This window comes from Neolamprologus multifasciatus, chromosome 15, assembly GCF_963576455.1.
Source record: "Neolamprologus multifasciatus chromosome 15, fNeoMul1.2, whole genome shotgun sequence".
Lineage (NCBI taxonomy): Eukaryota > Metazoa > Chordata > Actinopteri > Cichliformes > Cichlidae > Neolamprologus > Neolamprologus multifasciatus.
Window position 1 is genome coordinate 13,536,959 of NC_140453.1, and position 105,210 is coordinate 13,642,168.

The 105,210-nt window shown below is 40.3% G+C and overlaps 2 protein-coding genes and 1 long non-coding RNA gene across 3 annotated transcripts; 2 read left to right on the top strand and 1 right to left on the bottom strand.

Moving 5' to 3' along the window:
- Nucleotides 1-2,431: 2,431 nt before the first annotated feature.
- On the top strand, nucleotides 2,432-19,546 carry lin28b (lin-28 homolog B (C. elegans)). Its single transcript, XM_085133382.1, has 4 exons — nucleotides 2,432-2,807; nucleotides 3,622-3,815; nucleotides 13,930-14,117; nucleotides 18,155-19,546. The coding sequence occupies exons 1-4, from the start codon at nucleotides 2,798-2,800 to the stop codon at nucleotides 18,465-18,467; spliced, it is 705 nt and encodes a 234-aa protein (XP_084989508.1). The 5' UTR covers nucleotides 2,432-2,797; the 3' UTR covers nucleotides 18,468-19,546.
- Nucleotides 19,547-20,920: 1,374 nt separating this feature from the next.
- LOC146501744 (glutamate receptor ionotropic, kainate 2-like) lies at nucleotides 20,921-98,187 on the bottom strand. Its single transcript, XM_085132510.1, is given in 17 exon segments — nucleotides 20,921-36,841; nucleotides 41,422-41,672; nucleotides 44,932-45,157; nucleotides 46,871-47,088; nucleotides 48,040-48,073; nucleotides 48,075-48,159; nucleotides 51,546-51,769; nucleotides 53,980-54,186; nucleotides 54,310-54,423; nucleotides 55,775-55,882; nucleotides 56,739-56,882; nucleotides 73,645-73,818; nucleotides 75,287-75,340; nucleotides 76,282-76,463; nucleotides 78,890-79,153; nucleotides 80,132-80,299; nucleotides 97,582-98,187. Coding segments are annotated over 17 exon segments (2,742 nt in total). The 5' UTR covers nucleotides 97,706-98,187; the 3' UTR covers nucleotides 20,921-36,676.
- LOC146501745 (uncharacterized) lies at nucleotides 76,462-79,157 on the top strand. The gene is made up of 2 exons (XR_014869307.1): nucleotides 76,462-78,692; nucleotides 78,824-79,157. It is a non-coding gene; the product is annotated as an uncharacterized LOC146501745 (long non-coding RNA).
- Nucleotides 98,188-105,210: the final 7,023 nt, after the last annotated feature.

A 105,210-nucleotide genomic window follows, 5' to 3' on the forward strand; every position in this document is an offset into this window, starting at 1 on the left:
AAACCAACTATATGTGAAGAATTCGAATTAGTTTGTGTCGATTATGAAAACAAACTACTTAGAACATCAGCAAAGCTTTACTTTCACAGGTTTTTCTGTGCCTCTGTACCATTACAATTGTTAAGGCTGTTTCACAAGCATTTCATGAATCAATTTGTTTTTTACAGGTTTAAAGCACACCATAAAATCTTCACTAACAACCATTTTGCTCTTTCAGTTCCCTCTTTTGACCGACAGGCACACCAGAGCCTCCCATATCTAAATCATTCCTTGTCATTCTTTTGCACACTTCGGTAAGCTGCACTGCGGTATTTTCCGCTGACTTGTCCTAATCAGAAAGGTCCTGTCAGGATATGAATGAGTGGATAACATCTGACAGTGGTATCCAATCCTGTGACCCACACAGTAATTCTATGGCTGCTGAGGAGGCCTCCACTACAAGCATCTTCAAAAACAGGCCTTGTGCGCGGGGGCTGGGTTGGACGGATTGGGGGTAGGGGCAAAGCTTGCGAATTCCGGAGGGTGGGCTCTTGAGCGTTGGTGGGTGGAGACAGGCTTGTTGTTGTTTCATTCCTCCAACGTGTTTTTCCTCTTTCCTCATACTCGCGAATAACCCCTCGAGAAACGTCCCACCAAGGCAGAAGTGAGATAAGATGGAAAGTTTCTCAATGGGCTTGTTCTTGTTGTTGATCTGCTCCGTGGGCTATTCTTCTCTTAAGTGATCTATGCTGTTGGACGTAAACCATGTCCAGAATAGGAAGTAAGACGTGTAATGGAATTTAAATGTGCTCAAACTTGATTTAATCCAGCTTTTGTGTTTGTTTTGTGGTTTTAAACATACTGTGTTTTAACAGTACCATTTAAAAAAACATATTGAATTGATACAAGCCACCTGTGTTAAAGTTCTCTTTAAGGAAGCTTAGTAATGCCACAAAAATCTCTTTAAGTTTGAATAAAAGTGGAACTTTAAGACTCAAACTTAAAGTTATTTTGTAAGAAGAAGAAGGACAAACAAGACTTAACAATTTCAGCTCCAAACTTTACTGACAGCTTCATAGCATTTCTAAAAGCATTTCTAACCCCCCCCCCCCAAAAGAAACAAAAACAAAAAACAAAACAAAAAGAAATTACCCTCCCCCACTCAAAAAGAAAAAGAAACAGACAGAACTAATCTTGGTAAGGAACGTATCCTCATGACAAACGAGGCTCAAGACTTACAAATATCTGCTTTGCTTTCTGTCAGTTTTCCAGTCACATTCCAAAGCTGTGAGTTCAGCTCTCCTCTGGTGCCCACTATGATACTGGGAGGTAACTGGTTGTGAGTTAGGAGCATGAGCACAAACACATGTCCATGCATGAAAGTGGGAAATGATTATTTGCACTGTGTTTTGTAAAATTCACAAGTTCTAGTTTCCAGCAAAACAGGTTTAGGTTTCTTAGCATAGTTGGATGTTATTTCTGTTAAAGCCACAGCTGCATTTCACCCTTTTGAATATACACTGTGTGAAAGTCTGAAGTGAGCTGTGCAATGCAAACAAAGGCTGCAATAAGCTTACGTATTTTAATGGTGCTGTGTTTACTTTATATAAAATGTAGAAAAGTTAACCCTGTCTTGAAAATCTTTTAGAGTTTGGCTTTGGTAATAGTCTGGAGAAGAGATTCAAACAAGCAAACAGTAATAGAAATCGACAAAAACAAACATCAGTAAAACAAGCAGTAAAATACAATAAATTAAGAAACATTTTTTAGATGAATTTTGTTTGTTAAGTGATGCGTTATGTGTGAATTTTTACCCATTTAACACTATTTTTGTCACCCTGTGGAGGTCTAAACACACCAACAGTAGACTAACATATTTTAAACATGTATGATTTTCTTTGAATTTACTTAATTTTTATGAGTCAAAATACTCAAAGTAAAAAAACAAACAAAAGCCACACAGGACACACTGCTGTACTTCCACGTGATGATGGGAAGATCTATGAAAACAAGCCTGCAAATCTGTAGGTTAATCAGCTACACCCATTAGGGGTCTAACTTCATCATTTGCTTTTGATTGTAATTGGTTGATTCATTATTTCCTTGTTTTTTTGTGTGTGTTTTTGCTGTTGTCATGGCCACCCTATTATTCCGCAGAGTTCATTAAAATGTAATTTAATCCCATCCAATCATCTAATCTAATCTCAGTGCATAATAGCCTTATGTAGCTACACAAACCCCTTTTGATACAGGACCTCAACAAAACACATTGCAAGCAGTGCACTGCAGCGCATAGCATATCATATAGCACACGTTACAGCTTGCAGCTTCCCACAGTGGACGTGGGTTGTTTTATGATCTACACAACTATTGGGCGCGTGCTGTTGATGGTTCCGAGTCCAGTTTCTCCCCCCCAACACACACCCATTTTCCTCTTTGAATCTTGGGACAGAAATGAGAAGCAAGAAAGCATGTAATTGACAAAGTCACGTGTTCTCACTACGGGAACGGGCACAGCCAGCTCGAGAGCGAATGAGAGCGAAGACGAGAGCGAGAGAGGGAGTAAGAGAGGCAGCGACCGAGAGAGAGAGGGGGGTAGAGCAGTAGGCTACAGAAGTGGTGTGAGTGAGGAAGGGATTGAAGGGAAGAGAGAAAGACATGACAAAAATATCAAAAGGCAGAAAGCACGCCGTACCATGCGAGCTAAACTGGTGACCGATGGGATCGAGGATGTCGGATTAATGGTGACTACCGCAGCCCGTTTTCGCAGAGGAAGCTTCTCTATTGCAACTTGGGCGCAGAGGGTCCGCGGGGAAACATGGCCGAAGGTTATTCTGCAATTATTTTCTATTTTCTGCTCTTAGTTTTTTGTTGTTGTTATATATATATATATATATATATATATATATATATATATATATATATATATATATATATATATATATATATATGCTCCACGTGAGCTCGCGCGAGAAGGGAGAAGGAGGCAAGGTGCAGCGTGATTATTGTTCCAAACCTCAATAAAAAAATTCAAAAATAAAAAAATAAAGCCTGAACCGCCACACTGCCGAGCACCACATCTAACCACGTCTGGCAGCATTAAGATAGATCCACTGTTAGAGCGTATATGCTTTTCAAGCCAGTAGTAAAGCTCGAGGAACCATGTGTACACCTGCCCTTTCTTTCCTCCCCTTATAGCATGCAACTCCACATCAGGAGCGGGCTGTAGATGCACGAGAAAAACCCTCCACAAGTTACACCACTGAGCATGCCTGTGCACGAATCAGAGGCATTCATCTGTCATGGAGTAACAACTTTTCCCCCCTTTTTTTGGTTGAGAGAATATCTGGTTGACGCACATCGGCTCACAGCACCACGCGTCCCTCTTCGCTTATGTGACATGTGAAAAATAGTATAGGAAATTTCTACCGGCCCTGAACTTCGCATAGCCTGTACTTGAAGTGGAGGGGATTCCCCTCACGCTTCTTGGAGAAGTTTTCTTTATTTCTTTTCTTTTTTTTTTACGCAACAAAGCCCATTCAACTTATATAAACGTGTATGCACGCAGGGCGGTGAGTGTTGAGCGGCGAGCACAAACAAAATGTTCTAACTCGCCTCTTGTACTGCCCGCTCGTTCTACAGGAGGGTCGGGTAAAGGTGGCGGAGAAGACCCCGCCAAGTCCGCCGAGCAGGAGGAGGACCGCACTCGACCTCAGGTCCTGTCGGGATCGGGCTTCTGCAAATGGTTCAACGTCCGGATGGGATTTGGATTTATCTCAATGACCAACAGCGAAGGGAGCCCCGTTGACCCCCCTCTGGATGTTTTCGTCCACCAAGTAAGTTGATGAAAACGTACACACAAGCACCGAGGAATACGCGTCTGCGTCGTGGTGATGTGGTGGGCATTGGCCTCATCCGGATTTTCCTTTCTTTGAAAAAAAAACAAGAAGCGTGGAAAAGCGACGAATGATTGAATACTTTTTATTTCCTCTGCCCAAAAATGCTACTGTTACCTCAGATCCCATCTTGTTGTCCTCGGGACCCTTTTTAATTCTTCTTCACAGCGATAGTTACACTGTATCATCCGGATGTTTCGCCTTGCCCGACACGTTACTGTGTAACAACATGCTGTCCACATGCTTAAGGTACAGGAAAAACCAAACCAAAACAAACAAACAAACGACACACACACACACACACACACACACACACACACACACACACACACACACACACACACACACACACACACACACAAAGTTTTCCTCTGAGGCACATGCGTTTAGCTCTCCCTTTTCTTTCCTCTGTGAAGGGAAAGGAAAGAAATGTCGTGTGGATATGACACGGTTAGTTTCACACTTGGCCCTGTAATGGACAGCAGAGCTTGCTTGATATCCAGCCAGCTAACATGTCGGAGAGCGTGTTTTTTTTTTTTTTTTAAACTCACTGCTGGGTTCTGTTCTGGGAAGGTGGATTTTTCCCAGTGCTGTTGTTTGCTTGATGTACTTGAACCGTATGTGCAGTTTATAGAAACATCCTTTTACTTTCATACCGAATGGTGACGTGAAGCCTGTGTGTCCCCCCTCCCACTCCCTCCGCGTGTACTGCTGATTTATTGTGCATGGAGTTCATTTCAGAGGCCTTGTTTTTGACTGCTACAGAAAACAAAGAGCAGTGAAGTCCTCCCTTGTTTTAGCTCCCCTTTCCCTCCGTTAAATCGCCCCTTTTTACGGTCCTATAAAGTGCCTTTAAAATTCTCGAGGAACGACAGATGACGAAGAGAGGCATTTTTGTTGCCATTTCATTTGACACACTCTCTCACTTCATTGTAGAAAAGATGACTCCACTGATTACTATATGACAAATTAGTAGCACTGGGAAATATGGATTATAGTTGCATAAAGGCATTAGTTTATTTAGGTTAAATATATATATATATATATATATATATATATATATATATATATATATATATATATATATATATATATATATATATATATATAATGTAACTCAAACACTTACAGTATGTTTTTTTTTTCAAGCTGCATGCCAGTCTAAAAATAGAAAGTGGGACCACAGTTTCACATGGTTTGCTATCCAATGTCTTTTTTGAATGGCATTTGAGTGTGTTCTGCACCAGCAAGGTAGTTTCCATCTCTCTGAGCTATGCTGCATTCAGCTCAGTTTATATGGAAAAATAAATAAATAAATACAAATAAAAATAAATAAATATATATGTACATTTCAATTTGTCCGCAGTATTTGATTGACCAAATGTGTTCACTGCCATTGAATTCTGACAGCGGTAAAGCTGGTTGTTTAGTGCATTTAGTTTGGCTATAAACGTGATAATCGAGAGTTATAAAAATATCTGCATTAAAATCCTGGAGTAAAGTGCAAAAAATATTCAGTGAATAACAACAATATGTTGAGCTTTGCTTCATGCGCATCTTCATATGCACGTAATAATATAGCCTGACATGTATTTCTACATTTTTTTGTTAACATTTACATGTATGTGGATGTTTTCATGCGCTCTTACTGCGCCTGCATGAAACAAGCCCAAGCTCGGGAAAGTGGATGACTACAGCACTATGTTATCAGATTTTGATTGATACGTTCACATTGTGGCTTCATCGACTGAAAGCACTGCATCTGTCCATACACTCCAGACTCCTGTCTTCCCTGCTGCTCAGAGATGTTTTAGGAGTGGATCAGGCCATCAAGGGTGAATAAAGGTGTGCTCTGGGAAACAGTCTTAAGAGCTGAGCAGGAGTCTAACAAAACACTGTGTGTCTCAGTAGTTTGTAGCCTATAAGGCAGAAAAGGCTTGTGCGGTATATTGTTGCTTTACATAGGGAAAATTTTTAGATCCACAATGCAAGAAAGGCTCACTAGGTACTGTGATGATGGCGGTGTATAGATGAAAATGTTTGCAGAGCTGCTCTGTAACAATTTATTTGTCTTTTTCATATTTTGGGAGGGTGATAGGGACCAAATTATTCCTAAAATAGCTTTTTGTTAAATTATAGCATTCAGTGAATCATATGTTTACACTCGATCATTTGTGTCCCAGTGTTTCTGGCAGCTGTACGCGCTCACAGTGACACGACTGTCATTTAGTACAAAGGGGAAGACATCTTGCATTCATAAACACGCTGTCATAATAAATGCAAACAACCCCGTGATTTCTTTGGAAGGATTCACACTCGTGCATTCGTATTAAATCGGTCACTTGTTCTCTCTGATTGTTCCACCCTCTCTGTCTCTCTGCTAGCAGCCTGGAGCCATTTGAATATATTGATGTTATTTCCAGGTTTAAAAGAAATGTTCAGATTTGGAAATATTGAATAAAGATCTGGCCTGTTATATCTTATGTAGACAATTATTTAAAAGTCTTAAAGCCATAATAATTGTTTTAGGATGCATTTTTAATCAGTGGCAAGCTCACAATCAAACCAACTTAAAACAAAGGTTATGAATCATTTTACACGTTTGTGGTAAAAGGGTCGTTGTTGAAATAAAACTATCAGAAAGAATGCCGATTTATTCTTGCACAACACTGACCCTATCCGCATGATAAAAGCTGAGGTAAGAAAGATAGGGAGGGGAAGAGGGAGCATGAGGACAGGAGGAAGGGGGGAAGAGAGGAGGAGTTTCCTTAAGAGAGGGAAAGAGGAGGGATGTGGAAAAAAAAAAAGTGTGGGTGAGGGGTGGGGGTGCTGGGCTAGGGACGGCGGTAGTCCAAGAGGAAAACATGAGTGAGAGGTTGGAAAAAGACGAGCGAGTGGTGGAGCGGGAGGTAAAGGAGGGAGGGTGTGATTGCGCTTGTGTGTGTGTGTGTGAGAGAGAGAGAGTTAGTGTGAGCCCCCCCACCCCCCAGAGCACGAGGCCTCTTCCTGGGAGGCCTCTTCATCACGGCTCCTATCTGATCTCTTCCTTTCGGAAGGTGTGAGAGAGTAATTAAGCATCTTCACTCTCTCCTTAGTGATTCCACTATTACATTATCTCTGTGTGTCAAGCACTTCTCTACCTGGGCTGAGTGTTTTTTACTATGTGTGTGTGTCTCTCTCCTTGGGCATTCTTTAAAAAGAGGAATTTGTTAAAGACAAAAAGGCAAGAGGGTAGGCGAGGGTTTTAGTGGGTTGGGGGTGCTGCCTGCCCTTTGTCGGTAATCAGTTTGAAATGTTGAACAGTTTGCTGTTGCTATTCTCCTGAAACCCCATGAGTTTATGAATCCCTTACGAATGTGTGTGCGTGAGTGTGTGTGTGAGCACTTCTTACTTTCTGCTTTCGGCCACCAGGTTGTCGATGCCTACGTGTGATCCGTTGTAAAATGTTCTAGGTTTTTGATCATGCATGTGCGCACTCGAGAGAGAGAGTGTGTGTGTGTCTTGTGTAGTGAGGTTAAAGTGGGCCCCTAGTGAGATTAACCTCTGGTCCGTGTCACCGTTTGGCATGCAGGCCCCACCCATCTCTGCCTGCAGATAGCCTGTATCAGGCTTTGTGTCTCCTGCAGCCACACCACTCCACTCACCCACACCACCGCCACCCTTCCTGTCTTTACATCAAATAAAGCAAAAGAAGAAGAAAGACAAGTCATGTGACTTCCTTTTGAGGAGCTGGCCACATATAGCGGATGTTTGATTGGTAATTGGAAGGGTGATGGAGTAGACACAGACGGGCTACAATAAAAAAAGAGCAGCAGTTCCGCTGGTCATGTCAGTATGAGCTGATTAAGGATTTAAGCATTTAATTAATCTATTTTTTTTTAATTACCAGGAATGAAAAATTCCAGGAGGCTCTTTCTAGTTCTTTCTTTAATATTTAATGTTCTTGGCTGCTCAGTTCTTCTATGCAATGCTTGATAGATTTTAAGGGCTACAGTCTGCAATTTGTTTTTATTTATTAGCAGTTTGTTTCTCCATTGATCATTTTGTCCTAAAAATGACAAAGAAAAGCATCAAAAAGGAAAAAAATAATAATCATCAAAGACCTAATTAATGGATAAAACAACTGTTACATTTCCGAAGGATAGAGAAAAGTTAGATTTAGACACAACATGTGTAAACAGACGTTTAAAAGCTTTTCTTTTGGAGAGATTTGTCTAAAACAGTGTGTGGCATGAGTTTTAATTTGCAATAATCTAATGTCAAATTTCTATTAAAAATTGCTAGAGAGACAGATGAAAGCAATTTATATGTAAAAACACAGTTGTTGCAAAGGCTCAAATAAAAAAATAAAGATAATGATTAGATAAAGATTAGAGCTATTATAGTAAATAAAATGTATAAAATCCCTCAATTAAACATCTGACTACATTTATCTCATGTTCATCTCTTTGTATTCATGTTAGAATCCATCAGATCCGAGCTAATAACCAGCACTCATTTTTGTGTCATGTTTGTCACGCATTACATCATCATTTGTCTACTTTGTTAGATTGGGTGAGTTCAGTGCCAAAGCATACAAAGAAAAAAAAAAAGACAGCTGCTGTTTTTTGCCTCTGTAAATAGATTCGACTGTAAAACCAATTAAATAATGATTGTAACTCAAATTGTATGCACTACCAATGTACACGTGTAAGGTTTGAAAGGTTTGCATTGATCCATCATTTTTCCTAAAAGAAAACATGAAAAATTCAAACCTTTTAAAAATGACTTCTGTCATTTTAAATTTATGATATATTCCATCATTTGTTCTTCTGTGAAAGTGACACCTCTTTAAATGGCTGGCAGTGAATCTTTGCAGTGACACTGGACTGTTTCTGTTTTGAATGGGTGCAGTTATTAGCAGGCTGTGTGCTTTATCACCAGTCACCTCAGTGAGGTTCATTTCCCCCTCTCATGCTGATAAATGTACCAGGATGATCTAGTGCTTCCTTCCCCAGATCAAATATTTGGCCCAGTCATAATCGGGGGTGTTGGATGTTGTTAATTTGAAGCAGGGGAAACATGAAGGCTTTTAACTGTTTGATGGGGGCTGGGCGAGGTTCAAAGGTCAGAGCCACTAATGACAATGTGTTGAGGAGGGCTGCGGTGTCACCGACATAAGAGCGGCTCTGTTGGTGGTTTTCACTGGCATGTTTGTGTGTGTGTGTGTGTGTGTTTCCTCTCCCTTTCTTCTTTGGTTTATATATATCCTGTTGGGTTATGTCCATCTGAGCTGATCTAGCCCAGCTTTATCCACTTAGCATTTCCTGTGTATTAAAAGCTACTCAGTGACACCAAGCCACATGTTGACCACCATCTCCCTCTACTCACTCACCTCTGCACATTCCCGTTCCTCTTAGAAATGAGCACAATGCCCTTCTCCACCTCTGATTTAAGGCATCCCATAATTAGCCATTCCATAGCTGGTGGTCGCCTCGGAGAGAGGCTGGTGGAGGATGGTGGCTCTCCTCTCTCTTGCTTCCCCATCCCCTCACATTACAGCTTCCTGTATTGATTGCTGGGTCTGGTGATGACGAGGGCCGACTGATGAAAAGGAGGGCTATTTCTATCTAGGATGTCAGTGTCGATATTGATCTCGGGCTCTTTCCTACACACACACACACACACACACACACACACACACACACACACACACACATATATATATATATACGGTAACATGCATGAAGACCTAAAGATATTTATTACACAGAAGGAAGCTTGCAAGCATAATCAAGCCCTTTTAGAGTATCTTTCGATCCTTTTGTTGGATAGGTTTCTTCCGTTTAAGGCATGGTGCTGGCTGCTGGTGACTCTTAAGTTTAAGCACAGAGTGGTGGTGTGGTCTTCCCAGCAGGCTGGGGGTGGTGCTACGATGGTTATACCACTGACCTCAGGATTTCTCCTGCTGACCTGTGGGGTTCCTGATCAAATGGTGGTTTTGTTCCTGGCCTCCCCCAATTCCAGCCACTGATGAGGAGTTGCTCCTCCATTGGAGCTGAACAGAATGCGGTGGAGGTAGTTCCATGAACCCCCACCCCCCACCCTTGTCCTCCTCTTCCTCCAGATTCCCACCCATATCCACCGCCCTGTGCTAAGCCACTCCCCCATTTTGTGTTAGAGTCTCTCTTGCTCTCCTTCTCTCTTTTTCGTTCTGCTTGGCATTCTTTCATTCCCTCACCTTAGCCGTGCCCTCTCCTGACCTCTTTGCGTAAACTGAAACGGGTCAGGACACCCGCCAGGTCACTTGAGAGGAGGGGACTCGGGTTGCAGGTTCTGATTTGCGAAGTTTTCTCACACACACACGCTTACACATGCATAGAGCAGCTTGGAGGCACACATGTATATACAGATCCATATGCTGCAGTTTATTACGTAATTGCAGAGACTGAGCTGTTGCGAGTGAACGCGTCAGAACGTATCTGACACAAACATGATGCCATAACCTATATGGAGGAGATTTTAGTGTGTGTGTGTGTCTATGTGTGTTTTCCTGCATTTCTACAGAACAAAAGGGGATGTGTGGTTTCCTCACTGGTGCATTGTGGGAATTGAGTGAGTTGGAGAGGGGGGGTAGAGTGCTGAGACAAACCACTCAACTTTGACCTGGAGAGACAAGCTGCTTCTGGACTGAAGACAGGAGAGGAAGAGGAAGGGCTCGTGTGCCATAGTCTAGAGACCAGCTGATGTTTATTTATCATTATTCTGAATATATTGTGTTTCATGGGGGATGGGCACAACCTTTTGTTGTCTTTTACTGATATCTGCTGAACAAATGCCTTTTAGCCATTCAGATGGTCTAATGATGGTAATTATAAAATCAATTGGCGTTTCCATTTGAATGACCAGGGTATAGCTCAGCTGTAGCTTCTCGTTTGGTTGATTATTTTGCTGGTATGAGCAGAGAACTTTGATAAAAGAATAGGTTAATGAATATGGAATCTTAACATTATTACTATTATTATTTGTAACATAATGTTCTGAGATTGATCATGAAGCTGCTTGCTTAGTTTGTGACTCTCCTCACCGTCCTTTCTGTGTTATTCCCTTTTTTGCATCTGCGGTGCATAATCTTTCCTCTTGCTCATTTCCATTCCCTGATTCTCATCTATTCCTCAAAGCCAAATCCAATAGCTGAATGGCCAAAATGGATGAGTCTTCCATCACCAATCGACTAGAAGCAGAGTGGCCTTGGCTGTAAGTCTCACTTACTGCAGTGGGGGAATCAAGCAGGACATCAGAGGAAGAATGAATGAGTGAATTTTGGACATTTTGCTTTTAATGCTAAAAAAAGGCAATTTTCTCTTTCGAATAAATTGTTGAAATGTTAAAATGTGGGAAAAAAAGAAAGAATTGTTTAAAAAGGTTAAATATGAAGTCACAACTCTTCCGTGTATATATCTATATTTTCTGAGGATTAAACTGAAAACCTATTTATTGTTTTATTATATAAAAAAAGTAAAGCAAAAAAATGTGTATTATTGCTCATTGTGATAGAGGCCTTTGGAATCCAGATTAATAGCTATTTGGTAAAAGTTTATGTTTCATATGTACTAATTTGTGTTTAATATATATAAAAGAAATCTAAATCCAAAAATCTCTAATGAAAAAAAACGATTAAAACGCAGGGAAATAACATAATTATATATCAGCATTGTTGAAGTTTAAGAAATTTGATGGCTTTCTAAAACTTTTTTTGTACTGAACTATAAGTTGTAAAACTACCAATTCAAAAAAACAAACAACTAAAAACAAAAACAAAACAACAACTAATAACCTTTATTATTTGAAACTAAAGTTAGTTTTTTTTCATGATATCAAAGTTTGTCTTCGATATCATTCTTTTAAGGAATAAAGTTCAAGTAAAGGGAGGTAAAGATAAGAAAAGGGAAAATATAAAAAAAATGCAACTTACTTAAATTGTCTAAATTATATATATATAATTTTTTTAAAAATGCATAAAAATTACTTTAAAAACAGAAAAAACGAACATAAACTGATTTATTTAATGTAGAGTGGATATTTTATTTTTTCTTATCTATTTGAAAGTTTTTCTTTAATCCTAAGAAAGTCTTGGTGTGACCCTCATTTACCGAGTATTGTGACATGTTGAGTGTCTTTAGAATACATTTCATTAAGCATTTTTTAAAAGATTTTTGAATAACTGGCTGTTGTAATAACGACAGTTTGTGTTACCTGAATTTTTAAAGGCGACCTAACAGATCCCAAGAAAATGTATTTGATTGCATATTCTTACATTTAGATATTCTTTGTGTTTGCAGTAGGTTTTGAAGTTTTTTCGCTGTGTTACAAGGTTAAATGTTTTCCTTTTTTTTCATACTTGTTTTTCTGAAGGAAGCAGAGACATATTAAATGTATTTCGTTTCACTTCCATTTAATCCACGTGGTATCCCAGTGGTCATTTATTGTACAGTGGTTTTCACATGGACAATTATCCGAGTGCAGTGAGTTCAAGCACTATTCTTAGTTTGTAATTAATTCCCACATCCTCTGTACGTCTTTCCTCTCTCTTAGGTTTTCATCTCTATCTACAAACCACCTATAGAGCGCCTTCAGCTTCCTGTAACCTCAGTCGTTGAAGAAAAATGCTGCTGTGCACAATTTCTCTCCTTCTTCTATAGTTTCACATCTATATCATCTGATCATTTGTGCCTTTCTCTTCCTTTGTCTCCTACATATCTGACTCTACAGCATGCACTGCTTTTACAGATAGCCTGTGTGTTATTTATAGGTCGTGATGTATAGTAGGTAGTAGGTTTGCTCTGCACACTGCATGCCCATGTGGGCGTGTGTTTACCTATAAGAGCCGCAGGGCTTGCTGCGATTCATGAAGGTCACGGATTCTGTGCCTATCAGCCGTCCGCGCTGTGCGATCAACAAGACATAAATCATTGTCCAGTGGTTATGTAGTAACTAAATCAATATTTCCGATCATGTAGATAAGATGGATGGTGGATGCTTTAAAAAAAAAAAGAAGATTGTATAGGTGTAACATTCTTGTCTTTTAAGCCTACAGAAAAGGAAGTGGTGTCTCTGCGAAAATTAGATAAAGAGAGTAAACCAAGGACATATCATGTGAGATAAGTCGCTCTGTGGAGCAACCTTCACGGCAGTTGGTACAAACCTACATATAGTCAGTCCACCATGTTTGAAGTAATGTATTTGCCTCTCGATGTTCATTGTCTGCTAATACTTGTTGTGTTCGCTGCATGTGGCAGTGTGTAAAAGCCCACCTTGTGGACTTGCCCGTGTTAATAAAGTAAATGTTGATTCTTGAGCTATGTGGAAATAAAAGGAGTTGATTGGAAAGCTTTTTGTGTGCAGACGTAATAATATATCTGGCAACTGCTCAATGTGTAGATTTAACCTAATGGGTGTGGGCTTGCGTAACATTAATGCTTTATCTTATGCAGACAGAAAGAGGAACTAATCCATTTTCACTGAAAGACTGCATTTTCTGCCTAAGAAGGGGGCTGTCTTTATGTCTAGCTGCATACTGAAGGCTATTAAAGTATAATAGCCTTTGTCAGTTTCCATGAATCATCTGGGGTTAAAAAATATTCAATATAACCAACAAAGGTAAAACGCACCCTGATACTGCTGTATAAAAAGCCTTTAAGGCTAACATAATAGAGATCTTTCAGTTGCCTTTAATGAGCTACCTTATTCAGTGACGTGGCTTACTATTATAAAAGAATCAGATTTACATTTTCCTGGAACAGTTTTGCTCTTACAAAATCTAACATCCTATAAATGAACCTTTAAAGATTTATTTTTGTATAGGCTTGAAATTATAATATTTTAACCTAAGGGAAACAAATTCTTTGACATTAAAATTAAAGAAATTTCAACAAACATGAGCCCTAACGTGTCGGATACTCTAGCTTATAACACACAAGGCGTTATCCTACCTACACACTCGTGTGTCTTGCATTTGGCAATAAGCATCTGCCTCTTTTAAAGGGATAATTGCCCTTTTTTATTCTTCCAACAGAGCAAACTAGTGATGGAGGGCTTCCGCAGCTTAAAGGAGGGTGAGCAGGTGGAGTTCACCTATAAGAAGTCCTCTAAGGGCCTAGAGTCTCTGCGGGTGACCGGACCTGGTGGGGGACCCTGTGCAGGCAGTGAGAGGAGACCCAAAGGGAAGGTCCCATTGCAGAAACGCAAACCAAAGGGAGACCGGTAGGTTTTTATTCATTTTTGAAACAAAAAAAATGTATGTGTATGTTTTGCGTCTGCATGAATGTAATCACACGTATGCATGGTTTTCCTGAAAATGTGAAATACGTGAATGCGTGTAGGTGCCTGTGGCTAGCTTTGAGAAAGCAAGACTACGCTGTAGCAATAGGAAACATATTCTATATGTACAGCTACCCGCAGTGAGTGGCTTCTGAGTGGGCTGAGATTATAGATTAAATCTATTCAATCTGCCTCGGTACATGCCTGTTGCTATGGTTATTGTGCACCATAATAAGGAATTGAATAGGGCACTTCGCTTGCCATTGCCGCTATTTTAAATCAATTTGCCAGCTTTTACATTAGAGACTATATTAGCATGGGGGTAGATTGGACCTATATGCATCTCAATGCAGCGGTAGCCAAATCAATTGTTTTGTCCTCAGTGGAATCCTGAAGGGAGCTTTGCTAAAATCTGCAGAGGGAGCCATAGGGAGTGCCTAGAAAACGCTAAGCAGAGTCCTCCTGTCCTCCTACTGAAAGAAAGTGCCCTCATTTGATGTGCGGCAAATCCTGCCAGGTAGAGTCTAAGTACTGTATCTGTTGTGGGAAGGTATCACATGATTTCAAGGCTACATTTACATGAGAAAGTGTAGCGCTGGCACCCTTTATGTTGCTGCATCACTGTTGCTTCAGTGCTCCAATGCAGCACTATCGTGTTTTTTTTAATTTTTTTTAATAGTGGTAAAGAAAAGCATTTGTTAGAAAGGAAGAAACTGTATCTGACAGAGAAGGCTCCCTGATTGGTTTACACAGCTGAATAATTCAGCTTATTTTGGATAATTGATCCAGTGTTAGGTCAAGTGTCTGTCTTCTGCTAATGTGGTAGCAAGGTGGTTTTGGATTCAGTGATGGCAGGTGGATGTGTGTTTCTGTCTTTGTGAATGCTGGTCAGTGGGAGCAGCTACTGGTCGGTTACGCTGTGGGTTATTCTGCTATGCAACGGATCATTTCTTTCTTTTCTCTAGAGCTGCTCAGATCACGTTCTGTAAAACTGTTCAGTTTAAAAATTGAGTAAACAATTCATCGGTTGTGGAAATAGTGGCTAAAAACTTTAGTGATGACAGCACTGATTTTTTTTATCAAACAGAAATTAGCAGAGAAGTAGCTGTTGCAGAATTTTCTTTAAACTAATTAAGCACTCATCTGTAACCATTTCCCTGAAAAAAAATTGCCATTAGCATTTAAAGCTCATTAGTCTTAATCTGTGATAAAAACATTCTTCAATATTAAACTTAAAGGACATCCAAATATTTTGAGCTGTTTTGTCTTCATCCAGGTTTTTCCCAGTTTTATATGAAATTTAGTCTATCAGTGTTTTCTCTCTGTGTTGCACGCATTTGAATCAAATTAGCTGAGATCAAACTGTGCTTTTATTACACTAAATGAGTGCATGACCTGAGACATACAAGAAAACTGAATTACATGAGTGAATATTTTAAACGTTAAAACCTAAATTCTCCAATAAATTGATGGATTTTCATGCTACCTTGGGATTTGAACTATAATTAGTATATAAATATAATTATTTAATTGCACAAATTAATTTATCAGATCACTGTACTTGTATGAATCCAGGTTTTGAGGACACTTACTAATTACCTCTTAAAACCTACCTTTAAGTCTTTCTTAATTAATGTCACAGCTTTTAGTGAGGTAGCCGTCTTATCTGTAGTCTCTATTATATTCTTTATGGTTTATTTATTGTAGAAAAATAATACTTTTACACAATTAAACATTTAAACAATTAAACAATTAAACATTGCATTAATTTTTTCTTAGTTAATTCAAACAGCAAGTTGTTATTTTATTGGATGCAAAGAACACAGGTTAAGTAAAGATAATTTATCTGGTTGCGTAGAAAAGGCTGTCATGGTTTAATTTCTTATTTAGTGGCAGCAATTTGCAGTTGGGTCTACTTGTCGATTCTTATTTTGTTAATTGGTAATCAAATCGGATGCACCTTAAAATGTGTGCAGTAAGCAGTTCTTTCATAATGATAAGCGGTTGAGTTTTGCACTGCTGCAGTAGAAATTTAATACAAACTGATGCATCCAGAATCATTTGTTCTAGACTTCATTGCCCAAGAGATATTAAGCTTTTTACACCAGGACATTATTAAAAACCTGAACGGTGACTTGTATGACATAAAGCCTTAAAAAAAAAAGAAAGAAAATATGACAAAAAATATTTATTATTTAATGCAGTGCAAAGAGAACTGATGGCATCATGACGGACTAACATTTTGGTCTAATTTCTCTTCATGCTTTTATTGTTGCCATTTCATTGCTGGTATTCTTTTCAGAGCTAATAATATAATGCAGTTTGGCATGCCACAGCGGCCACACCAGACCAAAATCATATACAACACTCCCATCTAGTGGGGAATTTTAGTTGGAGCCGACATTTCTACTCCGTAGTGCCGATGATGGACAAGAGTGAAATAAAATCTTTATTCTTCTTTTTTAAAAATTCTTCTTCTTCTTCTTCTTCTTCTTCTTCTTCTTCTTCTTCTTCTTCTTATTGTTATTATTATTATAATTACCATGTTAGAAATGATAGTTATTAGTAGGGTCATAATTTCTTGTAGTTTTGCCTTTTTAAATCAATCAAGTGTGTTTTCAGCAGTTTTCAGCTTTAATTCAATGGGTTCAAAAAAAGTTTGCATTAACTGCTTAAGAATTTCAGTATTTTAATTAAAAATACTCCCATTTGTTATTTAAATGATTATATATATAACACTGTATTAATTGTTTAAAAATAAAGCATTTTAATGTCCAGGTCAGATCTGTTGCTTCATTATTTCATGACCAATAAAGCAGACATATCTGAAGTTGGTTCCATGTGTTGAATTTGTATTTTTCACTGTGATTTTAAATGCGAGGCACAGAGAAATGTCAGTGCAAGTGAGGGGCGACATATTAGGTTTAAAAACCAAAATAAATCACAAGTCCCAAATATTCTAAAAACAAATGAAAGCACCGGGCAATTCAGCAACATCAAAAGATCGGAAAAACCAAAGGAGACAACTAATGTGCACAACGACAGAATTACTTTCATAGTGAAAGAAAACAACCTCACAACATCTAACACTCTGCCGAAGTTTACAATCAAGAGATGCCTTCATGAGGGTAATTACAGAGGCCAGATTAGACATTACAAGAAAACACCTTAACGAGCCTGCACAGTTCTAAAAAAAAAGATTCTTGAAAACAAGACTAGCTTGTGTCATAATGATGGAAAGAGAAACGTATGGAGAAAGGAGAGAACAGCTCATGATATGAAGCATACCATGATCCTTGCCAGACATGAAGGAAATATTATGGCATGAGCATGTATGGCTACCAACCACTAGTGTTTACTGATGATGTGACCACTGATAGAAGTAGCAGGATGAATTGTGACATGTACAGTGCTACAGTCTTTGTTTAAAATTAGCCAAATGTTGCTAAACTGATTGGAGAGCGCTTCAAAGTGCAAATGGTTAACGCTCCATCGAATACTGCAAACCAAGACTTTCCCTATGCTAAGAAATGGCGTATTCTTCAGTGGCCAAGTTAGTCACCTGATCTCAACCTAACTGAAAATGCTTTTCAGTTACTGAAAACAAAAGTGAATGCAGAAAGAGCCGCGAACAAACCTAGCAGAGCATCTCAAGGGAAGACACACAGCCTTTGGTGATGTCATTGAGTTCTAGGCTTCAGGACTGCCATCTGCAAAGGATTGTCAAAAACAGTCCTTCTATTTAAAATTATTCTAGTTTCTCTAATTATCTTTGGGCCTTTGCAAATGGAAGGCTGTATCAACTGCTATAACTCCTATACAGTTGTGTCAAATTATGGATCTAACTGTATTTTAGCTGCAAAGTGCTTGCAGATTCAAAACTACAAAGTCTGTTTTCTGTTTTAAGAAAAAGAAAAGGAAAAGCTAAAAACAAAGATCCTGTTCATGCTTTCTGTTCTTTTCTCCTCTGTCCCCTGCAGCTGTTATAACTGTGGAGGTCTGGATCACCATGCCAAGGAGTGTGGCCTGCCCCCCCAGCCAAAGAAATGCCACTACTGCCAGAGCATCACGCACATGGTGGCTCAGTGTCCCCACAAGGCGCTGGCGCCCGCCACAGGCTCTCAGGACCAACATGCGTCTACCTCGGCCTCTAGCCCAGGGACCGGGCCTTACCTCTCTCTCCCAGAGGAAGAGGAGCGCTCTGGCTCGTCTCCTCTGGAGGGCTCCTCCTCTTCCCCCGAGGAGCCCCATACACAACGTGGCTCTCGGACCCAGAGGTGGAGGAAATCCTGAAATAGTCCATAGGGGTGAATCTTTCACCGCTAGCCTCTGACACCTCATGTCTCCTCTCAATCAAGGTTACCTGAAGCTCCCCTCATCTACCTCACACCTGTGAAAAATGGGAGGTCTTTATTCCTTTACTTTTATTGTTTGTTTCTTTTTGTTGTTGTTGTTGTTTTTTTTTTTTACAATTTCTAACCAGCGCAGCTATGGCAACGATCAGTGGGGTACGTGATGGGCAAGAATGTGTGTGACTGACTTGCAGTCATTTGGTGCAGCTATGGCAACCACGGCTGGAATGGTGACTGCAGGGGATTACTCCTGTTTCAGTCTCTGCAGCACGAGAGTGAGAAAAAAAAAAAAAAACACTGTATAAGTCTAGTCTTGATGATTGTTTTTGCCTTTGTACCCTTGGACCTAAGTGTTGGCCATTATGAATGCTTTTTCTCTACACGACTATCTTGCAGATTTAAAGCCACAAAATATCCTGTAGGCCTAATCATTCTGAAAAATCATGATGCATCCTTTTAGCACACACAGTAGCTCATCTTAAGAAGGATTAGAAGAAGACCTCAAGACCCTCTAAGCGATAATCCAGACCCGCAGGACCGTTAGCTTGGCTTCTAAAGATCTTTAGGGAAACTTTATGGATCCCAGAGGGATTTTTTTTTAAAAAAGACAGCCAGCTGCTAGATCACACTCTATACTTCTTAAACACTCACATACATACATGCATACCTCTTATATGATATAGACCGGACCAACTGATTGTCAGACGTCAAACATGTGCAAAGCTGAGAGAAAGCGTGTGTCCTGTGCGTGTTACGCATGCTCGAACAGAAAGCAAAACTGTCAGACTGAAGCACCTCTTCCTCAGGTGTGAGTCAACACTATTAACCCTTATGTTTCCTATTATCATAGATAGACACAGTCTATATAAGACATCATATAATCCATCTAGATCATATTTTAGATTCAAAGTAATGAACTGATCATTAGATTTCCATTTTGGTTGTGGCATAATTAGTTGAAAATAACATTACAGTTTATAAATTATAGTATAAGTCATTTTTATATATATATATATATATATATATATATATATATATATATATATTTATATGTAAAGTCACAAGATATAATTAAAATTCTATTAACTTTAAGTGATGCATTTATAAGGAATTAGCTCTGATCTATAGGTGTATATTGCATGGGATGCTTTGTTGGTGTGTAAAAACTCTCTCTCTATTTAACCATTTGGATTCATGACAAATCAAACTGAAGTTTAAAAAAACCCCAAACTCCATATTTTCCCATATTTGCTAAATCAGATTCTCAGAAATCGCCTTTGATACAGCATAAAAGCTCACCGTTTTGTTACAGGTGTAGTACCAGACCATTATACTATCTTTGTATCTTATTTATTTAATACCTCACTAACTATCCTTCTTGAAAAATGAATGTCAAGCTGTTTGCTCTCCCAGCCGTGTTACAGTAAGATCGAACCACCTGTTCCTCTTCCATCTGTGCCTACCATTTGTTAGCCAGCACCAGCCAGGTTAATGCGCAGTCCTCTTTGGGATGAGGTGACATCACTGCTGCTGCTGCTGCTTCAAACTCACTGAAACAAAAAAAGGAGAGAGAGAGAGAAGAGAGAGAGAGAGAATAAGAGTGCTGCTTTTGGTATAACTTGAATCCCAAGCATGGCTTTAGTGGCACTTATTTGTGACCTAACAACTCTTCTCTGACCATACTGAATGTGAAAAGAGCTTATCTGAAGTCGACTCCTCACACAATTCAAGTTGAGTCGCTTTGGAGTTGTATCTTAATGTTCTGACAAATCAAATAACTTTGTACGATTATATCAAACTAGCGTGTGTGTTTTTAAAAGCTCTAAGTAGACAAGCAACTTCTTTTGGTATATTTCCATACCAAAGAGTGTGGCTTTATTTTGTTTTTGAAGGCATTTAATGTTAAGACTTGCTGAAGTGCTTGCTATCCTCGCTCTTTCAAATAAGAGGAACTTATTGCTGAAAGCGCATTAGAGCAGTTGTTGTTGTTGTTTTATTTTATTTTTTTTATTTAATGTACAGTGTATTTGAATGTGTGCGTGCGTTACAAGATCAAATCTCAACAATGCAGCATGACAGAGATAAAAAAAAAGAAGAAGGTGAATGACCAAACCACAGAAGGAGCACAGCCCATGCTCGAAACTCTATGGAAACATCTTTTTTATATGATGTATTTTTACATTTTTACACACAATTTCTCTCAGGATGATGAACTGTTCTCAGGGAATTAACCAAAAAAGTGTATTTTATTCTTTTGGGAATCATCCACTGACTTTCTCAACAAACTCTGTTAAGCAATGACGAAGAAACATATGTAACCGATTGATGTACTTTTAGCAACTACCTCTTGAGTTATACATAGCTGTGCATTTCTTTTTGTTTGTATATACATAATTTTATTTTATTTCTTTTTTTTTTTTTTTTTTTGATGACCTCAACTTTAGATCTCTGTTATACTGAGGTGTTGTGCAAGACGTTCCCTAATGTTGCCACAGACTTCCTGGTCTTCCTTCCCAGTTTTAATGAGTTTTTCTATTACTGCAAAAGTTTTTTTTTTGTTTACAGCAAAAGGCTACCTCATAAACGCTGTTCCTCCACAAACTCCTTACCTCCTCCCAAGTCCTCTACCTCCTCCATGCAGTTTTTTTTTTCTTTGTTAAAATGCCACTTGTCGCACTAGAGTCACACAGCATTTTCGGCAAATCAGCCCTAGCGGCACATCACTTGTGACTCCAAATATATTATCCTACAATCAAAGCCCTTTTCTTGACGCCTTTACACATGTCGTCCGATTGGGCATTTTGTCTCACGCATCCAGGGTGAAGTTTTTCTGCCAGATCTGTGTGCAAACAGCCAGAGAGTTTACCTCAGTTTGTTGGACTGGCTATAGAGGTGTTTAATAGCAAAATATATTTCACTGTCTCTGTAAAAACCCCATCAACTGTTGTTTTTTTTGTTTGGTTGTATTTCGTCATAACCATTTTGGAAACCACTTGATGATTGTTTTAAGAAGGAAAAGGATTGTACTCAAACAAGGAGTGCCTAGTTTTCTTTTTGTGTACGTTTGACCTAAAACCAAATAGATAACACCTTATTTTGGGGCTTCACAGAAATGAGGTCATGGCTTTGGTTAGCCATTTTTACAGCCCAATCAGAAGTTGTGTGTTATCATGTCCTTTTTGCAAATTGCTTTTTTGGTATAGAGCGGCGGGTAACAGTTAAGATAAAAAATTGTAGATTTTTTTTTTTGGTAATGGTGAAATTTCATTTATGACAAGGAAAAAAAATGTTTGTTTTCTGTACCTAACCCTTGAGGGTTTAAGACTGATGTTTCAAATAACTGCAGTATTATAGTTCATACTCATCTGAGGGAATCACTATGTTGCAGTGGGCCTACATAGTTATTATCAAAATGCATAACCCTGGAATAATATAGTGATATTATTGTTGTTATTAGCTTTGTGTTTTCTTCCAATCAATGTAACTACTGATTATTCTCTTGTGTACTGTTCAGTATTTGACACAGCCAACAAACCCTTTTCTATGAGAGGCAAATCTTGCTGCGGCAGTAATAATCAAATGGCTGTTTGAAGGTTTGTCAAGGCTGTATTGAGAAAAACAATTTGTTAAGTGGTATAATAAACCCTCTTCCATTTTAAATCATGTGAACATTTAAACAAAAGCAAGAAAGGCTTCCATGCAATCATCAAAAACACTAGACAGTTAGTACCTGGAAGGTGCTTAGTTTGAGTAACATGGTTTTATCAGATGCAGTTTTATACCACAGAGGAAAGTGAAAACCATAATAAAGAAATTTTGTAATAAATCTGACAGATCCCATTATAATTTGAATGTAAATCCATCTCAAAGTTGCCCAAGTGTGCCCCACAGTGGCGGAAGTAAATAACACAAATGTCACATGAGTAGCATGTGTCCTTAATGGCTTGTGCAGAAGGCTAATATGGTGATAACAAAGATTGACATGTTAAATAAGGATTCTGGGAGCTAAAGGAAAAATTGTTGCCTTAAATCTTTATGGTTACATTTTTTTTTTTTGCCTTAAGTCAAAACAACTCTGTGGAGACTTCAGTTCAAGTAGCCTATAGTAAAAATTGGACTGCTTTACTGTGAAAACTATGAATCTCAAAGTTTTGTTTATCATTCTTGAGAATCCCTAATTTGCTGAGAGCTGTCTAGCTTGCTCAATGAAAGAATAACAAGATCACGTTTGTCCCTTCAATATCTAGTTGTAGCTAGCAAAAAAACCCAATCCTCCTAGCCCAGGGTTAGAGCCAAAGGCTAACTGGGAGTGGCCAAGCACAGACTAAAATGTGCCTACCCCTCTGTCCACTTTGCAAAATTAATAGTGAAACCAGTTAGGTTAACACTATTTTGTGTGTGGAGCGGGCATAGAAAAGCCTATTTCTTAAAATGCCTAACATCTGCTTTCAGCTTTAAGGTACTATACTTTCAAACTAACCCAAATGACTTTTACAGGGGTTTATTAGCTTTTTCCCTTCTTTATTGGAATGTGAAGTTAAAAATTACACAATTTGGAGATTTAATGGCACCTTGCTGCTAATTCAGAACAGAATAGGCCAAGCTAATTCAGTATAATTGAAGAAAAAGTAAAGAGTGATGATATGATAAAATGACTTAAAAGAGACCTCCTTTTACTCACATGGCTATAAGATCGATCTGAAAACCAAGAAGTTTATAGCCTAAACTGCTCCATTAAATCCATACAGCCTAGGCTGCAAGGTGAATTATTATTAATAATGCATCAGAAGTCACTGAAGAAATATTGGATGTATGCCATGATCCTAGGCAGGGAAACCTCAGCAGAAACCTCTTCTCGTATGGAGGTTACTGATGACAGAATGAAGTTCACATACCTCATGCTGCCTTTGAAGGCTGCTCTGTGCTTTGCCTTGAGAGGAGAAACAATGTGCTGTAGGGGAAGATATCATTAATAATGTTTTTTTTTTTTTTTACTGAACTGTATCATGTCATACTGACAGATTGAACCACTCAAGGACCTATGAATTCAACCAAGGCAGTTTAATGTAGTTGTACTGATAGCTAATGTAACATTACACATATCTGTTTGTGCTTTTTCATTTTACATCGTGGCCAGGGGAGTCTCTGTGCTCTTTTCTCTGGAGCAACCTAGAGAGCCGTGCACTGATAGCTTTATGAATGGGGAAAAAAATATTTTATGCGCATATCACTCATTATTGTAGCCCCAATATACTGTAAGTGTACTGCCTTTTTTTATTTTTATTTCTGTGAATCTTGGATTGGATTTTTAAATATGTCTTAAATGTTTCACTTGATTTGAAAATAAACATATTATATTGGCATTAAAATATGTATAATTTTTACTTGATACTGTGGTGATTTAATGTTTGAATATTCTTATATGTAAAATCCACACTTACACAGTGAATGAGCTGTGGCGAAAAAGGTAAGTTTGTCATACACATACTTTAAAATATATATAAAATATTTAAATATTCTAACGTAATTATGTTTTCAATTATTTTATGCAAAAGCAGGCTTTGCCTCACAGCTCCACCACATCTTTACAAAATCCAGCTGTTTTTCACCCACAGAGAGCTCAGCACCAGGAATATACTAATTGGGTAACTGAGCTACAAACATGGAAAACACAGCCATTTCATTATGTACACCTGTTTAACTGCTCAGTAATGCAAACATCCAATCAGCCAGTCACATGGCAGTGCCTCAGTGCTTTTAGGCATGTAGATGACATGTCAAGATGACCTGCTGAAGTTCAAACTTTTGAATGGCATCACATCAGAAGGGGGATGAATGTAGATTTAAGTATTTCAGAAAGTGTTGAATTCTACCTGAGAATTTTCCACACAACCATGCCCAGGGCTTACAGAGAATGGTCTGACAAAGAGAAAATATCCAGTGAATGTCACTTCTCTGGGTGAAAATGTCATGTTGATGCCCGATTATGACACAGTAGCTCAAAAATCACTCATTACAACATGTTGAACCTTGAAGCAGATGGGCTACAGCAGTAGAGGAGCACACCAGGTGCTTGTCCTGTCAGTTAGAAACAGGAAACTGACGCTCACTAAAATTAGACAATAGAAGATTAGAAAAACATTTCCTGGACTGATGGGCCTCAATTTCCACTGCGATAATTAGATGATAGGCCAAACTTTAGGTGTAGACAACATGAAAGTCGTGATACATCCTATCTTGTAAACCAGCCAGTGGTGTGATGGTGTGGGGGATACTTTTTGGGGCCCTTAGTACAACATGAATATTGTTTAAACACCATAACCTACATACATAACCTAAACCTGACATCTTCTGATGGCTACTACCAGTTGGATAACGTGCCATTTCAGAAAGCTCAAATGACCTCAGACTAGTTTCTTGAACATGATATAAATAACTTAAATGGCCTCCAGAGGCACCAGTTAGTCCAGTAGAGCTGGCGATGTGGGGGATTCACAACATGAATGTTCAGCCAACAAATCTATAGCAACTGTGTGATGCTGTCATGTCAACATGGATAAAAAAATTAAGGAGTGTTTTCAGGACCTTGTTGGACCTATGGTATGAAGATTTAAGATTTAATACCTAATGGTGTACCTAATGAAGTGGTTGATGATAGTATATTTGGCTAGGCTGATAAGTAAACCCACGTGAAGGTAACAGCTGTGTTCATTAGAAAAAACAAGAACAGAGCAGAATCTGCTACTTTTAAAGCCTGATCCAATTTAAGTATTCCATATCAGGATACCTCTGATTGTACTTCCCTTATTTTTGATCTTTGTATGTTAAAGGAAAATTTTCAACCGGATATGTATTAAACAGCAAATGTAATATTATTACGATCAAGTCAACCGTCAGCTAGCTTACTGAGAGAACTGATAGCTTCTCAATCCCAACTAGTAGTTCGTGCTTCGGGAAAATCTCTGTAGACTTTAAACATTGGTTCTAAAATAATTACTAGACAAATGTATTTAATTTTGAAAGCTGACATTTCCACTGCTTGCCTTTGCCACGGTCCCTCAGTTCTCTCCACGCTGTCTCACTTTTTTCTCTCTCTCTCCTCCTTAGTGTTTATGTTTCTTCTCCGCTGTGTGTGGTTGGATTTTACCTGTGTTCAGGGGCGGGACTCATTCAGGCTTCACGCGCCCGGAAGTGATCCAGGCACTTGTTCCTGATAAGCTCGTTACCACCTCTTCTTAAGGTAGTGCTTCAGTCTTCTTTGAAATGTTGAATTAACTTGGTTAGTAAAGTCTGGCTGCTTGATTTCATGTGAATTACTTACCCAGTGTTTCCATCTGCACAGTATTCCCAAGTGTATTGTTCGTTTGGTGTGTGGTGAGCTGAAACTTGAGTTTTTTCGAGAATATTTCTGAATAATAATCTGTGGAGTTCCCTGCCTTGTCGAACTTCCTTAACAGCGGCTTTGTGTTTGGATTCTGGCTGTCTGCAAATACACCTGTTGAACTTTTTAAGTCAGAGTCCTGCATTGTTTTCTACAGTCATGCAGGACCGGATGGCTGTTGTCTACATCGGCTCACTCTCATACCCGATACCGAACGTTGCAAGTCAGTGTTTTTATATTGTATGGTGTGAGGATTCATGTGCTTTTGTGCTGAGGTGTTTTTTTTTATCTCTGTTCTCAAACTGCTTTTCTGTCAGGAGCTCAGTCTGGGTAGAGTTTTTCTTCTTCTCCTCTTTCGTCATGTATTGTGTATTTCATTGTTTTTCTTACCATCCTACCTCTCTCTGACCTGTCTTCCAAATGGAGATCTTTGTGTAATGTATGTATGGTCGGAAGGGGTCCCATTTCACTGCAGGTAACATGTACATGTAACATTGCAAGTGAAAATTAAAGGCATAATCAACCAATCATTGCTTTGCGTCCATCCTGCCAATTTTAAACCAGACCAAAACATTAGTTTACTTTAGATGATATGGGTGAATGCTAGAGAAAATGAGTGACAACATAAAAGATACAAGCAGCCACACTGCTGAATACTATGTAGCTAAACATAATCCAGGGTAAGCTGGTCTCCAGTAAGGTTATAGAGAAATAAAAAGTGGTTATGAGGCCAAAGCATTTTAAAAGTAAACAATCTTTCTATATCTCCATAAGTTAAGTTAATGAAATACAGTGTAGTGTGTAATAATATGTATGTCTCCAAAAATTCTGAAAACCATTTAGGTCTTTTTAATGCAGGATGATGAAATGAATAAATGCCCACGATCTACAAATCAGAGGTTAGCTGCTTTTGGATTGTTTTGTAAATCGAAAATCTTAGGTTTTGGATTAAAAAGCTGGATGGATGACAGTATGTCATGGCTATTTTGTCTTAACTTTTCACATTAGAATAGAATAGAGACAGCAGTATAAAAATAGCATAAACACAGCATAAAATCAAAATAGGAATCCAAACTTGAGATGCAAACCAAAGATTTCAAGTGTTAGATCAATAGAAACCAAAGGGAACCCTGGGAACTGTGACCAACAATGTACAATAGATAGACTGGCTATCCATTTAGAGGAGGGGAATAGAAAATAAGATGACATGCTCAATAACCTAGCTAGATATTCTACAGTTATAGCACATGATACAGTAAAGAGGAGAAATTAATAATGCACAATAAGGTTTGGGGTGGACCAGAGGTTAACACTGTTATCTCACAGCAAGAAGATCCTGGGGTTGAATCCACTGGGCTGCAACCAAGCATTTGCAGCAATGAGTCTTTTACAATCGCTGTAGAGGAATTCTGGCACACTCTTCTTTGGCGGAATTGTTTTAAGTCAGCCACATTACAGGGTTTCTCAGCATAAATGGCCTGTTCAAGGTCATGTGAAAACAACAGGATTCAGAGGTCGCCTTTGTGTTTGGATCGTTGTCCTGCTGCATAACCTGAGTCTGCTTGAAGCTTCAGGATACAAACATTTTCTCTCAAGGATTTTCTGGTAGAGGACAGAATTCATGGTTCCATCAATTACTGCCAAGTCGCCCAGGGTCCGATGCAGCAAAGCAGCTCCAGACCATCACATTACCTCCACCATGTTTAATTGCAGTTTATGAAATAGTGTGATACTTTTACATGAATGTAATAGGACTCAAACCATCCAAAAAGTTAAACTTTTGTCTCCTCAGTCCTCAGACTATTTCCCCCCAAATCTTGTGGATCATCAAGATGCTTTTTGGCAGTTGTGAAATGAGCCTTTGTGTTGGTTTTGGTCAGCATGGTTTTCTCCTTAGAGATCTCCCTTCGATGCTATTTTTGCCTAGTCTTCCTTACTGTTAACTCATGAACATGGTCCTTCGCTAAGGAAAGGGAGGTCTGTAGTTCTTTAGATGTCGTTCTGAGTTCTTTTGTGACCATCTGGCTGAGTCGTTGATCTGCTCTTGGAGTGATTTTAGGTGTGGCTAGTGAAATTGAAATCAACTTTTCAAAAGAATGTGTTAATCACAGTTAACTCATGATATAACAACAAAACAAAATTTAAATGTAAAAACTGCATTATATATTTAATTTTGTTATAATGATGTCAAATATTCAAACAACTAAGAAATCAGGAAGAGTGCAAATGCCTTTTCACAGCACTCTAGGTTAGTCTAACTGATGGGTTTGAATGGATGTCTATGTGTTAGCCTGGTGACCTGTCCAGAGGATACTGTGCATCTCACCTTATAATCGTTGGGATAGGCTCCAGCCTTAGCGTGATCCTGAACTGTATATATGGACAATGGATGGTCTGGAAATAATTAATAATAATAATAATAAATATAATAATGATAATAAAAGTCAACAGGAGTTGAGGATAATTAATTGGTAGTGAAAGAACATATTATATGCACCTCTTAAAAGCGAGTTCCTGCACTGCTTGTGTGCTCTTACAAGCTTTTTTCCCCCATCCACTTTCTTACTTCCTAAAATTTTTGACCTTGAATAAAGTCACTCGTTTATAGTTCTTCCCTTATCTGACAGGAGAAACATTTAAGAGCCATAAATCACAGATTGCACAAGCACTGAAAGTGAGGGTCAGTGATGACAAAGTTTTATGTGAAAGAAAATGAGTTTCTTTATTCTACCAGTTCACCTAGGCCTCCACAAGGGGGCAACCCAGCGCTGCTGTATCCTTGTTCCCCCTCAGGCCTGAAGGACAGCCAAAGCAGATTAATCACCTCAACACATCTGACTCACCAAAGAGACTGGTGTTTCTTCACAGCCCTCTCTCTATTCTGCTGCTCTTCTTTAATGGTCTCGCGCCTTGCTTTTTTATAACCATCCGTCTCATTCGCTTTCTCTCTACTAAGCACATCCAGGCTTGAGGGGGTCCATTAATGAATTGTCTTTGTTTACAGTTTCTCTTTGTTACCACCATCATTTTCCTACACAGCTCCCCTTTTTCAAACACTATCTCTAGAGATGGCTTTGTCAAGGTCAGCTATTTTTATGGCGTGCGATACTGGAGGTATCACGGCAAGGCGATGATAAGACGAAGAAGAAGCCAGGGGAGCAAGGATAGAGCGAACCAAAGGATAAATACTGCTGGGCCTTTGCTGCAGACACTATAGCGAATGTTTTCAGGATGTCAGATGCAGTATGCAGGTCGAAGAGAGGAGAAGAGTACATATCTTGTCTGTCTTTCTCTCTATTCCTCATTCTTAAACTGCATGTTGACCTTTGTAGTACTGCCTCCAGGCTGTATGCTTTAACCTTTCCAGTTAGAGGGGGCTACTACATTGGGAATACAAGATAAATCACAACTGCTGTCTGTTAATGCAACAGACAACAATACACACTTGCACGCAGGCACTGTTGAAGCCTTTGTCCCTTTTCACAAAGTCCTCCTTGTCCCTACACACACATACACACACACATACCACACACAGCTGGTAATTCCTCCATGAAGATGTTCACAGCATCAGTGCTCTGGACTATTACATCTACAAGCACACCCTAAATTATTCATCCTTTATTAAAATGCACTATGAGCAATGATAGCTATGAGTGTGTTTTTTGGGTATTCTTTTTACTGAGTAAAACACAGGGGTCATTAGAAGTCATTTCTGGTCAATTTTGTATGATCAACCATGCTCCAGAGAAAGACAAAAAAAAAAGAAAAGAAAAAAAAAATCCCATTTACTTTCTGTGCATTGGGAATTCATGTTGAAAGAGATCAAAGGGGACAGACAAGAGATGAGAGAATCGACATCTTCTCGTCTCCATTTGGCTCCCTATGAGAGGAGGAAAATTACTTTAAAGCCGCTGCCTTGATGAAAGAAAAAGACGTTATGCCTGATGTATTCCTCCAGAGGTGGAATCAACAGTATGAATTACTCAAAGGCAGAGAAAAAGAGGGGGGAGTTTGGGGGGACATTTGTCTGAGAGAACCTAATGGGGGATTTTGGAGAGGAATGAAAGTACTATTTGACAGCAGCGAACAAAACATGATTCCCCCGTCAGGAGATGTGACTGGTTCAACACTCGACACTGTTATTTCCGGGTGCGTGCATAAAAATGCAGCAGATGTCATCAGATAGAGAGCTCATTTGCAGTATCAATCTAGGGATTTTATCAGACCGAGCGCCATCAACGCATCCATCACAAAGTGTGATTTGGTGGTACATTCAGCCACAGCTCCCCTCTGCCCCCACACCACATTCCCCAACCCCCCCGTTTTTTCCTGTAGAAGAGGTCACGAAGAGGAAGTAACCTCCAAACGTCCCATTAGTTTCTCTCACCCTTTCTCGAGCAGGCAACCAGCACTGTCATTTTTCTGACAGAGCTGTCAAAGCATCTAGCCCACCATCCCAGTTACAGATAAAGCAAATAGAAATGAAAACATTGTCAGGGAAAAGACTCATGGGGTAACAGAGATGCCAGGAGCAGGGTGAATCACTTAGCAAGCTGTGCTCCTCCATTCTGCAGCTGCCACCCACCGCAACACATCTGCCACTGGGAAAAAAACACTCAGATAGAAAACCGCATCCAAACGAATTGCTACATGACACAAAAGATCACTTCTTTAAATTGAAATTCATTTGGAGTCAAAACGGGGTTCATCCCCCCAGGGCGCACGTGTGTGACTGCAGAAACCCACACACAGGTGGCAAAAGTGGAGACTACATACAAACACACACTTTCTCACAAAGAAAATACACTTTTTTTTTTTTTAAGGCAAGAGCATTCTTTGTGTGAGGCTAGTGGGTCTTCCAGCTCGCTGCCCAGGTGCTGTCTCTGGGCAGACACATGCCACTGGCTGGTCTTAATGCACATCAAATATCACTTTTCTACCAACAACGCCTGCCCAACTCTAGCTGCTGCAATTCCCCTTTTATTACGTTTCCCAGGATTTCATATTGTACATGCTGAACTCCACAGAAAGGAGTCAAAGCTCATTTCTAGACCTGAAATGGAATCATTCACTGCAGACCAAATATTGCAACAAAAATTGCCACTAGCTTTGTTGATATGAGTCACATGGTAACAAATCATTAAATTACTTACACAGATGGAGAACGAGGGATGATTTGACATCGGGGGAAAGGGAAATAAAACGATGTGAAATGATTGATTTTTTGGATATATTTTTTCACATGAGAGCAGCATTAAACGTTGATTCATTTTTACTTTAAACATTCGCACAAAGACCCTATTGTTGGAGCTTTGTGAGGCAGACGCAGCGGCACTTGGAGCTCAGTGCAAACATGTTTAGCACTTTCACCAACATTTTATCTTCACTCATAAGCACTCAACACAAAGTACAGCCAAGACTCATGAGGATGCTTTTAGTTTTGCAGGTATTTGGTCTTTAAAGTAGGTCAGAGCTCTACCCAGTAGTGTGGAGAAATGAAAAGTAAAGTATATACAAAAGTCTGGAGTGACGCATAAATGTGGTGCCAAATATTATGGAAATCCATGGAACATGCACTCACCAGACACTTGATCAGTTAACCCAACTAGTACCAAGTTGATTCCCCTTTTGTTTTCAGAACTGCTTTAATGCTTTGTGCAGATTCTACAAGGTGCTGGAAATTTTCCTCAGATATTTTGGGCAGTATTGATGTGTTAGCATCACACAGTTGCAGCAGATTTGTCGGCTGCACATCAATGATGCAAATCTCCTGTTCCACCGCATCCCAAAGGTGCTTTGCTGGCTTGAGATCTGGAGACTGTCGATGGCATTTGAGTACAGCGAACTGATTGTCAAACCAGTTTAAGATTATTTGAGCTCTGGGACATGGTGCATTATCTTGCTGGAAGCAATCATGAGAAAATGGGCACACTGTGGCCATAAAGGGATGGACATGGTCAGCAACAATGCCCAAGTAGACTGTGGTGTTTAAACAATGTTCGGGATATACTAAAGGGACCAAAGTCTGTCAAGAAAATATCTCCCATTAGACCAACAGCAGCCTAAACAATTGATACAAGGCAGAATGGATCGATGCTTTAAGGTTGTTTACTCATCAGACGAGGCAACATTTTTCCAGTCTTCTATTGTCCAATTCTGGTGAATTGTAGCCTCCGTTTCCTGTTCTTAGCTGACAGGATTGGCCCCCAGTGTGGTCTTCGACATTCAGAGATGCATACCTTGATTATAATGAGTGGTTGCCTTCCTATGAGGTTGAAGCAGTCTCGCCATTCCTCCCTGACCAACAAAGCATTTTACACCCACAGAAGTGCCACTCGCTATTTTCTCTTTTTCAGACTATTCTCCGTAAAACCTAGAGGTGGTTATGTGGGAAAATCCCAGTAGATCAGCAGTTTCGGAAATACTCAGCTCATCTGGCAACAACAACCATGTCACATTCAGAGTTACTAAAATCTAATTTATTCCCTATTCTAATGGTTGATTTGAACTTTAGCAGGTCATCATGAGTATGTGCACATTCCTAAATGTATTAAACTGCTGCCATATGATGGGCTGGTTAGATAGTTGCATTAGCAAGCAGTGACCGGTGAGTGTATATCATAACCACAAATGTTAAACCTGTGGTGGCACTCGAGGAAAAAAAATCATCTGGGAGCCATGATGAGGAGTCCATATTTACAGACGAACCATGTAACAGTTGATGAGATATTTAAATCTGGACCGACTAGGCTGTCTGACAACACTACCACCCCTGGAGCCGCTCTCTAATTAGCTAATAAAACTATGAATGCATTACTACTGCATTACCCTAGTGAAAACTTCTTTAGAAAAATCTCATTTTAACATGATGCAATGCTATTTTTGGCTCGTACCATTGCACACAGTTGCCTAATGCACCCATGCTCAGTGTAAACAATATATTTAATTATCTCTCTGACAGAGGGCATATTCCGAACTTCTTGTTGCCCCACGCCCACCATATGTAATAACATTACACGTACATGTGCTGCTAGTTAAAAAAAAAAAAAAAAAAATCAATGTAGATTTTTAATGATTCCTAATCTGGGATCCTGAATTAAAAATCACTTGGAAATGAGGTGAAGAATATTCCCTACCTTAAAAAACCTTCATTGGCAGGCTCTGTTAGCTCATAATATCTGCACGACAAACCAAAGTCACATTCAGAAAGCAATTTTCTGTTCACAATGCAATCTTGGCCATTAATTGGCTAATGAACAAGATGTTATTCAAGGATACCTTTCCAATGAGCACTTAGGAAAAGGAGGAAAGGACTTAATATGATGGAATAAGTGTGACAGACTAAATGGTTCGTGCTGAACGCATTGATGCATGCTCTGACCTTCCCTGTCAATCTGGAGGGCAGACAGGGTGGCCATTTATGTTGTTATGGTAGAGCTCAGGCTGCAGAAACAGTTTTCATCATTACCCCCCCCCCCAAAAAAAAAAACACAAAAAAAAAAAAAAAACACAAAAAAACCTTGTCTGAAATCCAGAGCGGCCTCACTGTCCACTGCTGCCTGTGGGAAGGAAATAACAATAAACAATAAAAAAAACAGAGTGTGTGCAGTGGAACATTCCTGGGCTATTTTGTTAGACTGTGCAGCCTCCTCATAAGGTGGAGATATTTTAGAAACTAGTAGTCAGAGAAAATTGTAAACAGACAGGCGGATGCAGTAATAGCTGGTGAGCAAGCTGGAAAAATAATTGGTTAAGCCTTCCTACAGTCCTCGCTTTGATTTGATTTGATTACATAAATCAACCCTTTTCGTATTTTATATTCAGATGTTTTATAACAATACAAGGCATGGCTAGATACACACTGGGCTAGATGGCATCTGGTTCACTTAGCATATCCTGTTGATTCCTCATTTGGGTGGAAAAGAACCGCAAAGTCTGAGTAAAGCTAAGAGGCAAATCTACAATTATGACCATTTTTAATGACATTATTTGTAAAACCTTGCATGGATGTCAAATTCCACGAGCACACATCAGTTTCCCACAGCAATGTTCCCAAACTATTCAACCACTTGAGCTCACACTGCTAGATTTAGCCGTGTGTAGAAAAAAAAAAAGAAAAAAAAATGACAAGCCACACTGGTAGATAGCTGACAAGTTAAAGGAGCATGTCTTCCCTGTCATTTCTCATAAAAGCGTAGATGCGGTTGTTTTAAAGAAGTCATTAAATATAGGGGAGCCACTCGTGTACAACACAGGTGTGTGGGCGTATTTGATTTTTTCTTTTCATTTTTTTGTCTTTGAAATCATCCCTGGAATATCAGATCAGATGATTAACCGAATAGTGTAGGAAGACAGGGGCACTGGTGGAGTAACCTATCAGATATGCTTGTCATTTCACAACACGGAACAGAGTTAACAGACACAGAAGTGTTGTGGGGCCAAATGTGATGTGTCGCTTGGCGAAGAGAACACGCATCTGGAGACAATTAGTGGATAAATGATTCGCTCGGCCAACGAGTTATCCTCGAAAATTGCGCCCCAAGGTTGATCAAGTCCCTTTTAGGCACCGTGAGTGAAGCAACACCTGGCATTTGAGCAGAAGTGAGAGATTTACTATGTAGCACACGAGTGTCTCAAAGCTCTAATTATGCCAACATCAGAATTACTGCAAATGCACAGTTTTATACATTCAAAAGCTGCCCATCAGTGAGGGTCCCCTTTGACTGAGGTCATTTTTGCCTGTTAGTGAGTCCTAAAAGTAATATTTTCTGAAAGCACTGAAAAATATCCAACAGTGCCGTGAGATTATTTCAACCAGTTTCAAAATGCAAATGGACTCATTTCAATATTTTTTTCACCTTCTGGTGCAGGAATATGCATTAATAAATCAAACTTACTGATACCAACACGAAATATTAACAAACCCTTGGAACGAATTGGAAACATGGCCATACTGAGACTGAGAATGTCATTCACGCAGTGGCAGATTATTTATAGAGCAATCAATCAATCAATCAATCAGGCCAACTCAATCAGGCTTGTAGCAGATTTACCAGTATGGATCCATACTGATAAGCTGCAAGGATTTGCAGGGAGGGGGGGAAAAAAGCTATAGTCAGTGTGAGGTAATTTAGAAACAGTCATTCCACATTATACTGCATGTCCACCAGACTGCAAAGAAAAGTGGAATTTTCAACTGTAAAACGCCTCGGTTAGTGTACACATCCAAGAGATCAATATCAAGCTTGTTTGTTTATGTTAAAGAAATTACTGCAGGGTATTTTTTCCTTTGCCTCTTCAAGATCAATATCTGTGTTACTTTTGGCTGTAAATATTTCCCCTAGTTTTAAAATAATACTTTTAGGACTTGATTCTGGTAAAAGAAAAACAAAACAAACAAAAATAAAACAACTCATAATAAAAATAACAATTTGGCTGTATATTGGTGCTACACAACCACAGTTATGAACACCTTCTAGATGCAGAGCATTTGCATGTTTTACTACGTTGTTCATGGTGACTCATCATGGTGACTACCCAACGCTCACTGACAGCAGAACGGTTGCATTTTCTGGTTTTATTGTTTCTTACCTGCCAAAATCCACTACATCGTCTCCAGATAGTATATACAGCTGGCCCCGTGAGACTGGCAAGACAAAAGACTGAATCTCTGAAAGATGAGAATGATGAACCCTACACAGCAGAGTTTGAAGCCCCATAGCCACCAGTTGTCAGAGTTTGAGGGCTGAGTTGGTATCTGCTACATATTTTGTCCACAGAAGGGGCTACCATGATACAAAGTACTACAAAACTTTTTGTTCTTGTACAAAAACAAACATTTTTGTAGAAATCCTGCATTTTAAACAACAACTGATACAGAGTGAAAACTGCAGACTGTGCGCAAGGACCGACATGGATAAGGACTCTGACAGTATACATTTCTTGTAGAGGCTTTGAACATAATAATAGGCATGGCAGAAAGTTCTTTACAATGGCAGAACTTTGGCACGAGAAAGGCATTATAGAAGAAAACGATGGATATTTGACAAAGTCGGCATAGATGGTTCTCAAAACTAAATATCACTTTTATACATCAGTTCATAACAAACCATTTGGCACTGACTACTGTTCCCTTTGTTGGTGTAAGATTAGTGTTTGTTCAAATTATCTGAGAGAAACTCAAGTCACCGAGGAGAGGGGACCGATTGGGTCACACACACATGGAGATAAGACGAAAGGGTATTGACATCAACAGAAAAACTACATCTGGTGTAAGTGTCACAATAGTTTTCCCTTCTGCACAGTTGTCAAGTGTGTCAGATGAGAGAGTGTGTGTGTCAGTGTGTGTCAGTGTGTGTGTGTGTGTGCATACATTTTTTTTCATTAGTTTGTTTTGTGTGTATGCGTATGTTTAAGTCCACTTCTACTGTGGACTAGTCAAATGTTGTGTCATAAAATTGCTCGGCTCTTCTGTCATTTTACATATATTACCAACCAAACCCGTAAGTCCTTCGATTACATCTCCCTTCAAAAAGTGAATGTCACAGTGAGGTGACACTGCTCAGGTATCTATATTTCCACAGGAAACATCTGTCTACATAAGCAAGTGGGTTCGAAAGGAATCCTGTTTGTTTCTTTGTATTTTTTTTTTTAAATTTTTGTTCCCCCCCCCCTGCTAAACTTAGTCTGTAACTAAGCCAGCATTAATTCAACCCTGTCTCCCCACTCGTGGTTTTTACTGAGGGGTGTAGTCCAGGTGTATTCAGTGTTCATGCCATGGTTTCCTTTCCTGGGAGTCTCCTGTCGTTAAACGTGTGCATGTTAATAACCTCCTCTGTCTTAACGATGACAGGTGGCTGAGGCTTTTGTTTGAGACGGCGTTGGCACTTTAGAGACACGCGCAGCTCGTCCATCATGGCACTGCAGAATGATCGCTGCGAGAAGGAAATAGAAAAGAAGAAGGAAAAAAAAAAGTTCAACCCATTCTTGAGATATACAGTCATACTGGATCATTTGTTCTTACTGTCTAAAAGAGAGGGAAAGGTATTTGCATTAGGAGGCGGGCAGAGTGGTTTTGGCACAATGAAACCGCTGGCTTTTAGCCAGGAGACTTGAGCGTAAACCTGGTGTGGCAAAACGCTGATAGACCCAGTGCACATTTACATGCATTTATTTACATGGGCGACAGAGGTTAGTTAACTTTAAAGTGCAGCTGCAGGTCATTTTAACAGCTTGCACAAATGACCTACAGCGTTGTTTAATGAGGGAGGGCTGGTGATGGTCTTTGTGCCGCATATTCTCTTTTAACCAGTGTCTTCTTAATGGTAGCATGGGGTCCTTTCTGAGTATCTCCAAGGTATTGTTGTTGTTTTTTATTTTCCACTCATGTTTTTGTAATGGACCTGTCCATTACATTTCAGTATTCTTGGGTAATTGCCAGTGTCCTTTTTTCACCACCAGGTGGCACCATCACTGGGATATTCTAAATTTAGTGACTTTAATTCTACCAGAATCAGTCGATTTCTACATAAATTCAATTTCACTGTTTTACCATGCGCATCCTCTCACCTTAATATATTGTGTAACATGAAAATACTTTTTTATATGCTGTACAATACGTTTCCTTTCTGCGCTTTTTCTTACTTGTGGTTCCAAAAGTACAGCAGGAGGTCGGAACCTTCAGATGTAAAACCAGCTTTCAGTTTGAGTTCAAAGTCACACAGCCTTTTTACACGATTAAAAAAACAGGTCCTCCTTGATAAAGCTTATAGGTGGGTTGGGTCAGGTGACCCTCGCATTAGTTATGCTGCTGCAGACCCCAGGCTGCTCTTCCATCATCTACTGAACTCCTCCTTTCACTTTAACTCCCATGCATATAGATGACAACTGTGTGTGATCAAACTGTGTGTCTTTTGCCCTAGTAGTTTCCCCGCTCTCCTCTCTGTCTCTGTATCCTTCGCCATCTGTCATCTGGCTTCAAATTTTGGATCTGGGTTACTAACCACCAACCGGACAATTGTTATTATTGGTTGTTTCTCATTGTTCATCTTTTCTCTTTTTTTCCTTCCCACTGTCACCACATACCTCAAAGGGGATTGCTGGGCTTCTCTACATTATTTTAAGCTTGAAAAAATTAGCCAAACTGAACAGTTTCTCCTCTTTCTTTTGTATTTATTGGCTTTACGTTGGTTTTACGACAAGCATATGTATGAACGGTACTGCGCAAAAGTCTCAAGCTGCCCATCATTTCTTCAAAGTTTGCTACGAAAATGGGAAATAGGTGCGGTGATTTATTGAAAAATGTGAAAGTCAATATTTGGTATGATCACCGTTATTCTTCACACAGCCTGAACTCTCTTAGGCAAGCTGTTTTGTAATTTCTTTATGCAGTCTTCATGTACAGCCTCTTAAAGGACATTCTTTTTCACTGTGTAGACTGTTATTGTTCTCTCTCTACCTACTGATGTCTGAACCAAAAATTTCAAATTTGTATTCATCACTCTGTAAGACCCGTTGCCACTGATTTTCAGTCACATTTGTGTGTAATTTGGCAAACCTCAACCTTTTCTCCTTGTTTTTCTTCTTTAAGAATGGCTTCTTGACAGCTGCCCATTTACTGTGACCATTTCTGATGAGGATTTAGTGCCACATACATCTCTTAGGTACTGGTGTAGATTTTGTCCTGTTTCCTTTGGACCTTCCTTTGATATGCCAAGTTTTCAGCTAACAGTTCTTTGGGAATAACCTCGTGGTGCAAAAATACTATTTTTATGCCTGTCAGACTGTGTTACGTTTTGTATTTTTCATAATTTCAACTATAGAAATGCCAAAGTGCCTAACGATGCAATTTAAATTTGGTTCTTTGCTAAGTTATCTGTTATATGTAGACACAACACTGGTTAGGTGCCTCTTTTCTGCTTGTAGGATTCATAAGTCAGTGTTAAGTGAAAAAGCAACCACTGTCGAAAGAAAAACTTGAAAGACCTTCAGAAAGCCCAGAGTGCTGTTGTTCAAGATTACTTGGAAGCCACATGAAAGTCTGGCTTCTTAGAAGCAAACTATATAAAATAAGGGGGAACTCATGACTGTTGCACAGTACTGTAACATAATTTGTAAGGATATAAATAAATAATAAAAAAGGATCTTGTGGTACTATTCTGGAAAAACAAAGGTCAACGTGTTCAGTTTTATTTTATGTGTACATGCGATAAAATAAACCATTGAGTCAGTTGATATCGTGTAACTGCGCAACAGAACATGAAGCATCTATTCATCTGCTTTTTCGACAGAATATTTTGGGAAAACAAGGCTTCATTTAAAGGGTTTGATATGTCCTAGATTCCCCCTTTAAATCGTCACTGTCACACAAACGTCTAAATAGTGTTTCACAGCCATTTGCACCCTGCCAAGAACGGGATTCTGGGAGAAAACATTAAACACTTGTAATTTGGCATGAAGTGAAAAACCTAAAGAGACAGCATAAAGGACAAAGCGTCCACTTCGGCAGATTAAATCCAAATATACTGCTACCCACTTTAAAACATCACAGTCTTATGCAACTTGTGTAATGTGAGCTTCTGTTGTCCCTGCATTATGTATGTGGTGTAAAATCCTATAAAATGTCAATATGCCCGGGCACCAACTTTGCCAAGTCAAATTCTCATACATTCCTTTTCTGATTATGCAAAATGTAATTCAAATTCAAAGAGTGTAGGGAGGGGAGAAGATAAAAAGAGGAGGGGGGCATTAAAGTATGAAGCTATTATTTTTCTGTTTGTGTATTGTGGTAGGTGTGTGAGATGGATATCTGTAGGTGGCTTAGGGTGTGTTTTTTTTTTGCAACATTTTTTACATATATTTGTCTGCCATATGAATGAAATATTTTCTAGAGTCTGAAGGGAAGACTGATTACAAAAGCAGACAGGCAAGAAGGATAACAGAAAATAAATTTTGAAAAAACAATGAGAAGGAGGGTTTAAAAAAAAAGAGAGAGAAAAAAACTCGTGATGTTAGGGTGTGAGGACTCTGGCAGGGAGTAAAAAAAAAGGAGAGGCTTGCTGTCAGCATGCAAATTACTAGCACCTTGTCAGCCTAGAGACTTTGGCATTTGCAAATTATCTGAATATTGTGACCCAGTCCTTGCAGCTCTTGATTAATGATAGCTAAGGATGTGCTGTGAAACTTTTGCAGCCCTTAAAAAAAGCAAAGAAGAACTAATTACTGTTGCAATAAAGTAACACGCTGCTGCGCTGTGCTAATTCTATAGACGTAAATAATTAACAGACGCTATCAAGAGGACTCTCACAATTATTGGGAAACATCACTGCACGAGTTAAAGTGCACTAAAATACATACTCCACACTGTGCGATGAATCATGTGCGCTCAGTACGAAATAGAGCACAAACAGAACAGCCTGAAAAATATTCAGAAAACGTAACCAGGGGGATAAAGAAGCTGTGGATACAGTGCACTCTATGTATACATGGGGAATTAAAATAGATGTCATCTCGTGCGACTATTTGTATAATACTATTATGCTGGTGTTTGTGATGAAGGAGCTGCTGTAATTGTTAATTTATTGAAATGATGATTCAATATAATATATGACTAGAAAAACAACAAACAAGTGAAACATTTTCCCCTGTTTAAAATCAGCAAGAAAATTATCCATGCATAGACAGAAGTTAGCTTCGGAAAATGCTGCTTGGTTTAGCAAATATTGACTGCTAAAAACTCACAACAGGTTAAAGCACTGGGGGATTCTGTTTCCAAACCACAGGTATATAGCCATTATGAAGAGTGAAAAGCAATTTAAGCAGCAAATTGTTAAAATAAAAACAAGCTTGGTCTGTAAAAATGCACTTCAGGGCTATAAGACAAATTTTCATTTCACTTTCATTTGATGTCTCTTGGGTTTGGTGTCTTGTTTTTACAGTTTGATTCCTAAAAGAGAGGTAGACCGCTTTTGAATTTTGGTTTTGTATTTTTCTTCATTTTTTCTTTATATTTAGATTCTCAGGTTTTAGTTTCCTATCTACTTCTGTTCGTGGTTATTATTTGGGTCGTATTTAATTCTGAGTCACTGTGTATTCCTGCCTCCCTTGTGTTTCTGTATGTGTTACCTCCTGTTTTTAATTCGTTAATCTTTTGTCTCATGTGCTCTAGTTTTCAGTTTTACTTCCTTTTAAGTGTTAGTCATGTTAGTTGTCCTCAGCTCTGTTTTCACCCGTTCCCCATTTCTATTCTTCTGGTGTATGTTGATATTATCTGAGCCTCCCTCTGTTCGTTTTTGCGTCACCCCTCATGCTTGTGCGTTTCCTTGGCTCTGTGTTCCATGAGATTTGGATCTTCTTCTCTTTCTTTGTGAATTACCAGCATTAAGACTGTGTTTTGAGATCACTTATGACTCCGAGTCCTTCATTTAGATCCCCATCCTGCCTGCCACACAGCCATACCTTGACACAAACACGCTACAGCAGAAGCCTAAAATCTCTTCTCTAATAGCGCCTGTACCTTTTCCAGCTGGGCGTTCTGCTTAGACTTGTAAAGGACCTCCCCCACAGCCACAAACACTGACAGCACAAGTCCCGCAGCCAGCACGATGAAGATCCCACCGATGTTCTGTACTCCCAGAGCGCTGGCCTCTTTGCTCTCCTCCTCGGGACACCCGTTGCCTCTCCACCACTTCTCCTTCATCATGTGCAGCTTGCCTTCCTCTTGCAGCTGCAGAATAGCTATCGTGATCTTGTCTCTGTATGGAGATCCTGCGAATGCAAAAAGCGTATCGTGAAACTGGGAAACACAGATAATACTCATGTGCCTAGGATCGTCATTGTTGTGTTAGTGGGTGTAAGAAACACATTCAGGCTTGCATGTGATCATATAACCTGTCATGTTATTGTTAGCCGCTTAGAGAGAGTTTTTTTGTAAGTCCTTCTTCAAATCTCACTAATCCCCCATATTCACAGAGCTATTCCAAAATTCTCACTCCTCTCTGCAGTGTGTTTATTATAATGCACAGGGAGTTGGCAACAATAACTTGGCTTGGGGAAGCAGAGCTGCTGTCGATTCTCACAATTTAGCTGCTGTTTGCACACGCTTTCATATGACAGAAATAGTCCCGATGAACAGAGGAGCCCAGTGAGGGGTACATATGTGTTTGGGATTATATGTGTATATTGATGATAGGGTTTCTGCATTGCTGTTTTTTTTGATGCATGTTGAGCAAACTCAAATCCACAGAAAGTGGGAAGGCGCCAGAATTAGCGACGAGGCATTAAGGCGCAGCGGGCGCTGGCCTGATCAAAGCGGGAATAATCGTCGCAGGGTAGCCGAGTGGGGTCATGTTCCTCTCCCATCCACAGCGTGTGCGACACAACACACGGCTGGGTTGATCCAGGAGCAGCGCACACACACTTTGCTTCAACCGGCCAAGAAAGATTAATTCTTACTGTGAGCGTTCATGTTTCATGTTTTTCACTGCTTTAAGAGCTTGTTAGTGTATTTATGCGATTATGGGACTCATGCATAATGAAGCCTGGGTGCACATATTCATTTCAGGCATTTGGCTCGTGTGCAAATTAAGAGTGACTTAAAAGAAACAAAAGAAATGTTAAAAAAAAAAAAATAATAATAATTCAAGGATAATAGAAATGGTTTTAAAAAGGAAGAGAACATTTCGTGCCAGAACTCCAAAGGAAACGAACGGAGTCAGGCTCCAGGTAACAAGTACCATCATGCTGTTTGTTGATCTCATACAGTTTTGCCTGTCAGCCCCGTTAGTTGAGTCTTCCTCTGTCTCATCTATCATTAATCTAATGCCATCCATCATCCTTTCATCTCCAAATCTCTGTGTTTAGACTAACAAAAGAGACATTACTAGAAAACTGAAAATTACACAATGCCACTGACTTTGGAGCAGCATCTGTTTTTTTTTTCTTCTCTTATTTTGTAACCTCGTGTTTTTCTCCCCGTGCTGAGCGTATGAGTACACTGACATGATAAACCAGAGCAGACTTGCAACACACGGTATATTTCGTGCATTTCGTACAGTTGATATGCAAAGCGCGTAAAGCACAGCCCCTTAGATGCAATTGACTATGTATGTGGGAAACATATGCCTGCTTCATTTGAAAAATCAGAGATCTCTCTAGTATCTGGGTCCCCTGATTCAGGCTCCTCTCATATTTCAAATGATTAATGATGGCTTAACAAAACAGGCCTTGGATAAATGCTAATAGGATGGGTCCTTAGAGAGGAGGATATGGAGAGCGGGGCCTGGGCGAATGGGAAAAGCGCCGTGCTTGACACACTGTGCATACACAACTACCTGACAGATGTTCAACACCAGAGATCATCCATCACTCCTACACTGTCTGGCCTCAAGTATTAATGCGATCACAGTTTAAGTCGATAGCAGTGGATGAAGCATTTGTGATTTGGGAAACCATCTAGCACTAAAAGGTTAAAATGTTATTATGTCTTGCTCTGCTTTATTGCTGTAAAAGCCCTATAGGGAATAAGCTGCTAAACATTGTTCAGGAGGCCAAAAGGTATGAGCCGGTGGCTAACATGATAGCTGAAGAGCTCACATGGTTTTGAAAAAGGACACAAGGAGAGGGCCACCATCAAAAATAATAATAAAAAAGAAAATACAAATTTTTATATTCTGCCAAAATTACTTCTGAACTAATAAAGTCATCGAGATTCCGATCTCAAGATCTTTTTGCAGGGCATAATCGGCTTTATTTCTTTAATACTGAGCAAATAATACAAGGATTAGACAGAAAGAAGAAAGTGGGAAGTAATATTCTTCAGAGTGAATATTTATCTCTATATAAATGTAGAACCATTTATTGCTGAATTAAAGTGGTGTGTTCCTATTTTATATATCTATCCATCTGTCTATCTATCTGTCTATCTATATATGATATATAAAATATAAAGTATACTACTGTGTGAATAAAAAAGAAAAAAGAAGTGATCCATGCTCCAGTCTCTATGTGTCCATTTCAAGGACATCAGTCTAAGTACTTCAGCACTTAGGGAGCCACAGTGGGCCTATATTTCACAGCAGCCCCTCAGCTTTGTTATAGCCACGGCAATCACGGCATCCCTGCAGATTCATAACCGCCCCATACTCATCAGCGGCAGCCCGGTCCAGATGCGGATGGCCAAAATTAATCCTCCGTATTTTGATGGCCTTCATATCATTCATGATAAATGTGACCATTACAGCTGGTAGCAGTGTTCTCCGTGGCCTCGTCAGGACCACTCTAACCTCTGTGACACTTGAATGGGAACCATCAACAGCTTTCAGTCAGGGTCCTTGGGAACGCTAGAGCTGTGAGCTGTGCATTGATTAACCCTGGCAAACAATGCTTTTAATGCACCAAACCTCTTATGATTGTACTTGTTTTTGTGATACTTTTAGCTCATCTGCCTCATTCCTGGATAATGATGGTATAAAATGTCAGAATACAAAATTTTTGATGGGAGCTGGGTCAAAGCGGCTTCTGAAAACAAGCTCCTAGAGTTTGTTTTATACTCTCTGAAGTGCTTTTTAGTTGTGGTTTAGTGCTGAAATTAATGCCGGTGTCAAGTAAGTCAAAGGGAATTGCACTGAACCGATACTCACAGTGTTGCCTTACGTGAACATAAAATAAAATGAAAACAGACCATTAAAAGTATTTGTGAAGAGAGTTTGATACACGATTCCTGCCTCTGAAACAATCTTGTGAGAAAATCACCATGAATAGAAAGATCTTGCCGAAGCAGTGAGCCATTTTAACCTCATCCATAAACTCAACCTTCTAGGCATTTCACTTTTCATTAAGCTACACCTTTTACACCTCACTGTGTCTAACCATTATACCCGTGACCTCGCTGATAAAGATCAACCTTTCCCTTTTCAAAGCTTTCCATCATTCCCACAACACACCTTAATGCGTCACACAGTATCTGCAGTATCTGCAAACTTAATCCGAGTGGCTTATAACACAGAGGGATGCAGAGGTCGTTTACCCATAGGTGTTCCCACGCCGTAGGCTCTGGAATCTATGAGGCCTCCAATCTGCGTGAGGTTGCAGTTGCGCTGGGTGACAAACTCAATGGTAGTGGACTCCATGAGGAAGGCATAATCTGAGGTAAGGACACGCTGGATGCCTTCCTCCACGTTCTTTACCATCACAGATTGCCTCCTGCTGTTCATAAACTCCCACATCTTGTCATAGGTAGAGATTTTTGTCTTCTGCAAGTAACCAGAGAGTGGGATCTGAATGAGACTCCAAGAAGTATTAGGAGAAAATATCATATCATCGTTTGCACAGTGTTTGGGACCTATTATGTTCATTTTCAGCTGCACATTTTTTCTTATTCCTAGACTATAATAGCTTTGCATGACTCACAGTTCAAAAATAAACCCTATTTATTTTCTTCTGAGGCTTTGAGGAGCTGCTAAGTTCTTATGGTCCTCCCCCTTTACGGCCACCTTCTGTTTAAGGTTTTTATTGGCTTCCCGTCACAAACAGAAGACTGCAAATTGATGAGGCTGCTGTGCTCGAAGCCGGGTGCCTGAAATGACCATCAAGAGTATCTCTTCTCTGAGACATTACGCATGTCCAAGATAAAAAAAAAAACCCTGTCTGTAGCAAAGCATGAACCTTGAGCTTTTTAGCTGTTTGTGTACAATTTTGGCCATGTTACAGTGATCATCCAACACTGTCACAGAAACTCAGGAAAAGCATCATAGGTCCATTTTAATGTCTGAAAAACGATATGATGAAATGATGATATTAATATTTCTATGATGAAAAGAACTCAAAGTTTAAATCCTGGCGATTTAGATGAGCCATAAATACGACTTTTCTTTTGTTATAAATCAAGCTCTGTTTTTTATAGCTTGTATTTTTCATTCTCACATTATATAAGTACCTTTCAGAGTGTTTTTTTTTTTAATGGTGGAGGCTCTTCATGCTAAATTGAAATTGCCTAGCTTTGCACAAATGATTCACTGGAGGCAATTCATATAATCTGGTTTATGTTTAATTTATTGTTACCAGACACTTCCTAATGCTGCTGCATCAGGCGCTTTCAACTAGGGAATTACTGTATGTTTTTTTGCTGTGAAACAGTCACATCTTTTTGATGAATGTTGCATTTATAATTTAAAACAGATATATGTACAACATGGGCACAAGGACTGGGCCAACTACATGTTACCTACTGCAATGGCTCAGCCTTGGAAACCCATGTCAAGAAGCTCCTGGTACACAGTTTCTGTACTGATGTTATTGCCACAGGAGGTATGGAGCTCTGCCATTACTGAGTCAGCAGGGTGTTGGCAACTTTTAAGCACTATGCGTCTTTGCACTCTGCGAGCTGTAACTTTATGTGGTCTAACACTTTGTGGCTGAGTTGCTGTGGTTCCAGAGTGCTTCCACTTTGCAATAATGCCACTTACAGTTGAATGCTGAATGTCTAGGAGAAAAGAAATTTCACAAAGGCTTCTAAAGGTGACATCCTATTACACTGCCACAGTTGAATTCAGTGACCTCCGGACCATTCTGTCACAAATGTTTGCAACGACAAACTGTATGGCTAGGAAAGTGATTTTCCTGCATTTTCACCAGCAAATCAGTTATAAATGTGGCACTACTTCTTAGGAAGATAATAAACTCTACTGTTCTCTGCAATTGCAACCCATGCATGATGTTTGCAGGTGCAATATTCAGTGGATTACTTTGACTACTTTTAAAAAAATGGCTGCACTTTCAACACCAGTTGCTCTTCTGCATTTTTCTGACAAATTAACTGCACATGGAGTGTTTGCTATTTGCACAGCAAACACAGGTGTTGGAAAATCAACCAGGAGAGAAATCTTAAAAGGATTATAAATGTGATGTGTGAGAAAATAACATTATTCACAGAGCCACTGCACAAACATCGTCGTAGATCCAGCTACCTTGAAGAATGTCATTGTGGCACCGTCCTCCACCACCCCATATGGAATTTTAGTTTGTTTGGCCAGGTCATCGGCTGAATCTATGGGCGATTCCATCCTCTCCACAGTGAGAAAAGCAGCCAAATTGGCTGTATAGGAGGAAATGATGATGAGGGTGAAGAACCACCAGATGCCTCCCACTATTCGAGTCGACAGGGCCTTGGGCATGAGCTCTGACCCTGGGGTGAAGGAGGCGGCAAGAATGAAAGTTAAACAGCAAGATGCATTCATTTCAACAAGTCATTATCATTCCAATCTTCTCATTACGTTTATTTTTAACGTGCAAAAACCAGAGAGGACTAACGCCTTTAGAAACGGGCTTGTTTCGAGAACTCATCAAGTTCTCAGCGCAGGCAGATGTGCCACTCGCATCAAGATTAAATCACTCGAGAGAGCTCTCGAAACAAGCAGATTGTTGGATCTCAAACAAGTGAAATTATCTCGTCTCAGTCACAAGGGAGTGCTTTAAATAATGCAAGAGTTACTGGAAAGTGCCATTCAAAGAGAACAAGGTGTTTGCATAAATCTCATATATCAAATTAAACACATCAACATCGATGGTGCAGTACTGTGTGGAGAGGTAACAGGCTGGTTAGGCCAGAGAGTCATGTACCCAAGGTAACCTCACATCCTGACTCCACACCCCACTGATCTCTAGGTACTGATAGGCCAGAGGCAAGAGAAGAGGACACTCGGATATTAGTGGCATTGCTACAGTAACAAACATAGCTTTACTTTTAAGTGAATGTTATTTTTAAGTCTTTTTCAGCTAATGAGCTCAACAACACGTCTGTTCGCAAACAGAATCGCTTTATGCATTTTATACAAGAATCACTCTCACTCTCATTAATTTAACTCAAGTGGACTAAAGGCTGTAAAACTGTTGTTTTTAGAAACATGTTCCTAGTTTACATACTCGGGTTTAGCCCATGCTCCCATGAGCCTAAGTCTGTTACATTTATTTTAAAATATATGCACATTTATTCTAATTTCTGTGTGGTCTTTTAGAGGTCTCTCTCTATTGCCTCTGGCTTAGTTAAAAAAAAAAACAAACCCAACCCTTAGGGACAGTGGGGTGTAGAGAGCTCCAGCTCCACAAAGCAACTGTAGCCACAGGCTGAGGCAACTACCTTGCTGCATGAGTGCCCCAACTCCAAACCAGAAAACTATTGAGCAGCGTAAAATTGTTTTCCACTACATCTGAGTCAGGGTTGCATGGATGCGGGTTGTACCACTCATAAGGACTAAACCTATAAGGGAAAGAGCAGAAAGACACACATGTCAGCACAAAAGGACAGAACAGTGTTTTCAGTGGTACAGATTAAATGGCTGATAAGACATGAATCTCAAAACATTATCAGCAGGAAGAAAGAGTGTGAATGTGTAGAAAACCTGTTTTGTGGATCAGCGCTTCTGCGGAGACGAAAGCAAATCGTTTCAGCTTTTGCTGAGATTTTGCCGAGACTTATTGGCATATTTAAGTGGTATCAGTTTATTGTAAGAATGGATCAATAGACTGGAATAACGCTGTCACTGGTGATAATGTCCCTGTGTGTAATGATCTTTGGAGCTCATTTCAATTCACTTAGTCAGGAGCCTTTAAGTGTTTCCCCCAGCAGCTACAATTATCGTTACTCTGCGGATACCATTTTATTTTAACACCCCAACGTGGGACTTGTGCTCTCCTTTTTTTCTTCTGGTTTCCCAACAGCAATCTCTGTTCCTCTCCTTTTCCCGTTTTCTCGCAATCCCCCACATCACATCCCCTCACATCCTCCTATACCATTCTCTTCCCGGCAACCCACGCTTCATTTTTTTTTTCTCCAGATTGTTTTGCTTCCCCCATGAACCTCCTCCTGCTGAACACGCTGCCCGCCTTGGCTGATTGTCAGTGTCTTCGGGTCACTTGTGGACATTTCTCATTTATTATCCTAAGCAAAAGTGGCATGGCATTAGCACAAGGTGATTGGGTTAGTGTTAAGCATCAGGAATTGATTGAGTTTGTGCTGAAGTGGCTGATAGAGGGAACATTGCTTATGCAGAGTTGAGGGGCCTGACAGGTAATGGTGTTGAGAAGCCTTTCCCCGATATACTGCATGCTAATAAGCCTGTAGGCAGAGTCTTAAGGTTTTATACTGTGTGAACATGTGATGCCATTTGTCAGCTGTGCCTCTTAGACACAGAAAGGGAATAAATGTGTTTATATAGCATATATTGTATATGTGTCAGAACAGATTTGTATAGATTTAAAGTGACCATATGCTCTTAGGGGACCCAAACTGTGCCAAAAAAATATCTCACTGTAACAGCCAAAGACTTTGGTTTTCCTACAATTTGCTTTCCGTCTGTACATATGAGTGCCATTTGGAGCACGCTAATTACTGTTCTTATTTTACAAGCACTGGGAACATGGCAACATTTTTGTCACAATGCCCTTCCTTTACAGCTATTTTCCATTCAGTGAAAATCATCTGTGTGGACATGGCTGTGATGGCACGCTATAATTCTTCATGTCAACACCATCAGGATGCCTGATTTATTGGAATGTCAACGAGCTCTGTCTCCTTGGTATCACAGGCAACTGAAACAACACAATGGCCTTGCGGAGCTGTTCAGAATGCAGTGAGCGCGCTTGCATGTTTTTATGTGGTCGCATGCACTTATGCCTGCGTGCATCAAACGTCTGGCGCATAAATATGCCTTTACGTCTGTGTGGGTAAGTTTTTCATGTGGTAGCAACTGGGTATTTGCATTGGCTGCACCGATTGCATCTCAAAGTCAAACATGTTTTCTGATTATTTCGTTATGTTTTTGTACACAGACAATGCACGTAATCGCTGTAGCCCGCAGCCGATCGTAGAACACAACAGATGTATGTAGGTTGCTGGTGCAGATTTGATTGGACAGTGTTTGTTTCTCCCAGTGTCTACATGTGTATTCTGTATGTACCAGGTTTGATGGCTCCTCTGTATGACCTTTGTCTGCAGCTGGCCCGTATTCCTGCAGGCCGTGTTCTGCACACCGATCAGCAGGAGGAAGAGGATGTGGAACACGAGGACGTAAGGTCACCTCCTCACATCCAGCACAGGGGACATGTCGAATTGCACACGGAATTCTAAAAAGACGCTTTCCTTCTCTCTCCCTCTCCGTTCCCCTACTCCTGTCCCTCTTCCCCTTCGCTTGTCCCCGGCCACAATAACACAAAACGCGCGCCCTCCATTAGCTGTCTGTTCAATTCAATTACTTTGCCCGGCTTTATAGATCTGTTGCCTTTCTTGTCTCAGGCCAAGTGAAGAGGTTGTGTTTGGTGTCTTAAAAAAATCACAGACATCTGGAAGTTGGAATGTAAAATTACAATAGCCTGCAATTCATGTAAACACGGTTTAATACAATTTATATAATCTATTCTTGTTTGCAAGTGGACATTTTCTACCATGAAAAAGGGTTTTGCGAGCTGAAATAATACCATTTGTTTTGTTAATAAAGGGAGAAATCAATTCAACTGCAAACAGAGCTGGGAGGATGCACTGAGTGATATGTATTTCTCTGGAGCCTGAAATACGATAGCTTATTTAGGAAAAAGAAAAAAGTGTGTTAACGTGTGGGATGCAGTTCAACGATGTACTGTTTAGTGTTTTATTGTGCAAACTTGGACTTCATAAGCTTACAACTCCTGCTATATTTGAGAAAGAAAATAATATACTCTGCATTTGGAGGATCGGCCAATCATCCGGTGGCCGCGCAATCAATACTGTAATTATGAGGGAACCAGATCAGCAAGCTGTAGAGAACACCGTGCTTAAGATTTAAACTTTGCTGGATATTTTTGTCACATAGAGTGAAGGACTCTGTATTGCTATTGTGTGCAAAAATGGCATGATGCAGATATACGCATTATAATTTCATAGAAGCAAAATTAGAAATATCAGATCTCAAGGTCATTTTTATTGCAACCAGAAGAATATCAATAGGATTGCATGCTTTTTACTTACCATGGAGAAATGTGGGAGCAAATAACTATGGGTTTAATTTGCATATTCTGAACTAACTTAGGTGACAGTTGCTGCTTTCCTCTCATGTGATCATTTTGCCAGTAACATTTGATGAAATGTGTGTTAAACCAAAACCTCTCAGGATCAAAGAAGAAGAAGAAAAGCCCACACACACATCATAATGCGTTGGTCATGCATCTGGGTTCTTTTTTCTTCGGGGGATAGGTCGATTAAAATATTGTAGGAAATGTATTTGTACGGTATCAGCAGTGTACCTTAGATTACTGCACATTTCTTACAATAAATATCAGTTTGCTGGTTTTACAGATGCTGATGCTTGTGCAAATATGCCTGAAATATTGCTCTATACTTATCAGGACCATAGTAGGATGTGGACCATGTTTAAATCCATTATTGCAATTATATTTTGGTAAAATGTGAACTTTTCCAAAACATTCTAATGTTGGCAAAAATGCTGCCACGGTCCTTTCTTATATGTTTACTGCAGATTTCATATCCTTTTGTTTCAGCACACATCTTCATATCACAGAAGTCATCAACTGCTGCATGTTAGTCAAAGAGGCAAGCAGGAGGGGGAGAGTGAAGTCAAGCAACGGAAGCAAACAGGGGGGTTGACATGTTACCTGGCTATGACAAACAGCACACAACTGACACCCAAGCAAGCCAGCAGAATATACATCCAGATATCAGGCGAGAGGGGGTTGAGGAAGGAGAAGACCCCAGGATTGGTGCCGTTGGGCTTGCGGTACAGGATACTTATCCCCAGCGTCATGAAGGGCTTGGAGAAGTCGATGACCTTCTCTCTGACGTAAGTGATGGCCAGAGGAGCAACTGCAAGGTCTGCTTTCTGCAATGAGAAAACAGCGGCGACATCAAATAGGGGGATGGGTGTTTGTTCACCAGTAGAAAAAAAAAATCCCAGCCAATTCAATTAAGATCTGATTCCTGTCAGCAGCTGCTCTGCTCAATATGTACAGGAGGCAGAGACATGACATGAGGGAAAAAACGTAGCTAGGATCATTACTTCGACTAGATTATTAGGTGGGAGGCTGAGTTGGTCTGGAAATTACAGGTTATATGTCTGATCCTTTTTTATAAGGGGCAACAATCTTAGGATTAGATTAATTTTCAACAAATCAACCTCAAGTTGCCTCAGAATAGAAAATTAGCCTTCTGCACAGTTCAGCACTTGCTCTGTAGTATTTTTGCATAATTGCTTGATGTAAAAATGTATATATATATATATATTTTTTTTTTACAGTTTCTAGATTTTTTGAAGATTCTGTTTGCTTTTGCAAACTAGCAAGCGACCAATCTTAGCAGGGGGAAATATTTCAGGGCTTTTTGCTATAATTTTTCATCATAAGAAGTCATCTATATATCTGAGGCTTAGAAAAGCTTCCTATACAGCACCAAATGTCATAATTGTCAGATAGCTTTCTATGGTAATACACAGTGTGGAAGCAGAACTGTAATAAATAATACAAACGGTCACAATAAATAAATAAACCCTAATAAACAATGAAAATCAAGCAAGTCAATTAAACTCCAGCAACTGCTAAATTGCTTCTCTGTAAACACAGATATATTTGCATATGAGGACAAAGAATCTATAAGTGAGAGACACAATTTTTGGCGCTAAAAGGCTTCTGGTTTCCATTTGTAGTTCATTTGTAGTTCGATTAGCGCTGACCAATCACAGCTTTGGCTGCAGCCAGCCTGCTTTGGCTGCATGAAGGCAAACAAAAGGACTTGCCTGATAATTTTTAAACTCATTGGTGATAATGACATAGTCTATTGCTGGATTTTAAAAATGCATTAAAATACACATTCCCTCAGTATCCGTTATCCCTTTTCCTAATTCTTGCTGGCTGCAGTGGAAGCCGGGAAACATTGATCACTTGGCCCAGAAGTTTATTCATCAAACAATAGCAGTTAACTTGTGAATATGACCTAAGGGTAGCCATGCACTGTAGGCTACTGGTCATATCAGGCCAAGTAAAACTTTATCTTTTTATACTCCCACTGTCTAGCCTACACAAAGAGCAGACAGCATTGGAAGCATACTTGTGTGCTGGTGCGTCTTCGCTTCTCTGACATTTCTTTTTATTGTGCTGAGCTACTTTGTGTGCTTAAACAGCTCTAAGTATGTTTAACTTAGAGCTAATAAATATTGATAGTTACTGAAAGGCAGGAAGGAAAGAAGATATACGAACTGAGTCTATAAAAGGATTGGCAGCACTCCGAAAACGAGAAAACGGCACATAGCTACATTGGCAGGTTACTTGCTTTTACAGCCTATTACATTTTGTTTCACAGAGGCTTTATCTGATCAATATCCTGTCTTTCCACTAAGCAGACCAAGCATGGTTGTCGAGGTCTGTGTCGACGCAACACGTAGTTGCATTTCTGAGGAGAAGCATTTTAAGCTGTGCTGTAGCTTTGATGCAAAAGTATAAATCAATCTTGAGGCCGCAGCACCCGCAAAACCCAGGAGTTAACCTTTTTTTTTACCCTTATATTTGAAACTGAAAGACTACATAATTTGGTCTCTCAAAGTTTCAGATGCCACAAAGAAACTCGACACAGTAAGAGGTCCTTTTTTGTTAACACTGTAATCTCATATTAAAGACGTGTGCTTGTTCAGTAGCAATATTTCAGCCTGTTTCCATTTCAAAGAAGAATTTCAAAGATTTATTCATTCAGACAAAGAAGGACAAGAAGGAATATGGCAGACTGCTGTGCCTAAGTGGAAAATAAATTTTGCCTTTTACAAATAAAATATTCCGACTGTACCAGCAGATGAAGACACAAATGACTTAATAATGAGAAGATTTGGTTTTTAAAAAGTCCCATTTGAGCATTTAGAGATTCAATTCTTATTGTTTTGAATCAGCTTGCAATGTGGAGTAGCTTTATTAAAATACATGAAGAAAAATTAGTGGACCATTATAAAATATGATTAATAGAAAGCAGAAAGTGTTTCGCTTTAATTATTATAATAGTTTTTATTCTAATGACTGAGTGTTGTCTTCTCCCTGGTGAGTGCCGACTCACGTGGTCCATGAGCTCCCGCACCATGCCGTTCCACTGGCCTGTGCTCTCATCCAGCGCACCGTACTTCCCATCTTCTACTAATCGAACCTCATAGCGGAAGCCCAGGATGGAGGAGAGTTCCCTCAGCAGGTCGATACAGTAGCCCTCGAAGCGATCGTTCCCATATAGAGGCTTGTCTGACTTCTTAAACATCACATATGGCTCCTCCTGTACAGGGAAAACAAACTGCTGTAGGAGTGCAGAAGTCTGTGAGTTTTGTATTATATATTTTTCAGGTGCAGTTGAGACTGTGAGTGTCTGCTGTTAGTGTTTTCATTCGGCCGTGTCTACCAGTATGGTGGATACACGCAGGGATTTGTTAGCCAGAGAATCAGTGATGTTGGACGTCTTGCTTTTGTGAGTCTCTGTCATATTTAAACCGCTGGGAGGATCCCATGTTCCAATCTGTTGAAACAATTCAGAGTCAAGTTTATATCCTCTTGTCTACAGATGGGAAATGAAACACTTCAAATCACCCCCCCCCCCCCCCCCCCAACTTACATTTGGTACTTATGGTCATACTAAAAAGAAAGTACACCCTCTTTCAGTTCTAACTTTTTTTAAAAAATAAATAAAAAGGGACTGAGCTATTGCAAAACCTCAGTTCTTCTCTTTTTTAGCCACTCTGGTGTAGATCTGCAGCTGTGCTTGGGGTATTGGCCTGTTGGATGACCCAATTTCAACCAAGCTTTAGCTGTTGGACAGATGGCCTCACATTTGACTCTAGAATAATTTGATACACAAGGGAACTCATGGTCGACTAAGTGACTGCAAAGTGCCCAGGTCCCGTGTCTGCAAAACAAGCCCAAATCATCACCCCTCTGCTACTGGACTCGACAGCTGGTGTGAGGTGTTTGTGCTGATATGCTGTGTTTGGTTTTCAACAAACATGGAGATCTACATTATTGCCAGACATCTCCACTTTTATCTGATCTGTCCGAAGGACGTCGCTCCAAAAATCTTGCAGTTTGTTCAGACGCAGCTTTGTAAACCTAAGCTGTGCTGCCATGTTAATTTTAGAAAGAGGAGACTTTCCCTTGAAATCCCTTTAAACCAAGCCATTTAGTCCGTTTAGTCTTTCTCTAAGTGTAACGTCACGAACTTTAGGATTTAACATGATAACTGTGGTGTGTAGAGTCTGAGATGTAGCTCTTGGGTTTTTCTATTTTCTCTGAGCATTGCATCGTGCGATCTCTCTGTGTGGATTTGTTGGAACGTTCACTCCTGGGAAGACTGGCAACTGTTTTGAATGTTTTCCACTTGCAAATAATCTTTCTCATTCAAGAATGATAGATTCCAAATCATTTGGAAATGGCACAGATTGATGGGCAGCACCAACTGCTTCGTTAGGATTATTCCTAATGTCTTTTCTTCACGGCGAAAGCTCCAGAACAGCAAACAGCCAAAACTTCTTATTTTATAGAGGTGCTCACACTTACTGATGATCAATTAATCAAGTCCATTTGATTATCAGCACTTGGCTGCTCCTTACCTTCTTAATCCCTGTGGAAGCAGTGACAATGTACTTAGTTTTTCACACACTACTTTTGCATTTTGGCTTAATTTTAAAAATAAATAATAACATTGTGTAATATTTAATGTTTTGTAGATCATCTGATGTTGTATCATTTTAAGACTTTTATGTTATTTTTTAACCATGTTTTTTTTTTTATAATGCGATTCCTCAGAATCGAAAGAGGGCTTACTTTATTTTTGCCATGACTGTAAGCACGAGCTACACCAACGAGTGACACACCTTTTCCAGCCCCTCCTCCTTCAGACTGATGACATCTAGGTCAAAGTCAGTTCTCAGTCCGTTGGTCTTGTTAAAAAGGACACGTCCTGTCAAACCATCCCAGTGTGCCTAAAGATAGAAATACACAGCACGATGAACTAAAATCCTCAGCTCTGAGCGCAGTCATTCCATTAACCTTAAGACATTGCCTTTCTCAGCAATATCAATCCAACCCCTAACCATAAAAGTTTTTCTTTCCCAATTATGAATTCCATCTGGCTCTCCCCTTACTGTCTATCTCAACAACATAACAAGAAACAATAAAGCAGCGAGAACAGAAGCAGGTTTGACAGGTAAGAGTTCATTATGCATGTGGTTCATTGTGCTTGAAGTTTCACTTCAAAGCCATTGGAGGAACAGACGGGCATGGGGAGTGATAGCAGACACAGGAGGGGGAGGAAGCACCAGCTACTACAATGGCTCATTCTGAAAATTACCTGCAATGATACCATCCAGAGAATGAAAGAGCTTTGTAGAACAAAGCAAATGGCTGACCCTGACTACAGTTAAGGAGGCATGCAGAGCCTTTGATATAAACACGGGTGGAGATATGCACTGAGAAAGTGTGGTTGAAAGACAATGGCACAAACAACAAAAAATGTAGTTACTGGATAATTCTGCGGATTCATTTTTTTTAAATAAAGATTATTTAGACTTAATGATTAGATAATAAACTTATTTAAGATGCTTATATGGTTTCTGTGATAAATGACCACAGCTTTCTGGACCAATAAAGGTTGATTGGAAAGCTGCACTGAAACTGTATCACATGCGTTAACTAAATAATTACAGAGATGCACACATAAAATGCTTGCAAACATGACTGCGCTAATCCATATAACACAATAAGAAAGGTACAATGTTCAGTAGATCCCACAGGTCAAAGGTCAAGCTGGAGTGCACACTGAAAACAGTGACCTCATACCTCTTTGATAAGGTTGATGAAACGCCCTCCAAAGCGCCACGGCTTGTGGCGATTACACTGCAGAGAGCTCACAGTGATCTGCTGCGACTGCTGCACTGCCACCGCCACCACATGCACGGCATCATACATCAGGGCTGCATCGGTCTGCAAACAAGAGGGTAATACTATTAGACATTTTATAAGACCACTTGATACTTCTGTCCACACAACCTTTCATCTCCCCATTAATTCACCTGTGCAGGGACATAAGAAACTGTGTGAAGTCTCAGATGACTTGCTTTAGTCATAAGTCACTACAACATGAATTAGGAGTAGAGCCAGCAGTAAATGCCCCACACAAATGGCACAGTGTCTCAGCTTGTTAGTAAAAATATCCAACCACTGTCTGAGGCAATCAGAAAGCTCTGCCAGGGAAAGTCTCTCAGTGGAAGGGCGCCACGTCAGTGTGAAGACTAATGGTTCCTGATGGGTGTGCCTGTTTCCCCAGAGAGAGGGAGCGCAAAACGGGCACCGGTGCAGACAGGACGACTCTCTCTCTGGCACACTCAGTGTAACATGCTAAGTACAAAGGACAAAGGGTTGCACTGAAAAACACCTAAGACAGCTATGCATATAACCCTCATAATAAGTCATCAAAGGGCGTAAACGCTGGAGCTGAAATTTCTCACACACTGACAAGCTGTGATTTATCTCCAGTTGGCACACATGAATTCTTTTCATGCCGTCAGTCCGCACAGTTTGACACACTCCACGCTCAGCTCATCGCAGATCCGCTTTCCACGGTCCCACACAGGCTGAAATACACTATGGTGATCTTATTTGACAAGTCGTGGATGACCAAACTGCGAGGAAGTGAGAGGAGTTACTCTGAGACCGCAAAGTATTTGCAGCTATAGAATCTTTGTGAATGTGCTTGCTGCCAGAGAAAATGAGCTGGCCTTCAGTGCAGCTCGACACGTAGCAGGAGGCTGCCGAGCTGCTGGTTCCCTATATTTGCTCTATAGGCGCTGTGAAGCATCCACTTCATACATGAGGGCAAGAAGCAGGAGAAAGCGTGTGCTCTCTGTGCACTTTATACCAAGCCTTATAAATGGTGAGAGGTCAGGTAAAGGAATGCATCTTACTTTTAACAGCAAAGAAAAAAAAGAGAGAGAGAGTTCCCTGGTAGCAGAAACGGAGTGAAAAATAGACAGAGTTGATGGAGTTCATGTGTGGTTGCAGTGAAGGGAAGATTGATGATTTTTTTCTTTCCCCCCTTTTCTCCTCTTCTTTTGGAGTTGACGACTGCTGATGTCAAAGGCAGCAGTAGATCAGAGAATGGGAGACCTATCTCTGCGCTCTTTCATCCCCAATGCTTTCCTGGAAAAGGGAACAGCTAGGGCCATATCTGCTCTCCCAGTGGCAGCAGTGTGTGTGTGTGTGTGTGTGTGTGTGTGTGTGTGGTGTTCGTGACAAATACTCACTAGGAAAAGACTCTGTCACTGCACTACTCTATTTCTTGAATAGCGAGGAGGAGTTTTAAACACAGTCAGTACTATTTTCTTTCCTTTGAACGGAAAGTTTGTCACGTCCAATCATTCGTTTGCTGGCCGACTAAGACTTGCTGTTGGACTGAATCAAGTTATTTTAGCAATTTATGTAAAAAAAAAAAAAAAAAGAAGTTATATAAGTATTATTCACATTCAATCCCCGTCCACTGCACTGAATTTCAAAAGTATGTAACACATTCTGAATGCATTTATTCCATGGATAATATTCTTTGATTGATTTTAGTTTGGCTGTGGCATTGCAGAATTTATGAAATTCAAATTAAATCGCCGAGCCTGCTATTTCTTTTTTAAATACCTTTTCATTTAAATTTTGCCACTGACCTTTTAACTTTCCTCTAAACTACTTGATTTTTTTCCCCCATTCCAAAATCAGTCAATATCACATTCCAACTCCTCCATTGACAAACTCTTTATTCTTTTGGGTCAAACTGCGGTGCGCACTGTCTTTTCAGTTAATCGTCTTGGCTACAAAGATGTTCTGTGAAATACACTTCTGGGAATAACAGCCTTACATCTTGTTTTCTAAAATCTATCAAAATTTCCTACTTGGAAATCTATTTTTAGTTCACTTTTCATAGCTTTGCATGTGAAGTGAAATTGGAGTGCTTAAACACAAGCTTGATGTGTGACAGGAGAGTGATGATTCATTTTTAGAAAAGCTTAACAGATGAACTTGTGCCTTTACCTTCAAGAAATGCCAGATTTTGAGCTGCTTGTTTATTCCTAAGATATTTGTAGCATAAAGAGGAAGACTTTTCTATTAGAGCTTGGTAATAATGTGGTAATATTGAATTAAGGACACAAGAAGGTACTATAAGGAAACAGAATGTTATAACACTAAATTATGAATTAATATCTAAATAATTACCAAATGACATCTTGCCTCAACAATGGTTATATCTAAGTAACATTGGATTTAACTATATTTAACTGTGCAATAAGGGCCAGAAAGTAGGCTTAATAATGATCAATAAAATTCAATTTAATTAAATTTTATTTAAATAGCACCAAATCACAACTGCAATTACCTCAAGGTGCTTTATATTGTAAGGCAAAGATCCTACAATTATACAAAGAACACTTCAACAATTAAACTTTGCGGAAGCACTTGACGACAATAGGAATTTTAAAAAAAGGCTCATTTAACAGGAAGAAACCTCTGGCAGAAGCAGCCATCTGCCATGACCGGTTGGGGGTGACGGAAGGAAGGAAAACAGGCCTGGAAGAGAGCCAGAGATTAATAGTAACTAATGATTAAATGCAGAGTGGTGTGTAAGCACACAGTGATTACAAAAGGTGAGTGAAGAAGAAACACTCAATGCATCATGGGAAGGCCCTCAGCAGCCTAGACCTATCGCAGCACATCAGGTTACGACCACTTGAAAGTCAGTATATTTAAAAACAAGCCAACAAACAAACAAACACACAAGAAACCCCCAGCTAGACATATATAACCACAATAGCCACTGTCGATACAAGCTATTACAGTACTTGGTTATTAGTACTTTGTAACTAAGTGGTAATAACACATTATTTCATTATTATTACCTTCTGTCCATCTGATTACCAAGCTGTCATAGAAAGGGCTACCCATAAAGATTTTATTCTCGTCCAAATTATTTATTTCCTTTTAAAAAAAATATGGAGAGTTTCTTAAGCACAAATACATAAATATGCACTGGAGACAAGCAGGGTATCTTCCTCAGTGGCAAATATTTTCTAAGCTTTGAAATATGAAAGGTTTTAAACCTGCATAAACAGTAAAAGACTCTTTGCTGACTTACGGGGCAGCTGAAATGAGCTGTGAAATTGTGCCCCATTTCCAGTTGATATCATAAACCTTTAGTAAACAGTTGCATTTTATACCTCCTGCTGATACAGAGCAGCAGTGTCAGTCAATGCTGCGACGAGGGGGGTGAGACTGAACCAAAAGAGTACAGTTGCTCTGTTTTGCTGTTTTACTGAGCTGAAACTCTCCATAAAGCTCCGCACAGCCGAGCGGAGTTGCACATTCACATGATAATTTTTATGACTGACCTCTGAATTTACACAGCGTTTGTGATTGTTATTTGTGATGTTATTATGTCTGCTTTACAAGTAAATGTGATAATAGAGTGGCAAGGAAGACATGTTATGGTGAAATCCATGTAGTATGAGTACAATTGACAAACAGCAGCTAAGATAGTAGAATAAATGCCAGACTACTTTATGATGAGCTGTCTGTACACATCCATTGCAAAATTAGATTAAAAAAAAAAAAAACATTATCGGCAACAGGTATTTATTTGTGGTCACAGAAGACAGGTTGGTGGTGGTACATGAGGCATTGTTTAAGTAACAATGGGATATTTCATGTATTATAGTATAAACACAGTTCTGCATGCTGCTGTGTTTTCACTTTTGACTTCTCCATCCACCCCTTTATTTGAGCCACTTTATTAGGTAGATTTTTTCTAGTACCAGTTGGATCCCCTTTGCTTTCAGAACTCCCTCAATTCTTTGTGGCAACAGAATGCTTGAAACAGTCAGTGCCATGATAGCATCACACAGTTGCTGCAGATTTGTCCCCTGCACACCCGTGTTGTGAATCTCTTGTTCTTCTCCCCTGTTGGATTTAGGTCTGGTGACTGTGGAGGCTATTTGAGTACAGTGAAGTCATTGTCATGTTCGAGAAACCAGTTTGAGATGATTAGAGTTTTGTGCCATGGTACATTATCCTGCTGCAGGCAGCCATCAACATATAGATACACTGTGGTTATAAAGGGGTGGACACAGTAAGCAACAACACTCATGTAGGCTGTGGTGTTTAAACAGTGCTCAGTTGGCCTGAGCCAAGGAAATATTCAACACACTATTACACCACCTCCAGCAGCCTGAAGTGTTGATTCAAGATGGATTGATGCTTTCATGTTGTTTAGACCAAATTCTGACCCTACTATCCGAATGCTGCAGCAGAAACCTTTCCCATGTTATCTAGTTTTGGTCCATGTGAAGCCTTAGTTTAAAGCTCCTAAACGACCAGAGTGGCACCTAAGTGTGATCTTCTGCTGCTGTAGCCCATTAATGCTTCAGTGCTTCAACTCTTCTGCATATCTTGGTTGTAATGAGTGGTTATTTAAGTTGCTGTTGCCTTCAAGCAGTGAGAACTGCTGCTTCCAGGATATCTTCTATTTTTTAGACCATTCTCTGTTAACCCTGGAGATAGTTGTGTGGGAAAAAATCCACTAGATCAGTAGTTCTGCAGATACTCAGATAAGCCCATCTGGCACCATCAACTATGTCATGTTCAAAGTCACTTTAATCGCCCCCTCCTCTTTTTTTATTTTAGCTTGGACTTGAACAGGTCATCTTGACCATGCCTACAATCCTCAGTGTATTTAGTTGCTGCCAGATGATTGGCTAATTAGGTATTTGCACCAATGAGCAGTTGAATAGGTGTACCTAATGAAGTGGTCCCTGAATGTATGGGTAGCATTCTTAAAATCATTCGTGGAGATATTTCCCACATCTCTTAACTTTTGATCTCTGTGATATATCAGATATTTTCTGGCTCAAATGATTTATAAGTCAAAGATCTTTTTCTGACTCTGAAACAGAACTATTCCTGAAAATCCCTTTATGATGGAAGCAAAACGAGGCTGGCATCAAGTGGAAGCAAAGATCAAGGAGGAAAAAATATGAAATGATGGCTCATAGTTCTGGCAGATTGCATTCAATTTAAAAACAATCCAAGAGCGATCTTGATATTTATTACAGAGCCAAGCACAGGTCCTGTGGGGTGTTTTAAGTGCTTTAAGTGGAACCAATCTCAAACCCCTGGGACACTCAGATACAGCAGAGAAAGGGTTTCAAAGAAGATGCCCAAAACCTTTGTTTCCTTGTCCTTCTCTTTTCTTTCCCCACTCCTCTCTCTCTCGCTCTCTTTCACTCAAACACCCACATAACCATCTGAAATCAAACACTGCTCATTACCACCACTAAATGTACCAGTCCAGAAACAATTGTCTTTCAATTTACAACTTGCATTTTACCTCTGCACAGTACATCTTCCTTTCTAGTCCTTTATATCTTAGTTCATCTCTGCATATCCCCCCTCTCATAAACTTGATACGTGAGTAACATGCAAATATATTAAGATGCATGCGAGAACCAATTAGTGAGACGTGCGGACACCGAATACACGCACATGAAGGAGATCGCTCTCAGACAGTGACCAACCTCAATGTGCAAGCTTCCTACAGGCAAGCCTGGTTTGCCGTAGTTTCATGCAGTTTCCTCATTTCAATCAGGTGGACTGCAAACTCCACCGAGCAAGTTGCTGAGTGCATGTCTGTCTCTGTGTGTGTGTGTTTATACAAATATATTCATTTTCGCTGCATCAGTATTCACACCGGCTCTCCACCTGTGCATAATGCCATAATTCCTCTGATAATGTAGCGCCATGAAAAACGACATCTCTCTTTCTCTTCTCACCTCAGCTATCAGCTATCCTCTTTACAGCATTCCTATAAACAAAACACACATAAACAGACACACACGCTCACAACCACCACGGCTGCTTATGAACAGTGAAACTCCACTATTATATATATATATATATATGTATATATATATATGTATATATATATATATATATATATATATATATATATATATATATATATATATATATATATATATATATATATATATATATATATATATATATATATATATATATATATATATATATATATATATATATATACACATACATACACACACACATCTGATTAGGCTTAATGAGATTTGCAATGACCTGTTATTTATCATGCATCACTGCACTGCAGATGCCAGGTACAGATCAACAACACATACGCACACAACATGTAAAAATATGCACCCCAACAAACACACATCCCCACAGCATTGCCGTCAGCATCAGAGTCACAATGTCAGCAGGAGAGAGGGAAGCTCTTTGTTTTCTTGGAGCTGAAGTCACTCTGCCCTCGGATCACACGCGGACCCATGGGGTTTGATGATTTGATAGAAGAAGGAGGTAATTATTCATTTCTTTCATTTTTTTATATGTATTTGTGCTGCTTGACTGCACCATCTGTGGAAGCATTAGAGTCTCAGATTCTGCTGTCAGATAAATGGCGGCATTTCTAAACTTTTTAACAATTACGTCTCTACATCGTCTCTTGATTTTTCTTTTGTTATTAAAAAAAATCCCCAGAATGGTTTATAATTTAAACTTCAATCAGGGCGTGCGATCTCACTCACAGGCCCGCTCACTGAGATATCGCATTTATTTTTAATCTGCCGAGATTTAAATTCTCGTATAAAGTATGGACACTGATGGGAAATGTCTGTACATAATTGTTCGTTGAATTCCAACCAGTGTGGAAAACAAAAGCGAGCTGCCTGCTCAGACAAATTTGAGCTCACTGACAATGGCTGAGCATCTCTGTCACTTCCAGCTCCATTACTTAGAATAACAATTTAGAAAAATATACTTAATTGCTCGATGTTTAATTACTTGATGAGACTCAGAAGATCAATACCACTTTCCACCGTTTGTTGATTGAAACACTGGAGCAAGCGCTTTTCCTTTTCGAAAACAAGACACAAAAGGAGACTCCTCTAGGCATGTTAACTCAGAACCACACAGTTAAACCCAGTAGCCACAATCTTTCAACATGTTCACGCTTCGTGGCTTAAACATACAAAGCGCTTTTTTAAGGTACACTTTGTACTGGATTGATCCCTCTTGTGCCTTCAGAGGAGATTAATTCTTCATGGCATAAATTCAGCAAGGTGCTACTAAGAAATCTTGTCCATATTGATATGACAGCATCACAGAGTTGTTGCAGATTTGTCAGCTGCACATCCATGAATTGAATCGTGGTTCCACCACAACCTAAAGGTGCCCTATTGGATTTAAATCTGGTGACTGTGGAGGCCATTTGAGTACAGTGAACTCACTGCCACAGTTTGAGATGATCCGAGCTTTGTGACATGCCGTTTTATCCTTCTGGTAGCGGTCATCTGAAGATGGGTACACTGTGGTCGTAAAGGGATGCACGTGGTCAGCAACAACACCCAGGTAGGCTGTGGCATTTTCAGTTCAGTTCCACTGTTCAGTTGGTATTAAAGGGCCCAAACTCTGCCAAGAAAATACCCCCCACCACCACCAGCAGCAGACTGAAGCACTGAGGCAAGGCAGAATGGATCCATGCTTTCGTGTTTGCCCAGAGAACTGGCACTTACTGGATTTTTTCTTTTTCAGACTATTCTATCATTCCTAGAAATGGTTGTATGAGAAAATCCCAGTAGGTCATCAGTTTTTAAAATAGTCAGACCAGCCCGTCTGGCACCAACACCTATGATGCATTCAGCTAGCAGATAGAAGAGGTAATAAAAACTGTGGTTTTGCACAAAAATAACCAACTGGGCATATTTTGACGAGCTGGTATGAAGATAATGCTACCTTGGGGTGGAGACGGGCTAACTAGATCCCCCTGTTAAAGCTAAAGTTTCATATTAGAAACTTTTTTGTTTTTGCAAATTCTTTTTCTGTGTTCTTGCACAAAAGCAGAGACACATTAGCCAGATTTTGGAGTTAAAATAATGCAAATGTATTCCAACAAGTGACAAATAACAGAGAATTCCAACATTTCCAAGAAGAAAACAGTTTACAGATGTTTCTGATGCCTAAGAAAATCTGTCTACATTGTCATGTTTTTGCTAGTTTTAGTACAATGACAAATAAATTGCAATATAGCATGTGCTGCAGTTCTGCTCTCATTCATCATGCGCTACCATTAGGTAGACGCCTGATATTAATTTAATATTATAACACTAAACATGCAGCCAGACTTGATGGGAGTATTTTCAGCAATAAGAATAACAAGGAATCCCAGAGCAGATGGTATGGGTCCCACAGAGCCCAGATTTCAGCATCTTTGAGTCAGCGTGAGACTGCATGAAGTGAGGAAAAAAGACACTAATGCTGCCTAAATCCACAAGAAACTGTGGTAAGTTGCTATTAACAACCTAAATGCCAAGTTCAGTGAGAAATTCTCAGCAAGTGTACTCGAGAAAGGTGATCCTGTGAAACAGTGGCCACTAAAACACTAAGTGTTTAGTATTTTTGAATATGAAAAAAATCCCAGTAGCATTTGAAACCATCTTTCCAAAAGTTGGTGCCAAAAACTTTTGCACTGTGCTGTATTTCTTGCAGTGGCGTCTTACATGAGACCCTGGGTGATGAAAGTCACTGCACTGAGAATTGTGCAAATGTTCAGCTCTTGAAAGAAAAAGACTAGAGTGGAAAAAACACAGAAATGTGACATATGTGATTTATGGGGCATATTATGGCTTTTCTGGGTTCTCTAGCAGAGAGGGAAGAGCAGGCATTCACATCATTTTGGGGAGGAAAAAAAACCCTTGGGTGACTGCGACTCAGTGTACTGCCGTCTCTCTCTCCGTCCGTAACTTTTCCACTCCGTGTGTCTTCCTCGCTTTCTGCCTGCCTGTGCTCTGCCCCGATCCCTCCCCCCTTCAGCCTGGCTCTTCCTCCCTTTCATCCCCTTTGTCGTCCCTCTGCCTTCCCCAGTTGCTCTCTTAAGTATTTCACAGAGCCACGTGTGAGTATTGCTCAGAGTATGAATGTATGAGGGCTTTGCCAGTGCCGTCACTGCTATTTTTCCCCCTTTTTCTTTTGTGCATTAGAGGTTTAATCCCTTTCTCACATTGCATTTCCACATGCTGAAGCAACAGAGCAGCAGCCGTGTGGATTTTTTTTTTTTTTTAAATGAGGTTTTTGTCACAGGGAAGTAAAACTCGCTTCTTCCAACAAGGACCCCTGGGTAACTGATTCATTGATGGTGGCTGGATTTATGTGAAAGCACATTCATGGTTTTATTGTAGATTTAAGCACACTTTAAAGGGGAATAAAGGACTACACTGCAGAGGTTTTTGGTTTGAAAGAGAGGGTCCACTGGGAATCATGAGAATGCGAAAAGAACTCTGCTTGATGTCTATATATATTGATTTAGTACTGATGTAGAATTATTAAGGTGCCCTTATCATACATTGACAGATGCTTTAATGTTGACAAAACCTCCATTTTGACCTTACATAGTGCTTTTATTAATGTCTAAGTGATCTTTTTGCTTCAAAGACTTCTTTTATTGCTAACCTCCGCTCATGCTATTTTCTTGTTTAACCCTTTAATGCTGATGAATTGTAATCTCAAGGCAGAAGGGGAGAGAGAGCAAGAGGTTTATATCCCAGTCAGATTTTGTAAACAGTTGGTTTACACAGCTAAATTGGTGAAGCAGTTCAAATATGCCCAGGCAGCGCGTGCCAACTATCTAGTCCATCTTCTGTTTGCTCCAAACAAACTACTGGTGTTGCTGCCAGAATGCTAGGGTTTACCTACGAAGATTTGTTTTACTTCCCCCCCCCCATTTTTAAAAATCCAGCACATAACAAGACCAAGAAGCTAAATTGGAAATGACTGTAGCAAAAAATGTCTGACAGTCCCGTCCAAAAAAATGTTCACTCAAAACCACAACGCGATGAACCAGCCAAGTGACACACTGCCCGCCATCTCTGGAGCCAAGATACGAGCATGGTTAAAAATATCACAGCTTGCGACATGCACGAAATATCAAATATGATGCCGTGCCTGACTACTTTATCAAGTCTGACAAAAAGAGACCGTGATTGCTCAGAGCGGTGGTGTCCCACCAGACCCTTCAGGCAACAGCATGCTTCTGGCAGCACGGTCCATTTCAGAGTCCGCCTTAATTAACACCATGCAGCCTAACCCTCACCTGATTAAGTGCCTGTTTAATATGATGGCCTTTTCTCGTATTTAATCAGCATCCAGCCAGGTTTTGCTAAAGAGGCTAGTAGGTGCCTGTTCTGAAGATTTTTATCTCCCTCAGTTCATGTCAAATGCCTTCCAAAATTTCCAGAGTGACAAAGCTTTTACTATTCAACCTCTCGGAAAGAAGAAAAAACATGTTTTATGATTAAATGAGGGGGTCATTTAAAGCTACGCTTCAGCTATGACAGAATGCTAGATCTAAACGGCAGTGTGGTGAAGGAGGAGAGGAGGGTTGTTAAAGGACTGAACAGTCCTTCTTAATTCCCTACCATCTGTTGGACTCGCATGCCCAGAGAGGAGAGAAGAGTGAAAATGGAGGATGTAGGAGTCCACACTTGATCCACTGTCTAAACAACACAGGCAGTGTTAATTACATCTGGGTTAATGCTAACAGTGGCCATTTTACTGTTAGGGGGTCTCTCCCCAGGTTACCAGAGTAGCAAGATGGTATCAATTAAAAAAAACAAACAACAACAACAACAACAAGAAACTCTGTTGTTTATGCGATGCAGGTTTTTTGTGTATGAACTGCAATAACTGGTTTGCAGAATGACACGAAATACTTCTTAGTTTTCATGGGTGCATACGAGAGACACATTTTTATCAAAAGTTTTCACGCGCATTATATTTACACAAGAATTTTAATCATCTGGAAAAACATTAAAAGTTGTCCAATTATGCACATTTGAAATTAGAAACTAAATTGGTATTTGGAAATGTGGAAAAGTAGAAGTAAACAGCACAAGATCCAAGATATGTTCATATTTAATGAAAGAAAAAACCTGAGCCCTTTTCAGGTTCTTACCCTGCACTTGCCAGAATGCTGTGGGCTATTTTTCTCGCAATGGTTTGCGTCACTGCAAATCAATACAAAATCTGAGTGATCAGCTTTATCCTGAGGGGGTCGTTGAATGTTCTGATTAGAATGAAAATGATCTGAATCATATTCTTTGTTAGTAGTCAACCAAATAAACAGCTATGTGTCAGAATTTGGACTGACTCGGAAAATCATTGCTGACGCTACAGTGACCTGTGGTCGATGTTTTTTCTTTCGTTTTTTTCTTTAATATCTCATTTGTATGCATCTGTGTATGTTTGTGTGTTTATGTGTCTGGAAGCTCTTGCTTATAGAAGATTACTGGATTTCTCTCTTATTTTTTAGGATATTTATTTTAGCTTAATAGTAAGAAATGGCAGTTTATACATTTTTGTAAAAGAATTATGTATATATGTATATTGAGCATCCATGTGATTGTGAGTGTAGGTGGGAGGGATGGCTTCTTGAAAGATGATAGCTTGCCAAGTGATCCCAAGGCCACCCAATATTCCTGAGCTTAAGTGCAACCATAATACACAGCTTCTTCTGCTTGCACTGGCCTCCAGGGGCTATTTGGATGATAGGGATCTGATGATGGTTGCAGTCTCTGATTGCAAATTCCCTTATTGTCCTATACATAACACCAGCGGGGGTGTGCTTACATTACTGTAGAGGAATCTCTGCTTTGCATGTGTAGTGTGGTCTGCGTTTAATCTTTACGCATTTATATAAAGGTAAAAACGTGTCCGTACTGTGCTTCATTTGATTTGCTTTATTAACACAAAAGGTAAACACAACAAGCAAACAAGACAGTGAAGTAAAATGTGTTTGAGAAAGTAAAACCAAAGGAAAGCAGGATAATAAATCTGCCTTTTAATTCCCCCCTCTCTCCCTGGCTGTTCTCACTCACAAAAGGCTTCTATGGACCAAGGGAGCACTGGTGCTAATAATGTTGATACTGTGCCAAGCCCAGCTGGTGGTGCCCGACACAGGGCATCGAGTGTCTGCTCTCCACAGTCGCTGTCTTTAAAAGGCTCTCTCCTCTGCCAACCGGGATCAGAGGAGGGGGGGATCACATTGCTCTAATGGACGCAACCAACCTGCGAACCTATGTGGCGTTTGTTCTGCTAGCTCTGTCTGTACTATATCAAATACAATAACTAAGCGCCTTGTGATTCCGCGCAAAGAAAAGCGGTTTGTCGATATAAAGCAGACCAGGTTGTAATGATGACTGATTAGAAAATGACTGATACTGGAGGAGGTTTGAGAAAATCTATAAATGCTGTTATCAGAGATGGTAAGAAGGAGATATTTTACATTTCAAAATAATACGTATCAGCTGAACTCTGTACAAAACAGAATTATAAAAAAAATCCCACTAAATAATAAATGATGAATATTTATAATACTGCTGAACTTTCAGCTGTGGGGTAGAAGTCAGTTTGAACAAATAAAAGGATTCCCTCAACTGCTCAGTTTAATTTCTAGCAAGTTTTTTTTTCTCGTGTGACTCATATCAAGCAAAATTACAGTATGCATTCAATAGTATTCTCACTGGGGAGCACCACATTTGGCTCAACACCCACACCGAGGACCTTCATTTGGCTGGAATATTGTATGAATGAAGCTCACTGGGAGAGGGATTCGTGTGTCAATATTGTCTTCCTATTGTCAGTTTCCAGGCAGTCATGCTCTGTATCAAACCCAGTAGTGATGCCAAATCTGAGCCAAGTCCTCCCCTCTTGGAACAGGCAACTGAATCCTCCTGTAGGTGTTTCGAACATACATGCTGTGCTCCACAAACACACATTTAAATGTAAACATCCATGGTAAACCCATTGTTAATGGCATGTAGCAGCCACCTAGCAAGCTTTTTCATTCTGCTCTCGCTGTGTGGGTGTCTCCCACTTTACTCCCAGCAGTGCTCGTTAATGCAGCTAGGTATCTGTTCTCATCTCTCTCCCTGCTGCTCTTTACCCCCTGTGCACCATTTCTGGGCAAAACTGCTTCCTCCTCTTTCTCTTCCTAATTCATTTTCTGCTCCCATTATCCCTAATTTGAACCCAAACAGAAATGAAGTATACTTATCACAAATTATTTTAAAAGGCACAATCTGTGACACACACAAACACTGCATTTAAATCCGCTGATAGAATTTGAGTCGTTGTTGATCTGGTAGTTACTGGTGGTAATGACGAGATCATTCCAATAATACGCATGCAATTATTTCGTTTAAACGCGTTAACCACCGGAGAAAGCAAACACGTCTCGACTGGAACTGGGGCACAGAGGATTCATCGTGTCATGCGGCATTAAGAGAGAAGTCTAATGAAGAAAACGATTAAATGTTGCATTTCGCATTGTTTAAATGCATGCGTGCTCCAGATTTTCTTTTCAGAATAGCATCCAGAGGCACGTGTTATAAAAACAACTGGTGTGTGCACTTGGCAGCGCCGCGTTTCACAAGTCAATTTTACTCACTAGTACATGTGCGAGTGCTAAAGGGCTCTCGCGTGCTCAGGCACGACGTGCGAGCCGTTTGTTTAGCCTAATGAAATGTGTTAAAATTAGGATGCAGGAGATCATCTCATATTGCAAATCACAGCTTGCAAGTTGCAAATCTGGCAAATGGGACCCGGTATATGCATGTAACGTTTTCTGTTAGGCGTGTAATTTTTATCCCAAGGGGGAACACCAGGCTGCCACTAACAATTACACATCAAAGCAGTAATGCAATGCAATTACACTGAATAGCTAAAATGATCACCATATACACTGTTAAATATGAACAGCTTCAGGATTTCCAAAGATTTAGCACTTTCTTGTGTACTATATGAAAAGGACCTAAAAGGGAGCTATCCAATCACTCTGTGCATATTAATTACAAATCTAACTCTAACTATTTTATCCTTATTATTATTATAATGATTACAGTGGCCTTTGTTGAGGAGCATTTCTGTGTAGTGTTTGTTGTTTTCAATTAATTTCACCCATGTGTCTTATTTTTGTCCCATGTGATCGAAAGGAGCAGCAACACCCATGTCATAGCCAGCATATTATCCAAACAACTGCTCTCTACTAATAAGAGAGTGATAATTATGAGCTATTACACCAGAATTTTCAATTGTTTTGATGACACTGGAGAACATCCAGCTCTCTGTGGTGGTAATTATAGCTCAATGAAATGCAGACATAAATGAAATGGTGGAGATGCAGAAAATATCCAGGCCTAAAACCTCAGCGAGGCGTACAACTGGGAAGCTCTTTTTTTTTCCTCTCTTCCCTTCTCCTTAGTTAAATCCTGGTATATACTTAGCTCAGCGATCGGGGATTTAAAATAATTCAAATTAAAACAAAGCATTAAAAGCAAATATCTCATTAGCTGAAGGCAATAATTAGAAACAGATGGGACAAAATAATAATCAGATTAGACACGAGATATCTAATAAATCTGCTGGGTGCATTTCTCAGTACACGGGCTGCGGGTCTTTAGTTGCTGTAAATTCACCTCACGACGCAGGGTTAAAACAACTTGAGCTTCACATTACTTGGGGGATATTGTCTAAGAGTCGACACAAACAAGCAAGATCAACAGCGCACGCACACACGCACGCAAAAATAACTGGACTAATTAGCCCTGCTACTTTGATTATGTGTCCTTCCATGTCAGAGATACCTCTGCCAAACAGGGTTAGGAGGCAGGGGCTCAGTGTGTCTGCGGCTTCGAGCTTGCCTAGTCTGAGGAAGGGCTTCTCATTATGCGTCCTTTCCTCAGACACTTGGCCTCACCCAAAGCACCAAGTGTCTGTGTGATTATTCACTACCCTGCAACACCGGGCTAGTGGCGTAAGCAAACATCAGATGCACCTCTCAATATTTGTAACACCCTCTCCCCCATCTTTTCTGTCCAATCTTCTCTCGCCCCTCCTCCTCATCAAACACCCCCCCACCACCACCACTTTTTGCCGCAACCCATTTCACCTCACCCCTCCCCTTCCAAACCTCCTCTCATCTCAGTCAATCACAAGGTGACACAGATGGCGTTGTCCTGGTAACCATCTCTACACAACTGTTGCCTGGTCACCGAGCACAAACAAGCCCAGAGCCCAGCAAGGCTTCTGTACTGCATAGAAAAGGAACACGGCACCAGAGAGGAGAAATAAAAGGCTAGAGGCAAGGTCGGGGGTGGAAGGTCACACGCTGGCCGCTGCAGCACTCTACCGCTTTATTTAATGACACCCTTAAAGGTGTCACCTTTAACCCGAGGCAGTATAGCTGAAGTATCGGGAAAATCTATGGGATGACTAAAAAAAAAGAAAAAAAGAATTGTATTTGCGTTACGGAAAAGCAGATTGTTATTTAAAACGCGTTCATATTCCGTCTAAGTACAGAATCATTTTATATGAGCAGCAAAACCGTTTCTCCATTATGTATTTAATATAACATCAAAATGGCAGTGTTTGTACATTCAGGCTGCGCTCTCTGCATTCGCTCATTACAAAGACCTGTCTTAAGGTGAAACGAAAATACCCAAGACTAGCATGCACTCCGTCAAGCATGCTATTGGATGCATTATTTATTATTCAGCCCAGTGATTCTAATCCAATGAGATATGTCAATACATAGGATAGAATCTGACAAAATGATTCATGCAATGCTAATTAATCACTTCAGCCATCTCCACTGAAATCAATTAATTTCCATTGATTTAAAAAAACAAAAAAATCAAGTGCATCATGCCGATGCTTGAGGGAAATAGAATATTACATTTCCGTTTTAAAGCCGTGCATGCTGAATATTTCTGACATAACTTAGGCTGTAATATATGTAGATACATTTAAAAAAAACACAGACATTTAAATTCATCACAAACGGTGTGTGTTCATTTTTGATCATGTGTGTAAGGCTGTGATTGATACGAATAGACACCATGCACTGTGGCTAATTCAAGGCTTGTCTTTAAGTCTCTAATGAAAAGATTCTTCTTTCATTGCACAGATTTTGGAAACCAGATCTTAAATCTGGCAAGAACAAAGAGAGGCAGGCTAAAAGAAGGAAAAAAAAGGTGTTTGTCTCAAAGGAAGGTGTTGTGAGGGAGGTGGAGTAAATTGACTGTTTACAACAACAGACCCAGAAAGGGACCTTGAACGTCCATGACGAGCTCCATTCCCATTTTCACTTTCAAATCACCTTATCCCATGCTTTTTTGGATGCCATCCTAAAAAACCAGGGCCATAATTTCCATCCAATTTGCTCCCTCTCTCTGCATGAACACTGACAGATTGTCATATTTTGGCCACGCTCCCAGAGGAGAGTTGTGAGAGGCAGGAGGGCAGATAAACGGCTATTACCATTCACACCAGCTCATTACGGAGCATTTAGACCCAGGAGCACCAACTCAAAAGCTCCACGCGGTACCCACCCCAGGAGCCCCTCACAATTGAGTTTGTGATTGACAACTGGTACTCAGTTACAGTTCTTTTCCTCCACAGCTACGCTCTATTTCAAAACACTCATTTTGTTTCATCAATCAAAAAAAAAACCCCAACAAAAAAACAAAACCAGAAAACTTTATGCATGGCATCCAAATTATTTGGGTAGTTTTTATTTTTATGTGGACAGTAGTGATACATCTTAGATAAAAAGGTTTGGGCCTACCGTCATGAATCCATCCAGCAGGCCCGAGTCTGGCTTGGGTGGGGCTTGTAATCTCTCCATTGACCACTTCTCGATGATCGACGACACCTGAGAGTTTTCTGTGTTGAGTATGCGGAAACCGGTCATGTTGACTCCACTGTAGCGATATGGTTCCATGTCAAGGGCGAAAAGGTCCTAGAGACGCAAAGATCGAAATGTAACTGCATTTGATCTGAAAAAAAAAAAACTGGATTTTCTCATCTTCCCTCCTCCACTGCTATACATCGCTCATTTTCATAATTACAAGTCGACGTTTGAGCGGCAGCCACTGCCAAATGAGGGAGCGCAAAAGGGTGCAGTTGAAGGGATTTCAGGAGCTATTTCATCTTATGCTGAGACAGTAGCCTTGATAAAGGCAAGCCTTTCAAGGTTACCGGCATGCTTTTGGTGGACTGCCATCTATCATGTGGACGGAAAAGGACGACCCAATTGTCCCGCATGCAGCATGTCTGGCATCTCACCAGGCAGATGTCTCTGGGATGCAACAACACAGTTGACAGAGAAACAGCGGGCGATGGACGCAGAATGGGGCTGCCGTGGTCAATGTTTGCTGTCCTATTCCGAGAGCAGCATGAATGGCTTGGTACCAGTGTGCAGCATCTCGGGCCAGCACACTGGCTTCCAATTCTGCCAAACACTGACTGATGTTAAAGTAGGCATGCTTCCATCCCGGCAAGAAACAGCATGCCACCGAAAGAGGCCTATAATCACCATTCTCTTCCCTTTCCCAATGACATACCTGCTGTCACTCACTCCCCTTTCATCTAGGCAGGTTCTTACTGTATGTGGATTCACTAGGGATAGTTACATGTCCTCTGCAATGGTAAATGTCTTTTCAGGTCAGTTTTCTCTAACCTTTTCCTCACCCTTTCCAACTGTGTTCCAAACAACACAGCGGGCTATTTGTTTGTTAGAGCTATAATGGACCAAATGGGTGACAGTCTCATCTGCTCAGGGCTATTATCTAAGCTCTCAGTCTTCTGTTCTCTGGGCTCAGTGAAGATGTGCTGCTTTTCATCTGGAGTGTGAGAAGCAATCTTTGTAGCGGCTAGATCAAAGAAATTTAGCAAACTTCAATCGCTGCTGGAGTGAGAATAAAATACCTGCAACTGCTTTTGTTTCCTAAACTCTGGGTAGTGGTCAGCCAGGTGAGGTGAGAAGGTTGTTCAGAATTTAGAAAAGAAATTAAAGTTAAACTTTCTCAACAGACGCAGTGGAATGCAAAGGGTATATTTATAATAGACTGCATAACAATGACTCAGCCTTTCAAGGGCATCGGTTTCTGTGATCACAAAGTCAACTTGCACTTCGGGTTCAAAACGCCTCACATAAAATGAAAATAATGGGATGTTTTTCTTTGACTAGTTCTCGGTTAGCGGTATTAAATTGTATTCTCAGAAATGAAAAAGTGACAGGTAATTTTTCATTGCAACAAGGAAAAAAAAAAACAGATTAATGTTTGCACTACAATAGGCTCAGAAGAAGAAATATCTCCAAACAGCACGTTATCAAGTGGACGGGGCTGTGCAAAAAGAAAAAAAAGTAACAAAACACAGTCTATCATCACATCTTGTCAACAACAAAAAAGTCCCAGGGTACTCACCAAGGTTGTAAATATATAATGATAGTACTCCGTCATCATACCCATTGCCAGGGCCTACAGGGAGAAATAAAAAGCAAGCAGTAACTAAAAGTCAATTACAAATAGCTTAATGAATTGCGGTATTAGAATTACTAATTGACCTGTTATTTAATACATATTGCCACCCTGACACCTGTCAGAAAGGCACCTGAGACTGGAAAAAATGTGAAAGCGGGGGCCTGCCAAGGCATTTTTAATTGTCCTGATGACTAATGAACAGACTTATTCGGTTATTATTACACTCAGAGCCGAGACGGTATCATGACACTGACAGTAATTTTGCTTGAAAAAAATCAGTCTATGCATCCACATTGCTCATGTTTCTCCCAATACGCTGTACATTATACCCTAAGTCCATGTGGGCTCGGCACTGCATTGTGCATGCAACGATAAATAACAAACAAAATATGCGCCACAATAAAGAATCATTAGTTTTGACACACAGCTATAGAGAGAACTCCAACTGTGCAATATGCTTGTGAGAAGACTTGAGCTCAACAACAACCCCCACGGTTCTCATTAATAATGCGCCTCTGCTAAATGAATTGAACATGCCTGTGAGCAGAATTAGACTTTATAATTTAAAAGAAAAAAAATATGTACAATGGAAAGCATCCATTATGACGGGCCACGAGTAGATATCTAACAAACAAAGATTAAAGATGTACAGATCTGCAGCAGTTCTTAAAGAGAGAAAGAATAAGATAGGGATCACACATGGACTTATTTTAGCACATATATATGTGTATATATATATATATATACATATGAGTCTGGGTACTCAGTAGCATGTGAAAATTTCTTTAAGGGGAAATTATGTAAATTTTATACAGTAGCTAGCTTACTTTTAACTAAATTCAGGAAACAGTGTGATAAAATTACTTATGCTGTTCACAAATGCTGCAGACATCCGTGAGTCTAAGAGAGTATCAGGGCTCATTAAGGTGAGTTGATACCTGTTTCAGGATCCAGGCAGCCATCTCATGTCCACAATCAAATATGACATGGAACTCCTTTGCCTTCTTCATCTCCTTCAGAAGTGGCTTGGCGTCCTTGGTCTCTGTGGGCAGCTGTCGGATCTTCAAACGAATGTTGTATCGTGAAGGTGCCTTGATCAGCTCCTGCAGTCGAATGAGGCCTGCAGACAAAGAGGATACATGTATAGTGTGAAAGGACCATTTTAAAGATGCGGCAACATTGTGTGTTTGATGTGCCACCATTTTGAAGTATCTCTGATTCTAAGGAGGCCACGAAGACCAATTGGAGTCATGTATTCTCAGCAGAAAAAATATGCTCATATGCAAGTCTTCCAAATCCGCAGTCTATTGATCCTCCTACTCATGCTTGGCAAGCAAACAGACAGCTACAGACTTATCAAGAGAATGTTACACCAAGCCAGCACATTGCACTCTTTTATAACAAAAACCACAATATAGAGAGCGCCACATTTTGCAACCTCCTACAGAAAGTCCCATCCTGAAAGAAGCTTCCCAAATGGTGATTTGCTCTTGTCTTCCATGATACCATAGAATAGCGCGGAATAGGTTCAATTTTTATCCAGATGGAAAGCCGTGGTCAATCCTGCCTCTTCTGCCTCTCTCACATACACTTCAGATGTGTTCTGATGAGAGAGGCTCTGTTTGCCCAGCTTGTACTTGCCCCCAGGGAGCCCGGCGCCTTCGTCACACATTGAGCTACAATCTTCACCTTTCATTTCTCGACCACACGCTCAGGTAGAAAGCTCTCCGGGAGATACTGTGATGAGATTACAATGAGTTTCTCCCTCAGTAAAGAACTTCAGAGTCCAGGGATGAAAGAGGCTGGATTGATGGGAGAGATGATTACTTGTCATGGGTATAAAAATGGATGGAGCAGCAAGGATAGTTTGAGAGGGAACTGGAGAGAGATAGGATTTTTTTTTTCAACCACTTTAAGATAGCTCAGCCTATTTTTTATTTTGAAATGAAGTGCTGTGTGAGCAGTTTAATGGTCTTACTGTGAGTGGGGCTGGGTCTCCCTGAGGCCTATAGAAAGATTGGTGTGAAATAGGAACATGCAGGTCTCGCCTTGAAAAGTACCATTGTAGGGAGGAATACTGAACCTATACAGCTTTCCTCAGGTAATCCCAATAGATCCCTACTCTAGGGCATGTCTGCGTCTCCCTGTTTTTGTTCGAACTGACACTTTGGGAGGTGTTAAGCTAGGAAAAAAAATCTGTCAAGGGAGCTCAACGTTTGGGAAACACTGTCATTGTAGATGTTTGTGGGCTCTGGCTAATTCCTTCAGACTTTCCCCCTGGATCTTCTAACGGCTGTGTGTGAATATTTTATCCCCTCTGATAGTTTTTCCTGTCAGCCGTCAGATAGGCTCCAATCAGCAGAGCGGGGCTCTGGAGCATGAAGCTGTGTGATTACAGCCTGAGACCGGGTGGAAACGGAGGGGGTAAACAACATGGCTGTGCAGCTGTCACACTTTTCAGGGCGTCAGGTGTGTTACAGCCTATACGTACCACAGAGGAGGCCCAAGCAGCTCCTATCTGATGCAGAGAGAGGTGAGAGATCACCCCATTTGGCATCTCTCCGGGACAGTTTGCAGGAGAGTGAGGGTGTTAACATACTGAGCTCCAAGGTAGGAAGAGAGGGGAGGTCAAGGAGATGAGTCAAAATAATGTGGCAAGCGGGACGAGCCAATGGGATATCAGCTGAGGTTAATGTATGAGTGCTAGAACGCTGCAGGATTGGCTATTTACAATATATCACAGATGTGGAAGAAGAGACACTTGAAGAAGTCAAATGGCTGTAAAAGTGATGCTTTCAAAAGGAACAAAAGGGCTCTCGTATCTATTTAGAGGCGCTGCATAGGATGTCAACTACAAGACTATATAGACTGGTGGAGAGAAGAAATTGAATTCATTAGGCAACCTGAAAATTTAATCCTCCTCTCTGCTCTGTAATTTACTTACATTTACTTGTCAACCACGTCATGCCAAAAAGCTCATAACTTGTGAATACGCATTTGAATATTGTTATCTTCTCTAGAGTGATTATACTTTACCTTGTAAAACTCTCACTGTGCTCCAGCTAAAATACGACTGGCCTTTTAAAAAGCACGTTACGAGGCACTCTGCAAAGTCACAGGATAGACAAAATGGCTCAGAGACTCATTTGATTGCCACCCTCAGAGATCAAGTGTCTCTGTGTGTTATTAATGGCTGTTGTCAGCGCCCACATACTACAATTCTGCATTGCATTAATCTGAAGAGACACAGGGTCATTCTGGGTAATGTGGTTCTCGTTTTTTTTCCTTGCTGCTGCTCACTCTCCTGGAAGACTGACATGGGCAGCACCTGGAGGACTAAGGCAGAACAGTAAGCTATTGATTTCTGAATTAACTTGACAGGTTACAAAGCACTCTCTGAACTCTGAGCAGCACTGCTGCTTTTTGTAGATCACCTGGTACTTCTTTCTTACTGGACATTGTTTTTTGGTTGGTTTTAAGAATTGTCACATCCATCATCACACAAAACACGCACCAGTGGAAAATGAAGACAGACACCGACTGTACCTGTACCTGTGCTGTCGTCATAGACCACGGTGACTGTTCTCCACTTGAAGAAGTGCACCAGGTCGAGAATGGCTCTGCTGAGGGAGGAGAAGTCAGGGTATAGGCTGACATAGTACGAGTCCCTGTTGTCTGACACCTGATGCTTCCACTTGGTCTGGATGTGGGGCACTCCCAAAGCATTGCAGATGGACTGGACCGCGTTAGCTGACGAGCTGTGTGAGGGGCCAAAAATGGCCGCCACACCTAAGGAAAGCTGGTCACATGCTGATGGGGTAGCAAGGAAAAATAATAAACAAAAGAAAACAAAAAGACAGTTAGTTTCATGTTTCGGTTATGCTTTTAAGTTTCACTATATCTCATATTCTCAATTTTTTTCTTTTTTTTTGTCCACATGTCACCCGAAGCAACCAAAAAATAAACAGAACCGGTGATTAGTCATTTCCTCAGCCCAGCAGATAATCTTAATTCCGACTGTGGAATTTTCTTTTATAGCCGCTAGCGGTTCGGAGCGTTGTTTATACAAGCTGGACCTCTGTTTGGGTAGGAAGGAGAACATCTTTCACACTGTTCCACTGTGGTTGTGATTGATGTGGGCAAACAAAGAGAGGGGGGAAAAAAAGATGGGAACACTCGGGGAAAAAAATAGCAAATTAATAAGCCTCGCAACCGTGAGGACTTCACAAGGTATCTTTGGTCATTTTTCTCCCCTTCGTTAGCTCAACTCTCTTTAAACTCTGTCAATTAGTAGCCCATTTTAACAAATAAATGTCAAGTCGTTTGTGGATGTAAACTGCATTAGTGGTTAGATGGGGCGAATAACAGAAAATATTCTACGATTTACTCTGCGGTTTTATCTGGAATCACTGCCCGGTTTACACGTTCATAATAATAATAATAATGATGCAATAATCTTCTTTACTGTGAGCAGTAAATTGAGATTTCAGACACCGTGAATACAAATGCTTGTCCATCATCAGTGACCAACAGGGCAGGTTTTAGGTTCCCTCTACAAAAGGTTAATGCATTACACATGGGATTTACAGCATAAAAATACAAGCTACACATGGACATTACTTTTATCCTTTTAACTGATAAAACATGAATCGATTTGACACTCAAATAGGAAAGTAGAGTGTGCAGTGTTTGTCTGAATGGCTACCTATAAAATACGAATTCATGTAAGAACAAAAAGCACTCACAGTGAGATTCGGCTAAACGTCCTTTCCATTCCTCTTGACTCACCTTTCCGGGAAGCCTCAAAGCTGTCAAAGATGTTTATTCTCTGGATGTCATAGGTCAGCGTGGTGTTGGGGAGCAATGTGCGGTTCCTGTTGATTGTGTTCAAGGCAAATTTAAAGGCTAGTTCCTCTGCTCCCGAGGGGCCGCTCTCAATGGATTCAAATATTCCTCCTGAGGGATAAAAAGCAGGAGAGAACAAGACGTTTGAATGGCGAGTCCAGCCTCCTATAATTGCCATAGATTCCTTAACACAAGAAACCTTCAAGTAAATGATGGATATGATGCAGGCAATTACAGCTCAAGCAGTGCATCATTTTTTAAGTATTTGTACTCATATTATTGATGCTGCTGTGTTCAGTGCTTTTCACAGCTCAGTCTCATGCTGACATGAAACAGATTTACAATGCGGAGTAGGCATTTGGATCCCTGCTGATTTGCATTCTGTGGCAGTCGTCGGCGTAATTATAGGCAATTAGTTGCATTGGGAGGTGAGTTCAGGGGTGGTTGCCCTTCTTTAACTCCCTCGCTCAGCCTTGACAGAAAGGTTCACTCTACCAGTTGTCCCATTGATTTAAATGATTCTCAAATGAGATGCGAGCAAAGAAAGCCGGGCAAGAGCAGAGGGAAATTAAAGTGAAAAGGTAGACGAGAGAATAAGAGCCACGGGGGAAATCAGAAACATATTTAAAGTGGGTATAAATAGAGGCAAGTCAGAAAGACAGATAACGAGAAGGTCAATCAAATCAGAAATTAAGATGCCATTGGGGCATTTTTAACAATACTAATTAAAAACATATGAACCTAACTGTATGTCTCACTGTTTACTCTTGTTCAAATCTTGTTACCTTTTTGGTGTCTGTAACTGATGAAATAAAAACTTTTACATAACCAAACTATTTGCGCAGACACTATAATTACTGCTGCAAAGAAAGGTGTTGTCAGTTTAAAATAGCATCCTTCAGAACTGTCAGTTATTCTGAGCACAACAGGGACAATTAATGCTCCAGCTGGTCTATTTATGCACTTCAGGATCCGAGACAAAGAATATCAATGTTTAAAGTGAGCCACTACAAATGTGTCTTGTTTTCTGATTATGTCAAGCATAATTTTATCTGCATGTATTTACACTGGACTTGGTATGCTTTCTCCTATTTTCTGTCTTTGGGATCCTGTTGAAATAGTAGATGGTCCCGTTAAACACAGGTAAGTAATGCAAGTCATTCTTAGACTGCTTTAAACACCCATCTCACACAAGTCTTGGATCTTTAGGATGTCAATTAGAGCAGCTATCCCTACAGTAGTTGCTCTGGCTTTGACCCAACCTTCTGTTTGCAAGCCATTTCGAGGAACACTGGCTTAAAGGAAGAGGAGCTTGATTCACAAAGGGGATAAACTAAGGGAATGCACCAAAGAGGAGAATAAAAAAGGATCATTTTGAACTTTGAATTGTAGGAAGTTTTAAAATGTTTTCCTGGAATTGGGTATAAAAAATTGCACCAAATTTGCATGCTCTGTTTTGTTTTGTTTTTAGTGGGTTTTAGGAACATTTATGAAAATATATCAGTGTTCACATCATCTAATCCACAAGCCAGCCACTCAGCACATATGCAATTTCAGGTGTAACTGGGGTCAGAGAGAATTTTCACATACCCATCAACAGGATGAGGTAAAACCGCGTGAAAGGGGGTCTGATATGCAGCATTATGTAGCATATTACTGTGTTTGCATGTATAAATATGGACACTTGCTTTTAATGTGTTTTTATCCCAACTGCAAAGCACTTAGTCACTGTGTGTTGTTTTTTTAAAGTGCTATACATATACAGTTATTATTCTTCTTAATATATTAAATCACACCAACAATATTTGAATGTGCCTGTGGTGAAACAGCTTTGGAGTCAATCAGCCACTTTCAGCTATGAAAATAAAAACATAGGAAGACAACACATTTCAACAGCTGATACACCTTTGAAAGTGGTCTAAATCCCATGAAGGCTATACAAAAATCAAACTTAAAAGAGAATGCATAAGGGGGGAAGATGAAAGGGTGTTGTGAGAGGAGCTTTGAGAAACACTCCAGAAGACGAGAGCAGAGTTCACGAGTGCTTCTATGGATCCCATCCTCTTGGAGGACAGAGTCAGTTTGACTGAATCCAAAATGAAAAACTTTAAAGCCTGTTTATTGATTCAATTATACAGAGCAAAGGGGGAAGTAAAACTGAAAGAGTGGCACATTTTTTGAAAGAGTACAGAAAGAAAGAGAGCTTTACAGTAACAGATAGCAGCTATAAATAGCATCTGGCCATGGCAGGCAGTAATAGAAAATGAGAGCAGGAGGGCAAAGAAGATGTCATTAACCCGAGGAAGGGAGCTTTGTCACTGTCACCACAGTACAGCCATATATTGGGGGTTCTTACTTTATTTTATGGAATTTTCATTTATATATAGTGCCGTCCAGCATTGCAGTTTGTGATAAGAGATATGTACAAAGTTAAGAAAGCAATGAAGCACACATTCTGAGCGTCACTGTGTCACTCAGTGAGCTGAGTTAATGATTTTTTCATGTGTAAATCCTCCTCCTATACAGCGATGTGATGCGAACATGTTGCTATTCATGGCTTTTCATTTTACTGAAATGACACATTAATCTTCAAAGGAGCGAATACCCAAAAATCACCATTAAAGATGATAGAAATCATGTCAGTCTGATCTAATAGATAATTATTACAGTATAGCCCTGAGGGAGCAGGCTGAGCTCCACTGGGCTGTTGAAAATTAGCATAAGGGCTTTAGGTTATGCACATCTGATTTCCCTGGCAAGCTGTATGTCTTGGGCATGCTGGTTTGCTAGAAATCATGTACCTTAAGAACTCAGAGAAGAAACATTAAATAAAAGTCTGCAGAGGATAACATAAAATATTTACAGTTAAATTTCAAAATGCTAATAAATGGAATAGCAATGGTTATCGTTTGCGTTAGTGCTCCTTTGAATCTAATGTGCTACATGAATCCTTGGTTTTCATTTGCACTATTGATTATAGAGACTAATCCATCTCGTGCTCCTTCCCAAAGTAGATGTTATGCATCTTTCAAGAGACATAAGTGACATTAAAACCCATATGAGATAATGTATATTTACCTTGTTTAAAGTCTAATAACACTCTAACTATTATATTTGCATTTATCTTCTCCTTTCTCTTGTTTTTGTGGTCCGTGTGACTGCAGGTGTGTGAGTTGCAGCTGAGATAATCAGCCTGTGTGTGTGCGTGCGTGCGTGCGTGTGCATGTAAGAATTATAGAGCTTCCATCACTGGGATTGGTTTGAATTATGGTGCAAATGAAAGCTCTGAGTGAGTTATGAGCTGGATAATCACTCTGACGAGAAAACAGGGCCCGCTGATCGGAGTGTTTCAGTGTGCCTGGATATGTGTGTGCCTGTGTGTCACTGAAAGAAAGAGAGAAAGACTGAGCGGAAAGCCAAGACCAAAGCGTAATGCGGGAGGGTGGCTGAATACTTTCCTCCCTTTTAATGTTTTATCACTGTTAATGAAGTGTATTTTGGATTACAATTCTGCAATAACTTGCTCACTGGCTTAATATCTCTCAGAAGTTAAGTTTGTTCTAAATTAACTTCTGTACACAGAAAAAGTACATCTCTGAAGGGCATACTTGAAAAACACTAGTAACAGACAACCTTGAAAATCACATTCAGTAAAGTCTATCTGCCGATCAAATGCTGTTCGGAACAAAGATTAAAGCTAAGACTTTTTTTTTATTACTTTGTTGAATTGTGAGCACTTGCGAAGCATTGCAAACTGTGAATGAAAATACATTTAGCACAATTAGCTCTCTCTACTGAAGGATGCTCTTGTACAATGAGAGATGGGAGTTAGATATGTTGCCATGGCGACTCATGCAGCTATGCTATGGCTGAGAGGCACCGGCACTTTTGGCATGTGAGGAGCTGATTGGTGGAGGAAGGGCATTGTGATAGTGTGTACGACCTGTCTCTGTGACTAATGACCAGCAGTGCAGCTGCAGGATGGCAGTGGGCAGTCGGGTGGCTGCCATGGCAACATGCGAGCAACTGCGTTGCTAAGGCAAATGGCCCAGGTATGCGCATGAAAGCCTTCAGTCTGGCTGCAAGACCTCCACCCACCACACCCCAACATCTACCACACCCTAACCCGCTGGCCCGTTTCTTCCTTCCTCCATCTTTCAGCCAGAGAGGATCAGTGCAACAGGCAGGAGGCAAAAGTGATGGAAACGCTCCATAAATATCCCTGAAATTCCCAGTGGGAGCGCTCCCTGACATGTTTGGCGGTGAATGGGACATGATGCATGAAGGCCTGCAGAGATTCGCCGCCCCTAGTCATTAATCTGAAGCTCCCCTTCTTAGAGCTGATGACTGACCTTCCTATGCCACACAAGAGCCAATTCTATCTCGACCTGAAGATCCCTGAAAATCTGACCAGCACACAGGATACTCAAACTCTGCAGGAAGCGCTCTCGTGTTATGACAGCCTATCATACAAAAAATCTTCTGCACAAAAATTATAACTATTTGGATCACTGCAGGATATTGGCTTATTTGTCAAACACTTCTTGTAAATATTCATTGCTTTTGGAGGTGTGACATTCTTCACTATTTTAGTCTGTGTGCATGATAAGAGATGCATGCTGTGTTTAAACATTTTGTAGCCAAGACTATACATGCCAATGCATTGTTTGGCAACTACATCCTTTATGGTCTTATTATCTTGATGAGCATTAATACTGAAAGAGCAAGACAGAGGACAACTGTAAAACTAGCTAATAAAGCAATATTATGTTTAGAAAGATGCTCAATACATTTTTGGTTGTGTCTAGTGAGCTCAAGAGTAGCACTTTAGAGTGTGATGCAGGCAACATGTGAAATGTAGCTGAGGAACAAATGAGGAAGGAATCAGCAGCGACCTGATAATTAACGAGCTGTTAATGAGCAGCTCCTAAATATAACTCAGAATCAAGGACTAGATGATGAGGGGTTGCCAGAGATTGATAAGTCAATACGTTTAGGTGAATCAAAATGACTGTGACGTTCGTCACTGGTGGCACTAAATCAGGAATGCACATTCACTGCAAAAGTACCAAGCATAGTTAAAACAGAATATGATATACAGCATAAAAAATAAGGGGAAAAAAAGTACTACCAATCAATAAAAAACAAATCTATAATCAGCTAACCCGTTCGAAGCTGAAGATGAAACCCATAGGAGGTATTGTGTGTGAACAACAGTTTTTATCTAGCTTGTCTGGCTTGTTGCTGTTTTCTCCAGAATAGAATCACTCCTGTCACCTTAAAGCCTCTTGACACTGGGCTGGACTGTCACCTGCCACTGCTGGATGCTAAGACTCAGAGTGAGTCACACACTTGAACATACAAGTGCAAACAGACACAATCACGCACTTCGAAGATTGAAACTAAACAAAGCTGTCATGCAAGAATCCACTGAGTACAAGGAAAATGTGGCTGATGAGAGAATTTATAGCTCCTGCCTGCAGCATTTAAAGATGTCTAACTTGAGCTGAACTCAGAGTAATAATGAGCTTATCCATTGCAAAAAGATCAATTTCATCAATCTCTTATAATGAGCGCATACTGTCTTCAATTAGAATGTGTGCCATGGCCCTCATCCCTGACCCAGCTCCAAGTGGGAAACCAGTGATCATATAACATGTATTAATTCCAGGCGCTGGCAACAGATGTGCTAATTTGCTAGGCTCTCTCTATTCATAATAATGTGCCAGCTCCCTCCTCAAAGTATGTGCTAATTTGCAAGGGCTTATTGTGGATGTGCTAAACTACCGGCTGACATTTTGTGTGCTAATTTGTCAAGCAGGGACCCCTTTTGGTACTAATTGTGCCAAACTGTGAGTACACTTCCACAGGCCTTGAATTGCTGAATTCCTAAATGACTTCTGTCTGCTAGCGGTTTCCAGCCTCTTCACTGCTCTCGAATTGTGAAAGCAACTGAAAAGAAATACCAACTACTGTGAAAATAAGATGTATAAGCACTAAGTGCTCACACTCGCCTGCACACATAGGCATATAAGGGTGCACACACACATTCTGACTATTCACAGAAAATATGTGCCTGCACTTGAGATTGCACAACGTCCCTAAAGAAACACATTCTGTGGATGTTTTGCTGTATGACCAAACACGCTCACATAGATTCATGCTGCGAAGCTTGTTAAAAAGCTCCTTATAAACCCATAAAAAGGTCACAAAGGAGTTTAATACTAATAATGGTTACTTTATTTTTTTTAAAAATTGCTTTAAAATTTCAGTTAGTATCACAAATCTCACCCCCAGTGAGAATCTCTTCCCAAACAGGCATGCAGAGAAATCATTTTTTACCCCAAAATGATTTATTAACATTACAGAACAAGAGGAGATAATTACATTTCGGGCTACATTAATATTTTATATATTATCAGAACTGTATGTATATTAGAACATATTAAAAATGGTTTAAAACAATCTAATGACAATTCCCTATTTTCCATGGGGGTGGTTAGATGAGAGGTATTTCAAAAAATATCTGCTGACACTTCTGCTACACACAAATCATCAGAGGTACACAACAAAAGACATTATGGTTGTTGTAATATGAGATGTACACAGGTGGTAACACCTTTGAGCTCTTGCTGAGGCATCATTCAGTGGTGCCTCGGGAAGAGGAGTCATTTTCACTCTTCGCAGGCAAATAGCTTTCAGTTGTCTTTATGTTGTTTCTCTGTGGGGAACATTGAAAGGCTTTTTTTTTTTCTCGCCTCTGTGACAGATACAGAGACTGGGAGTTTATTGGGTGACAGGCAACAGTGCTTTGGATTAAATTGGGCTTCTACGTTTTCTTATGTACATGATCACATCTTCCTCTTTTGCTGCCATTGGAGTCAGTTCTGTCATGGCAAAACGTTGTGAAATTCACCATCCTGACTGGGAACTGTCTACTATCTTAACGTCTGTGCTTTGAGGGCCATGAACAAGCCGAAGTTGGAGGTGCACTTATGCATATAACTTTGGTTACCTATGCTAAATGGACAAAATATGGTCACTGGTCTCCTTGGATCAAGTAGAGGATTTTTTTTCATTTTTTTTTTTTAATTTAGTATCTGGATTTAAACATTACATTACCAAAGCATTACAGCCAATCAAAATCTGTAAAGATATGTAGGGATGCACCAATGAGGAGCTTTAATTACACTGGTAATTTTCTTTTGTAACTTTTCATTGGCTTGTGTAATTTAGCATTTCCCTAATGAATACCAATTCAGTAAATTTACATTCTTTCATGTACTTATTTGTCGTATTTTATTTTCTTATATTTTATAAAGTTTGCAATGCAATCTTCACGTTGAGCTTGGATGCTGCCTTACATATAAAAGATTCCCGGCCTCACAGTGAGGAGTAAACCTTACTAATTTAACACTGGTTCCGTAGCAGTACGTGGTATCAGCAGCTACCTGAAGCCAAGGTTTCTGTATCGTATCAGAAATGGGAAAAAATCGGAGCAGTACATCCCAAGAAAGAAGATCATATCTCAGCAAGTGTGTTAACACCAAACTTGGTGTACAGACTCGGCAACCCTTACCAAGGTTGTGAAAACTATGTCTCGGTGAGGTGCTTGGCCCCCTCATTGCTGCAGCATGATTTTTTAATGCATTCTTCCCACCTGCCCAACTGTTCCAGGGTATACCATGAAATATTCAGGATACTATGGAAATAAGATTTATTTATTTATTTGTGGGGCAAAAAAAGTCTATGTGCATTGTTTCCACATTTTGCGGTGAGGTATGTAAACATCTTCGGTTCATCATCATCAGAACAAATATACACTTTGCAGTTGTGATGTACTTTATATTACAGCTGCAGCATTGTATTTTTATTCTGTATTTTAGAGGGGGGTCTTATTTGACTAATGCACATGCATTTGGGGAAAAATACAGTGGCTTTCACACACTGTGGGTTTTATGAGCCTTAGAGCTCTCAGACTTCCCATCTGAATTCCATGTATAAACATGAGCATTCCTAAAACTGCAGTCACAAGGTTATGCAGTTCACGTAAATAATACAAATCTCAAAAGTGCAGTCAGACACTTTTTCTGCCCACACAGAAAATATGTGATTTGTGTCTAATATACAGGCCATAGGGACTGAGCAGCGCAACTTATTTAATAGAATGTTTCCTGCTGCTTCATGCCTCACCTGTCTCTGCCATTTCTCTTCGTATGCCTCATCTTTTTCTCTACTCTATGAAACAAACCCACACAAACACACACACAGGGTCTTTCTCACTCCCTCGGACTAGAGTACATCTCATGGTGGCCTCGGCAGGTGACAGATGGCGAACTCACAGCACTGCTCACTGTAAACTGAGTTTTAATCAAGCCTAAGCACGTGTGAGAGATGCTAATTATCCACTGCAGGCTAAAGGAGTCCAGCCTGGAGAACATTGTGACCATGCATGTGCATCCTTGGTTTATATTAATTTTCCCCACTGTGATAATATCGCCATTTACGGCATCGCAACTGGGAAGCGTAATGCAGGATGGATTGGGTGTGTTGAGCGTCCCTGGATACTTCAGCCCTCAAGCTGTATCGCTCAACAAAATAAATATAGATAAGAACTTGACTAACAGTAATCTCACAGTCTTAAAAGTTAAGCATAGGGATTTCTAACTGTCTCCAGCATACTTGCCAAAAAGCAGGGTGTTAAGACACTCATCTCACTATCGCACCATTTCTTAACATTTCATTTCAGGCGCTAAAAACACTCCTATATAGCGAGAATATTTTAACAGGATAGCCTTAACTTACAACACATATAACATTTATCATATGTATCCAGCCCTGGTGCAGAGCCAAAAAGAAGTTCAATTTATAATGCTGCAATTAAGTCTCGGCAAATTATATGAGAGTCTATTGTCCTCCTTGCTCCTTTTGCTGCACTCATTCTAATTCGCACTGTTCTCTTGTTCATCAAAATGGCCCTGTATTACACCCTTACCAATGTAATTTTGAACAAAATGGCTAGTAAATTAGACTTTCTTTCTTGTAGAAGGGCAGATGTTATCTCCCGTTAGAGGCAAAGGTCAAGAATTAATTCAGGAGGCAGCTCTTTAATTCTAACAGTTGGGCTTTCACAGGGCGATGGAGAAGGGTAGAAAAATGAGCCCGTTCGCTGGATTTACTGAATCTAATTATAATAATTTTTAATCTTCATAAATTTAGACATCTTTGCAAAGAAGGGCATTATTGTTTTCAGGGAGATAATGACATGGATGCCTGGAAACTTTAACAAGCCGAAAAGATATTGAGGGAAAAAAAAGAAAGAAAAACATATATGCAGTGGATAAGTGGATGTTCGGACAAAGATTGCATTAACAGCACTAACAGCTAGTGGGTTGCAATGTGTTAAAACAAGAGTGTTTTTCCTCTGCAGTAAATCTATATTAGTTAACCAGAGCTATTTCTGCTGTGAAAATGAAATGGAGAGTGTAGAGGTAATAATGATAGCATATGCTCTATATGTTGGACACAATTTAAATGGTGATAAAAGCCCAAATACAGTGTTCTTTTTCCAGACTGGGTGTACAAAAATGAAAATATTAGACTGAAAAGGTATTCCTTGCTTTGAAATTGAGGTTTCGACTTTGTATGCCAAAGTACGGGGATTTTCATCATTGTGTGCAAGGACGCTGAGATCAGGAGACAGGGAGAAGTAAGGTTTGATCGCAGTGAGACAGAACAAAGTAGAGGAATGACAAGCAGACAAGCTGAAAGCCAAAGGGGAAACAAAGACGACATGGAGAGGAAGGGCAGTGAAGGACAAAGGAAAAGAAATGGAGAAAATAACAGGAAAATGGACAGAAAAGTCTATTTTCTGGATATTAATTCGATGCTGAAAGTGCACCTCAGCATGATACTGTCTCCTCACAGCCCATCAGATTGTTTTAGAAAACAGCAGGCCATTATGTCAGAGCTAGATGCAGGTAGATGGGTATGCTGTCAAACAAGCAAAAAGAGGAATTTTGACTTGGGAAGAAAAGAGAGAGACAGAAGAAGAGAGAGCTGGGTGGGGCACAGAAAAAATAGATGAGGGAAGGAAACGAAGAGGGAGAAATTGAGAATAAAAGAGGTCACCGGAGGCAGATAAAAGACACTCAATTAAACGACTGAATGGATGGTGCATTAGACCCGAACGGACACCTGCACCCCTCCTCTCTCCTTCAGCCACAGGGCAGGAAAATGTCAGCTCCTAGTTTGGGTTCATCAGCCTCCCATCAGCCACTGTTGTACACAAGCTAGCTGATAATCAGAGCTACAGGTACACTTTGCTGCAAAGGTGTGTCAATTTGTCTTGCTTGTTCTGCAAACACAGGCAGCTGCGCAGTAGCAAAGAAAGAAAGAAATGAAAGAGACTCGCACACTGACTTTAGCAGGAAAATAGCCAGAGGGCAAGTGATAAAAAAAGCAGATTAAAAAGCAAAGCTCCTCAAATATGTGCAGTTGTGTAGTTTTTTTCCAAACTAAATAAGAAAACATCTTTTCAGGATAAAAGCAAAAAGGCTAAAGAGGTGAAATGGGTGAAAAATGAAGGCTCCTGCTTTAATCTTTCTCCTGATCGGCTGCTTCTTTTTTTTTTTTAAGGTAATTTCACCATTTCTCACATTCAATCGAACTCTGTTGGGTAGCAAATTCAGGGTTCTTTGTCATTTTTAAAAAGCTGTGGGTATATCTCATGGGAAGCTGTGTAAGAGAAATGGAAGCAATTGGCTTCATTATGTCTCTTCAGGCTCTTAAAATAAATTGTGCAAGATGGGAATATCAAACCAAGCCTATTCCAGTCCACTGTAATGTTTGGAGAAGGGCCAGATTTAGTAGGTCATTTCAATTGGATTGTCTCTGAGCGTGGATGACAAACAGTAGAACACAATCAAAACCTACTGCAACCAAGCCAGGTAGCATTAAAGCCTTATCTTATCTTATTAAAGCCTCATCAAATGCTTTTGCAAACTCTGTGGTTTATTTTGCTTTATTTAATAATTCTTAGGCTCTCCTATACTGTTGCGGTTTTTTCCCCCCTCACATATGTCTAATCTCATCTTTTCATTCAAAACTGTCATCAAAACAACATCAGAAAGCTACCCAAACACTTACAAACCCTCTGAGTGAAAGCAGAGAAAAAATAAATTCAACATTGCAGGGGGAGGCATTTTGCATAGCCCTTGTGCAGCCTTGACAATGGAGCGTCATGCTGGTTCAAAGAACATGATTTTAAGTAAGCCTGCCTCAATATGTCCTCCCACAGAGCCCATTTCCCCCTGTGTCCTTGGTTCACACAGAGAAATGTTCATACATCTGACATTCTATGCTGTCAATGGGAGCCCGGATTTTGCTTTCTCTCCTTGAACCCATAGCTCCGCTCCTTCTTTTATTCCTTTATTCAGCTGGCTGGAAATGAAGGTGAATCACCACATCCTGACCTGTTCGGTGCCTTGCATCATAGCCAACACAGCCGGAGGGCTTTCTGCAATCGATTGACTTCAGAATCCCATGTAGTTTGGACGTCAATGCTATCGTTTATGGCATATATGCCTTCAGAAATGTTTACCTGATCTGTGTGTTTGAAATTCACATCTGACTGCCTCAACTTAAGGCACAGCTTTATAACACTAAAACTATGAGTACATATTGGTAAACAAGCCCTTCAGCAAAAAAAACAACAAAAAAACACGACCAACAAAAGGCAATCAGAGACTGTCTTAATGCATTAATCATACAACAAATACACTGTAAACATTTACTCTCAATTAGCCCCGTTGCCATCTTACCGTAATAAACAGGTGACAAGCCAGGTTTTATTTTCTTTCTATTAAGCAATCACTTAAAAGGCAATTAGTGCACTTGAGCTAATATAAAGTTAAAGATCTTGCACCTTTTGCCTCCTGTTACAGTGAAACACAAAACATGACATGTTGTTCCTGCTCCTGAGTGGTCTCCTGTGACAACACTGGAAGTACAGCCAGTTCAGAAGTGTGGAACACTTAAAAACCATGTGGTCCTGCTCAAGCTGCTGCTGCTTGTGGCTGTTTAAGTCATTAATTCACTGCACAATGCAATATTAGCACAATCCCTCATATTCTGCTTTGAGCACACATTTGCTTTTTATTTTGTAATATTCATGTTTGCGTTCTCACAGATGGTAACCTGTGATACATGAAAAGGGGACATGCGGGATTTGGCACTCCTTATTTGCTATGCTGCCAGTTTTCTTTCCTTTATCAATATTCAACGAAGCAACCCAGCATGCTGATTTTTATTGATTCACACTATTTTATAGTCTATTTGAAGTGGAGACAAACCCAACATGTCCACACGACTGGCTAATGAAAACACATTTTGGGTTTTAGCTCTTCTAAGGAACTACAAGGACATTTGTGTTACCAACCTATTTTCAGTTTTTCACTCCTATAAAAGCTATTTCATGCATATCTGCAGTCCCAGGCAAATTTTCAACTTGCTAATATGATACTGCTGACATTTATTCAGAGATGCAGTGCATGACTCCTGGCCTCCCACTGCATTTCCACATACTCTACTGTCCTTTCCGTCTCTCTTCATAGAAGCCATCAAAAAACCGTAATAAAAGACCACAACTGAGAGTGGGCTGAGAGTGGACCGCTCTGAGGCAAACTAATCTATCTTTACTCTGTATACGCCTCAACACTCACTGTTTTTTCATCTCACTCACACTTTACACAGACTCTCTCTTTCTCTCTCTTTTCCTCTCTAACAAACACTCTTGTTTTTCTTACACCTCTCAGTGACTTCAAATTTACTTCCAGCTTCCTTGGTGAGATAGCGAGAAGGACAGTCCCACATGTATTAAAAGATGCAAAAGAAAAAAGGAAAAAAAAATTATTCCCTGTGAGTGCTTTCAGCTCCGACCTTCAGTCGGCTCCGAGCCACAGCAGCAACGCAGCAAGACGTGCTGTAGGCTCTTCTCAAGGGACAGTTTCACAGAGCAATTGCACATATAACCTCTAACCCTTCTGATACCCGGCAAAATCCCTGAGTGACAACGACAAAGAGTGACAGACTGTGAATAATGAAAGCCGATACATAAGGCAAGCCCTGCGCTGGGAAGTGAAGGAGCACAGGTCTCAGATTTATTCTGTTTGATTTTCAACAAAAAAAATAAATAAAAGCAGACTGTGTTAAAAGAGGCTGTTATGCAAGAAAGGATTACATTGCAAACAAGGTCAATCAGCTAAAGCCTCCTTCAATGTAAATAATCTTTTCAAAAGTTGCTGGCAAACCTCAAAAAAAAGAAAAGAAAAAAAGAAAAGAAAAGGACTTAATGCTAAGAAAAAAAAACTAATTTCATACCTCAAAGATATTTGCCATTTCAAAATGGCAAGAAATATGTACCCTGAATTAATCACCATTGAGCCTTTTGTAACTGAGGCATGACAGCAAGACCTTCAAAGACTCTGGACTGTAAACATGTTTTAGAAATCCATCTAGATAGTTCTCTGCTTCAAGCCCATGTGTGGTGCTGCATGCTAATGTAAGACAGATCTCCTCTTTGTTCTTGAAACCCACGGTGGGTATTTTTATACCATGAAAATCATTTGCGAGCGGAGATAGTTTCATATTTCTATAAGCTTTGATGGGGTCAAGTGACACGTGAATATTTTAAGCAGCTTTGTGCCCATTTTAAATACGTTTGCTGTGAACATGCTGGCAGTGGGCCAGGGCACAGGGTGTTAGCCATAATTCCTGCAATCCTAAACTAAACTCCAGCATGCTGATAATTCAGGCTGGCAGAAAGCAAAAGCAAATAAAGTCAATTAACCACAAACTCCCATTGAATGTGTTCCCTCTATCCTTGCTCGTTTTCAACGACCTTCTAATTTTACCACCACGAGGGGATAAAGCGGTTTAAATATTAGACACCCAAAAGAGAGACTGTATTTTGGCACAGCATTGTGGAAGGAGTTAGATAAACTTCTCTTCTACCCGAGGGGATTGTGTCTTTTGCCAGTGGACTGGAAAAAAAAAGAAGCTTGATTTCCTTTCCAAAATGAAAAAGAATGTTGTGTTTTAGTCATAAATATTCCCACACGTCTGTACTGGGGAAATATAAGTATAGGCAGGAAATAAACAAATGAAATGAGTATCTCTGAGTCAACAATGCTTTCAGCAGGAGTTGACAGCCCAGGGACACACTGCATCTGCCAGCGCTGCTTCCAAATGGCAGTGATAAGGTTATCACTCAACCTCACAGTCACAGACCGACTACGGACATCAGCATTAAAAGGCGGTCTCAGTTTCACTGTTGATATTTCTCCAACTGAATTTCTTTATTTTAGAACAACATGCGGGTCTGTAAGTCAAAGTCATCTGGGTTGGAATAGCAGATGTGATGACTCACTGCTTGTGTGACAGAACATTTGGGGGCAGCTAAATAGGATCATGCACAAAATGTTATTTGCATGGAAAAAATAAAAAAATAAAATGAGATCCTTCAGGTTATGGAACAGATTTGAAAGAAAACATTGAATTTCCACTTCACTGAATTTTAACAGGCCATCTGTGAGTGAGAAAAACTGAGCTTTAGAAGCGTCTGACACTAAGCTATTTAATTATTTCAGGAAGCTGGTTCAGATGTTTCTACACAATTGGAATTTTATGTATTTTAAGCAGTTGTGTTTCAGATTATATTCAAAACGGGCATTTTGCATATTTATGTGTGCAGCCTTCATTGTAAGGGTGGAAAAAGAAAATTAAACGACAGAAACATTTTGTTCTCTATCCCAAAGACCCTTAGCAACATCAGTAGCTAAAAAAAAGTGTAATTCAGTGCTCCCAGAAGGCAAATGTGAAGTAGTAATGAAGAGAGAATCTTTTCTCAAGAGGTTTTTTATTACAACTTGTATGGGCTGGCTCTATTTTCTGCATCTAACTAAATAAATTACCTGTAAGATTTATAAATGAGGAACACTGAACATAATAACTCAACTCAGTATGGGAATGGGCTCAGCATATTTGCCTGCAGCTGGTGGCCTGAACACTGTTTTTTTTTTTTTTTTTTTCTTTCTCCTCCGACACTTGTCGCTCTACATGGTGAGACTGGAGCTATGAATGCAAAAGGTTGACTATGCCGTAGTGTTACAGTGTGTCTTTGTGTAGAGGTCTCAGCCTGACAGGAGAACAGTGGTTTTTACAATGTGAGCCGCCTGTCTGGGCAAAAGGGATCTTGGGGCAGGAAAGGAACAGACGGGCCCAGGGGAGCTGACCTCCTCATTTAGCCAGCCTTCTGCAGGAGCAGCTGGGATTATCTGCTGAGTAAGCACATCCTCCAGGACAAGAAATGTACTGGATGGACTCTAATGTCTTTAAAGGGATTTGTAATTCTCCCGTGTGCATGCATGACTGACATGTTGTGTTATTTTTTATATAAGCTGATACATAAATCTCTATTTTTAACTACATTTCTCTTTTGGAAACTCGGCTCTTTCATAAGCAAATACAGACACATAAACTTATTTTTCTAAGGAGAATGAATTACAGTGCAGAATATGGAGCCATTTTACAATAGAGCGTGTGTGGCGCTTGAATGACAGATATTATAGTGCATAAAAAAACAAACAAAAAAACAAAGACTAAGTTGTTTATAGAAGGTGTATCAGTGTGTTGTGAAAAGGAAGAGTTGTTCAGCAACAGGCGGCCGTGCTGCCAAGTCCGTGCGACTAAACAAGCGCTTGTTCAGGACCACGGACAGAGCCCGGGCTCGTAGACGCGTGCCAGGCGCTCTGACTGTCACTTCCACCAGAAGAAGGAGAAAATATCAAGCATGGATTCACCCAGGGCAAAAGATCTCAGTGACACGAAACACCTCTTATCTTACATGGTTATGTCTGTCTTGCTGATACCAGATGCCTTACAGATCCAGCTTGTCAGCACAGGCGACATCTTTGGTATGGGGAGGTACACGTCTAACCTTTGCACTGATAAAACACGCACACACGAACTATAAATATGCATAAAGCATAACCATGGTCAGAATGATATCTGGATTTTGTCTCTTGGGAATGTTCGATATTATTTGCCGCCTTGAAAACTTTGCTATTAGCCAGTGCAAGGACTTTACCGTCCTCCGAGGATTACTGAATAGACACCCGGCGTCTGTCAGGGAACACGCGAGACGGGAAATCGCGCGTCTTGCTGAGGAAGAAGCAGGAAGACAAGCACATCCCGTTGCCATAGCGGCGGCTCTTGCGGACGCGGCCTGACTCTTAAACAGGACCCTCAGGAGAACTGGGGATTGTAAGGATGTGTTGTCAACACTTGATGACATCCGCTGTCGTGGCGGCTCCCCTGTCACTCCAAGATGTTCTCTGTAAATGCAACAGAGAGCGGCAGAAAGAGCCACCCTGAGACGGATCTAATTAAGCATCAGAGGAAGCCACGGGAGGCTGCGATTTAGTGACTTTCAGACAGGAACACGGGCGTTAATGGCACTGTTTTGAAGTTATGTACCGGGGAAAATTCGCCGTAGTGGCAAGTGTTGAAGAATTACTTCTTTAATCCTTTTAAAGTGTCTAATTAACTCACCGGGAGATTTTTTTTTAAAGGAGTGCCTCAACTTTTAGACTACCGAATTACACAGCTAATCTGAGACACGGTGTTGGGTAAGGGCACATCCAGTGAGCACTGGAAACAAGCAAGTATCTGTTTAAACGGCAATAACCGTGTGAATTAAGCAAAACCGTGGGAATTCCCTGATGGGAAGCTCTTCGCTCTGATTTCGGATATAAAGTAGCCCGTTGCCCGGCGCATTGATCGCCCCTTTTCACCGATCAATAATTGATCCACTCTCGGAAAGCAAGCTAATGGTTACATGTAAACATTCACTGCAGAGGATGTGCTGGAGAGTCAGCAGTTTAAAAGACCTACGGGGTGATTCAGAATGCAGGGTGAGGAGATTTAAGCGGCGGCTCTGGTGGTGAGCTTCATAGCCGTGAACTGTTGCATAGACTACTCCTGCCTTTAAGCGTCCAGAGTTACTGTAACGGTGATTTCAAGTTCACTGGAAAGCGTCATTCGTCGCTGATCGTATGAAGCACTAAGTAAAACCCCACGAAGACACTGTTACGAAATACAGTGACATTATAAAGGCACACTATAAAATATTCGCCGGGCTAAACGCGATTGTAAAAGTGCAGACGATATTATTTGCAAACTCTTAACGGAAAACGTGACAAAAGTGGGACAAAAAATATCTCCACAGCCTGCATCCCGCCAATGTGTCGTGCCGCTGTGGCCAATCTTATGAGTAGTTGTTGTGATTAGACATCGTAACGTCGATGATACATTGTTATAAACAGATTACTTACCAAATCTTAAAACGTGTGGCATCCCGCGAGAGTAACCAAGAAACAGCAGCAGAAGCGGGATCAGCCTGAGGTTGGACCTGAAAGCAAGACTGGTTATCATCAGATGATGGGAGGTAATCTTCATGTTGTTTTAAAAAAATGCACAGTGGTTATTCCCCTCGGTGCGCGGGTTCGATTCCCTCGTAATTCTTCTACGGTTGTTGGGCAAGGCAGGGTAACGGCGGCCCTGGATGCGCAAGATCACGGCATGGTCACTTGCGCTTTCCCTAAATCCATTAGCAGTCCCGGCATGATTCCTTCCCCTTCCCGTTCTCCTCTTCCTTCTTCACTGCGCCAAGAAACAGCAATCCTCGGGGTCGCGGGACGGCGGGACATCCATGTCGAAGGGTACGGATCCAGTGGGGAGGAGGGAGCCCAAGCATGGGCTATAGGTGAGGAACTGGAGTGGGTTGGAAAGGAGCTAGACAGCGCCAAGCAGAGGATACAGCAGCGATATGCACCCCCCTATGAGGCGCTCTGGGTTCCTTGCGCTCCCATTATACTGCACTGCTGCACAGGCTCTGACGTCGAGCCAAGGTTAGTATTGTGAACGCGCAACAGAGAGCGAGAGAGAGTGAGCGCGACTGAGAGAGAAGGGGAGATGGAGATAGACTACAGATAGAAAGACGGAGAGACATGCCGAGCAGGGAGGAGGGAAATAGAGCGAGGGGTGGAATGGCGGAATAAGGGAGAAAAATAATTGAAAGCTAGCAGTGTAAAACTTTAATTCTCTCTTCGTACCACGTTTCTAGGCAGCTGTTTCCCAGTTTCCTCTCATAACTTGCCCACCAAGTTCGCAGGCATTCATAGGTGTGTCTATAAATGTGCAATCGTTAAAGTACACACGGTAATGGTAGCTAACTTTTGCAACCAGTTCAAATCACTACCAGGTTTGAATGCACCCATAAAGGCAAAGTAAATCTGAGACAGGAGGCTCTGGACTATATAATTATCAAACAAAGTTATGCCACTGATCAAATTAAATTATCTTGTAACCGAAGTGGCATGTGATAAAGGGCAAATGTTAACTCTATTTAACACTCGATTAGTACGTTTCCGCTTGATCTCTCTTCAGCACCACGGCCAGAGACAGTCTAGTCAAAGAAATAAGCAGCAATCTCACTCAGGGTTCAAACAACCAGCAGTGATTTAGCACTTCAGGTATTTTTGCTGAATTCGGCAGATAAAGAAAACACTGTAAAGCTTATACACCGCTCTAAATGGCCATGCACCGTGCACAAGCGATGTGATGTCAGCAGGATAGCTTTGCACTGATCCCCCCCCCCCTCCTTTGCACCCCAGTGGGATATGTGGGCCCACTTTGTGTTTTGTCATTCGTGACTTCCCTTTCAGAAGCTCTTTTACGGGATTTCAAGCATCAACCTTCCGACAATTTTCACCATCATTCCAGAAATGTGGGAGGAGTGGAATGAAAGGAATTAAAATTGGCAGAACAGCAAATCCGTAATATCGACAGAAGCTGCTGAAAGGCACGAATATTTAACCTATGCAAATAACTCCACTTTAGACTTGAAAGCCTTCCAGCAACAGACTGTTCTCAAGTGCGAGCCATCCTCCGAAGTGAAGGTGTGTGCGTCATACACACAAAGACTCCACCGCTGGTTAAATTTCACGGGGAAAGACATCCAATATCTGCTGAGCATATCGCGTTTCTATCTGATTAACGGGTTCAAAACAGCCTCTATCCTATGCTATGCATTGCACCGAGAAGATGGATATCTGCAGCTCTTGCGTATAGGCCTGTGCTATTGATTTAACACTACATGCACCTTATCAGCATCCGCCCCAAATGGGCAGTTCTTCATGGGCCAGTGCATCAGCTGGAGGTATAGGTAGAACGGCGCACAGCCGCCCAGAAAGGGTGGAGGTCCCATTTAATCCCCACGGAGATGTGAAAGGAGCTCTTTGATGGGCGCCACCAGAGTCCAAGCCTGGATGAACACAGTTATTGTGTGGCTCGAGTGAGTGAATGACTGGCCTGTGCGCGCGTATGTGTATGTTTGTGCGCGAGTGTGTGGTTAAAGGGGGGGACTCTAAAATAAAATTCGCTAGAATATTTATGCATGGCCTTACAGTGTATGACCTTGGCATGCTTTTTTTTTTCAACCTTCACAAATGTCACTGAAATGTTCTTGAAGTGCACTCACATCGCCGTTTATTGTTCTTTTTATTAGACTATAAAAATCGTAGTAAATCATGAGCAAATGTGTAGATAAATAAAGGATACTGACACCTACACCCGCCTTTTGTTGAAGTGCGACTCTATTGTACTTTACAAGAATTGCCAAATCCCCAAAACAAATACAAGCACATGCATTTAATAGTGACGAGTGGGCTTTTTTCAGCTAAAGGATCCGCGAATTAATTTACATGGGCTCAAGTAGGTGGTGTGAACACTGACTTTGAGCGTGTGTTGGTTTGCGTGGGTCTGCACACCAGCCCTCTGCAGTGTGAGAATATCAAAGAGAATGGCACTCGTGATGCTACCATCTGGACCATTAGCATAATTATGGAGAAATTCCGGGTTTCCATATAAGTCAGCAGAGCTTCACACAGCATGAAAGGAATGCTTATTGAGCTCCGAGAGAAGACATCAACTGACAGGCACGCTGTTTTCCTTTTAAAATTAAAGCGCCCTCTGGCCTAATACTAAGGCGTTGCAAATGCGTTAAGTCCTCAGGTACCTACTCACTCAATGCATGCAAATTAATGCAGCAAGAAATGATTGCGACTTAATTTTCTAATCAAGAATCTAAATAATATTTTAAGCCCGAACACAGGGAATGCATGGGCAAACATACAATTTTCACTGCACTAGATTAATGCTTTCTGTGTTGATCTTGATCTTCGTTTTCAATTAGATGTCTCGGGTTAACACCCTTTTTCACTTCCCTGAAAGCCGCTCAGGTGGAGATAACTGTGTGTGAACCAGTTATAAAAGGGGAAAGGAGATGGGAATATCAAATAATTGCCACATTATGATGTTAAATGACTCTTGCTCCTTTAGCTTGTTGTGACTAATAGGAAAATACCCTTGTGCCAGTTGGGAAATGTACTTTCTTCCATCTATGATCAAACCTTGTCATTTTTGAAGAAGACCACAAATTAGATGAGTTTATACACACCCACTCGCTTGTAACCCGTGGAGGGTTCCATATGAGCTGGCTGGTGTGTTTATTCAAACGCCATTCATGCACTGAGTAATGCAAAGGGGACTTTATGCAAAGGAGAGATAACCATTGCTGAAAGCCCTCTGTCATTCTCTCTCTCTTTCTCTCTCTCTCTCTCCCTCGCTTTCTCTCTCCCCCTCTCGCTCTCTCCCGCGCAGGCATAGTGGTGGAAAGATAGCATTGGCGCAGAGACGGGAAACCATGGAAACGAGAAGCTGATGCACTTTGAATGGTAAGACCTTGAAAGAGAAGACATTCATTCAGTTTAGTAGCCCAGCACTAAAGACTCATCTCTACTGCATTATTTTGAATACCCCAAGTTATTTTAACATGGTTGGCTCCAGAAAGGCAACAATGGTCTCAATTCATCAGCACATTGTTCCGTGATGACTGTAACTAACACTTTGGCGAGCCACACAAGGGCCCCTACAAGGAACACATATTCTTTCTTCATTGGAACTCACAAAGATGATTTGAACCTGTTCTTTTTTTGTCAGCGACAGTAGCACTGAGTTCGCAGTGTACTGTGTTTACATTTCCCATTTGTGGCCACTTTCTTTGAACGCGGGGAAGCCAGGCCTGGTCTATATGTCTTGAGCAGTATTGTCAATGAGGTGGAATCTCAGTGGGGAATACATTCTTCAGAGGCGACAATTAGTCAAGTGAGACAGTAATTAGGACCTCTCTGCACACTGTCACTTCCAGTTAGTGCTGATGGATGCCCACAAATCCCCCCCACGGCAACTAGACTCAGGCAGACTTACTTCTGGTACTGCGCTCTGACTTTATAATGTGACAGCCATCTGTAACTTCTATCTGCCATATTACTTTCAATAATGGCATGGTAATTTACTCAGTGCAACTATAGTTGAGAACTATGGTCAATTTGTGCCCGTTGTGGTAATGTGCCATGATAGATCGTCACAAATAACTAAATGCTCTGTACCCTGTAGAATAACTAATGATACAGCAGCTCAGAATAATTTGAAAATCAAATTTGTACTCATCCGCCACTCTATTCAATACCTTTATAGAAACTAAAATTAATGCACCCTAATGAAGTTAGACTGCATGAATTTTCATGCAGTTAGACTGTGTGAGTAGTGCCTTCATGAATTATATATTGTATGCTCAATTTTTGCTCAAAATATTTTAAATAGGCAGCGTTAATTAAATTTTGATTCCATTAAACTGAACTGCACACAGAGCAGTGATCCTGACATTAGCCCGCCTGCCCTGTTGGGTGCACTTCATGAAGGTGATGCGCTCCCTAAGGTGTTCAGTTTCAGTCGCAGTTTCGTTAGAATAAGAGACAAAACTGCTGCATGACTAGTTTAACTTTAGAGCATGATAATTTAAAAATGTTATTGTTTAAACTGTCTGGCAAAAACCTGGGAGGCAAGCTTCTTCTATTTGCAGGTAATTGATTGCAAAGGTAGGCAATTTCATAAGTAGCATATGCCATGCACAATATATAATAAACTATTTAATTTAATAAGCTGACAATCATGTAAGGATTATATGGAGTGCAAAATCAGTTGTCAAAGGTATCACGTAGCAACATAAACAACTGCCAAAGCTATTTGTATGAAGCTAGAGAACATTTGTAAACAAAAGCACACAGCACTTGGGTTATAACCCAAAGGCTTGATGATATATTTGAGCCTATTTAAGACACAATTTTATTGTGCAAGTACTGAAGCTAAAACCAAGTAACATTTAATGTCCAATTATGAGTCATATTACATATTATCTGTGAATCAACATTAAAGTTATTTCATTATTGGTTAATGAAAAAAAAGTAGACATGAGGAAGTCTCCTTAGTTAGTCATAGTAGGTGCTGCAGTGTAGCAGACAGTGCCACTGCCCAGTCAGGTTATTATACACAGGCCATTTAGCGTCTTATTTTGTAACCACTGGACCCCAAAACTGTCTTGGTATAGTATGGATACTTGACTATCTTAGGTGAGAATAGTGGTTCTAACAGCCTAATATTTGTAGACATGTGGCAAATTGAAGGAAAAATCAAGTGTCTAATCGATGTGTTAGCTCACCACATGCCACCACCACAGTTTAGGTAGAGCTTCAGAGGAGGAATAGAATAGCATTTTTCTAAATCACTGGTGTTTCTATGAAGGTGGTGGAGAGAGGGCTGTCTAACATCCATCCATCCATCCATCCATCCATCCATTCGCTTCCGCTTATCCTTTTCAGGGTCGCGGGGGGCGCTGGAGCCTATCCCAGCTGTCATAGGGCGAGAGGCGGGGTACACCCTGGACAGGTCGCCAGTCTGTCGCAGGGCCAACACACAGGGACAGACGACCATTCGCGCTCACATTTACTCGCACATTCACACCTAATGGCAATTTGGATTTTCCAATTAACCTATCCCCACAAGCTGCATGTCTTTGGACGGTGGGAGGAAGCCGGAGTACCCGGAGAGAACCCACGCAAACACGGGGAGAACATGCTGTCTAACATGTCTGTCCGAAATCACCCTTAAAGCTTTTCACTGAGCTGAGACCTGATAAGGGTGAAGACTACAGCATACGATTCACATCATTTTCCAACTCATCAAACCCTTCTGTTACTCCCCCTCTTATCCTATGAATGAGCACTGTGTCATCCTAGCACAGACCCCTCTTATCAGAATGGAAATGTTTCATTTCAGGATGAAGGTGATCACTCAGAACAACTTTGTACTGAGTGACTAGTGGACCCCAAACATGTCAGCACGGTGCTCCCTCCAGCATAACAGAATAAGTGAATCACCTCACTGTGGGTTTTAAGCACTCAGGCTTTTCCTTGAATTTGTTACCCGTCCATAAATGCTGAATTACCAGGCACAAAATGGTAGTCTGTGTTAGAAGTTACCTTAATGATGGTGTGATCAATAATAATTATTTGGTGCTGTTCAACCTTAAAAGTAGTTTGAAGAAATGTCAAATACCCAATAAGCACTGAGTGCACCACTCTTAAAGAGTCCTGGTAGAGGTTAAGAAACACATTATCTGGGTCCTTTCGGCTGCGCCCTTATTTCCCAAGGGGTCGCCACAGTGGATGGATATGCATATTTGATTTGGCACAGATGCCTTTCCTGACACAGCTCTCCCATTTATCCAAACTTGGGATTGGCACAAGGAGTATAGTAGCTTAAGCCCTCTGAATCTTGGTTTGTGTGTCATTCTGGTCTCAAACCAGAGACGAGACAAAGCGTAAGGTGAATCTGTTAACCACCACCCCAAGAAACTGCTGTTGCTGAAATATAAACAATAAACAAACATTTTAAAATCAAAGCTCCATTTCTGCATTTATTTTTTCTCAGTTCTGGTGTATGATGCTACGTTTTGAATCATGCATTTTTTTCTATTTATTGATTTCTTTTTACAGTGGTTCAAATGCAATGATTTAAACAGTGCTTTTGTAGTAATGCAGTCCTACCATATTATATTTTATACTGCAATGTAAAATGACAGTCGTAATCAATAGAGGTTATTGCCACAATAATTTCAGCCTCTACACCTCCATTGTGATTGTAACCTTGATTTTCACAATATGGGTCTTTTTTAGAGAAGATGACTTAAAATAAGGAAAAGCGCAGGTGTAATCAGAAACATTAACAGAAACATTTTTGTTTAGCTCAGCAGCTCCGGGGCTGTGCTCTCATGGACACTGGTTCAGAGTCATGGCCTACTGAGTCACTTAATTGTGACTGAGGCATTATAAATGTTCTTACTTTCTTTTAAAGTAACTCAAAATATAATGTACACATTCACCAGCATACATTCACTGTGGTGTATACATTTAACAGTCACTTTATTAGGTACACCATGGTAGTACTGCGTTGGACCTCTTTTTGCCTTCAGATGTTTTTTTTTATTTGGGGCTTTGATTTTTTTTTGTAAATTATACAAAGATGCTGGAAACATTCCTGAGAGATTTTGCTCCATATTGATATTATAACATCACAAAGTTACTGCAGATGTGTCGACTACACATCCAGGATGTCAATCTTCCCATTCTACCACATCCCAAATGTGCTCTAGTAGATTGAGATCTGATGACTGCGGAGACGATCTGAGTACCAGTGTCATTTTGAGATGATTCCCACTGTGGTTATAAAGGGAAAGACATCTTCAGCAGCAATAGTCAGGTAGCCTATGGTGTATAAACAATGCTCATTTTGTACTAAGTGTGCCAAGAAAATATCCCCAACTCCATTACATCAACACTAGTACATTGAACTATTGAGAAAAGGCAGGATGGAGCCATCCTTTCACACAGTTTACATCAAATTCTGACCCTACCATCTAAATGTTGCTGTAGAAATCAAGACTCATCAGACCAAGCAATGGTTTTCCAATCTTCTGTTGGCCAGTTTTGGTGAGTCAGTGTGAA

Excerpts from the sequence above, each read along its gene's own strand:
- lin28b (XM_085133382.1), top strand. Across the intron at positions 3,816-13,929 it reads TGGATGTTTTCGTCCACCAA|AGCAAACTAGTGATGGAGGG; the intron begins GTAAGTTGATGA and ends TTCTTCCAACAG. Across the intron at positions 14,118-18,154 it reads CGCAAACCAAAGGGAGACCG|CTGTTATAACTGTGGAGGTC; the intron begins GTAGGTTTTTAT and ends TGTCCCCTGCAG.